This window comes from Podarcis muralis, chromosome 4 (genome assembly GCF_964188315.1).
Source record: "Podarcis muralis chromosome 4, rPodMur119.hap1.1, whole genome shotgun sequence".
In the NCBI taxonomy this organism is placed as follows: domain Eukaryota; kingdom Metazoa; phylum Chordata; class Lepidosauria; order Squamata; family Lacertidae; genus Podarcis; species Podarcis muralis.
The window spans coordinates 24,129,792-24,271,684 of NC_135658.1; the positions used below are offsets into that span (position 1 = coordinate 24,129,792).

A 141,893-nucleotide genomic window follows, 5' to 3' on the forward strand; every position below is an offset into this window, starting at 1 on the left:
CGGCTCGGCTTGCTCCGTTGGGCTAATTTCCCAGCCAGCAGCCGATGCAGAATTCCTACTGCGAGATGGGGAGCGGAAGAGAATTGTAGAATAAATTGGAACGATGCGGGATGAGTTGACATTTCCTCTGAGTAATTCTCATGGGAGGAGTCCAAGACTTCTAGCCATCAAAGGCCCTGTAGGCACAGAAGGAGGCGGCTGCAGTCGAATATGATAATACTCTGTCTAGCCTGACTTCAGGGCTTCATGTCTGGCAAGCTGCGAGTTCCTTTGCATGTTTTAGAAAGCCGGTTTTGGTCGAGATGGAAAGAAATGTTCTTGTGCGGCAAGATCTGAGTTGACAACAAAAGCCTCTTTCCTCTTTCTACCTTTAGTTCTCCTTGCTTCGTGTGCATAGGCAAGCTGGCCATGTCCTATTAACAATGCTCTCCATGTCAGTTTTAGCACAGAGACTTCCTCCTTTCTGTTAAAGTGTTAATAAATTCACTTCCCTTCTTTATAAGCCAGTGCAACCGCTTAAATGGCAACAGCCTTGGAACTTGCCCTTGTACAGAGGCAATTCAGTGTAACAGCTGAAGGGTCCACCAGTTCTGAGAGGCTGGTTTGGGTTACTTTTACAAGAGGGGAAATTGACAGAGTATCGGGAAGAAGTAGACTCCACCGTGGGAGCAGGGCCGGGGCGGGAGAGTGCTAGAGTTCTGTCTAGTCAAGTTGAGTGGGATCAATTCCAATCTGTTACCTCCGAGGATGTGGACAGGCTGCTTGGACGAGTGAAACCAACCACCTGTCTCCTGGATCCTTGCCCATCCTGGCTTATAAAAGCTAGCCGGGAAGGACTGGGCAATGGGCTTCGTGGGGTGGTGAATGCTTCCCTCCGTGAGGGAGCCTTCCCAGACCCGCTGAAAGAGGCGGTTATTAAACCGCTTCTTAAAAAACCATCTTTAGATGCGGCCACGATGGCCAACTATCGCCCAGTCTCAAATCTTCCATTCCTGGGCAAGGTGATTGAGCGAGCGGTTGCCGAACAACTCCAGGCACGCCTGGAAGAAGCGGACCATTTGGATCCCTTCCAGTCGGGATTCAGGCCTCATCATGGGACTGAAACTGCCTTGGTCGCACTGGTTGATGATCTCCGGCGGGCTAGGGACAAAGGTGAGAGCTGTTTCCTAGTTCTGCTGGATCTCTCAGCGGCGTTTGATACCATCGACCATAGCATCCTTCTGGACCGTCTTGAGGGGCTGGGAGCTGGGGGCACTGTTATACTGTGGTTCCGCTCCTTCCTCCTGGGCCGTGTTCAGAAAGTGGTGGTGGGGGATGAGTGTTCAGACCCCTGGGCTCTCACTTGTGGGGTGCCTCAGGGTTCTGTCCTCTCCCCCATGCTTTTTAACATTTACATGCAGCCGCTGGGAGAGATCATCAGGAGGTTTGGGCTGGGTGTTCATCAGTATGCAGATGATACCCAGCTCTACCTCTCTTTTAAATCAGAACCAGTGAAGGCGGTGAAGGTCCTGTGTGAGTGTCTGGAGGCGGTTGGAGGATGGATGGCGGCTAACAGATTGAGGTTGAATCCTGACAAGACAGAAGTACTGTTTTTGGGGGACAGGAGGCGGGCAGGTGTGGAGGATTCCCTGGTCCTGAATGGGGTAACTGTGCCCCTGAAGGACCAGGTGCGCAGCCTGGGAGTCATTTTGGACTCACAGCTGTCTATGGAGGCACAGGTCAAATCCGTGTCCAGGGCAGCTGTTTACCAGCTCCATCTGGTACGTAGGCTGAGACCCTATCTGCCTGCGGACTGTCTCGCCAGAGTGGTGCATGCTCTGGTTATCTCCCGCTTGGACTACTGCAATGCACTCTACGTGGGGCTACCTTTGAAGGTGACTCGGAAACTACAACTAATCCAGAATGCGGCAGCTAGACTGGTGACTGGGAGCGGCCGCCGAGACCATATAACACCGGTCTTGAAAGACTTGCATTGGCTCCCAGTACGTTTCCGAGCACAATTCAAAGTGTTGGTGCTGACCTTTAAAGCCCTAAACGGCCTCGGTCCAGTATACCTGAAGGAGCGTCTCCACCCCCATCATTCTGCCCGGACGCTGAGGTCCAGCGCCGAGGGCCTTCTGGCGGTTCCCTCATTGCGAGAAGCAAAGCTACAGGGAACCAGGCAGAGGGCCTTCTCGGTAGTGGCGCCCACCCTGTGGAACGCCCTTCCAGCAGATGTCAAAGTGATAAATAACTACCTGACATTCAAGAGACATCTTAAGGCAGCCCTGTTCAGGGAAGTTTTTAACATGTGATATTTTATTGTATTTTTGGTTTTTATGGAAGCCGCCCAGAGTGGCTGGGGAGGCCCAGCCAGATGGGCGGGGTATAAATAATAAATTATTATTATTATTATTATTATCAACTCGTCTCAGAACCCAAGTATTAAGACCTATGCTGCAACATCTCCGCAAATAGTTGGAAAATTATCATAATGCCCATAATAATGCCTACTATTAATCTCCAAAGTCACTTGCTGGTCCCCCTAGTATGAAGGAAGGTGAGAATTGTGTGTCAATGTATGGTTAGATTTGTTAGCTGCAAGATTAGACTCTGCTTCTCCGCGTGCCCCTTGTAGGTGTCTGTATCTAGACATCTCCCTAGCTTTGGTCCATTGCCTGATCTTGTCGCTAAAACTGCTTCAAATGGCATACCACTTCCAGAGCTATCACTTAGCAAGAATATGTCTTCCTCTGACAAGCCTCTGCTTATGGGGAGCTGGCACTGAAAGGAACATAAATATGCCCACAGGGCAGTTGATGCTGTGTATTCAGCTGACTCGGACATCCAGCCAGCCACCCGTCTCCTGCGTTGTGCCCAGGAGGTGACTTTGACACTTCCACTGGTGTCTCTGTCCAAAGAACTGGACCATCCATCCCTACTGGAAATGCTTTTCAGAAAAGACAGGGGCCAGAGGGGTGATGCTATCCACCCTGTTAGTGAAAGTCAACATACCGCAGGAGTCAAGGAAGAGGGCAGCCCAGACGGATCATATTTGTTGGGGACTTGACGCTGCCTGCTTTGCTGTAAAGATGGCCGAGGTCATGGCTGTTGCTCTTTTAAATATCCACTTTGAAAATATTATTACCCTGCCTCCAAAATGTAACAGTTGGACAGATAGATAAGGTTCCCACCCCCTCCCCAGAAAAGTATTCAAGGTTCAAAGAGGGTGTAGTAACACATTCAGACCAGGACTTGTGTCTTGAAAGCAGGGTAACATAATTTCTGTCCCAAAGTAGGCTCTGAAAGCAGAGTTTTGCATGTTTTCAGCACAGTCCTGTTTGAATCAGGGGAAAAACCAATAGTGGAAAGTGCTTATGGCTGTGCACCTATGACATGATTATTCTCTTCCAAAGCAACTACTGTATTCCAAACTTAAAAATGGAAAGTGTAATGCTGGTGGTCAATAAAAGAGGTTCAATGACTCTCTCAAGGCAAATCTTTAAAAATGTAGTATAAACACCGACAACTGTGAAACACTGGCCTGTGAGCGCTCCAGTTGGAGAACAGCCTTTACCAAAGATGTCATGGGCTTTGAAGACACTCAAACTCAGGACAAAAGGGAGAAATGTGCTAAGAGGATGGAACACTTGGCAAACTCTCACCATGATCAACTCTCGCCCAGAAACCTATGTCCCCACTTTGGAAGGATGTGTTGATCCAGAATTGGCCTCCATAGTAACTTACGGACTCACTGTTAAGACCGTGTTTCTGGAAGACAATCTTACTCAGCTACGAGTGGTCGCCAAAGAAGAAGAAATCACCAAAACATGTCTGCCTCTACTCCCCCACAAGCCCTTGGCCAGTTTGCTGGATTTTTTTTTAAATAATAGAATTGTAGAGTTGATTGTTTGCCTTTGTTTTAATATGAAGGATAAATGTGCATATGGTGTCTTAACCAATATTTTTAAGGTACATAGCCTACCTGCAGGAGGTGTGGCAGAGCAAACCTGATAGCAGTGTTGCTGTGCTCATCTTATGGGCTTACCATAGGCATCTGGCTGACAGGATACCGGACCACATGGGTTGCTGGCCTGATCCTGTAAGGTTCTTATGTTCGAACAGGAAGCAACATTTGCCCTGTTGAGACATTTGCTTGCAAGGTAAATTGCAAAGGGAGACACAACCTACAGGTGACGGGTCTCCTGGATTTGCTGTGAAAGTGTTGCATCTGCCTTGTCCTCCAGATAATCAGGGCAGCCTTTGCCAACCTGGTTCCTTCCAGAATGGCAGACGAGGAGTAATACTGTAGCACCTGACCAACAAGCTGATGTTGGAGGAAAACATCAGTCAACAAACAGGCAATGGCATATTACTATGGATATGCAAATGTCGATAATGTAGTGAGGCATCAGCCTTCACAACAAGGGATGGTGGAGAGATACCAACCCCAGAGCCATTGTTCTGGGGAGAGGACCGAAGGACCCAGCAGGATGGGAATAATCTCTACCCTGAACACGCAGGGTCAAGCGCCACCATTGGTTAGTTGGTCCCGTGCCCAGGGAAACGCCCTGTAATTCCTGCCACCATTGGCCAATTTGGTGGCAGGAGGATGATCTGGCCTGCAATAGGCCAGTTCAGAGAGGAGGCTTGGGAGCCTGCCCACAAAGCCACCCTCTTGAGAAGGGGCAAATGGACTTCTGCAGAGAGGGCCCCTGAATAATTCAATCAAACAAAAGTGACAAGGCTGTAGAAGTGATTTGCCAGATTTCAAAGCGGCAACTCTTTACAATTATTCAATGCCAGGAGATGCATTTAAACATCTCTATTGTTTACTCATGTATTCTATATTTATTTGTTGGGGGCGGGGAGGTCTTGTCTCATCTATGTCATATTTATTCAGTCTGCTAATGGAAACAAATGTATATGCACTCGGGCCTGCAGGGTTGACCGCAGGAGCTAATAAGTATTCAACTTGTCAACCTTCTCTTGCCTGACACAGAAACACACTCTTCAGCCAGAAGCGTCGCTGCTGAATGACTGATGCGTAAAACAGAACGGAGGCGATTCTGTCATTCCCGAGAGCGGCAAACTATCACAGCGTATAAAATGAGCAAATATGTGTGACACATTGGGGCGGGGGTAGTCTTAGAAACAAATATCTGATCGGCACGGAGCAGGGAAGTGGCAGCCATCAATTATCTGCTACCTTTAGGACCATAGGAAAAATAATGTGTGTTTTGTCTTAGGCACTATTAGGGTACACAAAGATGTCAAAACCTTTGACTGGGCCAGAATCTCACTCAGCAAGACCAGGCTAGTAGTAGTTTAATTTCCCTTTGCTGCTTGCAATTCTATAGTGTCTTCCCACTACATCTGAGGGCACCAGCTTGCCTAACATGGATATGTTAGTTTTGAGCCACATGCTAGTCTGGGAGAGGTATTGAAATTCCCAAATATGAATCGTTGAAGCATCCCTACTACGCAATGCATAGGTTGTCTGGGAAAAGGTTCTATATATGCTACACTTTGGGAGACATTTGTTCCTTCTTTAGCACAAGCCCATCAGCGGTTTTTGCAATCTGGTGCCAGGCTATGTACAACACCGCCGTGTCGTGTGCCGTTAACACGACGGCTCGCAATGCGACTCGACAGTGCAGACCACATCTTTCGGTTTGCTTCACATCACTGTGAGTGACGGCCCAATCTGCTGAGTGTAATGTTGGATTTGCATGGGGGTCAACAAGGGATTGACAGCCTCTGTTGCCCATGTTATTTCAGCTGGCTCGGAAACCATAGCGGCAGAACGAGACATGGGCAGGCAGGGTCACAGGAAGCTCCTTGACCTACATTGCCCACCCAGTGTTGAAACAGGAAAGTCCTTTGGCGTAGCTGTTTGCCAGCATACCCAGCTTTACGATTGCCTCCCAACTTCTGCTGATTTATTTAAATATCTGTAGTCCACTTTCCATACGGATGCCAGGCATGAACTCAGCAGTTCACCTAGGGCAGGAAATAGCCATCACTTCTGCAAATGCACATTCCCAGACCCTTTTCAGGAGATAATGTATGGCAAGGGTACACTTGCAGGGGAGAACTGGTGAACAAAGAGAAAGGTGTACTTGAAGTCTTCCTGTGCCTGCTAATTCTCACCCTAGAGGATGATTTCAGAGCCTGGCTTGGTGGTGGGATGATTAAAAATAACTCACTTGGGGAAATAGAAGTGAGAGGAAGATTACACATTGACCCAACCACGCCTGCCTATCAATTCTCCCCTGCCAATAACCTGCAGTAATGTTATACAAGGGAAACATGCCATTGTAAGTTGCATTTTACCCTTAGGCAAGTCTCCATCTCATAGAATCATAGACTCTCACAACCTCAGCCCTGTGGCCAGGCCAGAATTAACAAAAAGCCCCCAAGGCAAAGATGTGGAGGATGCCTAGTGTGTGCAATAGGCAAAAAGAAAATAAAAGAAAGTCATTTTGCTGAGATCTCTTAGTGCTTTGACATATTCTTCTCTCCCCATGCAGCCACTCACTCATTCAACTATGCTTTATTCAGCTTTGCTAAGGTCTGAAGATAGCATTTATTATTAAAAAAACACACCAATGTGTCAGTCCTTCCCTAAATACGCCTGGTGAGTTCATACCTGAAGCACATTTAAACAGGAGAGTTCCTTGACTTACGGGCAGCGTCCCTCAGGTCCAGAGCTAGGCATGTCGGCCTCCACAAATGTTTTCACTTTGCTAGTACAGCTGCAATATTGTTGTCACAGTGGATACGCAGACTAATTCATCCACATTTACACAGAAGGGGGGTCTGCATCATTCTTGGGTTCCAAATGGGACACGTCTACCACATGAGGCCTATTAAGCTTGGCACATGAGCTCAATTTGTTAATGTGAATTGTATGCTGAACATGGACTTCCCTTCAACGCGAGGGCTGCCCTGGGCTTTCATCACATCAAAATCTTTCTGTGGCTTGACTGAAAATGTCAACTGTTTCTAGGGGACAAGTAGGCGGGTACCTGTTTCTAGGGGACAACGAGCCGTAGCCAAGCTTAAATAGTCCAGAATTTAGCCATTCAGTGACCTTATTTAAGAGACGAGTGTTCAACACAGAAAACATTTCCCTTCACTTAATCCTGTTGTCACGTACTATTCAAGTCAAATAACCTGTTATGAAATGCATTCTGCCGAATGTGTCTGTAATTCCAATGTTGCCACAGGAGTGAAATTCTGACGCGATCATATTTTATACTTAACCACAGTGACCTTGGTTTACAGAGGAGACGTCAAAACTGGAGACCCTGGTGAAGTTTTCAATACTCAGCGCTGGGTTTCACAACAATTCCCTCAATGTGCCTTCAGGCAATGCTCTTAACCTCTTGTCTACTATTTCCTCATATATGGAATGAGGCTGCTGGGAGGATGAGCAAATCTTAAAATTACTTTTTTCCCCTCTTCTTTTTTACCAAACTAAGACAAAAAGGGAAGTATCTCTAAAGTTTTCATTGGCATACTTGCTTGGGGGGAAATAGATCAACACTGGCTGTATTTGCAAAAGAAAAAATATATATTTATGAAAATATAAGCTAACCTATTCAAAATAAAACAAATATTGATGCTAGATATTTCATTGCCGGAACAATTCACCACAGGCCAAACTAGATGCGATAGAAAAGTCTGGCTGCAACTGCATGTTCAGTATTAAGTCTTAACATCTGGAAGAACTGAACTCATAGCATGACATCATCATGATATTCTTCACTTGTGGCCCATAGCAACCAATGATGTGATAGGTGGTTTTCACTTGATCATCACCATCAGGTATCTTGCCGAACAAATTCAGAGTAAACTTTGCTGGAGCACCACATATACAAAGATGATGTTCTACAGGTCAGTCCAGACTCTGAGCTCTTCATCTGAGGTCCTCCTTCATGTGCCTCCTGTGTGAGAAGTTCGGATGGTGGCAACACAAGCATGGGCTTTCTCTGAGGTGGCTCCCCGCTTGTGGACTGCTCTTCCCAGGGAGACTCCCCTGGCACCTTCACTACACAGCTTTAACCGCCAAGCAAAAACATTCCTTCTTTCTCAGGCCTTGGGGTAAGTAAACAATCAATGACCTTTAAAACTGTGTGTGTGGCTTATTGCTTTTGCTTGTTACTACGGTGTGCATTTTTGTGTTTTCATGTTGTAAACCGCCCTGTGATCTTTGGATGAAGGGCGGCATGGGAATTCAGTAAATAAAAATAAAACAAATAAAAACAAATAATTTTGCTGCAACGTCACTTTAAATAGGCCTATTGTGTTTTGCCAGCAAAATGTTTTAATCTGCAGGACCCTGGATTTGTTATGTTTCTCCTGGCAGCTATAAATCCGAGCAAATATTGCCACTCAAATAGTAACCAAATCTGCTCAGGCTTTGTATTGAGAATTCGTTTTTCCTTTCAAAGCGTTTGGCCTGGTTGTGTCTGTTTCATCACTGCCAGAGGGTGATGGATATCCCACCTTCCCTCTTAATCTATCACAGTTTCGCAAGTCCAGAATACATTTCACATGTTGTCAGCATGCTGCACCAAGGCTATACATTTGCAAGTATCTAATTATCAGCTGGCTGGTAAATCGTTGCCCACCCCTACCCTCCCCTTACATAAAAACAACACATTTCATTCATAGTGATAGTGCTTAATATTTTGTTTAATCAAATATGATCAATGGTGCCCGCCTGCTGTTGCAGCTGTTGATAAATGCACAGGAAGTGTACTTTGAAACAGGGGATGTAAAGTATTTTGTAAGTAATGAGCATCATATTTATTGACATCATATTTGGGATGTAAATTTCGTTTTAGGGGAGGGGTAGTAACTCTGGTGGGGGACACACACTGTGCTCCTTCTGGGGTAGTTTGTCCACCTTTGGTCTCTACCCTGCTCTCATCTGTGACTCCTAGAAGCTGTCAGCATACGACAGCAGCCACACCCCGGGAATGGCTTCGATTGGCCATTTAAACGAAGTGAGGGTAGCTGATGGGTCTCAAATCCATGGTTGAGTTAGGGACTTCCCCTGCATGCAAAGACAGGCTTTGACCAATTGAGCAGACGAGACCAATGCTGGTGTGCTGGTCCCGAGGGTTAACCGTGTGGCGAGGTCCGAGTCCAGTCCGAGGTCAAGGGTGCGGTATGGAGGCTGTCCGTCAAAGCTGAAGCGGGGTCCAAGGCAGGGAGTCGGGTGAGGTCAGGAACTCTGGCAGAAGAGCAGGGCAGGGTGCAGGCAGGAACAGGCTACCAACAATGTTGCTCCTGCAACTTGGGACTGGGGCTGGCTGGCTTTTATCTGCCCCGAGGCATAGGGTGGCCCCAGTCCACAGGTGACTCGCCTCTCCTGGCCTGGAGGCGAGCACTCTTCCTGCGGGAACTTATTTCCCTCCACCTCTCTGCCCTGAGCCTCTGCAGCTCAGGAGAGGCTGGAGGGTTACCGGACCCAGAGGCAACCTCAGCTTCCCCTGATGGGGCTGAGAGTGGAGCACCTGCAGGCAATGGGTCCTCCATCACCTCAGGAGCCAGAGCAGACTCAGCTGGTGCCTGCACCTGAGGATCCAGCACAGGTGAGGGCCCTTCAGGCTCAAGCCCCAGCCCCGGCTCAGCTGGTTCTGGAGGCGGGGACTCCTGTGCGGGCTGGGATTCCTCAGGTTCAGCTACTGAGTCTGAATCCCAGGCCATCACAACTGGGTTCACTGGTCAAGAACACACGTGGTGTGGAGGGAAGTGAGAGGCAGTTGGGGCTCATCAACCAGGAGAAAGAAAACTCTGACCCTAAACATCCACTGCCTTGTGGGCTATCTTCGGGAGAAGGAAAGACTAAGGAGCAAATCCTACACAAATCCGACGTGGAGTCCCCAAGATGGTTGGTTGGCACCTTGTACGCCTCCTTCAGGAAAGTCCTGAAGCCAAGTTGGTGCCGAATGTATTGCTCTGCTTTCCTTTGGACCACATCATTGAGGTCGAGAGCGGGGTCTTGTTGTCTGGGCAGCCCAGGACCTCTATACACACTGGGGAGGTCACTTCAGTGCCCCTAATGCAGTGGTCTGACTTCACCCCGAGAGGCACATTCCACTGTCTCTCGAGACAGATGGGTGCCAACAATTTGAGATCAGACTTTCCTGCCAGCTATTTCAAAGACCATATTTCTGCCTGAGGAAACTATGAAAGTGAACTTACTTTAGTGGAGATTTCTCAGGCAGTATGCACTAGGGATGTAGCCTTCCCTCTTATTGGTTTTTTTATACCAATACTTTTTTTCCAGCAGAAGAAACACAGTTTGCTTTCCTACAGTGAAGGCTGGTTGCCCACAGAGCTATGGGGGCAGAATGCAGGGAGGCTAACAGTAGGTGGCGCCAAGAGTCAATGACAGACAGAGGAAACCAGCCCTACTTTGGCCCTCCCTGCAGTTCTACACAAGGGTTTAAGAAGGAGGAAGCCAACCATAGCTAGAGCCACCCCCTGGACTAGTTGTATGTAAGAGAAATTGAACTGGGATGCAATTTCATACCACTGAGGTAGCTCAAGTTAATGCATGAAGGGGTTAAGATTGTAGAGTTCTGTTCCTAGACTTGGCTGGGTCATGCCCCCTCTTCTCTGTAAGGAAGTGAAGCTGCTTCTATTTCCATTCTCTTACTCTCTCTCCACACCATGTAACCGACCAAGACGGACATGTCTGAAGTTGGTCCAAGTTCAGATTGTATGTTTGAAATACATTCTGCTTGTTGCACGCAAATAATCTACTTAGGTTATCCTTGCTGCTGCATGGAATAACACATGAACTTGACCTTTGGATTTAATAAGAAAAGCTTCTAAGCTTTTCAACAGTGTGTGGCCTGTTCATTGCTAGAGGGGTAGAGAGAGGGGCAAGAGCTTTAAAGCAGACTAAACAGGATATGCAAAAGAGCTGAACAATCTATATTCCACATTTTGCTGATGCTTAACTCCAAGAGTGTTTTAAACTATGGGCTCTGTCCTGCTGGAAAGTGTGCAAAGCCCCACATTTTGATCCTGACACTCAGCTAATTCTTTTTTTAATTACTCACACATGGGTCAGCTCTATTTCCCACCTACACAGAGCCTTAACCCATGAAACAAGACAAAGGGCAAAACAATTTTAAGCCATTTTAGTAGATCTCATCAGAAAATCAGGAATGAGTTTTTCAGCTCCCCCTACCACAAATTTTGACACCATCCCAAACTATTACAATGAGAAAGGATAACTAGACATCCCTTCTGGATTCTTCCATATGCTGAGATAAACATATGGTATGTAGGCTGCATTGAGCCCACCAAACATCATTCTCCTCCCCTGGCTCAGGAAGTCTTTGCTAAAATGATGAGAATCTTAGCATGCCATGTTTCTGAAGCCTCACATTTTCAAGGAAAGGTCATGAAGCAACTGGTGCCAGGATTACAGCCTTTCACCCTCAGCCCAAAAGACTCCTGTTGCTTTTGATAGGTGGGTGTTTCACTGGTTGTTGTTCTGTCACGATGGCAGAGTGACTTAAACCATTCCAGGCAGGTTTAAGTAATACAAAAAGGGAAGGAAGAGGTGAAGAGGGGTAACAGAAATGAGAAGCAATTGTACCAGAGGGAGCTGCAAGGGAATGAGAAGGAGCCACTGTTTTGCAATCTGAAAAGATAGATGGGGACTCAGTTCACATGCACACAAACCAATTTTAGACTTTCAGTTATGGATACATGACTGGTAACGTAACTTGTGAGCCAAGTGCGATAAATACCTTGTAACTGCACCATCCCCTACATACTGATTGCTGTGTTCTGCAGGAGACAGCATCCTGCAGATAACACCCTATAATAGAATCATGGAGTTGGAAGGGACCACAAGGATCATCTAGTCCAACCCTCTGCAATACAGGAATCTTTTGCCCAACATGGGGCTCAAACCCACAACATGGAGATTAAGTGTCTCATGCTCTACTGCCTGAGCTATCCCATCTTCAAGGGGTCCTTTGTCAAAATTGGGCCTTTAGGGTGGTGGCACCTACTCTTGGGGACTCCCTCCCACTGCACATTAAACGGGCATCTTCTCCATTGGCTCTTTGGCACCTGCTAAAGGTGTTCATTTTCCAACAAGCCTTCAAAAATCTTTATCCCAGTTGCTATCAGTTCTGGATCTGAGTTGATTTTATGCATGTGTTGCTCTTTTAAACTGTTTATATTTACTACCGACGAAAGTAGAATGGAGGGTGAAATTGATGGACTATGCAGAATTAGATAAATTAACAGGAAGGATTTGAAACCTGTGGGACCAGAGATTCTTAGAAGACTGGAGTAAATATATGAATTATCTGAAAAGTAATTGTGACAAACAGATTACGCTAGTAGGTTTGCAAGAAGTTTTGTAAGGTGGACTGTTTGAAATATTGCATGAAAGACTATGAGATGAACTATTAGTTAATGATAATTAAGAGTAATAGAGAAATTAAGAAATACAGAATAAGTGATAAAGAACAAAAAATCATCAGAGGTGTTGATGGAAGTCTAAAACATTGTGTAAGATGAAAGTTATGTTATATGACTATTGGAACTGAAATGTTAACAAATCAATAAAAATGTATAAAATAAATAAATAAACTGTTTATATTTAGTTTTGTTTTGTCTTTTTAAAAAAACCACACTGTTTTTATTTGCAATTGTTTTTAACAGTTTTTATATATGTTAATTCATCTACAGATGTCATTATATTGCAAATTGCTCCAAGCTACCCCAAGGGAAGAGGAGAGGAGCAGATTGTTTAAACCCAGAAGTCTTTATAACAGCAATTGAAGATGGATGTCTCAACCTCCTCATCATAATCACTGAACCAGAGGATGACCGGACATGGATCACCCTCAATATAACTTCCAATATTACATGGATAACTTCCAAGTCATCCTCAGGAATATCCAGCAATGGTGTGGGGACTCTTGCGTGACTGCAATTTATTTCTATGAGGACTGCAGAGGAGAAAATTATTTATGAATTGTGCTCTCTATTTTCAAAGGAATGTCTCACTCTTTGAAGAGATAAACATGAAAAGTCACCAAGAAGAATGCCATTTGCCCAGCAGTTTTCATCCCAGCAGCTTTATGGCAAAAATGTTATATTTATTTCAAAATACACTACTCAATGGATACACATCACCACCAGAGCCCAAACCACCCAAAAAGTTAGCAGCGTTTTTTGCAAGTACAAAAATACACATTTATTTCAGAACATATACAATAGCAAAGTTTTATCAATATATATTATACAATCCTAAATACAATTCACAAGGGAAAGAAAAATGTAATATCCAAATTAAACACAATAAGGAGATGCACACGAAACTTGGGAGTTGTAAGTTATAGGAGGGCAGGATTTATGCTTCAATTAAAAATGTCCCTTTTTTTTGCTGAAGAAAATGACTTCTTCTTTCCTCTTGATTGTGCATTTTACCACCTCCACTTACACTGAATATTTGCCATAGCAGTGAAAAGAGAGCGGGGGTCTTCAATCCATCTGAGATGGGTGTAGATGCATCAGAGTGCTGTCGTGATGGAGATTTGTGGCGGAAGCCCACAGAAATGGACACTGGCTGAGATTTGCTTGGCAACTTGATTTGTTGTGGAAGATTTGTGGAAGGTCATGGGGTTATGGGGATTGATGTGGGCAAAGATGATCCAGAAAGCCATAGCAGTGAACAGAGAGATGGTGTTGAGAGCTCATTGAAGACCCTGAAGGGGAGGTGGCCAGGGACAATAAACTCACCCTTGAGCAAATAAGTAGAGGTGGTGAGAGAAGGCAGTTCGATCCATCAGAGATGGGTGTAGATGCATAGCCTGATGTGGAGCACAGAGACTCATTTTCAGAGTGGGCCATACACCTTGGAGCTTTTGGCTGAGCAAAGCAAGGAAGGGGAAGAGGAAGAAAGCTCTTCGTTTCCCCCTTCCCCTAAAAGGCAGCCTTCCTCCCTTAATCGAAGTGCTGAACATAGACCCAAGCCAGGTGCTGTCTTCAGCACTGATGGTCAATGGGTCATTGATGGAAACTTAAACGAAACTCTGCCTTAAGAGTGAAACGGCCTTAAAATAAATGTTTCGAATGTACAGGAATGGATCAGAGAAAAACTGAATCACAAGCACGTGTATAATTATTTGCAAGTGCTGTAGAATCAAGAGTTTCTCTTAAGGCAGATGTGATATATAGAATGTTATAATGGGAGGAACAAGAGGAACTTCTTGAGGGTGGACCTGCCGAGGGAGGAGCCAGTTGGAGCTTTGTAATAAACTAGGTGGTTTTCACAACTATTTTTCTTTGCTTGAGGGCTTCTGTCATCGTACAGTTTCTGACAGAAAATAAATGGAGATGGTGAGAGAAGGCGGTTTGATCCATCTGAGGTGAGTGTAGATGCATCAGAGTGCTCTCCTGATGGAGATTTGTGGTGGATTTGGGGGGGGGGGGTCCTCTGCTTCTGCAATGTGACACCATGGCGATCCAAGAGTCATAAAGGCAAAATGCCAGAGATGTTTCCACACTTTCTTGGTGGTCCACCTTGGATCAGGGGTTGGCTCTTTCCCTGGCCTGCGTGAAGAGAGTCTGGAGTGGCCTCCTCACAAAAGCCCTGCTCGTCTCCACCCCAGCATGTGGCTAAAAAGCGGAGCCTCCACCATGAAAAGCTGGACACTTCCTGCTTGGAGGCTCTTTCCCTTTTTTGAAGAGACACTTATCCTTGACTTCCATTGGACCAAACACCTTGGAGCTTCGAAAGAGCAATACGATACCATAGCTATGGATCCCAGACTGACCAAAACTCTGCCTTAAAATCAAGAGTCAAGGATAAGTGTCTAAAGGAAAGGCTGCTGAGCTGCCCAGCTCCCTCAAAAGAACTACTCTCCTGGCATCCAAAGGATACACTTGTGACTCCAAGGTTATTTTAATGGGACAGTTCTTTTTCTCTTTTCATGGTGGAGGCTCTGCTTTTTAGCCACATGCTGGGGTGGAGATGAGCAGGGCTTTTGTGAGGAGGCCACTCCAGACTCTCTTCACGCAGGCCAGGGAAAGAGCCAACCTCTGATCCAAGGCGGATCCCCAAGAAAGTGTGGAAATGCCTGTGGCATTTTGCCTTTATGACTCTTGGACTGCCATGGTGTCATATTGCGGAAGCAGAGGACCCCCAAATCTGCTGCACCTCATCAGGAGAACACTCTGAAAGCGAGTCTGGGTATGTCCTTTTTTGGCTGAAGAAAATGACTTCTCCTTTCCTCTCGATTGTGCATTTTACCACCTCCACTTACATTGAATATTTGCCATACCAGTGAAAAGAACAGAGTTCCTTGTATTTCTCACCCCAGCTCTGTGATCAGTGGGTTTCCTTAACTCAGGCAGAGTTTCATTTAAGTTTCCATCAATGCCCCCCCCCCAAATCCGCCACAAATCTCCATCAGGAGAGCACTCTGATGCATCTTAAAAACGAGATCAAGAGAACAGGAGTAGGGACTCCATGTTGACCCTGAGTGACACTGATTTGGACCCACCGGAAGCAGAGGACACCCCTCCCCAAATCCGCCACAAATCTCCATCAGGAGAGCACTCTGATGCATCTGTAGATGCATTAGAGTGCTCTTCTGATGGAGATTTGTGGCGGCAGCCCGGAGAAATGAGCACTGGCTGAGATTTGGTTGGCAACTTGGCAGAAGATTTGTGGAGATTTGTGGAAGGTCATGGGGTTATGGGGATTGATGTGGGCAAAGACGATCCAGAAAGCCATAGCAGTGAACAGAGAGATGCATCGAACCGCCTTCTCCCACCACCGCCACTTATTTGCTCAGGGGTGAGCTTATCATCCCTGGGTGCTTCCCCTTCAGGGTCTTCAATGAGTTCTCAACACTATCTTGGGAGCTCATTGAAGACCCTGAAGGGAAAGTGCCCAGGGATGATAAGCTCACCCCTGAGCAAATATTCAACTTAAGTGGAGGTGGTGGGAGAAGGCGGTTCGAGAGCATCAGAAATGGGTGTTGATGAATACCCAGACTCACTTTCAGAGTGCTCTCCTGATGAGGTGCAGCGGATTTGGGGGTCCTCTGCTTCCAGTAGGTCCAAATCTATGTCACTCAGGGACACCACCTCTTTGCTCCCCTCCTCTTTTTTATTGAGGTTTGCGCAGTCATTCAATTCATTTTCCAAACTGTCAGATGAGGAGTCATGCAGACGAACAGAAGAGAGATCTGCAAGAGGACGAAATAGGTGTCAGCACACCCTCAGGTGTCACTCACTCCATCAAAAGCAACATCACTTAATTAAAACATAAGCAGAATTTTATCCACTATTTTGCAGCAGGCGACGTATTTCTTAATCTAATATTCTTAATATTCTTAATCTAAATTTGGTCATTCTCACATCCATCCTGTGATGGTTCAGGACAGAGACAGAGGAGAGCGGACTTGCTGCAGGCTGCTCAGTCAGCTTTATGAGATTTGATCCCAGGAGCCTTGCATCCAGACCACACATTGCCCACTTCCCTGTACCATACTGTGACCTGGAGTACGTATTACAACCACTATGGAAAAGATGCCAAACAGGCTTCCTATGGAATCCAAGTCAAAATGCTAGATAACCACTCTCACTCTCTCTCCACTTTACTTTTTTTTTAAAAAAAGTTTCTTTTACCTGAACTATCTTCTTGGTTGTCATTTTGGGGCATCATGGCTGCAAAGATGTAATTAATTTCATCCCCAAAAATCCTGCTTCCGTTTTGAATCATAAACTCTATGAGGACAGAAGCCTGCAAGCAAAGAAAAATAGTTGTGAAAACCACCTAGTTTATTACAAAGCTGCAACTTGGCCCTCCCTTGGCCGGTCCACCCTCAAGAAGTTCCTCTTGTTCCTCCCATTATCACATTCTGTATATCACATTATGTAGCACATTGTTTTTAATTCTGGGGTTGTATGCTATAGACAAATGTGCACTTATGCAAATGCTTCTTTTACAGAAAACATATATATGTACTAGCACGAACTTTTTTAAAGTAAATGAGCTTTCCTTCCAGTCCCTGCTGTTTCCTTGGCACAGGACAGGCTCTTTCCACAACGCCTTCCTCTTCTGCTTAGCGCTAGAACATTTCCCTTGCCTGCATGCCTCCTGTCATCTGTTGTGTGCTCTCATTTCTGTGCCAGTTCTTTTCCTCCCACACAAACCCTCCTAGTTCAACCTGTTTGTTCTAGGCTGCCTCCCAAAGACTGGACTGGAATCTGAAAGTGCCCTATAAGAGTTATTGGATGCATATGGAAAGCAGGGTGGGATGACTGGTGCTCTTGACTTTAATAGCACCTAGCTAAACATCTGTGCGGGCATGTCTTTTCAGTTAACAAAAATAACATTTATTCATTTTTTTGGGCAAAACAGAGCACAGGAGCCACCACTGGCTTCAGGCAAATGCATGCATTCAACAAAATAATTTGATCCCCTCCTCTTCTTCTTTTTTTAAATTAAAACACTTCAAGCTGCACACCGGAAGCTGCACATTTGTCTACTTGTCCACAAACAAACAAAAACTCTCTGCACAGAGGGGGAAGCGTCTTTCTCTCTTCCTCAAATAAAGCTTTCTACAAAAATGTTGATTTTTGTGTGTGGGAGAATATGCACACACACACAAGCAAACTCTGGCTACAGTCGAGACAGAACTTTACTACTTGATTCTGTTAACTGTACAAAAGTGGTCTTAAAGCTAATGACAGATCCATCTAAGCTTCCTGTCTCTAACAGAGACATTAAAAAGAAATGTGCATAGCTTTTGTCCTTTTTGCTACAACAGCACCTTGAAGCTGGGTGCTTGGGGGTGGGTCAGTGTCGTGGTGGTAAGATTTCCTGAAGCTGTGCCCCTGCCCACATATTTCTGCTGCTTCTGGTGCCGGTTCACATGGTCCTACTGCCAGCAGAGGTTGCATTCCTTGCTGCTGCCAGGGGTGGCTGGGTGGAGAAGGCTTTTTGTTCAGTGCTTCCTAGTTTCACCTCCAATGGTGATTCCAGACAGACGGCAGAAAGCATTTCTTCCTATTCCTGACCTCAATCTGAGCCATGCAGTCACATTTCTTGTCCTCACACTAGTGTCTTCTGGGTAGAAGAAACTAGGAAGCACTGAAGAAATTGCTCCAAGTAAGCAGGTAGCGCAAATGGCACCAGGAGTGAGGCAAACTCTCCGCCACTATTTGCATCCCACCTCCCATCTTGCAACTGTGCCTTCCCAGTACAAACGTTGTACTGGGATTTTGGATCATCACAAGATGACAAATCTTCACTGTCTCAGTAATACAGGTTAGTAGTCAACCAAGGTTTACTCAGAGTAGACCCACTGAAATTAATGGACATATTTAAGTGAGGTCCATTAATTTCCATGGGTCTACCATATGTAAAACTTAGCTGAATACTGCTCACAGGCTCATCTGTTTCTTCAAAAGCAGCTGTGTATGACACCTAGCTCTAGAGGCGATCTCTGAAGAAGGAACAGGGTATACTATGGTACTAGGTTAGAAACTTATGACGTTCCTCACCACCACCTCCCAAGTAACGCATCTCACCAGCTTTTTGGCCAGGTGCACAGAGCAAGACCAATGAAGTAGGGAAAGTAAAACAGGTAATATAATGGTGGAAAGATGTAAACGCTGGAGCTTAAAAAGCTGGGAAAAATCAGGAGCAAGGGATTTGGGTCTGAACTCACTAAGGTTGCCCTGCCTACACAGCAAATAGCTTAATTTTAAGGCAGACTAATTGGCCCTTCTGCCACTTTATGGGAACCTCTGAAGCAGAACTGCTTCTTAGCCTACTTTCATGGTGAATTCTTCTTCAGTCCAAGAGTTTGTGGCAGCCGGTAGCCAGAGTAAGCTGGGTCCAATGCACACTGCTAAATTGAACGCAGTCATCTTATTGTCTTCAGACTGCCTTTCTATGCTGTGTAGGACTCCAAACAGGTAACGCAGCAGCATCACATTGGCTCCAGGTAGTTGTTCCATTAGCCTAGCAACACACAAAACACAAAGCTCTTCAGAACACAAGACTGTTTGCAAAAATTACACTCAAGACTCTTCCTTCTGCCATTCCCCAGCCTAGCCTCCTAGCTATGCCAATCTGGAGCCCACTTCATGGTAAGTGGAAATCCACAAAGTAAATAAATCTCCCCACATTCTATTTTAAAGCACAGAGATCTGCACCGTGTATCTTCTTTCCTGCATGCCATGAACAGGTGAGATTATTGACCAGGGGACCAAAATGGAATGCTGAACAATCAAATCTAAATTTATAAGCTTGTCTGCAACAAGAACTGCACCTCAAACATTCTGCTTTTTTCTGGGTATTCGTTTTTGGAAGCAGCAGAGGAGGTTATACAAACAATTCTACCTGTGGGTGCTTTTTATCTTCTCTTCATCGTTCCCTTCATCCATTAAGGAAACCCACTGATCACAGAGCTGGGATGAGAAAACGCTGCCTGGGATATTGCGCAAAAAATCCTGAGGAAGAAGGAAGAAAAGTATGGATGAGCAACCATTTGTGGGAGACTGTTTCATAAGAAGTAAACCATGGAACTGCTGGAACAAAATCCCTGTAGATCATAAGATTGTCTACTAGTGCATCATTGAACAATTTTGGTCCTGTCTGAACTATTTCGATTGCTATGGATGGATTTGAATTATTCCTCACAAATGAAACAGTAGCTAATTACTTCAATTAGCTAATTACCAAAGGTCTGTTTAGCCCAGCATTCTGCTTGCACAGCGGTCAACCAGATTCCTATGGGAAGCTCATGGACAGGGCATGAGTGCAACAGCACCTTCACTGGTTTGAGACTGAAAAAATTAATCTGTTATCAGCCAGTGCAGAATAACAAACAAAATGCTGTCTCAAAGTCCAACACAGCCAGGGTAGCCTTATGCAGTTCAGCACCTCTTAGCCCAACCAACCTCCAAGGCTTACTACACAAATCTATTTGGATAGCCCCTTTGAGCTCCTTGGAAGAAGGGCAAAATTCCAAAGGAGCAAATAAAACATCTCCTTATGTATTAAAGAAAGGGTGACCAATGTGGTGCCCTCCAGCATGGCCTGGGATGATGGGAGTTGGAACCCACAACATCTGGAGGGTGTCATGGTGGCTATTCCTTCTTTCATCCATTAGCAAGTGTTTGGCATCAAGCACCTGCATTTTGAAACCTGTCCCACTCTGAAGTTATCCTGTGGCCCCAGTTATCCCAGCTTACTCTCCCACAAGTAGCTCATTCTATTTGCTAACATTTCTTTTAATCTAGACACCACCACATTCCCTTACAGAACATGCTGAAAGCCACCAGGAGGCTCTATGATTGGACACTTGCTCTGATTTCTCTTTCTCCCTCCTTACTAAGATGTTACCTTTTCTTTAAAATTTCTAACAAGGTTTGTAAAATCACAGGACCAGGCAGGAATTTCTTTACCATCCTGGCCTCCCATCCCTGCACTGTGGACCTGCCCATAGAGGAGAGTAAGAGATCTACCATGGCCACAACAAAAGGCTAAAGGATGGCTCAGTTATGGAAGAGCAGTTCTGAATTGGCTGCCCAGAGGAAATCCTATTCTTGAGTCCAAAAATAGTTCAAGAATGCCCATAATCCAGTTGTTGATAAGATCAACACAGATGACTATTTTGGAAGTCTAACTTGGTTCAAAAAAAGAAACATCCTAGGCTACAGAATCCATAACATAAATCTTAGAGGGTGGCAGAGGGGATGAAGGAGGACAAATGCCTGTCTACCTTAAGGACAGAGGCTATCACCAAAATGGACTCGCTGAGTAAGTTCACTTCAGCTCCCGAATCAAGCTTCTCCTTTAGCTCTCTGCAAGATTTTGCACTTGCAGAACGTCGGAAAATGCCCTCAGTGAAAGGCCCCTCTTGGTTCAGGAAAGAAAGCATGTCCTGTTAAAGAAAAAGAAATATATATATATATATATATGCATATTTAGGGTTGCCATATGTCCTATTTTTCCAGGACACGTCCTCTTTTTCACAGGTATGTAAAATGAGTCGCCATAGATAATCTCAAAAAAACAAAGGGATTCTACTGAGGTTCAGTCACCAGTCACTGAATGTATGGGATACTTACAAAGATTGGCTTCGGCAGCTTGTCTGGCAGAGGGTGTCCAAATAGCTTCCCTTGGGCAGACGTTGGGGAAGGAGGAGCTTCTGCACCCCGCCAGAAGGCCCAGTTTATAGTGGATCTTTTCCTTTTAAGTGGCTTTTGGCTACACTCTGCAAGGAAAGAAAGAGGTTTCTTGTTACACTAAACCACGCAAATTCATGTCATATCCTTTATTTCCTTCTCTTTAGTGGTTACAATGAACCAACCGTCTTCCGTTTGGCACCCACACTATATGGTAACGTGCATGGGTTTAAGAGGAATTCATAGAACTGTGTTTAGCGATGGCTGCATTCATACGATGAAGGGCATATTTTAAAAATCCAGCTCACTAAGGCCTTCTCCAGATGGGTATTTTGCAGCTACATTCCGCAACATGCTCTTGACACAAAAATATTGCATTAGGATTGGATTTATTCAGCTTTATTCTGCTATACTTCCCCAATACTACAACAGTATTACTGTTGGGGGGGGGGTAGTGCAATACAATGGGATCAACCCCGCTACCTCAAATATTTGTGGCATGAATAGTTATGGTATTTCAGTAGGAAATTACAGGACATGCACTTATTGCAAACAAAGCATATGACCACCCTGAAACTTTTGCAGGTGCAGGTAGTTTTTGTTTTTCCTCATGTTGCTTTTCCTTCATAGGGGGAAGGAGAACAGAAAGTCTACTTATGTCCAATGTAACTGTACAAAAAGGCGACCGCTTCTGATTGAAGCTTTAAAGTTCTGATAGTGTGCAGAATTTCAAATGCATGTACCTCCTCCAGCTCTAGCCACAAGCCCTTCCATCTCTCAAAGCCACCATCTTGGGAGTGTATTATAATCTAAAAGGCAGACTAGAAAACCATCAAATAAAGAAATATAATAATGATAAAAAATGGCAGTGAGATCATTAGAACCAAAACGGTTCCCCATCCCTGGCCATGTTATACAGCAAAATATTGATCATGCAATATTACCCTATATGATTTCAGGCAGGGGGGAATTGTTTTTGTTGTACAGCATGTAATTACAGAAGTTCGCTTTAACTATGGGAATGGGAAGAATACTTTTAGCTAAAAGCTTAAAAGTCAGCAGCACTTGACTGAAAAATGTACTTTGTTTTAAAGCTTGTTTTAAACTTGTTTGGCTGGCGAATTCTTTCCACAAAATATTCAGTGATGTAAAAATGAAAAATACCAACTGCATAGCAGCCTGGTGAAAACTATCACTGCTTGGCTTGCTTTTGAATGCAAACTTTGGGGTAGGAGTTCTTTGCTTAATTAACTTTCCAAACCATGAGATCTAGAAACTTAACCATTCAGGAATCTGATGCTGCACTGGGTGGCAGTGTCAGCAGTCACCTTTCTGGAGCCTAAGGCCTCCAGACTCAGCAACCAGCTGCGCCCTCTGTGTTACCATGGCAGCTGGCCAGAGGGGAGAACAGCAGTAGCAGTTATCTTCTTGGAACCAGAAGCAGTTGACGTAACCCCAAGTTCACGAAGGCCCTGCTGATTTTCAATATGGTTGCATCAGGCAGATACTGTAGATATGTACAGCAGCATTTTGATCTGGGCAGTTTCACTTTCAACCCCTTTCCTATGTGAGCTCCATGGAGGAGTGCTGGGTTGCAGCTGCTTAGCAAACCAGCATTTGAAGAGAATGGGGGAAGCTGCGTAGGCAAAAGAAGACAAATGTAATTTGCATCAATGTAATTGGCATGAAATCGATCCAAAAATACTGGGTTGTATCCAACATTACAGCTCTACTGGTGCAGCAGACTTCTGTGTTTCTTCAGTTACTAAGATTTGAGACCAAATGACAGTGCTCAGTTGCCTTGTAAGAGACGGCTATATAAGTACTTGGAGGGCAGACCCTCTGCAATGATAAAATACATCACATGGATTGTTAGCAATATCAATATAAAAGACTGTGTGGAGAAGCGAATGTTGGGACATCTGCCTATGAATATTGAGGAGGTGGTGGAAACCTGCTCAAAAAGGAAAGGCTTCTTTTACACAGAATGGTTTGGATATATTTTTGTACTCAAGTTGTGACTTGGCCAGTTGACTGTGTCAAAAAAACAGAGCTGTAGAGAGTGTCTGCCTTGCAAGGCAATGCACATCCATTTTGGAAGCAACTGTCAATCTAATTCCTATGCAAACGTATTTCACACTGCTGGTGAATTCTGGAAAGCCTGGGCAGCTGCCATATGGCATCTCAGCAGGCAGAAAAGATGTCCAGAAGGAAGCACAATGAGACAAAGGAAGGTCAGGTTCTGTAACAAAAGCCAAAGACATCTGCAATAACATTTTTAAAAATAACAACCCACTGCTATATGCAGCTCCCAATACCCTCCTACTGACGTTTGTTTGTTTTTTATATATTAAAAAAATCAGATCAACACCTGCAGCAATAATGCAGCAACAGACTATTCTCTGGATTATGGACTGCTAACTTTTAACAATTGTAGAGGCTAAAGATAGCAAAGATATACAACCACTTCACAAAGCAACAAAGCCGGGAGTTTCAGATGCTTTGCTCAGATTCTTAAGTTTCTAGCCATCATTGTTTCAGGAAAAAATAATGAATATACAGTGGTACCTCGGGTTAAGTACTTAATTCGTTCCAGAGGTCCGTTCTTAACCTGAAGCACCACTTTAGTTAATGGGGCCTCCTGTTGCTGCTGCACCGCCAGAGCCTGATTTCAGTTCTTATCCTGAAGCAAAGTTCTTAACCTGAAGCACTATTTCTGGGTTAGCGGAGTGTGTAACCTGAAGCGTATGTAACCTGAAGCATATGTAACACGAAGTACCACTGTATGCACGTCCGGTAGGGTTTACTGAGCAATGCTTCTTATTGTAGCACTGAATAACCACAAGGGGGTGCTTCTGTTGCCAAACAACTCTGCAAAGAACAGAGAACAAACTCCTGATGAATACAGAAGAACAGGACCTACATTTTTCAGCCTGGCAGGAAGTGTCTACCCAGACCAGATGGAAAAGATAAGCTATAAAGGGTCATAATATGAATGTGGATAAGAAGGGGCAGTGTGTGGATGCAACAGAGATACTGGAGGTTCAGAGAAGCATTATATGAAGCTTGGATGTGGAAATTATCACCACCCCAAACAAAATAAAGAAGAGAATCTGAAAGAGGTCTTTGTAGAGGTCATAAGAGAGGCTAAATTTGGAAACTACTTCCGCTTTCACAAGTAGGGTGCCCCGGTCAATGCACTTGGAGCATTTTGCTGACTGTGATGGGGAAGAGAATAAACATGTCCTTTATACTTGCAAAGTTGCTTCAGAAATAGCAAACCATGCGGCAAGGAGCCTGGGCAGGAGGGCAGAGGAGGCAGGTGTCTTCTGTGACTGGAACAGCTATGCTATAATACACTCGCTTACATTAGATAGCGGCATTACATTCTGTTACGCAAAAACAATGCAAAGCTGTAGTCCTGAAAACAGTAGGCAAAGTCTTCTATGTTTTGTTGCGTGCAACTCCAATCTCCAAGCAGCAAGAAAGTGCTGAGGCGCCTGTGCTTACCCAGGGTTCAGTTTCCATGGAATTATGGTCAGTGGAGATGGTGGTGTCTTTAGGATATAGGGTTTAATTTACCCATATACACAACCTGAGCACTGGCTGAAGGAGCTTGCAGTGTCAACACCCCAACAGAAGAAGAAGAAGAAGAGTTTCGATTTGGTATCCCGCTTTATCACTACCCTAAGGAGTCTCAAAGTGGCTCACAATCTCCTTTCCCTTCCTCCCCCACAACAAACACTCTGTGAGGTGAGTGGGGCTGAGAGACTTCAAAGAAGTGTGACTGGCCCAAGGTCACCCAGCAGCTGCATGTGGAGGAGCGGAGACGCGAACCCGGTTCCCCAGATTACGAGACTACCGCTCTTAACCACTACACCACACTGGCACAGATCTTGCTTCCCCACCAGGTTTCCAGGAAAGCCCCCGCAGCCACATTTTGAGATCAGCACAAAGCAAGACATGCTTCTGCGTCCCCAGCTTTCAGTTTCAGCCAAATTCTTATACACACAACTCTCTCTTGCAAAGCCCCACCCCCTTGTCCTATTGTTCTCCATCCTAAAATGATGGTAGCATCCAGTCAGGTGAGATCCATTCATTTCTATGCCAACAGAGCCACCTCTTTGGATATAGTAAATAGCAGTACATATAACTGGCCAACCAAAGCCATTATCTTAACAAAGGAACTGTTTTAGATGGTTCAGCAGCCTCTTCTACAAGATTATAAACAGGGCCTGGATGGGACCCAGCGTCTCATCCAGACTGCCCCACTCACCAAATTCATAACTGGAAGCTTATCTAGCATTTCACCTAGCAAACAAGCTTTCTCACCATGACTGAAAGCGGGGAAAGGAGAGAGGTGTTGGTGGGGGGCTAAGCAAGAGAAGTGAGTGGCTGCATTCACCACTGGCTCCGGCTCTGGCCAGAGTCTGTAGGCAGCCCTTGCATCTGAGGGAGCGCAGTTCTCAAAAGAAGCCCATTCCCTCCTGTAGGCCAAAGTCATAGGAAGTAACAGTGAGAAGCTCAACAGGAATCCCATGGGGACTGCATGGGCATTCCAGACCACCTTCCAGAACCCTCCTCTGCAAATGTTCAGGAGTTCCTCAACTCACAAAAAAGAGGTTCCAGAAGCCACCACCTCTGATGCAACACTGCAATGAGAGAGTTCAAATGTGCAGTCCACCCCCCATTCACCACCCCCTCATTTTAAGTATTGTTACTTCCCCAAGGCCCTCAAGAGGAGACCAGAATTGTGAATTGATGATATATAAATAAATTGCAAAAGTATGGATAAACCATTCAGGTAAGCCTTGAGAAATGTTCACTTATGGAAAAAAAAGAGCAGAAAAAGGGACAACTAGACCCAATGTGTTCTCTCTTTAAGCCACGGAGGCCTTCTGAAGTTGAAGTAAGATTGCTTTGAACAAAAGCTCTAGTCATTCACAAGCACAGACTCTATAATGAAGAAATCTGGCCATTTCCTTGCGAGCTTTGGCTGGCTTCACGTAAGCTTTGGTCTAATAAGAAAAGAAGTCTTAAAATACCCCCACCTCCACCTAACCCTGGAGTAGGAAGTTTGTTTGGCACAACCCCGTCTAGCCTGCCCCTGTGCTTCCTTTTGCCCATTCTCCAGGATGGATGCTGGCTTGTTACCACACAGAGTTAATCTGACAAATTCTCTGAACGAAGCAGAGAGACTCACCATTCAGCTCATGGCCAGTGGCCAGGCGCCTTGGCTTGATTACAAACTGGCACTGGCGCTCACGGGGCAGCTGCTCAATTAGGATGGCCTCCTGAACTTCCAGAGGGCAGACGCAGTCCTTTGATTCCTGGGTCTGAGGCAAAGTGTCACGAATGTGGCTCATTTTAATTCCGAATGGATACTCGTGTCCTTATCAAAGAAAGAGGAAGAGGGTTTAATTTTCACCGAGTGGCAGTCAGGCAACGAATGAGCACCTCCCAAGGATGCTGAAATGATATTTATTATCTCTTTAAAAACAAAGAAATAAAACACACAGCAGCCTCAGAATAAGTGCGCTCTACTTGACATACACTACACTATGATCTCTGTGCAATGTTTCTTCTGATAAGACTCAATATCTGTTCTCCCTCATTTCCCGAAACCTTAGCTAGCAGTTTGGTGCTCATTTTACTCCCCTGATTTTAGACTGCTGCAGCATGGCATGCCCCCAGGTTGGGGTTCCCTCTCCTCCACTGTATTCCTGGTTTTCACTCTCCTGCCCTCAACAGTCAGTCACCATTACATGGGCACTGAACACATTCAACCGTCCTTGGGCTGCTTTGGCTCCCAAGCCTTTAGGGTTTATCTAAATATTTCTTTCCCTTACTTTGGCAAACTTCAGGGTTCTCCCAAGCCTGCTGTTTTGGCTGCATAAGCCGAAACATCAGAAACAGAGGGAAATAAAATGCCCCATACACGTGCATTTTGGCACCGGCCAGCCAAAGGATGTGTTTCTGGTGGCCCAGTTGACCGGATGAAGCTTCAACATAGGGCTCCTTACCCTTTGCTGCAGAGATGGGGAGACTGGGGTCATACTGGCTGGGGCTGGAGGGACTTGGGAGCTGAGCCACATCTGGAAGGCACCAGGTTCTGCATCCAAGTTCTTAGTTTAGCTTCTTTTGCCCATTTACTTCCATCTTTCCCACCACAAGACCTTCTTTAAGACAAGGTGCTGCCCTCAGGTGCAATAGAGGTCACTGTTCCACCACCAGTGCTGAAATAATACCTAACTGGCAGTCCTATAAACTTCGGCATCTGGAATTGGGAGAGGTGAGGAATGCCATCTTGTCTGTTTCCCCAGGCACCCAAATGTTTCATTACATTTAAATAGTGCTATTTTACTAGAAAAAGAGGTGCTGGAACTCAATTTGAACATCTCCCTTGTTCTTTTATAATGGCAATGGCGCCCACCTGAGAGGTGCCCAATCTGATTTCTGGCAAGTTCAGGCTGAAAAAAAGCCCTTCCTCTAAATTACATTTCTACCTCACCTTTTCTCCAAGGAGCTTAAGGTGCCATACATTGACCTTCACCCTCACAACAACTATGGTAGGCTAGGTTGAGAAAACATGACTGACCCAACATCACCCAGTGCACTTCATGGCTGAGTGGGGATATGAACCAGGATCTTCGCCCATCGCTTTAGCCACTACACTACACTGCCCTGGTCTGGATCTGAGTATAGATCTGTCAACTGCTACTAGCCATGGTAGCTAAATGGAATCACCACGTAGACAAACAAGTGGGGCTGGTTGTGCGGCTACTTGGGAGCTTCCAGAGGCATCTGTCTGGCCACTGCTGAGTTGCACAGAGAAGTACATTTCAGATCACAACAAATATGAACAGCCGAGGCACTTTATGGCTCCAAAAGGAAAAGGAGATATTCCAAAATTAATTCAAACACATCCTGTCTAATGCTGGAATAGCACGCTTGATCACTTCTGTGAAACTTTGCAGAGGATTAATCATTTAAAATGTACTTGGAAGCTATGAAACCGGAAATCTGTTTGTGGGTGTAATGGGAATCAGAGAACAAAGCTGAAGTAACAAGGGCCACCAATTTGGCTTCTGATCTGCATCTGTGCAACTCCCACTGCATATCAAGTAGAGATGGAAACAGGGCTCTGGGTAAGCTTCTGGGGGGATGTAAAAAAGGAGTATCACTTTAGTATCTGGCACAGTTTTAATAAGAGACAATTATGTTCTAACTTTCAGGGGAAGAGATTCTGTGAACTCAACGTCCTTCCATCTGCTTTCCAAGACTGTTCCTGATATTTTGCACCAACAGATATAGAATTAAGACTACGTGCAGAATCTAAGAAGACAAATGGGTATCTTTCTCGATTAAAATGTCCAGGTTATTAGTAATCAAGCAGTACTACTATTATTAAGAGCCTGTAACTACAATAGCTCTTAACTGCAAGGGTGGGGGGAGGATGCTTGGATTTCATTGGTCAATTATTTATCTTTAGTGATGTACTGGCAAACACACCACCATCCTAGACATTTTTACCTACCTAGTCTGCAGAAATAAAGAAGTGGATCTAGACCTGCATTACCATCTGTAGTCCTGTGCCTCATGTAAGTTGGTTGTCATCTTCAGCGGAAAAGGACTAGCCACCCTCCCAAGGGAACTTTAATGGACTGATTTCATATTTGAAATCGCAAATGGAGAACACCATAAAAATTGCTGGCTCTCCACAACCAAACTTGTGCAAGTAAGGATTGGGTTTCCTTTTGGTCGTGTGTGTGTGTGTGTGTGTGTGTGTGTGTGTGTGTTGCTTGCTTTTGGCTGTTGCTACATGCTCATAAGCCCTGAAGCAGGGACAGGATAGAAAAGGAACTAAAAAATAAACTTCCCAGAAACTTACCAATAAGGGGATATGGAGCATCTTCTCTACCGGAATTCACCCAAAGCTGATATTCTTTTTCAGAGCCCTTTAAAAACACAATCACACAGGTATTGCAATTTGTTGTTTGTAATTCTATATTGAAGAAAGCCAACTAAATCTAAAATAAAGAAATGCAATTCCACAGTTAAGGCAGCTCCTATTATACAGGGCAGTCGCAGAAACTGGTACTACGCTTTGTGGTTTCCTGCTCCCAGGAGTATGGAAATATGCAGCAGAGTGGTATTAGGAGATGGGGTATTTTATGCCAGGTATTACATAGGTGAAGGAAAGAAACGTTATGTCTTTGATGGTATCCCCATGGCTCTTGGTCTTCTTTAAAATACACGTCCTGCACCATGGATGCTACTTCAATACCATTGCAGGGTTGTCTTCAGTGGCCTGCAGACCATGCAGTTTCTCTCCCTCCCCCCCGAAGCAGTGCAACTGTCCTGCTATTTATACACCTGGCTCTGAAACAGAGGACCACAGCTAATGGAAGGGATTCCTACAGTGCAGGGTGTACAGCTTTGGCAATTCGTAACAAAATTAAGGCAAGAGGAAGAATCCCAAATCATTTCAGGCAGAACAAATTGCTTTATCCAGACTGCAGCTACAATCTTGGTCCAGAGCCCTACACTGTAGGTTTTGTACATATTGCATGAGTTCTTGGGCCAACTGAGGCCTTAGAAGCAGGTGGCTAAGTAGAAACAAGAGCCAAGCCTTCCTCTACACACAGATTCATGAAGGCAAAGAGGTGGATTGTCTTTTCTGCTGAAAAGAGATGGGGGGGGGGAATTAAAACTCAGAAAAATAAATTTATTTCCTCTGAGCCCTGTTAATGTTCATTCCCCCGCCAATGATTTTTCCTGGTGGCCCAAGTTAGAGAGTGCTATAGCTTTCTACTACCTATGGGATAACGTAAGCACACATCCGCCAATAATGCAAGTTGTTAAAGCGTACATTTTTAAAAATGACATCATGAATACTCACGCTGATTCCAAGTTGCTGCAAGGCCATGAGGACTATGTCACTTGCTGTGTCTGTGTTGTTTATGGTTAAGGTTTTTGACTGTTGGGGGAGAAAAGAGGTTGAAGAGAACATTATTACCCAAATCACAGCACTTTAAAAGTAGTTAAGTACAACATGAAGCTTATACTTTTGCAGGAGGAAATGTTAGCTGGAATTTTGATGTAATATCTACACCCAGGAAGCACACCTGATGAAGCAATGTTTAACTTTACCATATACCTTTTCGAAGAAGGGCAGATCAAAAGTATTCTTAAATAATTATATAATATGGCTGCATGGAATATATAATATGGCTGCACGGAAACCCCACTTGTGATTAGGGAGATAGAAGAATTCCATCAGAAACTGAAACCAGAGCAGAAATTCTCACAACTTGCATGTTTGTCTGAGGTCACTAACAGAAATCATGCAATAGGAGTGCTTGATGCAATTGTTGTTTTTTTCAGTCAGCAAACATTATGTGAATAATGTTATCTTCTACATTGCTTTTGACGCTTCTCTTCCACTGAAATGCACTAAAATTAATTACATAATTAACTGCAAAAGCTTCTGCCCTAGCAGAGAGTGAGACAAATAAAGTAAAAAAATGTCCACAGGACTTCTCGGTTTCAGGATCTTGCGCCAGTTTTTTCTCTGCAAAATATCAAAAACAGCCTTCTGCATGAGCCACTGAAAAATAATAAACTGACAAAAAGACTTAAGCGAAGGAGTACAAACACAGTCTATTTTTGCCTGGGGATATAGCTGAATGATCAGAACATAAACAAAGAGGTGGGGGGGAATAACATTTTCCCAAAGCAATGACATCTGGCACCCAGGAGTAGGTCAGCACATTTGCATAAGGCCTGCCTTTGGCTAGAGAATATAATAAAATAATTTGTGCTGCATATGCCTCCTCCCTAACTAGCCCTTACTCTAGCATAAAATGAAACAATTCCCCAAGATCTCCAGCTGCTCTTGCAAAAAAAGGGAAGGCGAGTTTCATAGAAAGTGTTCAGATTTTTAGGAAGCTTCCATCTGCCACTCTACTGCCTTATCAGTGATATTTCTGGCACTACTGTGTTGTACTTCAAGAATGACCAGTCCAAGGGAGCCTCCAGTGACTCAGTTGTAAAGGTTCTGAACTACTGCACAATTTTTGTGCGTACACAAAACTAACAGATGCCGTTCCCCGAACATCTCAGCTGAGTTTTGTTCAAACTGTCTTAAACCAGTATGATTGCCCTTTGTTTGGAGGATATAATCAGAATTACTTGCTTTGATCCTCAGTTCCGTATAGCCAATTTTATAATGAGCCAGAGCAATAAAAAAGGAAAAAGAAGGTCATGGACCATTGGCAAAATGTGACTGGATAAAATCCCAGTGCTAGAATTCAGTTCTGAGATATACAAGGAAATTTGGGGGGAACGAGGAAGCATTAGGACAATGCTCCCCAGCAGAATTCACGCAGGAGACTAGAATTTTCTGAGTACCGAGTACAGCATAGGGAAAATCCCAAAGGGCTTCTTAGATGCCTCTTAGAGGTTTCCTACATATATCTGTAGATACAAGAACAGGCAGGATGCTGGGTTTTTCTTTGGTGAACAGTCTCCAACATAGGAAATAGGAGGAGACTGAGAGGAGATATGATAGGTAAAGGTAAAGGTACCCCTGCCCGTACGGGCCAGTCTTGACAGACTCTAGGGTTGTGCGCCCATCTCACTTAAGAGGAGACACTTCCGGGTCACGTGGCCAGCGTGACATCGCTGCTCTGGCGAGCCAGCGCAGCACACGGAAACGCCGTTTACCTTCCCGCCAGTAAGCGGTCCCTATTTATCTACTTGCACCTGGGGGTGCTTTCGAACTGCTAGGTTGGCAGGCGCTGGGACCGAGCAGCGGGAGCGCACCCCACCACAGGGATTCGAACCGCCGACCTTTCGATCGGCAAGCCCTAGGCGCTGAGACTGAGAGGAGATATGATAGCCACCTTCAAATATCTAACTGGCTGTCACATGGGGGATGGAGGAAATTTGTTTACTCTTGCTTCAGAGGGTAGGACCCAAACCATTGGATTCAAGTTACAAGAAAAGAGATTCCAACTATACACCAGGAAGAACTTTCTGGCAGTAAGAGCTGTTCGACAGTGGTCATAAACCATGGTTTGTGAAGAAGCCAAGGTCATAAACCATGGTTTGAACTAGCCATAGTTTAAACTAACCAGAGCTCCCCCACGTTTGGATGCAGTAGGGAGTTCTGATTAGTTTGAAAGCAGACTGCTCCTGACTGCCTCCTTGCCATCATAGCAGATGAGATGGGGGTATGGTGTTCAAACCCATGGCTTGTTCATGTAATGTGAAACCATAGTCTGCAAAGACTCTGTGCTGTATTGGTTAATGGTCTTGTAAACAAACACCTAAATTTTGTTCTCGGAAATAAGCGTTACACACCATGCAGCATTTGAATTTTCACAGCTGTTTGCCAAGGAACAGGCACAACGATAGCACTGACGCGCTCTTCATTCAACGCAGCTTATGAACACTTACATATGCACAGCTTCCAATATCCTTTGCAATGATTTTCAACGGAATGCTCTTGGGATAGTCTTTTTCCTTCTCTTCCTTGATACAGCTGTCAAAGCAAGCAGAAATGGAGTTGTTTAACAAAACGGAGATTGAAACAACAGAATAATAGAAGGGAAAACATGTTATGCTGATGCTCTAAATGCGAAGAGCTCTTCTGAAACGGCTTGCCTCTGAAAAGCACCTTTAAAATGAGAAGGACCTCTTCTACACAAATAGTTTGATTATTCCCTTCAAATGGTAGATTTGGAGTCTGCAAAATTAAATCCTTTTCAGTAATAAAGCTCCATCCAATTTTGCTATCTAAGCAACATGCCAGTTTCTCTAATCTGCTTTCACAAAACTTTTTCAATTTCTGGAGGTACAAAATGAAACTACATATCAACAAGATGGCAACAAGGAACTGTCCTAGGTTCAAAATGACAGACAAGACTTTGTATGGTCTATTATGGATAATGTGGCAAAACAGAAATACCTTTGTAGGAAAGTAAGCCACTTCTCTTTCTGCTCGATGGAACTGAAACAAAGAAAAACAAGTTTTAAATGATAGCTATGTACCACATTTCCCAACTTAATAAAAGCTTTAGAATCAAAATTTCGAAGTAGATCATTCCCTCCACGCCCAAGCTGAGAGCTAGCTGAGAAACTAAACTGGTTGGATGAGGCCAGCTGGTAAATGGCACCCAAAGCTGTGGCCTTAGCAAGCGACCCATCACTTCAGGTACCTCTTGTCTTGGTATCTTTTCATCTCTCAGAAAGTGTTTCAAAGCCTCCCATGGATTCAGAGGATGTTAAGGGAAGTATAAATTGCTTCCACATCATGCACTTCATAAATATTTGGACTTTCCTTTACAACAACTCTTGTAAAATTCTTCAAATGCCCTCTTTACCTCCCAATGTGAATGGCTTGGCTTACATAAAATCTAAAATTCCCTTTTTAACAGAGGCCATCATATTTATAAAGTCAGACTACTTCAGAGTCAACAAAAGACAGTCAAGAAAAAGTACCTATTAAAACATGTTTTTTTCACTGACATATAAAATCAAAGCTACGCTATCACCATAAACCAGAACCTACTTACTCTAAAATTGTAAAAGTGGAGATCAGTGAGGTTCCGATTAAGTGGGTTGTGGACTGCAGCATAGACAATCAAAACTTTTCTGTCAAATTTATTTGGCAAGAAATAAAAGAGTGCCACCTTATACATTATCTCTAGAACAGACATTGCCATTTATAAGCCAGGCTGCCAATCTGTTTCCAGGCTTGATTCAAGGTACGTACATAGTTCTGGCCTGGGACAGAATATCTCAGAGAAAAAGCCTTCCACATACAAGCCTGCCCTATACTGTCACTCGTATCTTCTTAGGGGATCCTCCTGCCCCAGTCTTCTCCAATAATGAAAGCAAAAATATAATCTTAACCTAGAATTAGAGATACCAAAGGGTATGATAAAAACTTGGATTTAACTCAATATAATTAGACTTCATTTTGCTGTTGTTAAAAATAAAGGTTTTATTATAGACTGATGAAGTGCCAATGGATTTCTAGAACAGAATGACAGAAGTTCACTGGATAGAATCCAACACTGCACAACTGTATCTCCCACTCACGAAATGGGACTTCACCTTCCTATGTTTGCCCTGAAGACCTCTGCACACTCTAAAATCTGCTCCCCAACCCTTCAGAGCAGACTTTGGAGGTGAAGTCCATTCCATAAGGAGAAATTCATTTCCTTCAGGCATGGACAGTAATTGATACTAGTACCTGAAGGGGTCCAACCTATCTTACGTCTTCTCATCTCTCTTGCCCTTCTTGGCTGTAAAAAGTGAATCAGAGGGGATTGACCAACTGGCTCAACTGTTTCCCTTTTCTGCTCTATATCCATTGCGGGGACCACCAGGAGGACCTCAATAGCATCCCTCTCCCCAGAAACTCTGGAAACTGAAGCTCTGTGACAACGGTGACGACAGATCTCTAACAGAAATCTCAGCAGCCTTATCAAAATGGCAATTTCCAGAGTCTTTTGAGAGAAGCCATGACAGTCAAACTGTAAAGGCAGAAGGTCTATACCACAAATGCACCACAAAAACCATGAGAAAAGTAAGTATGACTTGCATGTATGTAAATTATAATTTCATGTGCATTTGAAGAACTGCCACAAAACTGTTACTTTGAAAAGCAAGACCCAGAGGGGTCCACTCATTCCAAGCTGCAGAAGGAATCATGATTCGGCACCAACTTCATTTGCGCTATGAAGGGTCTCTCATTGAGGTAATTCATAAAAAAAGGGTACTGGGTATTTTCAACTCTTGGTCATTCATGAACTTTAACGCTGTTGGATGAATGCAGGCAGGAGGGGGGGGGGCAACTAACGCAAACAGTCTCTCATACCTGAAGCTGGCAACACAGTTGGTGGTGGGCCATCCTAAAACAAAAGACTTTTCCAGGTCAGTGCTACCCTCACAGACCTCTTCCAGGCAAGAAGCTGTCCACATGTCACAGAGACGTGCCTGGCTCTTCAGTTTGAAATGCAAGTGTGACCTGTAATTAAAAGAAGCCTGTTATAGTACATCCCTGGCAACTGAAGGTTAGAAATAACGATGAAACAGGCACATTTCAGCCAGCGCAAAACTATAAAAACAATGGACTCTGTTAGAACCACACACAGGAGTTGCAACTGACACAGCCCTGGAGGCAAAAAGGGTGAACTAACAGATGATCACCAATTCAAAAATGGGCTTCGTTGGACCTGACCAAGTTCTCTAGTGAAACAAAGACTGCTGCCAAATGATGTATTTCAAGAAAAACAGTGAATCCAGGAGTATATATCTGCCCTTACAAGTGGAAACAAGGGTAATCTCAACACCATGTCAAGAAAGGTCAGAGAATGTTCTGATGCCACTTTGGTATTCAAGCCACTTCAAGTCATTTGGTACAAAAGCAGCTCATTAATATAAATAAAAACGAAAACGAACACACTTGCTGACCTCAGGCTCTCTGTTGTGTGTGAAGCCTGGTGTGGAAGCATAAAAAGGCTGACATAGGAAGTATGGGGAAGGTCACATGTACTTGGCCTTTCCCTCAACTCTTGTCAGAAGTGCATCAATGGGACAAGCAGGCTTACCAGACACGGAAGAGACGCCTGACTTGAGCATATTCACAATTTTGCTGACTATTACTGCTTTGTGTGGTTTTGCTGCTGATATTAGTATTGATATTTCTAATTTGCCTTGCTTTTGGTTGGTTATATTGTGTTTTTATACTGCAAGCCACTTTAGACATCTCCGCTTTTATATATGCAGGCCCCATCAACCAAAATGCTGACGGGAGAGTTCCTATCAGCTTTGCATTAGGAGTTCAGAGAAGACCTAACTTCCAGTGGGTGTTCAAATAGCCTTCTTTAGCAGTCACTTCTGTCTGGAAGTGTTTGACTTATTGTTATCTGATGTATTAGAAATGGAGAGCATGCCTTAACCCCCCCATACCACACACACACATACCAGTCATTCTCATTATAAGGTGCTGTAGCTGATCTCTATCACAGGGTAAGGAAGATCTCACATTCAAATAAATGTGGCATCTCTCCATGTTCTCGTTATGGGGAAGGTACACATGAGCCTTAGTTCCACATTCCCAGTCTCATTTCAAGAGGATTCCCAAAGGCTAAGCAAGGGCAGAACAAGCCCTGGGAGGGATAGGCAAAGCGGAATTCCTTCTTCGGTATTAGTCTAATTTGCAGTACAAACAACATAGGACACATTCAGCAATCTAGATCTCCAATGTGAAAGCACTTGACCCTTGTGGATTTCAAAGGACTGACCTACATTTATGATGCTCTTACTTTTCCAAAGCTTTGAATATCTCGTCTGTTAACAGCTGTGGCTGGATGCTGTGCCGCAGAGGAACTGGCACCAGTTCAAATATCCACAGATGTAAACATAGCTCTGGACACAACTCACTGGGAAGAGCCTCACCGAAATGAACAGGAGATGGGCAAGATCACAGCCGTTCCATTAGACAATTCTCTCAAGTTCCACTGATGTTTCCCCAGGCATTCTAGGTAGACAGTGCCTTCTGAGAACCATTCTTCTGTATTCGCTATCATAGCTCCTGCTCCTAGTTCAGCATTTAATGTTGAAATTCTCAGGGGTTAATGTGATGCAGAAAATGGCAGTGTAAATCAGCAGGAGTATAGAGCATTCCTCCCAATGAGAAATGATTACAAGACTGGGAGATATTTTGGTTTTTTTAAAAGGTAAGTAAGTGGGAGATACATATATGGTTTGGAAAAACTAGATAAACAAAAGTTTATCTTCTTCTCTCATGGTATGGGAACCCAGGGCATCCAATGAAACTGAATGTTGGGACTAAGATAAGGTGCCACAAGACTTTGGTCACATCCACACCAAACCTCCCTTCTTCTGCTATCTCAGTTTCAGATATTTCATTTCTGGGAAATGTTATATTCTTATGGCTAAATTTTTTTCCTTGGCAGGGATCATCCTAGGAAAATCTGAGATACACAGCTTTTCCTCATCACTTTGTCCCCATGCCAGGAAAACCTTCATTTTATCTGTTAAATTTCCACATAGTGAGCAGCCATTAAAGCCACAGAAGCAAAATCCAAAAAGTTGGCAGCTATAAAGTTCTCTTGAACACAGAACGCCAAGCCGACAATTAATTGTCTAATTAAACAATTAAAAGCAGCTCAGTTCTTTGTTGAAACCACTTCAACACAAATTGCCTGAATCAACAACAGTACAGAGGAGGTTTACAATAATGGAGTCGGTACTAATGGCCATCTCCTAGGAGCCAACCTCGAATAAAATCTGAATAAGAACCGACATTTCAAATCCACTAAGTAAACCTCCTACCCCTCTTTTTTTTTGCAACCAATCACAATGTAAAGGGGAAATCAAAAAGTAGCTATGTTGCTTTGTTTAAAATATCCTTCCAAATCTGCTGTTGGGAAATGCCCTTATTAGGAACAAGCAGAATGTCACAAAACTGTGGAAAGATTTGAGTCCTTAGAACTCTTAATCAGGAAAAATGCCACACAGGAAGGAAAAATAAAGTATAAAAATCAAGTAGCATGTTGTATTCTTGCCACCTCTTCTTGATGTCTTCTGCTTCTGTTAGGTCCTTACCACTTTTGTCCTTTATTATGGTAATCTTTGTACGAAATGTTCCTTTCATATCTCCAATTTTCTTGAACAGATCTCTGGTTCTTCCCATTCTGTTGTTTTCCTCTATTTGTTTGCATTGCTCGTTTAAGAAGGCCTTCTTGTCTCTCCTTGCTATTCTTTGGAAATCTGCATTCAATTTCCTGTATCTTTCACTATCTCCCTCACATTTTGCTTGCCTTCTCTCCTCCGCTATTTGTAAGGCCTCGTTGGACAGCCACTTTGCTTTCTTGCATTTCCTTTTCATTGGGATGGTTTTCGTTGCTGCCTCCTGTACAATGTTACGAGCCTCCATCCATAGTTCTTCAGGCACTCTGTCCACCAAATCTAAATCCTTAAACCTGTTCCTCACTTCCACTGTGTATTCATAAGGGATATGGATGTCTCGTACACCCCAGGTAGTGTGGTTGCTGACCTTGAGCCAGACATCCTGGAAAGTGAAGTCAAATGGGCCTTAGAAAGCACTGCAAATAACAAGGCCAGTGGAAGTGATGGTATTCCAGCTGAACTATTTAAAATTTTAAAAGATGATGCTGTTAAGGTGCTACACTCAATATGCCAGCAAATTTGGAAAACTCAGCAGTGGCCAGAAGTTTGGAGAAGATCAGTCTACATCCCAATCCCAAAGAAAGGCAGTGCCAAAGAATGCTCCAACTACCGCACAATTGCACTCATTTCACACGCTAGCAAGGTTATGCTTAAAATTCTACAAGGAAGGCTCAAGCAGTATGTGGATCGAGAACTCCCAGAAGTGCAAGCTGGATTTAGAAGAGGCAGAGGAACCAGAGACCAAATTGCAAACATGCGCTGGATTATGGAGAAAGCTAGAGAGTTCCAGAAAGACATCTACTTCTGCTTCATTGACTATGCAAAAGCCTTTGACTGTGTCGACCACAGCAAAATATGGCAAGTTCTTAAAGAAATGGGAGTGCCTGATCACCTCATCTGTCTCCTGAGAAATCTCTATGTGGGACAAGAAGCTACAGTTAGAACTGGATATGGAACAACTGATTGGTTCAAAATTGGGAAAGGAGTACGGCAAGGCTGCATTTTGTCTCCCTGCTTATTTAATTTGTATGCAGAATACATCATGCGAAAGGCTGGGCTGGATGAATCCCAAGCTGGAATTAAGATTGCCGGAAGAAATATCAACAACCTCAGATATGCAGATGACACAACCTTGATGGCAGAAAGTGAGGAGGAATTAAAGAACCTTTTAATGAGGGTGAAAGAGGAGAGCGCAAAATATGGTCTGAAGCTCAACATCAAAAAAACGAAGATCATGGCCACTGGTCCCATCACCTCCTGGCAAATAGAAGGGGAAGAAATGGAGGCAGTGAGAGATTTTACTTTCTTGGGCTCCATGATCACTGCAGATGGTGACAGCAGCCACGAAATTAAAAGACGCCTGCTTCTTGGGAGAAGGGCAATGACAGGCCTAGACAGCATCTTGAGAAGTAGAGACGTCACCTTGCCAACAAAGGTCCGTATAGTTAAAGCCATGGTTTTCCCAGTAGTGATGTATGGAAGTGAGAGCTGGACCATAAAGAAGGCTGATCGCCGAAGAATTGATGCTTTTGAATTATGGTGCTGGAGAAGACTCTTGAGAGTCCCATGGACTGCAAGAAGATCAAACGCATCCATTCTTAAGGAAATCAGCCCTGAGTGCTCACTGGAAGGACAGATCGTGAAGCTGAGGCACCAGTACTTTGGCCACCTCATGAGAAGAGAAGACTCCCTGGAGAAGACCCTGATGCTGGGAAAGATGGAGGGCACAAGGAGAAGGGGGCGACAGAGGACAAGATGGTTGGATAGTGTTTTCGAGGTTACCAGCATGAGTTTGACCAAACTGCGGGAGGTAGTGGAGGACAGAGGTGCCTGGCGTGCTCTGGTCCATGGGGTCACGAAGAGTCGGACACGACTAAACGACTAAACAACAACAAAGCATGTTGTAGTCATGAGATCAGCTTGTAGACAAAGTTCCAAGATGCAAATTGCGAGTTGAGTAAGTTCCTCCCAGGTGCTATAGATACCACATTACACACCTAGGACTATGGGTTAAAGCAACAAGAGCTGCTCCCAATTTCTGATAATATAAAATCTTGCTTTTAACCCAGATCTGCCCCATGCTCAATTGGTAATTTACTTTTAATGAGCATAATTCAAATGAACATTACTCTAATTCCTATGGAAATAGCATATTTAGACTAGTGCTTCCAAGAGTTTCTTTAATTGCCTCTGTCCACTGCCTCACGTGTATCATTACCTCAGTTCCCCCCGCCATATGTTTTCAGTTCTATTCAGTTATAGCCCCATCTTTGTGGTGACCATGTCTGTGAAATGCCCCAATTCACCAAAACTTATGTCCTTGCTTCCTCAGCACAGTCAAATCAGTTGTGTTCTAGACAGTAACTGTTCTGGTTGATGCTCCCATTTCTATAGCCCTCTTCAGAAATCACACCCATATGTTTGACCAGTCTGAGAGGGGGTATTACTGACTGACCCTACCCTCTGGCACCTGTACATATAGCACACCTGTAGCAAAAAAAGACTTTACAGCTGAACACACAAGGGTGCCATGTGATAATGAACTGTGAAATGGCTCCTGATCATGTGATTTTTAAAATAATAATAATAATATATGTTTTATTGGTTTTAAAAACTGTGTAACCTAAGTAATCAACAGAAAATAAAAAGAAAAATACCGTATTTTTCGCCCTATAGGACGCACCGTCCCATAAGGCGCACCTAGTTTTTTTGGGGGGAAATAAAGGGGGGGGAAATTATTCCCCCCCCCCAGGCATGAGGCAACTCTCCGCAAGCCGCGGGAGCCCAGCGCAGGGCTCCCGCGCCTTGCCGAGAGCTGCGCGAAGTCTGGGCACGCTGAGCTCAGCGCGCCCAGCCTTCGGCATGCAGGCAACTCTCCACAAGCCGCGGGAGCCCAGCGCGGGCTCCCATGGCTTACGGAGATCTGCGCGAAGCCTGGAGAGTGAGAGGGGTTGGTGTACACCGACCCCTCTCGCTCTCCAGGCTTCAGCGAAAGCCTGCATTCGCCTCATAGGACGCACACACATTTCCCCTTCATTTTTGGAGGGGGAAAAGTGCGTCCTATGGGGCAAAAAATACGATAAACAAACATTCATTCCATAGTTGGTGCTTGTTGTATGTAACAATTTGTAGTTGGATTCAACAGAACCTCCGGTTCCCACATTGATATTTCATTACTCATTATTCCTAGCTGGAAGGCTTCAGGCTTCTTGGGAAAAGAGCATTTAAACATTTTTTTTAAAGTTTGTTATAGATCATGTCCCAAAATTCTCTGATCTTTTTACAGTTCCACCACATGTGGAGCAATGTGCCTTCCACCTCCCTGCATTTCCAACAGGTGTTTCACCTAGATCTGAACATTTTGGCCAGTTTGACAGGTGTTAAATACCACCTATAGAGCATTTTCATGCAGTTCTCTTTTAAATCATAGCATGCCGCAAATTTTTTTATCTTCCCTCCAAAGCCTCTCCCAGATCATGTGAATTTTTCACATATACAGCTTCTCTGCTACAGATGTTCAGGCTGCATATTCAGATGCCAGAAAGAGGGGCTAATTTGTGTATTGATGGAATCCATGAGGTGTTATTTCTGAAGTGGGATTAAGTCTACACTCATTCTTGAACTTTTCCTCCCATATCTTTGCCAGATATGCAAATGGTCAGGACCGAAGGTGAAGTTATGGCTGCCAACATCACAAAGGCCCTCAAGTTTCCTGTAAGCAGGAGAAAGCAATTGCCATTTCCTTATGCACTACATACAGGTGAGGAACATCTGAACTTCTAGATGAAAAGTTCCCCAAACACATTATTTATCTTAATGTACCCCTCTTGTGTGCTTTAACACAGCAGTTTGCAAGGAGAATGCTGACACACAGACTCAGAGGTATGGATTATAACATAAAAATACTAAGATCTAATGTAGTGGATTAGAATGTAAAAACAAGATAGCAAAAGAAACAAGAGGAAGCAATTCTGCATTTATGAGTAAACATATATAGAACTGTTCCGCCTGAAATTAATTAAAATTTGCACAGAAGCAATATGGGAGTCTGGTATTCTGATAAACATCAACAGTTACTTTGTCATGGAGATGCAGATTTTTCCCGTCAGAATTTCTTTCTTTGAGGCACATAAGTCACCATTCCCCCCAAGAACCAAGTCATGTAACTCCTGTCACTTCTGAGTACACAATCAGAGCCAGCCTTTGATTATATATCCTGTGTATCAGCAACAGACCTGGCAATCGCCTTTTTAATTAACACCTTGCTCTCTTCACTTCTTGGCTTTCAAAAACGTTAAGAGTGCCTCAGGACATCAGTTGTGCCAGGCAGTCTGTCAATCAAAGCCACTTGGATGTGAACATGAAAAATACAGAATATGATGTCCGTATTCCTTTATCACCACTTTTGACCATCAAGGATGCAATGGGTGAACCTATCTGTGACTGTATCAGGGCTACATGCAATGTTTTCCATAGATTAACTAGTTACCTTATTTTTTCGTGTATTAGACGAGGTTTTTTTTACCTCAAAATAAAGTAAAAAAATGGGGGAGGTCATCTTATACATGGGAAGTTGCCTCCGCAAGCAGGATCTAGCGAATGGGTGAGTGAATGGTGTCTGCTACAAGGGCTGCTTTTCTATTGGCTGCTGCTTTATCAATCGGGTGGATTTATTTGTGGATGTGTCAAGGGCTGCTTTGGATCGGCTGCTGCTTTGTCAAATGGATGGGTTATTAGCTTGCATTGCTTGCGATTGTTAGCGTATGCCAGTTGGGTAACATTTGGTTTGGCACCCCCCCGCAAATTGCTCATTTTCTTAAATGTGAGCCCCCCAAAATAGGGGGCGTCTAATACATGGGGGCGTCTTATAGACGAAAAGTTTGGTATTTGATGTTTCCTTTCTTAAAGTACCAACCTATTTCCCCTCCTTGTCTCCTTCTTCATATTTCTAATAAAACCCTTCTTTAATTTGGCTTTGGGGTTCAGAGTTCATTTGCGACAAGTTCAAACGGCTGTGAGTTCGGGTAAGGAAATCTATCTAGTTCTTAATAATGAGTGGTTTAAAAACAAAGAGAGCTCCTATCGATAACTATCTCATAAACAGATTTATTTGAGTGAGTAGTATTCATATAAACTTTACTAGCGCAGACCCACTAAAAGTAATGGATGTAACTTAGTCATGTTCATTCATTTGAATGGGTCTGCTCTGAATAAAACTTCATTCCATACCACTCTCTGCTTTGTTATCACGAATACACCCTTTTGCTTTAATGATCTTGCATTAGCAAGACCTGTTTGGAAGATGCTCCAAAACAGAAGGTGAGAGCACCGAGGAGTCTGGGTAAGCCGTCTGTGTGCAGTCAGGCTTGACACTGAGCTTGGATTATTCACTCAGCCATACACAAATTAAATCAAATTTACAAGATGGAGCTCTAGCATTCCAGCCTCCTGCAGTGCTTGTGGTTTCAGGCAATCCTTGGGGGTTCTTTCACATGTGATTATATGCGAGGAAGAAGCTAAGAAGGAAAAAGCCTGATGTCGTATAGTAAGTGTTGCACTGCCTTCCCCAATTTGGTGTGTTCCCATCGTCCATGGTGGAAGTGAAAAACATCTGGAGGGCACCAGGTTGGGAAAGTTTGGTATAGTAGGTAGGACCATCATTGGTTTATTGATATACCACTTTTTTGCCTCCAAAGCAGTGAACAGATTAATACAAAAAAATACAACAAAACTACCGTAAGTACAGATACAAATGCACACTTAATAAATACAATGAAATCATAAAATAGCAAACCCCCAGTCCCACCGTGAACGGGCTTCCATGGGCTGCATTCATGCACTCGCCACCAGTGCAACTGCCCAAGCAATAAACTTCTTCCCTGGAAACAGCTACAGTTGTGGCTAAGTTCTTACAAGAAGATGGGAGGTGATATGGAATGCAATGCTGCAACTGACTCCTGAACTACAGTTATGCCTTCATTAGCCCAAAGTCACAGAGCGACTGGGTTTCCAAGGTGCTAAAAATGCATGCTTCAATTAGGGATCAGAGTTCTCAGCAAAGCAGGGTTGTTCTCACATTTTTAAAATAGTTATTAGATGATATTTGCATTCGCAGTAACTAAAAAACTGTACAGGGCCCTATTGCAACAACAAATGAGCTGGTTGTTCCTCTGTTACACGTGGATTTGTTTGTGGAAGCTTTAAATAACAATGCTCAAAAGTGACACGTTAAGCAAGTTAAATAAAAGGGCTCCTTTTAAGTGCCATGTGCAAAATGTACACTCTTGTTAATAGAACTGGACACACTTTTTACTTCCAAGTCAGCAGTGGCTGTAGCTATCCCCATGTATTAGGTGTAATAAATCTGGCTAAAGAAATAGTAATAACCAGGTAACTACAGGAATGTTCTGAGCTTCAAACCCCAGAACAGTAGTTTGTAAAGAAAGAAAATTATCAGGAATCACAGAGAGTCCTTTCTTCAGCACTGGACCTACTTGGGTTTGGCGACCACAAGAATATCTGTAAAGAGGAAAAGGTGTCGTTCCTGGGTCTGCAGGCCCGTCTTCAGCTGCACATGTCCATCCATAAGGAATGTTCTGCTGGGACAAAGGAAGGACTGCACCAGCGGACATGTCTCTGGACTGATGGGAGAGAAGCAACTTTCCCTGTAGCAAATGTGAAAGGAAGACATTGTGAGCTGAACCAAAGAATCCACATCCCATCCTTGTCCACACAGCAATATGAATGAAGAAACCATTTCAAATTGGAAATCCAGCTGAGAACCAAACAAGTTTCATGTACTCAGAACAGAGGTGAAATTCAGGGATCATTTCAGGGATCAGAACAGGATTTCCTCCAAACTCTGACAAAAAAAAATCAAATCTTTGAAAGTGGTTACTCAGAACCTATTTAGAAAAAAACCCCCACAAACTCTTATTTGAATACCAGTGACACCCCACGCAACACCCTCCAGTGTTAATTTCACCATCGAAATTTACTAAATTCCTATTCTTGAGTTTTATCCAAGTTTTGATTTACCGTATTTTTTGCCCTATAGGATGCACTTTTTCCCCTCCAAAAATGAAGGGGAAATGTGTGTGCGTCCTATGGGGCAAATGCAGGCTTTCGCTGAAGCCTGGAGAGCGAGAGGGGTTGGTGCGCACCGACCCCTCTCGCTCTCCAGGCTTCGTGCAGCTCTCTGCAAGCCATGGGAGCCCGCGCCAGGAGAGTTGCCTGCATGCTGAAGCCTGGGCACGCTGAGCTCAGTGTGCCCAGGCTTTGCGCTGGGCTCCCGCGGCTTGCGAAGAGTTGCCTGTTCTGGGGGCTGGGGTCGGGAGAAGCTCGGGCTTCCCCCGCCCCAGCCCCGTGCCTGGGGGGGAAATAATTCCCCCCCTTTATTTCCCCCCCAAAAAACTAGGTGCGCCTTATGGGACGGTGCGTCCTATAGGGCGAAAAATATGGTAGTTACCCGTATCATAGATGTGTGGGGCAATATTTATTTTATCTTTGGGAAAACCCAGTTTTGTCCCCAGCTTTCCTTTACCCAGATTTTTACACACACACACCCCTTCTGCATCTGGCTGTGCACACAGTTTCCCAGAAACCTCCATCCTTCCCCACCCAATCCTATTTACTGGGAACAACAACAATCGAAACAGCTGACCACCCAAAGAACTTTGCAGGAACGTTCCCTGAGTGGAGAGACTCATGCTGTGTTTGGATGCTTCTTGGCTTCACCACCCTGGTGTTTGTTATGGCCCTTGCTGAGTGCAGCTGGATTATTCAGAGGTGTCTAATGACAATGCTGACTTGGGAGACCCTAACAGCTGGTGCTGAGAGGACACAAACTACAACCACAAGGAGGATGCAGATAGCTGCTGCCTGACTGTGAGAATCCAGCCTTATCATTTGTTTGTTGGGTCAAAAATGCTGTATTTTATTATTTCTTAAGTCTGGTGAATATTTTCCAGTTTGGATCAGATCTGCCATTTTTAACCACTCTGCAAAATTGACAAAACCTTCCTCTCCATATACCACAGGCCCCCTTCTCTTCAAGAAGAAGAACAGTGAATCAAGAAACCCTGTCCCAATCTGAGTCCTTGTCATTATCTTATTCCACCCCATGATATTAATCTAAATTAGGGATAGGCAACCAAGGTGCCCGCCGGATTTTGTGAGACTCCCAGCCAGCCAGCATAGTCAATCATCAGGAATAACCGTGCTACAAAGCTGCTCAGGAAATTTTTTCCTGGCCCCACCTGGCTAGAGAGAGTGGGTGGGATAGAAGGAAGAGTGGGGATGACAAGAGAAAGAGCAGAAAGGAGAAGAACGTAGGAGAGGGAAAAGAAAAGGGGGCGGGGAACAGTTACGCAAAAAAAGGAGTTCGCTCAGAGCTCTCATAAACCTGGCCATTCCACTCATGAAGCAGGGCTGGTCTGGGGAGAGTGGGGTGGCCCCTCACCCAGGGTGGATCATGGATGTAGATAGACGCGGTAAGGCTAGCTGGTGGGAGAGGCACTCTTAGTCTCAAACCTGGGGAATGAAGATTGTAATCCAGGCACATCTGAAATGCCACAGGTTCCCTACGCCTGACCTAAACAATGAAAAGTAGGCCTGTGGTCACCACTAGTGCCCATTAATGGATAGGCTGTGCAGCCCTTAGACTAAACAAAGGTTATAAATGATGTGCAATTCATCAAGCATGACTAAAACACTACAGATTACATCTTGAGACAACTTTTGAATTTGGATGGTGCAACCCCCTTCCATTACCACATTATTTTCCTGGAAGGCCTCTGCACCTTGAAGGCCTCTATGACAACGAGTCAATAGGTGAAGCACCAGAATACTATAATGCAGTGTTCAAACTGTGTTCTAGGAAACACTGGGGTTCCTTCCATACTTAGCTGGGTTCCTTCAGTGGGAAGATCAGTAACAATGAATAAGATTGCCCATCACTAGTGACCTTCCTGTTTGCAAGTGAATATGAGGTGTGTTCTAGGTTGCTTGTTCAGTTCATGTAAATCAACAGGGAGGCCCAGAAGAGCAGGCCCCGCATTAACTGTGTATGCAACCTTATAACACCCCCGAATCCTCTGCAACACACTAGCATTCCACAGCAGATGTTCAAAGGTTTTTTGACAAAGTCGTATGGAAATGGAACCCTGAAGCTAAAGTGTAAAGGAAATTGCATCTGTTGAATTCTTGCGTGGCATTCTGCTGTTAAAGAGCTACAGCAGAAAAACTAGAAATAAATAGCAGTCCTTCAAGTAAGCTCAAGTAGAAAAAAGTACCCATTTCTGAAGACATAGGGACATTACTTCAGATACAGGGAGAACCTTCAATTTATCATCTTTTTTCTTTTCTTCATTTTTTAAAAAAGATAGTAAATGCACTAAGAAGTTTTTCTACTCTTCTTTGCTTCGTGCATTGGGGTCATACCAGGGTACTGAACTCCAATTATTAAGATAATGGGGATTTCAGCATTTATGGAAACTTATTCAAGAATTATTTTTTATGGTACACTTTGGTTGCACAATGTGTTCGGGATTTTCGGTCTCATTTCGATATTTGCCTGGCAAGTCTCCCATGTTATGTACAAAAGCAAGAAGAAATCATTAAAGCTTCAAATTTCACATGCTAAACTGGATGGTGTGATAATGTCTGAACAGTGTGCTCAAACTGGGAGGTGAGAGACAAGCAGAGGAAAGGGTAGTTGAGGTGAGGTGAACAATTTTGAAAGCCTTTATTACTAAGAAATCCTGTAACAGCCAAGGTTCAGGACGTTCACAAATAGTAACTGTAACCCCAGTGGGATAATAAGCAATTTCTCCTTTTTTAATTCTTGCATTATTATCCAGAAGGGCAAATATGCATAAAGAGGTTTTTCAGGTGCAGTGTGAAGAATGCAGCAAGTGTAGAAAGGCCCCATCTGCAGTATTCATTTAAAGCAGTATAACATCACTTTAAACAGTCATGGCTACCCGCAAAGGATCCGTAGAACTGTAACCTGTTAAGGGTGCTGAGAGTGGTTAAAAGACTAGTCCCATCACAGAGCTGCAATTCCCAGAATTCCCTGGGAAGTGAGATTAACTGCTAAACCACTGCTTTAAATGGGGCCAAAGGGTGTGCGCAGTTTTTGAGAGCTACTTTATTAAAGCCAAAGTAACATGCAATAAAAAAGCAAAGTCAAAGGGTTAAAGCTTCAATCAAGTGCACTGTGGAACTTTTGACGGAGAAATATTACGCACCAAAGGGTGTAAAGAAACAAAGCTCTTCTCTCTCTTTTCAAACTATTTGTTTTTACTTTATTCATAAAATAAGAAAATGGACAGAAATGCCACCAACTGAGGACCCCCCCTACCACGTTCCAGGCATGTGCAGATCATACCATTTACAAAAATAAAATAAAATCCTCCAAAATAAATAGTAACGTAAACAGGGAGGAATTGAGAAGCCTGCTCTCATCCCTCATTTTGATATCAACTCATACGAAGTAAAACATTCAGAACATATTTGCTTGAACTAAAGCCAAACCATTTAGAATGTACATAAACAGAAGCATATTTACTAGACCCTAAGATAAAATCATGCTGAAGTTTCTGTATACTTAAGGGGGAAACAACCAAGCCAATATGCCAGACTGGCTTGGCTCCTACCAACTTTGACTTGATCGGCAATCTTCTCCATCAACAAAATAAATCATACAATATCCTAAGGACGTAAGAAAAGCCCGGGTATATCAGGCCAAAGTCCCGTATCCTGTTCCTTATGGTAGCTAATTAGACGCCTATCTATGAGAAGCCCACAAGCAGGGTGTGAGGGCAGCAGCCCTCTTCTACTCCCAGTGCTTTGTCTACACCAGGCACCCCCAAACCCGGCCCTCCAGCTGTTTGGGGGCTACAATTCCCATCATCCCTGACCCCTGGTCCTGATCCTGGAGGAGGTATAAGCTCACAGGCTGAGGTAAGTGGCGGAGTGAGTCACTGAAGAGCCATTTTCCATTTCCACCACCCACTGGGGACCCAACAGCAAGCAAGTTGGAGAGCATCAGCAGGCATCAGGGTGGACTGTTATCAAAGGTCACTTCCAAGTAATTCTATTGGGTTGACATAAGGGAAAGGGGCACATCCTGTGTTTTTATCCTGAGCTTTTGGGACTTGCCTAGGGTCCCAAAAGGTGTAGGGAAAGGGTGTTAGATTCTTTATCGTTAGTATTTTAAGTATTCTTTCTTATAAACTATTGATACTTTAAGTATTCTTATTTTTTAAAAAAACAAAGAGAAACAAAGGTTTTGTCATTAAATCACATTATTTGTTCACCCAGAACCCCTGAATTTTTAGTGTTCTGTGTGTCTGTGTGTGTGCGCGCGCGCGCCACCCATCAAGAAGTCTGGCATCAAGGCCAGCTGCTTTAAAGTAGAGGTAGGTGGGGAGGTTCCTTCAGCATCTCTCTTCTCGTTTCTGGGGCGGCAGCAGTGAAAGCAGAGCAGGAAGATGGCAAAAGTTCTACCTGCTCTGCAGTTGTCCCTGCTGCTGCTGCTGCTGCTGCTGCTGCTGCATCACCAAGTCAGTCAACTCTGAATGACCTTTTCCTGAAATTTAAAGAACCCTATAACTGCTTGGTTATATTTTTAAAATAGCAGCTGCCAGCCTTGGAACTGAACCAAGGACCACCCTAGCACTTGCAGCACCTGGATACTATCCACAATTCAGACATACAATCTAGCTCCAGGGCAGCATGGCAGATGGCCAACAGAAAGTCACTGACAGAAACCCAGAGGGTGGTGACTGAGGTCCAAACTACACCTGTGCTTAATAAGTAGCAGGGAGCTTTGTATATTGTTTTTCCTTGACTACAGGGACAAGGGACCCAGATATCTTTGCAAAGGCCATGCTCACTGTAGAAGACAATTCTCTCTTTATCCCCAAGTGACCAGCCTGGGAATTTCCCAAAGGCTGGCCACCTAGCCCAGCACTGCTTCTCCAGGATCAGGGCCTGTTGTGATGGGTCAAAACCACTGCCCACCCCAGGACTTGGTAAGCAGACAAAATGGAGATTAGCCACACAGTCTGGAGGGGTTTTTTTTGGGGGGGGGGATCCCCATTGGTATCAGTTTTTCCTAATTTTCCTAGCCCTCTATGTGAGGAGAGCAATCTCCATTCTGCTATCAGCAGGGAATTACAAGATAAGATAATAAAATTATAGAGTTGGAAAGGACCCTGAGGAGTGCAACCCTCTGCAATGCAAGGATATGCAGCTGTCCCACCCAGGGATCAAACCTGCAACCTTGGTGTTATCAATACCATGCTCTAACCAACGGAGCTATATAGCAATGGTATGAGATAACTCTCTCCTTCTCAAGTGCTGCCTTCAGAGTGAGAACTGGATTCCCCTGGTCCTTCAATTGCTTAAGGAAAAACAAGTGTGATCTAGTTGGCCCCAAGTTATTTTGACAGACAGCTTTAGTCTGACAAAAACTTCACCTCCCCAGTTTCTGGATTTAGCCAACTTGCTCCAAGAGGCAAGAAATGTGTCATCTTGGATGTGGACAATTCATGCCCATGCCCCTTCCCCAAATGACAGTGTAATTCTCAACCAGAGCTTTGCTTCCTTTTTAAAATATATCTGGTAAAACGGAAACTTCCAAAAGGGGAAAGACAGTGGTGCGATAAGTAATCTTAGACTCTGTATACAACAGTTTAACCCCCCTCCCCAGTAATTATTATTACTTCACTTACCTAACAATGTGGTTAAGCCCACCCTACTGCATTTGGTAGCCCTTCAGGTCATGCCGCTAAATAGGGCCTTGGTCCCCAAAGCCCTGCTTGGACAGCACCATTGGTCAAAGAAAGGTTTTCTGAACAATGCAGCTTCATGGCAAAATCCGGCATTCTGCCTAAGCCCATTCCCTACTTTGCTTCATTATGTGACATCCTGACCTCTGACTTAGCTAGCAGGTTCCTGAAGTCATCCTGAAAGAGCTTGGTCAGGTTTTGTGTAATATCGGTAACTGATAACTCTGCGCCCAGCATTAAGAAGCAGCTAAATATTGAAGAGAACATCCTGCTGCGACCAGAGTGAAAGCAAAACATTGTCGGTCTCACATCATTATGACATCATCTGCACTAGTAAAATTAAACCAAGAGCCCACAAGCAAACAGTTTCTTCCTCTAAAGCTTTCATCAGTGTTTCTAAATAAAACCAATATCTTTATTATGTGAATGCCAAAATGTTTATTTTAATACTACATTTTAATATCTATTGCTAGATGAAACAGAACCAAGAAATCATGACGCCTCTTAGAAACCTACTAACCTACTATAATTTTAAACAGAAGCACTAGCAGCAACATCCATTGAAGCAAAACTGGAACTGGGCTTTTGCAATCTTCAAGGCATAGGAATCAAGTGTAGCAAAGGGATAGCAATGGACTTGTTAAATACTGGGAAATGGAACGACACTGAGCCAATCTAGATTGGGTAACAATGCACTTTTAAAAGAATGAAGAATGATTAAGGGCTGCCCTGGAGGATTTGGTGGTACTATTTCTGCACAGTAGACAAAAATTTGAGTTCTGTGCCAAAGTCCCTAGTTCAAACCCCCCTTAGCCACAAGGCAACTAGTTGATTTTAGGCAAGTCAGAATTCCACAAGCCTCGCTGTCCCCCACCCCATATGGTAATTATAACATTGTGATCTATGAGAAGTACCATGAACATTTGAAATCAAGCCATCTACAAAACAGAGACAATAATTTTTAGCCATTTGCAAGCACACAAATAACTACTTACAAGCCTATAATATTCCTCTGAATATCAGATGCTGGGGATAGAGAACAGTGAGAGAATTGTTGCCTTCAGAAGTTGCAAGGCTCTCAGAAGAGTCCTCCAGGCAGGCACTGCCAGAAACAGAGCTTTGGTCCAATCCAGCAAGGTTTTGTTTAAAAAAATGTGTCCCATTTGCCAAAGCAACTCCCACCTTAAAGGACCATGGAGAACTGTGGCATTCCATTCACTTGGTGTTTTTCAGCTCAACTTTGCACAAGCTGCTCGTTCTACTTTGCAAGAGCCCCATGCTAATAATTTAATTGAGCAGTATATAACCCCTTGGAAATAGAAATTCCGTAAACTATCACATTATTATTATTATTATTATTATTATTATTATTATTATTATTAGCATGCCTTTGAAATCAAAGAAAGCAGTGGGTATGTTGCACAGTTAGATGCCTTAGCAGTCTAAAGAATCTAGAAAATATATTTTCTAGCCAAGTATCATGGTTGTTACTAGCCGATTCTCCACCCCAACCTATGCCCTTAGAATTAAAAACATACTGTTCAAAGATAAAACCATTTCCATCTAAGAGTATCTCCTCCCCATTTTTTTTAGCAGTGAAAAAGGGGGCTGGGAGATAAAGAAAGATAACAGGAAGACAGAAGCAGGTACTGGTAATACAGTTAAGGATATCTACCTGTATCTAGATGTGCCATGGAAACCACCTTCCAATAAATTTTACACAAGACCCGGGGGGGACGGGGGACTTTCATATATTTTTATTCCATCCTAATGGAATAAGCCTTTCTGTGCAAAGAAAACTCTCACTATTGCAAAAGGGGCGTGAGCCACTAGTTTTGAATGACAACTGTAGCCATCTACTACCTGAATGTGTGAAACTGATATAAACAATCATCCCTGTGCTGAGTCATAATGGTTCACTCTTCCTATCAACTTAGGCAAGTACCCAACAAGGAGAGTCAAGTTGCTGCTGATAATCCTATAATGGGTTGGCTTTCACCCATCAAGTGATGGGGAATGGGAAAAAATCATAGGAGACTGGGAGAAAAATACCTTTTGCTTCCAGCACTACTGATGGACACAAAAGCAAATTCCAATCCCTATCCCACAAGGGACACCTACCATGGCAGCAAGGTAAATTAAAGATGTCTGGTTACCATTCCTAGCACCAGAACTGTTGCATTCATGTCTGAAGAATTCAAAGCTGGTTTCTCCTCCTCCCCACTTAAGTTGAACCTGTCAACTTATCCACCAGACACCTCAAACTTGTACCTTTCAATTAGTCATCCGCACTGGCAATTGGACAAACTGTGCAAATGCAGGCCACTCAGGGTTGATTTTGGCATATGCTTCATGCACTTTCCTCCATGAAGACCACTGGGTAGCCTTATAAGAGTCCTAACCTTTGCAAGAGGTGCAGCAATAAAACTGCTGGCACATTTGCAAAGCTAAGCAGGGCCTGGTATGGTTTAAAATTGGATGAGAGACCATGTGTTGAGATTCCTGCACTGCAGGGCATTGGACTCAGGCTTCCTCAACCTCGGCCCTCCTGATGTTTTCAGACTACAATTCCCAGCATCCCTGACCACTGGTCCTGCAAGCTAGGGATCATGGGAGTTGCAGGCAAAAAACATCTGGAGGGCTGAGGTTGAGGAAGCCTCAACTAGATGACCCTTGGGTCCCTTCCAACTCTACAATTCTACGATTTTATGAGCAATGCAGGCAATGGAGTCATGCCACATGCCCAGAAGTCTGTGCTTGCGGAAGGGGAAACTTTTTATCATGCACTTGGGACTAGAACAGGAAAACCCTGGTACCCCCAACGTAGTTAGTTTTCATAATGGTATGGCCAAGGAGAATTCTCAACTTAGAATAAATATTTAAAACTAAATACTGTTTTATCAACAGCTATCTATCTATGCCAGGGTTGCCATTTCCACTTGACTTACTCATGTCTTCCTTCCTTTATACATCATAGAATCTTAGAGCTGGAAGGGACCCAAGGGTCATCTAGTCCAACCCCCTGCAATGAGGGAACCTCAGCAAAGCATCCATGACAGGTGGCCATCCACAAAAATGGGGAAACTTAGATGGGGAACCCAGCATCAGCTAATCTATATAACCCCAACACTGCCAAACAGAACCCACTGGGCCCGTTGCACCCACTTAGACCACAGTGCTCTAATGCAGTGTTTCCCAACCGGTGTTCCGCGGCACACTAGTGTGCCGCGAGACGTTGCCTGGTGTGCCGTGGGAGGGAGGCGGGCGAATTGGGTGGCAAGAGGCGGGGCGGCGGCGGCGAGGATCCGCGTCGAGCCGGGGGCGGCTCCGCGGTGGTGGTGCCGAGGTTTCTCTCTCCATTCTCCCCTCACACACACACACAGGAAATAACACAGGATCAGCTGACAGGACCCGGCCAATGGGGCGGCAGCGGGGCAGCGCGCGCAAAAGGGAGGAGCGCGAGACAGCGGACGAGGAGGAGGCCGGCATGTCCGGGCAGCAGCAGCAACAACAGCAGCAGCAACTCCCGGCGACGGCTCCTCAAGCCCCGGGCAACCCTACTCCCTCACCGGCCTCGGCCGCCCTCCTGCTCCACCCGCCGCCGCCTCCCCCGCCGCCGCCGGCCACCTCGGCCCCGCCGCAGCCCCCTCCTCCGCCCGCCACTACCACAACAGCCGCCGCCGCCTCAGCTGGGCCCATGCCTGCCGGGAGCGGCGGCGGCAGCAGCAGCAGCAGCGCCCCGGCGCCCTTCCCTCACGGCGGCGACCCGGCCCTGAACGAGCAGGAGAAGGAGCTCAAGCGGTGCCTCAAGCGGCTCTACCCGGCCGTGGACGAGCAGGAGACGCCGCTGCCGCGCTCCTGGAGCCCGAAGGACAAATTCAGCTACATCGGCCTCTCGCAGAACAACCTGCGCGTCCACTACAAAGGTAGAGGGACGGAGGGAGGGCGAGGCCGAGGCCACCGCCTTCCCCAGGCCCCCTCCGCCTCTTCCTCCGAAAGGCAGGCTGAGAAACTCCCAGGGAAGCTCTGAACGTCTCCCCCGAAACCGTCGGGAGGCTTCGGTTGTTGCCTTTCTCCGCCGAGGTCGGTGGACCCCGAGCCTAGGCTTCCTTCCCGCACCCCGCTTTCCGAAGACCGCACACCAGTTGGGCCAGTACATATTCCCCTCCCGTGACTGGAGCGGAATAGCCCTTTCTCTTCTTCCCCAACCCTTGTCGTTGGAGGAGTCCCTCAGTCCCTCGCTTTGCTGCCTCCTCCCCCCCCACCCCCAAAGCTTGGAGGTTCCCCGGCAAGGGGGAGGGGAAAAAATTGAAACTTACACTTTCGTGCGTCCCTCCCGGCGTGACGCTGCGCGCTGACGTCACGGGGCTGTAATGGTGGTGTGCCTCGAGATTTTTTTCATCAAACAAGTGTGCCTTTGCCCAAAAAAGGTTGGGAAACACTGCTCTAATGTACAATTCATTCCGCCTGAGTTAATTTTATTCCTGCTCTAATTCCTTTACTACCCAGTCTGTGTCCAATAACGTTTTCATGCCACATATTGAGAGGACCAATGCTGTGATGCTCTCTTTTGGTATTATCCAAAGATGACAAAGCTAGGTCAAGTTCACTCTGAAAAAGATTATTCTGATGAGCAGATGGCAGCCTCTGCTCTATTTCATGGCCAGTTTTTCAGATTCTCACAACAATTCCTCTTGAGAAGACACCTTTGGTGCACTATTAATTCAAAGCTTGTTTGAAGAAATGTGACTTTAACATGTAACTAACTGGATCTTAGCAACCAAACTGATTTCTCATTATTAGCAGACTTCAAAGTGCTGATAATTAACTAATTCTGCCTGCTACATCGTTTGCATTCAGAGCTATTATCTTCTAATGAACCTCCAAACTGGGTATCAGAGGACAGAAGAATATGGCAAAAAGTAAACATATACCACAGCTATTTATAGAGCACTTGAAGGCGCCGTCACAGTTGCAAGAACACACACATTTAATCCATTTGACCACATATATAAATTATATTCAGCTGGCATCTTACAAGTATTACATCCTTATATATACTCACTTCCACATTAGAGTTCATAGAATCCTAGAATGGTAGAGTTGGAAGGGACCCCTGCTCTAGTCCAACTCCCTGCAATGCAGGAATCTCAGCTATAGCATCTCAGATATAGACCTCTGCTTAAAAACCTCAGGGCTGGGGACCTAATTTGGCCCTCCAGGCATCTCTCTTTGGACCTCGGGACTCTCCATAGGCCACAACCTCCTTGGATCCTTTTGCCTGGCTGGAAGGCATCCTTCAACTGGGAACTCTTGCTTGTTTGTAATGTAGCCTATTGTGCAAATGTAATATGCACATCCATTGCTTTGCCCAAGTGGCCCCCAGAAAGCTGCCCACAATGAAATGTGGCTCTTGGCTGAAAAAGGTCCTTATCCCCATTACATTGAAACATCCCTCCCCTGTGACCAAGATCTTAGTCTAAGATTTACTCACAAACAAGTCCTGCTTAATTCAAGCAAATTCATGCTCTGAGACAAGGCCATAAATGGCATCTATCATTCCCTCAGACTGGTCAACCATTTTGGCCTGGCGAAAAACCATAGCATGAGAAGAACCTCGAAGGGCCAGACCAAAAATCCATCGTGTCCAGAATCCAGCTGTCAACAGCAACCAGCCAGAAACTTCTGGGAAGCTTACAAAAATAAAATAAAATCACAAACTCCTCCTGCTTCCACACTAGGCCTTTTTGTGCCATCTTTTGTCCAATCTATTTTTCTTCATTTTTACGGAACCAACTAGACAGCATTGCTGTCAGATTGTAGCTTCCTCCTGTTTCTTTGTTTTCCATTTCCTGCTTCCCTTCCCTGATCTGATTTGTGGCTATTTTTTTCTAATAAAAGACAGTGGCAGTATCAGCCTGTCTAATGTGGGCAGGTAAAATGCTGTCAAAGCTTCTAAGGGCTTCTAAGGGCTCCTGTGTCTGTAATTAAACCCTGTTTTAAGGCTCAGCCCGTTTGAGTGTCTCCTGATGTACATGAGTGGGAGATTAGTGATGAACAGCATCTCTTAACAGCCCCAATGTCCATTTCCAATCCTGTGAAGTAGAATGGTTTAATTACTTGATTTCTCATCTTTTAGTTCTTCTTCTTCATAGTGAAGTAGTGCTACTGTTTTTTTACTATGTTCTTTTTAAGACAAAGTCATAAAGTTGAAAACTATGTAAATGTAAACATAAGCAAAACTCACTGCACCGCCTACAGCTAAAACACAGATTTAAAAACAGAGAGGCCAAGTATACTTAAGTTATTTAAAAGGTCTGAGACCAGCAATAGAACTGCCAGCGCATTTGCGAAGCTAAGCAGGGTCCAGTATGGTTTGAAATTAGATGGGGAGCAGTGTGTAAAGATTTCTGCATTCTAGGGGGTTGGACTAGATGACCCTCGGGGTCCCTTCCAACTCTATAATTCTAATTCTATGATCACGTCACTCAGAAGTAATCTCCACTAAGTTCATTGGATCTTCCACTTGGGTTAATGGGCACAGCATGATAGCTTAATGCACAGGATTGTGACCTACTTACCTGGGAGCAGAAGTAAATGGTGTTGGAGGAAAGAGGTGCTTACCTGATCTCCAAGCAGGTGAGATGCTGCGGCATACTGGAAGAGGAGGAGGAGGGTGAAGTGGGCAGCGTGGGGCAAACACACTGGCAGGGGTGCCAGATTGGGATCTACTGATGTGTTTGCACCTTAACACCCTTCCTGCTACCCCACCCTCCCAGTAAGCAGCTGTGCTGACTTACCTGCCAGGTCAGGTAAGTTCTCCCCCAAAGGCCACTGCTTGAGACTAATTCCCAATGTACTCAGTGGAGCTTACATCTGAGTAGGCCTGAATAATATTGCTCTATGAGACATTTTATTTTAAAAATGCCAGCTATTTCTTGTTTTGATTCTTTTCTTTTGAGAAGTTGGGATAAATAAGAGTAACTTTCCAGATTTCCAATGAAGTCGCTGTATTATACTATTAATAGACAGTACACGGATGCAGGAAAGCATCGAACTTCCTTTCTCCTAAGGACGGCCAACCTTGTTTTGAAATTTTACCATCAACCGGATCCCTTCAGCTCTAGGACAGCCTCGTTCCAAGAATGCGGCCCTTTTGTTTAACAATGGCCAATCTGTAACAGTCGAAGTACTTCTGTGATTAAAAAAGCTTATGATTTTGGAAAAGAAAAAAGAAAGGGCCCTTCAGCAAGGCCCTTCTTCACTACTAAGACAGGATGCAGCCCTCTGTGCCTGAAATGTTTTGTTGCCAGTTTAAAATTTAGTTTTAAATAAGCATTTCACCTGTAGAGATGAAAGCTGTATTCATTCTGAGGGGAAGTGTGCTAAAAACTGGACACCTATTTTGAAGAAAAAGCAGCTATAGGCCCCTATCAAGCAGGATTTGGGCTCAGGGTCAGTTTCCTGTTGAAAACTGAGACACCCCCGTAAATTTCACCTATACACTCATGTATTTTGAACTGGTGGTGACTATGGGCATAGTCAGGATTTTGTTGGGGGAGGCAGGCCTTTTGCTTGGGGGGGCATCACTTCAGTTTGCTATGTATTTTTATTGAGCTTTATTGATGGGGGGGGGGCAACTGCCCTCCTTGCCCCCATTTGGCTACACCCATGATGGTGACTTGCTAGAAACAAGGCCTTGGGGTCATAATGGATAGCTCAGTGAAGACATTGACTCAGTGAGTGGCAGCTGTGAAAAAGGCAAATTCAATTCGAGCAATCATTAGGAAAGGAATTGACAATAAATTGCCACTATCATAATACCATTATACAAGCACTTTTTGGAAAAGATGCAGCTAGGAATCGGGATTTTATTATCAGCATAAGTTTATTGGTGTTAAAACAGTGCATCAAGAAGTACAAACTTCCGTGATATAAAAAACACCAATTATCCACATGAGCAAAAAACAAAAAGCAGAATCTGATAGCCAAACAAAACAATTCCCAACAACATCTGGAAAAGCTTGGATCTGCCAGACCACTGGAAATCAGCGTTTATTTGCACATGCCTTGCAAAATAGCTTAATAAAGCCAGTATGTCAAATGGTGACTGACTGTTCCCTGTGGCTCCAACAATCAAAGAAGGAACAGCAACAGGGAGCTTGCTCCAAACTCACTCCACCTGTGCCACCTTACTCCCTCTCCCTCTTAGGGGACCAAGGATCGCTGGGAAGGTACTTTCGCTTCTACCAGAAAGATCACTGTGGCTGCAACAATCAAAGCTCAAACAATACTCGCTCTATCACAACTCCTCCCCAAATGACAGTTGCCTATTCAAAAGGATACTAGCAGAACACCCAGATGCCATCCATCGGTTGGTGGAACAAGAACCACCAACTATTGTTATTCAAGCAACAACACCAGCAACAGACAGATCGAACTGGCCTGAACCAAATACAGTGGTATCCCTGTTCGCATCCTGAAGCGAACGTAACCTGCGCCTGTGCGGGTCGCCACTCCCGCGCATGGCGTCATTTTCACCGTCTGCGCATGTGCGAGCAGTAAAACCCGGAAGTAACGCGTTCTGTTACTTCCAGGTCACCGTGGAGTGCAACCCGAAAGCGCTCAACCTGAAGCATATTTAACTCGAAGTATGACTGTATAAGGGACGCGGGTGGCGCTGTGGGTAAAAGCCTCAGTGCCTAGGGCTTGCCGATCGAAAGGTTGGCGGTTCGAATCCCCGCGGCGGGGTGCGCTCCCGTTGCTCGGTCCCAGCACCTGCCAACCTAGCAGTTCGAAAGCACCCCCGGGCGCAAGTAGATAAATAGGGACCGCTTACTGGCGGGAACGTAAACGGCGTTTCCGTGTGCTGCACTGGCTCGCCAGATGCAGCTTTGTCACGCTGGCCACGTGACCCAGAAGTGTCTCCGGACAGCGCTGGCCCTCGGCCTCTTAAGTGAGATGGGCGCACAACCCTAGAGTCTGTCAAGACTGGCCCGTACGGGCAGGGGTACCTTTACCTTTACCTTTTATGACTGTATAAGCCATCTTATAGATCACCATTTTGTTTTGGCCATGAAGAACTGATCTTTCTCCTTCCCCTTCCCCTCCACATTCTAATCACTGCCTGAAAAGCATGGTGAAAATATAGTAAATAAATACTGTTGTTGTTGTAATTTAAATTTGTATACAGCCTTTTGTCTGCTGAGCTCAGGGTGGTTCACAAACATAAAAATACAATATAAAAGCACAAAACACTCAATAAAAACAAGAAGAAAAAGAACAAACCAATTCTTCTCCTCCCTTCCTCGCATCCTCTCCCACATTTAAAAGGGGGATAAGATGTTAATCATCCAAAGGCCTCGCTGAAGAGGAACATTTTTGCCTGGCATCTAAAGATGTATAATGAAGGCACCAGGCGAACAGCCCTAGGGAGAGCAGTCTACAAATGGGGAGCCACTGCAGAAAAGACCTGTTCTCATGTTGCCATCCTCCAAACCTCTTGTGGCAGAAGGGCCTCAGATAATGATCTCAGGGTCTGGGTAAGATGCTATGGAGAGAGGCGGTCCTTGAGGTATTGCGGTCCAGAGCCGTAAGTCTACTTGCCTTTCTGGCACGTCTCAGAACAGGTGTGCTTTGAGAGGTCCTGAGCCAGAAATGGCAAAACTTACCAGAAAAATAAAAAAACAAGATAACAAACTTTTTATAAAAGAATGGAAATGGTTTATTGAATATTTACAAATAAACTGTAAACAGATAAGAACATTGGCAGGATTATTGTAATAACCTGCAGTTTTAAAAGTGTATATATTTAAAGTAGATGAATAAATGAGCAAATTAGGTTAATTTGGATATATTAAAATATTAAAAATTAATTTTAGAAACCACACAAAGAGGGGGAAGGAAGTCATGTTTTGAAATGTTAAAATGGTTATAAAATTATTAAAATGTATAAAGTTGAAAATCATAAAAAAACAGTGCTTAACGTTTGAAGTGAAAAGTAAAAGAGGTGGCTTAGAGGAATCTGGGAAAAGATTTTAAGCACTAGCAAGATGAAAGAATCCAAGACTGAGAGGAAAATGGCTTTCAAGGTTCTGTAGTAAAAAGTTAACAGCAAAATCCATGAGCACAGATCCTCCATAGTTTGGAGCAGCTGTCCCCAGCCTGGTTCCTCCCAGATGTTTTAAACTTCCACTCCCATCAGCCCAATGCAGCCCAGCTCAAGCCCTGCTTCTCCTCGCTGTTGCTGCCTGTCCACCTGCTATCCTCTTTGGGTGAGTGAACAGTGGGCAGAGTGGAGGAGCAGGAGACCCCACTTGCCTTACCTTCTCCCTCTGGCACGGCTTTGCAATTGGGCCTGAGGGAAGAGGACAAATGGACGGGCAGCACCAACAGTAGCAAGGAGGATGAGAGATCACTCAGAGGGCGTCTATCCCACCCCAAACACTGAACTCAACCAGGCCAAAGAGTAGAAGCAACTTGTCTGCAGAGCATACCTATCAACCCAGAAGGATGATTTATAAATATAGAAAGAGAGATCTATGCTGAAATAGAGACTGCAGAAGAATCGACCCTCTGTTCCCAAACCACCACTCTCATTAAAGTTTTATTCATAGCAGAAGTCACCTTGTGCAGCATTCCCGTAACGATTACATCAATTAGATAGCACTGCTATGTCTTTTAAATAGCACAAAGATCTCTCTGTTGTTCTTCCATGTCAATCACAACAACTAGATCCTGAACTCAAATAACAGAGTTCAGAAGAGGAAAGAAAAAGGTTAGATTCTTCTTTCTAAAAAAAACAAAACCCTATTCTTCATCACTGTTTTAACATCTCAACCCTATGATTGTATACATGCAAGTAAAACGAAACTGCAAAAGTGTACACTGGGTTAAAAGTACATTTCAAAATCTCCAAACTAGGATACAGATCTACAGATCTACAAATGGGAAACCTTTGGTACCTCCCTCCCATGATAGGAAGAGGATGCCTTGGTGTTTGCAGTATTGTGAAGTTCTGTTTTTACCGCTGAAGCCCCTATAGATAAATATGCAATATGCAGCTTGTCTGAACTGGAGATTCTCTTTTCTAGTTAATCAATTCCATTTGACAGGCCAGATGCCATATTCCACAATATGATATACATTTCCTACGCCGTTGTTTCAGAAAAAGCATTAGCTCCACCACTGGTGCCAGGGAAATCTTTCAATACAACTGAAGTCCAGGTTGGAATCTGGAACTCAAAGTGAATATTAAAAGACTGAACAGCCTCTGGAAGGTCAAATCAAGACCACAGAATTAGACTCTGTACAGACAGAGGCTGTATTTTGCAAATGGGTCATTCCAATCTACAGTTGCTGGAAGAGCATTTGGTACATGAGAGTCTACGCATTTCTGTTTTTTCAATCAACATATCCATTGCTACTTTGAGGCTTGGGCTGTCCACACCAGTGCATGGAGTGTGACAGAATATATCCCAGGTGTGGCTTTTGGTCCCTCCCAATAATCACTTCCCCTTCCCCCATCCTGTAGGATTATAGCTCAGTTGGTAGAGCAGAACTCTTAATCTCAGAGATGTGGGTTCGAGTCTCCATGTTGGGCGGAAGATTGCTGCATTGTAGGGGGTTGGACTAGATGACCCTCATGGTCCCTTCCAACTCAATGATTCTATGACTCTATTCTATGATCTATTTCGTTTGCTTGTCCTTTTTTAAAAACTATAATAAAAACAAATGGGGCGGCCTCTTTCTCTATTTTTTAAAAATCATTTTTATTAACTTTCCATTTTATAGAAATATAACATACTCAAATCTTTCACATTATATTCCTCTCTCGCGAGCACTTTACTCCCCTCCCTCCCAGTCCATGATTACCTCAAATTATATCTTTTTAAATTTCATTTCATATTTCCCCCCTTTACTCTCTATTTAATTCTGATAATCACAAAATTATGTTAATTGTAAATCGGTGCTTCAAATTAGTCCTGTCAGTGTTGTTAAATGTTTACAATTTTCTGGGGCTGCCTCTTTCTCTAAGTGTCGTGTGTTCATATGCCAATCTCAATCTTTCTATAAATTAAGTAATGTCAAAAGTCACCTGTAGCATCAGAAATGTTGGGTGGGGTTTGAAACCAGCTAGAGGAGGCAAGAGGGCTTCCTACTGCACAGAGATGCTTGCCTCTTCTTGTTGTCCACCCTACCAAAAAAACTGTTCTCCTACTGCAGAACAATCTTCAGGAAGTTTGAAAAAGCAGTTAGAGGCGGCTCAAGAGTTATTTGAATCCTCTCACCGTTCCCAGCAACTGGATCCTTGGGTGATCCTTGGGATGATGCTGATTACCAGCTGGAGAAGGCTAAGGAAGAGGCATTATCTTAATTTGCAGAAAGAGTAGAAACCCCACTCAGAGCACTAAGCAGCCCCTGAAGACTTGTTTTTTTTATAATTACAGAGCTTGACAAATCTTTTCATACGAGGAGTAAAGAGGCGTATGGGTGTGGCGAAAGATGCTATCCCCGAACCATCACCACACACCTGACAAACAGCCCATCCAAGAAGCATGCTAGGGAAGATTCCACAGCAGCAGAGACTACAGAAGTATATCAGGTTATTTCTACCTTACCAGATTTTCTGCACTAAAGGGAAATCCAGATTAAACAAAACAAAAAAAGTATGGTCTAGCATTCTGATGACAACACACACTCATTTACTCTTGAATTTATATCCCACTCTTTTTCTCAGAGGAGCCCAGGGAGGTATTGTGTGGATACTGTGGGAAAATTTCCAAACACAAATTGTCCACAATGGATGCGCTCTTAACATGAATAACTATAACCTTGATTCATCTGTAGAGCTTTAGACAATATTTTAAATACATGTCCCACTGGATAGGAATTATTCTGTTGTACTAAAGTGATTATTCACTTTCAATCAGTTCCTCTGTACTTGGTAGCTGTGGTAAATGCAGAATGACCCAGATTCCATATGACCTGGTACAAGAGACTGGTGGGTGAGGCTGACATTCAAATATTTGCCGACTGGACGGTTGAGAACCTAACCTTAGCAGGTTTTTATTTTGAAGTATTGGATTGGTTGGTTGAGAAGACGACAGAGAAAGTCTTCCCAATTCTTGAAACTCACCTGCTGTGCAAAAAGGCAGACACAGAGCAAATAATGCATTTTAAACCCATTTAGAAGCAGTATATAATGGGTCAATTGGTTGGGAACCCTTCTACTTTTCCAATAAAAAGTTTCAGAAACTTCTTTGGTTGGAGACTGTATTCTGCTAGTCACAGCTCTACTCTTTTTCTTCTTTTTCTTCTTTTTCTTAATGCCCTATTTGGTATGATGAACACTGGTCAAATGCTGGTCTAATAAACATTCTAGAAATTTAATTCAGTGAATGCATTTTCAGAGCTGGGGCAAAACATTTTCAATCTTCCCTTTGATTTAGAAGGGGCAAAGTTATTGCAGAAAGAAAACTTGATTATAGAACCACACTGGATAAAACGAAGTTATTCTCAGAAAATGCACTTTTGGAACCTTCCTTCTTCCTTTTGCTTTCCTCACTCTACCTTTTGCTCTAATAAAAAAGTGTGTGTGTGTGTGTGTGTGTGTGTGTGTGTGTGTGTGTGTGTGTGTAGAAACAGCCCATTTCACTTTCCAGGTGTACAAACACAGCCATAAGCCACTTTTATGTAATAACCGTAGAATTGAAACGTCCTACAAAAACAGAAGGAAGAAAACCACAGGAGGAGGAGGCGGAGGACAGGGATTTCAAGTCTGTAAGTTAACTTGGAGGTTGGGGTGGAGGGAGGGAGGGAGGAGAGAGCCTACTGGAGGCCTCAGAGAGTTCATGTTGTCCCTTATTAACAGTTTTAATGAAATTTTATCTCGTTATTATTGCACAAAAAATACTCTGCGTTCAAGTGCACAGAATTTTGGAAGGGGGGGGGAAACCATACTAGCATCATAATTGACCCAAATGAAACAGGAATTAGAGGATCCAAAATTTCATTTTGTGCAATAGCATTGTCAGTCATTTGAACTGGGTGTAATTGAATTCATATGAGGAGGACTAAGCGCCCTGCTTTGCTGGCACTCTGCCCACTCCCACATTTTTATACATAGCTAGATCTGTTTCTATTATCTTTTCTTCTTTAGGATCCAGCCGTGATATACTAAAGTCACAGGGAAATATCAGTCACATTGACTTTGAGAAAGGGCAGTGTTATGACTTCCAATGAACCAAGCTTGGAACTGGACTGCTTATATTTTTGCCATTTGTTTCTTGAGTGGGCTCAAAGCCATATCCAACATTAACCACCAGAACTCATGGGTTAACTTTCTAAAGAAACATTCCAAAGAAAGTTAAGCCATGAGTTCTGATTGTTATGTGGGAAGCATGAGAGTTTAATGTAGAAGAGCTCTTGCTTTCTCTCTAGCATGCCAATTTCATATGCGCAGAATGTTGTGCGCATGGGTAAAGACATCCTGCCGCATGACAGCACCAACCACACCAGAATGGTCTACGTAACAGGGAGCAAAGCACTGGCTTGGCACATAGTAGGCTTCCTAGGTCAGCCCTGCACTCCAGGATGCAGGTAGCACATCCCAAACAGGAAACTGCTATTTGAAGTTTGCTACAAGGGGTATGAACAAGAGAAAAATTAGAGAGGAAAACAAAACTGGAAAAACAAAGTAGCAAGGATAGAAGTTCAAGCTGTTCCTATCACAGAGCTAAACTGCTCAAGTTTTCGAGTGTAATATATTCTCAGTACATGAGAATGGCTGTGGTTTTATTTTTCTGGGTGTCCGTCCCCCCGTTTTCCCGTATCATACCCCATGCCATGTTTATAAGGTTTACCAATCTAAGTAAATGAAAAAATACTGAAATTATATGTATCGTCAGACATTAGCTTTCTGCTGTAAGATAAACATCAAAAGAGGAAAGGGCAGGGTTTTCTCCTAGTCTCTGGCTTTTAAGAGAACTTGGTCACTTGATTTTACTGTATCTCTTCTCTAACTATGCAGGCCAGTGCAGGGATGAGCAAAGGTGTTTTCTTAGGTGTGCAGGTCATATCCTTATTTATCCTGGGACAACTCCATAAGAGCAACATTTGCCCTCATAACTATGAGGTTAGATTATTGTAATTCTCTCTCAGTAGAGCTCCCTGCAGGGTCTGTCTATGACTTGCAGCTGAAGATACAATAGCACAATTACTCAATGTGATAATATTACACATAGCAATTCTTCAGCTGCTTGCAAAGGGGGGAGTGAGCTGTATTTTCAAAGCTTTAACTTCTGAAACTCAATAGCAGAGGTTGTCTTATGTGCTTTTAGAGATGTAGAAGCACTCAACCTCTTCTCGGTGCATATAACACACACCTCCCCCCACTATTACACACACCAGTGGCACACTTGGTTGTGAGGTCCTTTTAAGTAATCCCAAACTAACCTATGCATCTTTATGTGCTTCCAGTGGGGCTTAGCTTCAAATGAGTGCCCAGAGAACAGCATTATTGGAGGAATATTTGCTATATTTAAAACCTCTCATCCAAAAGCACAACGATAGGGTGTGCATACATGTGTGTCTGGGGGAAGCTGTTTAACACAAGTTCCTGAATATTGCCCGTATAACTGGTGGCAAAACGCAATGCCAATGAGGGTTTGGTGCCATCTTAAAGTTTATTTTCTAAAAGATATAACCAGGTAAAAGGAGAGCGCTTGCTCTCATTATCACACATACAGCCTTTCAAAACAAAATTACAGTGGTGCCCCGCAAGACGAAAAACTCGCTAGACAAAAGGGTTTTCCATTTTTTGAGTCGTTCCGCAAGACGAATTTCCCTATGGGCTTGCTTCGCAAGACGAAACGTCTTGCGAGTTCTTGTGAGTTTGTTTCCTTTTTCTTAAAGCGGCTAAGCCGTTAATAGCCGCTAAGCCGTTAATAGCCGTGCTTCACAAGACGAAAAAACCGTAAGACGAAGAGACTCGCGGAACGGATTAATTTTGTCTTGCGAGGCACCACTGTAAAATGCTTCACAGTCTCCCTTCTTCCACGGCAGTTCCCAGGCACTGAAAATAACTTCGTCTTCTTTGATGTATGCATATTCCACCTCCACTTAGGAATGGACTGCTTTGAAAGCAGTAAACATTTGGCTTGTGGTACATTCAGTAGTTATCATTTGCTTCCATAGCCATCACTGTTGTATCTTTCCCTCTTGAAAAAAATGTGCTCCACGTTCCCTCTCCTTTGTAAAGGCTCTTTTGAATCTGACCTTTTTATTTGCCCCAAAACAAGATGGGCAGCTGGGATGGAGATAAGGTGGGAGAGAAGAGGCATCATGCTTCACCCCATTTTTTCCATCAGGCTGATCACTTGGCTCAAACCCCATTTATGTGTCCTGTCAGCCAGCAGTGAACAACAGGTTTCAGGTTGAAGCAAGTTGAAAATCATAAAAAGCCTATGATATTCTTGACTTTTGGTCTAAATAAATGGCAGATAGAGCAGTAAAAGTGTTCCTGGACTACGCTACAAGCAAGAAATTGTAAGTAGTCATGGTAGAGACTGCATGCTTGAGCAGTTTCCTGTATAGAAAACCAGTCATGGATAAAGCTAGGTAGAACTTATTTTCCTTTTAGATAATCAGCATATGTTTTTATACAAGGGGCATTAAGACATTACTATCCACCTCCCCTGCTATTTGCTCCCCTCCTCTTTGTATACAAAAAGCCTCATTATCTTCTTTAGTATACATGTAGGGAAGGAACTGCAACTACAGTGACTTTATAACTACCCAACATAAAAGGGTATAAATATTAATTATTAATATTAATATTTCAGACAGACAACATGTATATCCCACACATTTTGAATTCAGAGTCAAGACATGAGACAGTGGCCTGGTTCACACATAACTTTGAGCTATGATTTGTTCAACTAAAGTGTGGTTTGTCTGAAGGTCTGAACCCTGCCCAGCAGATATGAAGCCATGGCTTCACAGAATCATTGAACTGTAGAGCGATAAGGAACCCAAAGGGCCATCTGATTCAACATTCTGCAGGGTGGCAGGTTACTTTAACTATGATCTGGCGTTATGAACAAACTTCATAGCTTTGCCTAACCATGGTTTATTCGGCCACCTTAACCCAGGTGCTCTTAGGAGGTAACAGCGGCTGGAAAACAAATCAAGCTTTGAAAATAACCATACCATGGCTTGTCTGCAGGGGCGTAGGAAGGGAGTGTGGGGGGTGTGGGTCGCCCCGGGTGTCATCCCTGAGGGGGTGACAAAATGGCACACCGCGGGGGGGGGGGCAGCACTTACCGCGGGACCTGGCCTGCAGTGCGCCTGAGCCACGCGTCTCTCCTGGGAGTGACATGGTGGCTCGGGCCCTGCGCTACCCAAAATGGCAGCATGGGGCTTGCCCCTGCCAGGCACGGATCACTGCGGCGCCCCCATGTGCGGATCACCCGTGGGCAACTTGCTCCGCCCCCACCACTCCGGGTGCCAGAGCAGCTGGCTACACCCCTGCTTGTCTGCTTGTCTTGAGATGACTTACGATTTGTTGAGTGAACAAGAGTGACAAAATTAACCATGTTTTACCCTTGTATGTGAACCCAGCCAGTATCTTGACAAGTTCATTTATAGCTGCTATCAGCTCTCCCAGAGCTGTAGTGATTCCAGAGGGGAGGTCTTCCTGTACACCAGGGATGGGAAAATTGTGACCCATGCAAATGCTGTTGGACTTCAGTTCCTTTCAATCCCAGCCAACATGGTCACAAGTTTGACCTCTCCTCTATGCATTAAAATGGCTTAGGGTAATCTACAAGACAAACACTGAGGATTAGGTATACCAGTTTAGTGTACCATGATTACTCATGAGAAAGTTAATTTTTTGTTTATCATGAATACCAACCAAAATTCAGAAAACCGTATGATTGTTGTTGTTTAGTCGTTTAGTCATGACCAACTCTTCGTGACCCCATGGACCAGAGCACACCAGGCACTCCTGTCTTCCACTGCCTCCCGCAGTTTGGTCAAACTCATTTTACACAACTCATTTTTACACAAATGTAAAATAATGTGAATGGCAAAGCTGTTATTCACAATAGTTTGGACAAAGTACTGTCTACTTGGACTGGACAATTAAGGCCTTCTGGCAATTTGCAATTTATATTTAATAGATCTCTGTCATCAACTTCGAGTCACATAGCTCAGATGATCCACATGTCTTCTGATTAAACCCTTGAGAACGCTCTGTGCAATTCTTTAGGGTACACACTGTATCTCCATAGTAGAGCTAAGCCTATTGCATTACCAGATAATACACATGATCTTTGTTATCTAGAAATACTTAGCATTTGGCACAGGGATATAAAATAACATGTCAAAATCATTTACTGTGATTTAAACAACTGCAGGATTTCCATGAAACATGGATCTTTGGTATTCTTCAACATGGATGGAAGAAAGTAAGGGAAATGCCTTAAAACCCACATCTTTTCTCAGTGTCTGCAAATCTAAACTTCAAATTATAAACAGGATTCTAATACATTTATTTATAAAGTCTATTAAAAATTCTTCCTTTAGAACAAGTAGTTTTCATCTCTAGACTACTGTATTATATTGCCTATCATAGGGATTTCCATTTCTGACATCTTTACAAAAGGATATTTCAAAACCACAAGTTACTTGAAACCTTTTAAAAGGTTACAGCCTGTACAAAGTACGTACACCATCTTCTCTTAGAAAATGTACAGACAGGTTGCTTAACTTAAAATGATAGTCTCTGAACAATAATCATAGTGCAGTGATAAAGTCTCATTCTGCAGATATATATTTCTGATAATTCTAGACTGGGGTCTAGCTAGCATGTAAAAGGTAAAGGTAAAGGACCCCTGGACAGTTCAGTCCAGTCAAAGGCAACTATGGGGTTGCGGCTCTCATCTCACTTTCAGGCTGAGAGAGCCGGCGTTTGTCCACAGGCAGCTTTCCAAGTCATATGATCAGCATGAGTAAACTGCATCTAGCACAACTGAACACCGTGACAGAAGCCAGAGCGCACGGAAACGCCGTTTACCTTCCCGCCACAGCAGTACCTATTTATCTACTTGCACTGGTGGCTTTCAAACTGCTAGGTTGGCAGGAGCTGGGACAGAGCCAACGGGAGCTCACTCGGTCGCGGGGATTCGAACTGCCAACCTTCTGATCAGCAAGCTTGAGGCTCAGTGGTTTAGACCACAGCATCCATGTCCCATTCCTAGCTAGCAGGACCAGTGGTCAAGGATGATGAAAACTGTACTCCAAAAACAGCTGGAGACCCAAGTAAAAAATGAGCAAAAATGAGGAAACTGTGGCTCTCTATATGCTGAACTCCTACCAGATCCAGATCTTCAGAGAGGGCTCTTAACCATGTTCTCATCATTCATTGGCACAGAAGACGTTTTTTGTGGTACTGTCCCATTTGTGGAATGCCCTCTCCATGCAGAATAGCTGGTGCCAACATTGTTGTCGTTTTGGTGCCAGATCAGTACTTCGTTTTCTTGGCAATTTTTAGGGAATTTTGCTCTTTGACCTGCTCTGCTGCTCTTGCTATGTTTTTCCATATCACTATTCTGATGTGCTGGTTGGTGCTTTTATAATTTTATTGTGTTTTTGTCTGTGCTTTGTACAGTACCCTACCATGCTGTTTATATAGGTCAGGACTAGCCAACATGGTATCCTCCAGATGTTGTGAACTTCAACTCCCATCAGCCCCTGTGAACATGGCCAATAGAGATAATAGTAGTTGCAGTCCACAACATCCAGAGTACAACCTGTTTGCCACACAATGCAGATGACGGGTAGGCTAGCATCCTGTTCTCACAGTGCCTAACCAAATGCTCATGGGAAACCTGCAAGCAAGACTCAAGCAGGACAACAGCATTCTCCCCTCCTGCAGTTTCCAGCAACTGGTATTCAGAAGCATATTGCCTCCATGGCTATGAATAATAATAATAAAAAAATCAATTTTGAAATGCTTTTGCTCAGGGTAGAAGTGGAAGCAAGTATGAAGAAAACAAAACCGTTTTGGGCCAAAAGTTCTGTATTTGCATAGCTCAAACCACCAGGGCTTTGTTAGCTGGTCTTCATTTAGTAATTTTTTTTTACTAGAATTGGAAAAGAACAGAATTATTTGGTTTCAGGCATATCTCAAGCACCGCATTACGAGTTAGCATTGAGATGCCTCCCACACAATGAGGTCTCAACGGTAAACAAGTGGATTACAGCTGTGTACCATACTCGCAGCCAGCTATCCTTTTAGCGGATATTCGCAGATTTAAATGCAAGATCCAGTTTTTGCTGAAACCTGGACTGTCATTTTCAACATGTCTAGTGCAAACCTGCTTAGCATTTCCCACAAAAGTCAATTTTAAAGGGAAAAATTCTGCAAGCGTTTTGTAAAATCTTCCAGCACTGATGGAAGAAAGAGAAAAACAAACATAGAAATAGAAAGGATATCAGAATATTGCCAATGCAGACAAGCCTGAAATAATGATGGGTCAAGGGTAGGGTGGCTCTTATCAATTGTGTGCTTAATGGTACACTGCCATTAGCAAGTAGACTGCATCCTAGTTTTAACTAGATTTATATTATATTTATGCAAGGAGGCTCTGCAATAAAATGATGCTGTGATCCTTAGTCCCAACCAGAAATGTTGGTGCCAGTCGTCCCATGCAATACTATAAGCTATAAGGAGCTCAATCAAGCCATTTTGCTCCTCCTTCTGTTTCCCACTTTCATTTTCCAAGAGAAATGGAACTTTATATGTTGGTGCTAAGCACGATCAATTCTCACTGGGCTTTTAAAAAATGTTGTCCTCTTAAGGATTAAAAAAATAATAATTCTGCAAATCTTAGGATTCCCCTAAAGATTCCAATATCTTTCCCTTGTTTCTCAGTAGCCGCATTTTTGGTTCTAATTATGTCTATGTCAGCACTTATTACCCAGCTTTGCTACTAAAAGAAATAGTAAAGGAAATAATGGGTGGCAATGAATTAAGTTTTACTTAAGAGTACACCAAAAACCTTGCCGACAAAGGTCCGTATAGTTAAAGCTATGGTTTTCCCAGTAGTGATATATGGAAGTGAGAGCTGGACCATAAAGAAGGCTGATCGCCGAAGAATTGATGCTTTTGAATTATGGTGCTGGAGGAAACTCTTGAGAGTCCCATGGACTGCAAGAAGATCAAACCTATCCATTCTGAAGGAAATCAGCCCTGAGTGCTCACTGGAAGGACAGATCCTGAAGCTGAGGCTCCAATACTGTGGCCACCTCATGAGAAGAAAAGACTCCCTGGAAAAGACCCTGATGTTGGGAAAGATGGAGGGCACAAGGAGAAGGGGACGACAGAGGACGAGATGGTTGGACAGTGTTCTCGAAGCTACCAACATGAGTCTGACCAAACTGTGGGAGGCAGTGGAAGACAGGAGTGCCTGGCATGCTCTGGTCCATGGGGTCACAAAGAGTCGGGCACAACTAAATGACTAACAACAACAACACCCAATGAAATTAACAAACATGGCCGGGCCGTTCTTTGCAGGGGAACACCACCCAATGTTTCTAAAAGTATCAACCTGGAACCTTGGGGACAGAGCAGGATAGGGTGCCTCCTGCCACGTTTCTTTCTACAAAATGGAAATTGCAGATGTGCACAAAAATATCCATCTATCTTGTTCATAGTAATGCAACGAAAGAGTTCCTAGGGACGTGGTGAACTCTCCTTCAGTGGAGGTTTTTAAGCCGAGGTTGAATAGCCATTTGTCATGGATGCTTTAGTTGAGATTCCCTTCCAACTCTACAATTCTATGATTCTAAGTCAACAGGATCTACCTTTATCTAACCAGGGCATGATTACAGTCATGCTGTAATTTCTATAAAATGCTAATACCATCTACTTGCAGACATTAGAATAGTTGGATCCTAGAAACAGTCATTCGGAGTTTTTAAAGGAGGAGGAGGAAGTGGGATAATCCCATAGGCCAATGCTATGTTGAGGTACTGTTTATATACATGTACTAAGAAGACATTTGAGAATGGACCATAAAATGGTATGAAGCTATAAACTTACTAGGTTTTCTAAATATTTCCTGACCAAACTCCCTCATTATGTTTAATAAATACAGAAATGACTCAACTGCTAAGGAAAGGCTATTCGTATTAATCCCCCACAGATGTAAGTTGGATTTGGAAAGGAGTTTTGTAATCTACAGATCATTAATCAACCACTAAAAAGACAGTGCACTAAGTATCAACAACAGGATTTAGTGCCAGAATAAAGTTATAATCCATTTAAGCTTGAAATCAATGTTTTGCCTACAAAAGGGTGCTAAGTATTAAGACAGCTTTAAAAACAAAATATTTGAAGATCTGAACATACCAGAGGTCATGTCACTCATTGCTCTTTTCTGCTTATAAAAAGGAGCTATCCACAAGAGTCAAGCATCTACCGAGCACAGACCAGAATATCCAAACACCATTTGTTTGATTATGAAGAAAATGAATTCTTGTTAATCAGAGAAGGAAATTTGGGGAGCGGGGGAAGGGAGAGTAAGAGAAAAAATAATCAACTGAACTGAGCTCAGAGTTCATTGAAACTGTGCTCCTATGTAATTTTGCCAATTACTTTCACAGATGCAATCCCTGTAAATTATATGAACTATCATATAAATTAGTAGGAATTGCTTCAAAAGGTTATTGGGATAGAACATTAAAATGTGGAGAGGGAAACATATCTCTCCAGTGCCAGTTAATCTGAGGATAGTTGATACATAAGTCCTTTAAGACAGACAACGCAGGTAGAAAATGCTGCACAAGCATTAGCTAAATCTTATCATCCAGATACATCTCAAGTCGCATGCAGTGTCATAGAAATTAGTTTGAGCTCCGAGTCTATCACGTATAAGCTTCCTTGAAAAGTACCTTGAAAAGTACTAGAAGTGCTCTATGGTTCACTCAGTCCATGAAGAGCAAGTTTACAGCGCAGTGCTCAGCATGAACTGACTGTACCCTATATGCTCCAGATTGCTGCACAAGCAAAGGAATTCAGTAGACAGGCTTTCTGGGACGGGCAAGTCAATGTGAAAGTGGTTCTCTGAAGATGGGAAGTTTGAAACCCACCATCTCTAGCAGATAAGATAGTCTCCTATACACCTCATTTGAGTTATGTTTAACTGTTCCTAGCGCATGGATAACTGCGCAGGGGCGAAGGAAGGCTCTCCGGCACCTGGTGTGAGGTGATGAGGGCTGGGGCGAACCGCCCACAGGGGCAGGGCAAACCTCCCAGCAGTGCATGCACCACTACAGACGGCACCGTACGGACGGTGGCAGGATCCTTTGCTCGCGGCTGCGCGGTCCTCCGCTCGTGGCTGCAGTGGCAGTGGAGGGATCCTCCGCTCACAGCTGCAGCAGCGGCACCCAGGGCGGACCGCCCCCTCGTCCCCTTCCTCCGCCACTGTAACTGCGGCCAGAATCATCTCCACAATTCAAAGCTTCATAAGCCAACTAACATATTCATGACTAATGAAAAAAATTTCACAGCAAAACAATGGGTAGGTTGGTGGTAAAGCAGGGAACCACACTCCCACCAATCATTTTCAACACAGAGCCATGTCTTCAGTGGAAAGCCAGTATGGCAGAGGTTGGACTAGTAAGGTGTAAGACCAAACACACAGTTTTACAGCATAACCTGCCTACAGGAAGGTGGAAAGGATAAAGTGGGGTCAGTGGCGGAGGAAGGGGGGTGCGTGCTGTCCTGGGTGTCATCACTGAGGGGGGTGAAAAAATGGCAAAAATAAGAGTTTTAAAAAATAATACTAATAAAAATTGGGCTCACGAAACTTTCTAGTTCAGTCAACAAACATAATGAAACATGGCTGGCACTTATCGCGGGGCCTGCAGCGTGCCCAAGCCACACATGTCTCCTGGGAGTGATGCGGTGGCTTGGGCACCTGAAGGCACCTAAAACGGCAGCGTGGGACTTCTGTCTCCCCACCACCTCTCCCTCAGCCACCCTACAGCGGCGGTGGAGAGGATCCATGCAGTGCGCCTCGCCCCCGGCTGCAGGACACGCGCGCGCCACCCAAGTGGCTAGCTACACCGCTGACTGGGATCAATTGGGAGAAAGGGTGAAAGGAAAATGTTCATTCAGTAAATAGCAATGGGCTCCCACCCAATATCAGGCAGGGGTCCTCAGAGAGCAAACTGACCTTTACACCATACTAATTTCACTTGCAGAGCACTTTATTCATCTGCATAATCCTGTGAAATCACAGACTACATGGGAGCAGCTTTCCCACAGATTATAACCCAGAGGTCAAAAAATGCAGAAAGGGTATGTAAGCTACATGCAGCCTGCAGGCCGTATACTACTTGCACTTGAAGTCAAATAACTAATTTTCTTGCAAAGCTCCCCACTGGAATATCTTATTAGGTATGTATGCCATTTATAGGCCAACCTAGAACAAAACATTCCCTGGGCAATTCATAAGATGCTAAATGTAAGCAGGTCTGTATATACTGCCTTGAGGTAGTATGAAACTAAGTTTTACTCAGAGTAGAACACTGAAATTAACGGATCTTAGTCATGTTCCTTAATGTCAATGGGTCTACTCTGAATAAAACTTAGTTGAATGCCACCTTTGCGTTCTAGGAAGGAAGATACGATATACATTTAAGTAAATAAGTAACTTTTCAATTATCAACATTCTAATCCAAGATATCTTAAAATGTGGGAAGCCTGGTTTATGAAGTCTTGATCACATTCTGCTCAATACATGTACGTGCTTTTCAGAATCAATACCACCTGGAAAAGGCCGCTGTGGGGGTGGCTTAACAACTCTCTCTCCAGACAGCGTTTCAGCCTTGTGTGGTTAACTACTTGTCAAAAACACATTATGATCTGGGCCAGGAAACCTGCAAAAAAGTACAGCCAGAAACAACACATTCCACCTTACCTGACACTTGTTCTGGACTTGGTCAGCGCTTTGCTGAGAACCAAGGATGGTGCCGATTGACGCCTTTGGGCCAAGCTCTTCATTTTCTGATGAAAAACAGAAACAAAATTAAAATGTAAGAAATGTTTCACAACAGCAGCTGTATGGAAGAAAAACACAAAAGGGAAAAAATAACCACCACAACCAAATCAGTTCCATTTGAAGGTCCTAAAACATCAGGTTGGCAGAAATGGCTTCACCAGTTCTCAGAAGCTAAGAGAGAAATGTCTGCAGAATATTCCATGCTGGCAATGTGTAGTTCGCCAGGTAAGGGAATATAGAGGACTATTGGACTCTAGCATGTTTTATTCCAGAAGAGTTACTAAAGTTGTTTGCCCACTGACTAATTACATCTCTGGTCTTAATTGGCATTTATTGTGTTCCAGATCCTACTTGTTCTTATGGAAGTGTCCTCTCTCACACACAGAAAGTAAACTGTATGTCTGCAGACTCAAAGTTTTCTGCCTTAAAAATGGATTAAGGTTCAACAACAAGATAAAGACAACAGAGTAATGTGCCCACTGTTAATAACCGTATCCTGTCTGGACTTTACAAGACTTTGCTGCTTGGAGGTCCCAGTCTGGCACCTGCTGCTAGCTATATTTATATATATATATTACATACACTCACTATAGGAAACCTGCTTTCCATAAGGTTCCACTATAACACAATTAATGCTTCATGGTAACATGCTCCACTCGCAGTTTGAGCAACAAAAATATCAGCACGAGCACACATTCTGGGATTAGTTAAAAATACACTACTAAACTATGTCCAACATGCAGGATTGATGAAATCCAGAGAAAAGAGAACTGTCTCCTGAGACACCAAATATAAAAAAAATAAAATACCACTCCCTTCCTTAGAGCTTAATCCCAAATAAGTAACTGCAAGATTGTAGCCTTATACAGACTGGTAGGTGTTAGGGCATCATTTAATCGGTTAAATAAAGGAATTTAAAATATTTTGGCAAAGTGTTTAATATAAGTACTTATAAACTGCAGATCGCAAGCATATGTTAAGAGGCATTCAGTCCAGTGCGTGAGAAGGGAGAAGGCCTCTACAACAAGATGGTGAGGTTTCTTGCACCAGTGTGCACATTTGGAATTTTGTGCAGGCACTAGTCACAAATGGTGGCTGTGAGGTGTGTGACCAACACAAAATGGCTGCCACATCTGAAGGAGGAGGAAAGGGCACAGGACCTTTTTGTAGGCAAGATGGGGGGCACCCTGGTGTCTGCAAGCCCCACAGTGAGGACCCCTGCTCTAAACTCATGCCTAACTGCAACATATGCATGCGTAATCTAATAACAAGTAACTTTTTTAAAATTTAGAGCTACATCTTTTTCTCATATATACTAACTCAAGATCAGGTTACTTGAGAAACTGGCTCTCCTAAAAGTTCCAAAGATATCAAAGTCTGCATCATACTAACTCAGAATAGGGCTTTCAGTGTGGCTGTTCCTATTCTGCAGTATAGCATTTCTGTTGAGAGATGACAAGTGTCCACTATTTGCCCTTTTTGGAACAACTGAAGACAGTTTTGTTCCAACAGGCTTTCCCAGCTAGATGAATGGGTCTCTAACATGGATGTTGATTTCGTTTTGTTTTTGCTTTCTAAAACTATCCCTTGTTTTTCATTTGTGTTAACTGCATCTCACAGTTTTATTGTTCATCACTTTGAAACGCTTGCGCAGAAGGCAATTAATAAATAACAATAATAAACTGCTGAAACAGATTAACACTTATATGATTAATCAGCTAAGTTTTCTTTAGCCAGATGACAACCCTAGTATATGGAGACTTGCAAACAAGTTACCAGTCCTCAAAATTTATTAGAGTCATAGAATTGGATGTGACCTCCAAAGGACAACTAGTTCAACTTCCTGCCGTACAGGAATTACTAGCCAGTTTGCATATACATTTCTTGACTTGAGGGGTGGGGAGAACCCAGATAATCCAACTAAATTTTCCCATTACTGTATCTGAGCCTGGGTTGAGGCCCATTAGTTCCTACTTGCATTTCAATCAATATATACACTTTAGCAATGATACTGGGCGCCTTCAGACTGTCATTATTTCCAGGTAGAATTCTATCCCACCCCAACAAATTCAGGTTGCACAACTAACGCTGATTTGGAGCTCTTGTGAAAAATGCCTGCTTCCCCAGAAGTTCATACTTTTTTATATATAGGGAAAGTCATAGGAAAATGCACTGGAGAGTGTGGGATAACACCACTTGCTTGGTTGACACAACGTTGTCTAATCTCCCCCACAATCAAATCAGGACAAATAGCCAACAACATATAAATCTGTCCACAAACAGATTAGACTAAACGCTCATTAAACTGGTCACCCAGAAGCAGCCATTGCCTCCATTGCTATTTCCTGAACTAAAGGAAATACAGTATTTGATTGTGTCAGCCAGTGGCCACAGAAGCACTTGATCCACTGAATAGACTAGGTTACCTGTGAACAGATCAAGATCACCTACCCCTGTACAGACCTGTAAGACCACTTAAGAGATCTGGGAAAATTTTTACTCATGGCACCATATCATACAAAATAGGTAGTGAAACAAAAAACGGGCTTTTTTTTGCTACTGCCCTGGACCCATAAGATTGGACCCTATCTTTACTGTGTTTCATCTGTTTTTATACTACTACTTTACTGATTTTTGTCTCTCTTTTTTATCATACTGTTTTGTTTACATGTACTTTTGTATTAGGGGATGCGGGTGGAGCTGTGGGTAAAAGCCTCAGCGCCTAGGGCTTGCCGATCGAAAGGTCGGCGGTTCGAATCCCTGCGGCGGGGTGCGCTCCCATTGCTCGGTCCCAGCGCCTGCCAACCTAGCAGTTCGAAAGCACCCCCGGGTGCAAGTAGATAAATAGGGACCGCTTACTGGCGGGAAGGTAACCGGCGTTTCCGTGTGCTGCGCTGGCTCGCCAGATGCAGCTTTGTCACGCTGGCCACGTGACCCGGAAGTGTCTCCGGACAGCGCTGGCCCTTGGCCTCTTGAGTGAGATGGGCGCACAACCCTAGAGTCTGTCAAGACTGGCCCGTACGGGCAGGGGTACCTTTACCTTTTACTTTCGTATTCTGATTAAGATTTTTAAACATTCAGCAATTTATAAATGCTTTTAAATAAAATATGATGATGATGATGATGATGATGATGATAATAAACAACTTTACTACTTTATCCTGTTTCATAAATCAACCCTACCCAAACTGAAGATTTGGTTACAGGGTTTGAGGGTTTTCTTATACACACACATTGTGACACAAGTACAAAAATAGAGGGGAGAAGGGTTAGAACTAATGAAGTAATGGGATAGGAGCTGAGCTGGGGAAAGGATTGCAATCACAGCCTTAAGCACCTCAAGCCTGGCTATCCTCCAGAAAGATGCTAACATTCTTCCATTTCTACTAGCTGTTAGTAGAAAGATTAGCTGATAGTTAGTTTGATATAAATTTAGCAGGAACACTCTCACCTGCAGGCAGGCAGGTATCTCACAGGACAAACTGATGCAGACAAAACACAGACACACACATGAAGCAGAGTTTGGACTATGGTATATCACTTTCTTCCTGGCTCCCATTGTCTCTCGATTATAAACTGGGGTACAACAAATTAAAGACTTTAGAAACAGATAACCCATTGAAAGCTAATATTAGCATACTGGGACTGTCAACACAAACTGTTTGGTGTTTGGAAAAAGCATATTTCTTAACACTTAATTCTGTCTGATACAAAGCTCCTTGGGCTCTAGCCTCTAGTCTTTTCACTGTCAAGGGAACAGCTTCACAAAGCACAGTTGCAAAGCTGCCTGACGCAATCTTACACAGATGCTGTGCCATGCAAGGGTCTGTGATATTGGAGTAATGGTTTGAATCAATTTGTTTTGCTTGAATCAAGATATATTCCACACCTTTACTAAGGCCCTGAACTATAGAACTGAGCTGGATGCCAATTAACTTTATTCTGTAAGCTCCTCGGAGTAAAAAGTGCTCTCTTTTTTTGCGCCCAAAAATTTCTGGAAAACAGTCATAATAAAAAGGAAAGGCTTCCTCCCAAGTCAAGCACTGCAAACTGAAAGAAAGCAAGCTAATGAAGAACAGTTGTGGAAGAAAGTTTTATTTTGTTTTCTGTCCGAAAGCTAGATTATTCATTTATTTTATTACCTTTATGTACCACCTTTCATTCAAAGATCACAGGGTGGTTCTCAACATAAAAAGACAAAATGCAAAATTCACAATAAAGCAAAAGCAAAACCAGTTACTTCCCCTACCCAAGAATAGGTGAAAAGTTAAAAATTAAGAGAGAGGGTGGTTAGTGGTCATACAAATGTTTCTGCATATATTAGAAGGCATCTGCTGAAGACTCTAGAGAACAATTGCCAATCAGAGGAGACAGTACTGGGCTAGAAGTCCTTTAGTCAAAGTATGAAACTGCTCCTTCTGTCCTAAGAAACAAAGTACAGGCCTGAAAAGAAAGTCCATAGTGTGGGCCCTAGAAAATAGGGTTCAAGCCCAAGTCTAGCACCTTGGTCAGAAGATCAGCTGTCAGCCTCATTCCACCTGCAAAATGGGAATATTGTGACTCATTCTACTCTAGGGGTTTTGGAGAATTCTGGAGGAAATTGAAGCACAAATTGCCAATATTCACTTATTCATCCCATGCCTGGAATGGAAATCAATCCAGCAAATACAATTGGTATTCACTGTTACAGTTGCTTTCTGTCCACAAACACTATGAAATTGATAACTTCCCCACCACCACCATATTCACACTGTTTCCTTTGTAATAAAATGAATGGGATGGAATAACATAATGACAATGTCAATTATGTAATTTTAGCGCTACAAACAGCAAGATGAATAATATTATTTTTACTGAAAGATAATAATAATAATAATAATAATAATAATAATAATAATAATAATAATAATAATAATAAATTTTATTTATATCCCGCCCTCCCCAGCCGAAGCCGGGCTCAGGGTGGCTAACAATAAAAAAGTACAACAGAACAGTACAACACAACACAACACAACACAACACAACACAACACTCTAAAATCATTCATTATAAAATTAATTCAAATCAAACCAATGGCAACCATTGGGCCAGAGCTCCGCGAAGATTGCCGAAGGAGGGAGTCAGGCTGTGCCCTAGCCAAAGGCCTGGTGGAACAACTCTGTCTTGCAGGCCCTGCGGAAACATGTAAAGTCCCGCAGGGCCCTAGTCTCTTGTGACAGTGTTCCACCAGATCGGAGCCACAGCCGAAAAAGCCCTGGCTCTGGTTGAGGCCAGCCTAACCTCTCTGTGGCCTGGGACCTTCAAGATGTTTTTATTTGAAGACCGTAAGTTTCTCTGTGGGGCATACCAGGAGAGGCGGTCCTGTAGGTACGAGGGTCCTAGGCCGTATAGGGCTTTAAAGGTTAAAACCAGCACCTTAAACCTGATCCTGTACTCCACCGGGAGCCAGTGCAGCTGGTATAGCACCGGGTGAATGTGATCTCGCAACGAAGACCCCGTAAGGAGTCTCGCTGCAGCATTCTGCACCCGTTGGAGTTTCTGGGTCAGTCTCAAGGGCAGCCCCACGTAGAGCGAGTTACAATAATCCAGTCGGGAGGTGACCGTCGTGTGGATCACAGTGGCTAGGTCAGGGCGAGAGAAGTAAGGAGCCAACTGCTTAGCTTGGCGGAGATGGAAAAATGCCGTCTTTGTTATACAGTGGTGCCCCGCAAGACGAATGCCTCGCAAGACGGAAAACCCGCTAGACGAAAGGGTTTTCCGTTTTGGAGGTGCTTCGCAAGACGAATTTCCCTATGGGCTTGCTTCGCAAGACGAAAATGTCTTGCGAGTCTTGCCATTTCCCCCCCCCCGCTTTTCCTCCCCTTTTTCTAAGCCGCTAAGCCGCTAATAGCCTTTTAGCAGCTCAGCCGCTAAGCCTTTAATAGCCGCTAAGCCGCTAATAGCGCTAATCCGCTTAGCCGCTAATGGGGTTGCTTCGCAAGACGAAAAAACCGCTAGACGAAGAGAATCGCGGAACGGATTCTTTTCGTCTTGCGAGGCACCACTGTAGCTGCAATCTGCGCCTCCATGGAAAGGGAGGTGTCGAAGATTACACCCAAACTCTTAATGGATGGTGCTGGCACTAATTGCGCCCCCGCAAGAGATGGGAGTTGCCCCCCCCAATCCCATATCGCCCCGTCCCAGCCACAGGACCTCTGTCTTCGAAGGATTTAGCTTCAACCGGCTCCCACAGCTTCCCGCAGCCACAGCTTCCAAACACCTGGTCAGTGTGTCTGGGGCCGAGTCAGGATGGCCATCCATCAACAGATAGAGTTGGGTGTCATCGGCATACTGATGGCAACCCAGCCCAAAACTCCGGACAGGCTGGGCAAGGGGGCGCATAAAGATGTTGAAAAGCATCGGGGAGAGTATCGCACCCTGAGGCACTCCACACACCAAGGAGTGGCGCGATGACAGCCGGTGAACTGCAGTGGAACAAAAACAGAGCTGCTTCTTACATCCCAAGTCAGCTCCCAGGGTTGTTGCAAGGTTGAGAAAAGAAAAGCTTGTACATTATATATCATCAATAGTGGAAGGGTGAAAAGGTTATGCAAGACTATGGCTATAATTTACATTTGCCAGCAGGAGATCACTTGCCATTTAATCAAACTTGGGTGGAAAGAACCATTTGCTTAAAAAACTCTGATGTTTTAAACAAGACACTTTGCCAGTAGGCTTTCAGCCCAGGACTATGACGTTGTAGTGTTGCAGCACAACTTTGACATGCTTCTTTATTCCAGCTTCTGTTTAACCAGAAGAGTGTGCATGCGCACACAAATGTACACAAACAAAGCAAGCAGATTAACACTTGGCAGAGTGTGCCCATCCTCCTAGACTTCAGGACTTTCCCAGCAGGATTTTTTTAAATGACATGGCTCAGACAGTCCTAAACTTGTTCCAAACTGCTACCAGGGATACGTCTCTTTGCAAGTGAGCCAGCGCAAAATGTGCCAAGTTCCAATGACGAAGAAACCCCACTCAGAGACCTCAAAACATGTAGGAAAGCTTGAAGCAAATTACTGGCTCTCAGATACTGTTTCTCAGCGTGAACTCCCTCTCAAGGGCAACGAGATGACGACAAAAGTGAATTTAAAAGTTCACCCAGAGTGAAACTCATTCAAAGTGTGAAGAAATACCAAAACATATAAATACAGCCAAGGAAGAAGTTGAAAGTCCTAAACATCTTTACCCTACAGCAGGCTACACTAGTATCCATTCACATCACATATCCACAATGTTCAATCCACATTACCCAGATGACCAACTTCTGTATTCCAGTTACTGGATTCACCAGGAATATATATATATTTTTCTGCACAACCTGACTCAATCACCAGTAGTTGGGTTTATTATGAATAAACCCAAGAAGAAGCTATACCATTAAAATGTAGGCTCTCAGTCATTCACAACCACATACCTACTGTACCAGACATACAGAGAGGATTGATGCTTGTCGATCAGTAAGAAGCAGCAGTGGAAAGGGAATCATTGAGTAAGAAAAGATCACTCTTCAGAGACTGGATTCTGAAGAGCAGAACCAATTATTTTTCCTCACGATTGCAGCGCTTCTCCCAGTCCAGCACTGCAACAAGTAGGAAAGCCCTCCACTTAGCTTGCAAAATAACCTGTTCTCTCTCTGGCATGGCACCACTGCTAATATGACTTAGTGCTAAGGAAACGGGAATAGAAGAGACATCAAAGTTTGGCAGAGGACTGGCAGGCCCCCGAAGACAACTTTACAGGCTGAATGCAGCCCATGACCTGTATATTCACCATTCCTGTCCAATATGAGACCTGCAGGTATAGGGCGGTATACAGTAATAATAATAAGATGATTTGAGACCAGAATACCTGAAGAATGGTCTTCTCAATATGAGCCTGCCCATTCATCATGACTTTCAGAGGTTATTATTTATTCAACTTATATCCCACTCTTCCTCCCGAAAGAGCCTGGGACAGCAGGTTCTCTTACATGTTCCACTAACATATGAGGATGTTTGGCATGAACTAGGCAGAGACTTCTCTGTGGCCGAACTTTGGAAATCCCAGGGAAGCCTGTCTCAGTGGTCTTTTGAGCAGTGTAAAGACCATCTGTTTGCTTGTTTTAAAGCAATTCATATAGAAAGGGCAGCAAAAGTGATGTTGTTGAGAGCCCAACTCCCATAAACCCCAGCCAGCAGGACCTTCATGAATTGTAATCAAGCAACATCTGAAGAGCCACAGCTTCCCCATCCCCTATTTTGATTCCTCCTTGATAAATTTGCAGCTGAAGCTGCTGGGCCTATTAATTCTTTTACTTGCTGGTTGCCTGCACTTTTATTTTATTTTATTATTTATTAAAATTATATACAGTCCTATTAGACCTGTTGATCTCAGGGCAGTTCACAACATTAAATTATAATATAAAAAACACAAAAATAAGAACAAAAACAAATGAATAATCCCCTCTCCTGCAAAATATTGAAAAGGATGTCAATCAGCCAAATGCTTGGAAGATGAGGAAAGTTTTTGTCCAGCACCTAAAGGTGTATGACGAAGGCGCCAGCCAAACTTCCCTGGGGAGAGCATTTCAGAAATGGGGAGCCAATGAAGAAAAGGAATGGGTCATCTCGTGGAGGAGGCACACAAAGGAGGGTCTTGGTGGATGATATCAAAGTCTGGGTAACTGCATATGGAGAGAGGTGGTCCTAAGGCTAAGCCATTTATCCACTCTGCAGTGATTCTTCTCTATATTTGATATTTTTATGTGTTTTATTACTGTTCTACGCTCTAGTTGTATCTTAATAGAAAAATGGTATATAAATATTTTAAAGAAAGAGGAAAAACAAACTTTGGTCTTTACTAGAATGTTCCTTATTCAGGCCACTCCTAAAAAAAATATCATCTCTGGACACAGAGAATAAAATATGCGCACAGAAATGGGTTTGTGGTCAGGGGAGAAGCATCTTTTGCAATAGCTAAAGAGAGGTTAAGGTTCAATTGGGTTGTTTCTAATGTAATCAGCTATCCTGGGCAATTTGAGAATGTATTCTCTGCTTTTGATATTGCAGTTTTTATTGGCATATTAGTGTTGATTTAAACATGGTATGTTGTGCTAACCGACACATAGCTGCTGTTGGATGAACTTACATTGGCCTATGGCTGGGATAATAAAAATTGCCCAAGATTTCAATGCAGCTTCCAAAGAAATTGTGTTTAGTGTCGCAACCTAAGACTACTCAAATTTTCACCTAGGTAATCATGAAAGTTATAATGTTTGTAGCATGGAAGTACAATGGCACACTATTAATTTTTAGATAAGTATCCTATCTTTAATCTAATTACAACATGTACAATCCTACACATAGCAACACTGAAGTCACATGCAACTGTGCAGGACCAAGCCAAAAACAGAATATATTAAGGTATCATCCAATTATAGCCCACCCTAGGAATCAGTATACAGTAATAATAAAAATCTTCACTAGTGTGTGCTTCAAAACAAAGCAGGGGAAATGTTTTCAATTTCTAAGAGCCCTGTATAGAGTTTATGTAAGAATTCATTGCCATATGCAAAATTTAAAGTTTTTCTAGCACTATTTAGAAATACCACATGAAGGTGCTCATTGGGGGAAAATGTGGATCTGAAAGAAGTTCTCAGACACAGTCAACACTGTTTTAAATAAAATTCACTTTTTCTCCTGTTCATTTGTCAACATTCCTTTCATTTCGTTCTTATCTTTCCACATTTGGTAAACAATGAAATAGGAACACTAAAAATCAAATTTGGACATCTTAGTTCAGGCAAACCTGAAGCCAGTCACACCGATACATGTCTTTATGTGAGATAGGAGACAAATAAATCTGCCACAATACGTACACGGTTCCAAAAAACGAACATCAATACCTCTTGCACTAGCTCCAGTTCTTAACATTTTGGCCTTGCTGTCTCGAGAAATTCCTGAGCTGCAAACCAAAAGACAAGTTAACACCGACTGCCTTGTTCGAAGCGACTCAGGTCTTGTGGTTAGTTCTGCAAAGAGGCCTAAGGCAGAACCGCCTTTTTAATTTTTCCAGGGTTCTATGTGGAAACTTTGACACTGATGTACAACCAATGTTACATTTGTACATGCAGCCTTTTCCCGTGCGTTTATGGGATATAACGAAGAACATTCCCTCCATTATGAACTTACCTCACTTTACATGGTTCCTGTCACGAAATGCTAATTTCGTTTGAATATGACCATATTTAAACAGGGTTTCAATATATGTTCTTCCTGTCTTGACATTTTGTCAAGATAGCATCAGTTCCACTGAACCAGGGATCCCACAGTGAGTGACTTTGTTTCGCTGCCATTTCCTTCTTCGAAATGTCCTCCAGGAAGAGAACAGGCCTCCAGGAAGAGAACAAAGGACCACAGAAACAGATACAGAGTCCAGCATCCCTCTGAGTCTGGCACTTCAGTCTAAAAACTGAACTGGTTTTCTACTCCAGTTTCCATCACAGAGATTGTTATGTACTGAAGTTCTCACCCTGGGCCAGCAGGGGGATACTGTAGATAGTTTTCACTCAGGTCCACATATGCAAATAAGGGATTGAAAGTGACGTTCAGTGATTGGATAGTTACAGAAAATGGTTACTGTTGCGTTCTAGTGGAGCTCTATATAAGCAGACTGGCTGAACCCTTCAGTTCAGTTCTGTTCTGGCCTGTGAATAAACAAGAGCTGTTTGAAGAATCGCTGTGTCGTCTGATATGTTCACCCACAACTTAACAGAGATGTCAAAGGCTAGAGCAACCCTCCTTCGTAGGAGGCCAAAAAGTGAACCCTGGCCGCTGTCAGCTTTCCCATTTTAACTGTGTGCTGGAATTCCACTGTCCTCTCAGCAATAATTACCATATGAACGCTTTTTGGCAGCCGCAGTCTGAAAGTCTAAGGGTGACAAGGGTGTCGATATAAAATCATGCAGAATGAGACAAGCTAACCCAGTACCTGAAGTGAACCTGATCGTACCCTGCTGACCCTTACAAACTCATTTTTTTAAGTTTCTGGAAGCATTTCAAGATCCCTGCAACTCTGTTTGAGGCATGTTTACATGGACGTTCAATGTTTCAGTGTTTGGTGTGATGAGCTCCAAAATGTGCAGCCTTAAAGGAATCCTGTATTTTTATTTATTTGAAAGCACCTATAAATAGCATTAAGGGACGCGGGTGGCGCTGTGGGTAAAACCTCAGTGCCTAGGACTTGCCGATCGTATGGTTGGCGGTTCGAATCCCCGCGGCGGGGTGAGCTCCCGTCGTTCGGTCCCAGCTCCTGCCCACCTAGCAGTTCAAAAGCACTCTTAAGTGCAAGTAGATGAATAGGGACCACTTTATAGCGGGAAGGTAAACGGCGATTCCGTGTGCTGCGCTGGTGCTGGCTTGCCAGCTGCAGCTTCGTCACGCTGGCCACGTGACCTGGAAGTGTCTTCGGATGGCGCCGGCTCACAGCCTCTAGAGCGAGATGAGCACGCAACCCCAGAGTCGGACACGACTGGCCCGTACGGGCAGGGGTACCTTTTGTTGTTGTTGTTTAGTCGTTTAGTCGTGGCCGACTCTTCGTGACCCCATGGACCAGAGCACGCCAGGCACCTCTGTCCTCCACTACCTCCCGCAGTTTGGTCAAACTCATGCTGGTAACCTCGAAAACACTATCCAACCATCTCGTCCTCTGTCGCCCCCTTCTCCTTGTGCCCGCCAGCTTTCCCAGCATCTGTGTCTTCTCCAGGGAGTCTTCTCTTCTCATGAGGTGGCCAAAGTACTGGAGCCTCAGCTTCACGATCTGTCCTTCCAGTGAGCACTCAGGGCTGATTTCCTTAAGAATGGATGTGTTTGATCTTCTTGCAGTCCATAGGACTCTCAAGAGTCTTCTCCAGCACCATAATTCAAAAGCATCAATTCTTTGGCGATCAGCCTTCTTTATGGTACAGCTCTCACTTCCATACATCACTACTGGGAAAACCATGGCTTTAACTATACGGACCTTTGTTGGCAAGGTGACATCTCTACTTCTCAAGATGCTGTCTAGGCCTGTCATTGCCCTTCTCCCAAGAGGGGTACCTTTACCTTTACCTTTATAAATAGCGTAAAGTTTCAAAAAATGGTATATATAACACAAAAACACAGCTTAAAACCAGTAAGAATAAAAGAATAAAAACACATAGTTCTGTCAACAGAGCATGAAGCTCTTAATCTTAATCTCAGGGTTGTGGGTTCAAGATTGTGCAAAAGATTCCTGCATCGCACAGGGTTGGACTAGATGACCCTTGGGGTCCCTTCCAACTCTATGATTATATAAAAAGCATAGGAAAGCAAATAAAGCAGAAATGCAGAGGACTCAAACACACAAAACAGGATCCAATCTTATTGCCCAGAAGAAGTCAGGGCAGAAAGAGCTAAGCCATCTGAAGCAATACTATTTCAAAAAGCATCCTACCTCTCCTCGACTCACATACACACGGTTACAGAGGAAGCAGGGAGGAATCCCCTGGCCTTTGCCAACCTGGTGCCCTCCAACTATTTTGAACTACAATTCCCATCAGTCCCAGCCAGCTAGCCGCACGTCACCCTGAGCTATGCTCCAGCAGAAAGCAAATGTGAGATACAGGGAAACAACTACAGTACAGTATTATGAACACCTCTGATAACAAACAATGGAGAATACAAAGGACCGACACATGGCTGTCACAGTATGAAATGTACTCACTTGATTACAACGCCTGAGCTGTCCTGGCAGCAACCGGCTTTTATAACAAACTGTCCTTAGGTTCGTGAATGAATTCACATAGAAAAATGATCTATGAACAAGAACAGCTTGTCACATGGGGAGCAGCAGTCACTAACAGGTACATAAACCTTTGTTTTCCTGCGCCAAACAGATATGAGGAAGAATTTCGAAATATGCAGCTTTTCTTGAGATTACGCTTTAGAAAGCTTCCTCTATTGAATTTCTGCCTGCTACTAAATATGTATAAACACTTCTAGAATGCTGAAAAGCCTACACTTGTATAATAGTTATGCAAGTCAGAATTATCACAAGTTACCTTTTAGGAAAGTTGTTATCCTAAAAGGAAATGTGTATAATAGTTCTCAGAAATGTGCCTATTACATACTACAGGGGCCTTAAGTCACTGCAAATTTCTAACCCCTGCTAGTCAGTATGTTGTGCATCTGTTTGAAGCGCTCGAGTCTTATTCTCAAAGCATTCGCTTCCCTAAACCAATTTAAATTATTTGCATGAAATAACCAACCTTAAACCCTCTCTCTGATGCATGAGACATGATGTGATAATTAATATAAATATCTTCCTCTCTATTCAGCTTGATGACTCACAAGCTCCTTTCCAGATCACAGAAATTCTCTCTTTCAAATTCTCTGAGGCAACTACCCAAGTCCCAGCACTGAGGGAAAATGTTGGCTACCTAAAAAGTTCACATTTCTACCATCGGCATCAAGTACCTGTATTTTTGCAGCACTGTTTATACGAAGGGAAGTTAGCCCACTTGGGGGAAGACACAGATCTTCCAGCATACAATGTCATTTGTCTTCTCTTGGTTTCAAAAGATGTGATTAGAGAAGACCTGTAGCAGACTTCACAATGATAATTCTTAATAGGCCAAGTTTTGATAGAAGCTTGACACAAACCATAGTTTCTCACCCCATTCCTGCAAAATCTACCCCACCCATTTATCTTGTCTATTCCATTTTAGGGATAACCTATTAAACACTGATGCATTTCACTGCATATTTTCACACACACACCCCAGATCTGTATGCATTCTGCTTTCATTTTGTGAGAGACAGAATACACCCAGGAGGTTGGTTAGTCAGATATTACAATTGAACGTTTCCCCATATATAAATAGATATGAACCCTGCAATTATACTCTGAGGCCCTTTTTCATCTGCCTCCTCCACGAGAGGGTGTGGCAACATGAGAACGGGCCTCTTCTGTGGTGGCTCCCTGTTTGTGGTATGCTCTCCCTAGGTAGACTCACCTGGCACCTTTGTTACATATTTCTGGGCGCTAGGCAAAGACATTCCTCTTCTCCCAGGCTTTTGGCTAATTAAACAATCTATGGCCTTTTAAACTGTGTGTGGGGGGGTGTTATGTTGTTGTTGTTGTTGTTGTTGTTGTTACTGTTACTATGTTATGTATTATTGTGTTTTTATATTGTAAGCCGCCCTGTGATCCTTGGATGTAGGGTAGGATAGAAATTTAATATATAATAAACAGTACAGTGTATCACCAGCATAGTATACAGCAAAATCCCCAATCTGACCCAGCTAACTCCACAGCTGGAAAAAAATATTTTCAATTCCAAAAAGCCAGCATTATTATTCTTTTATCACCCATCATCAGGTGATTAGGAGCTTACTGTACTGTATACTGTTCCTGTGCTCCAGAAGAGCATTTTTAGAGGCTCAGGCAACCAGTTTTCCCCAGCTTTGCTAACACCAAACCAACAGCTTTATCTTACACAGAGTCACAATGCCTGAACAGGCTGCTTTTCAAAGGCATTAGGGGCATACCTGTGTTATGACTGCAAGTCATCCTCTTTAAATATGAGGTGTCTATGCAATTTAAGGTGACAGAGAACACCACATGGCGATGACTTATAATCTCACCATGGGACAGATGTGGGCCACCAGGTATCTGTAACAATTTGGCCACATGGTAAAGCTAGTTATACTTACTACCCACAGAGGGAAATGAGTTCATTGTGTGGACAATCACTACACATTTTCTGTGTGGTGCGTTTTTAAGTAGCTATCAGAACTCAGCTCTACGATATCTGAAATTACGCAAGATCATGTTCACAAGCTGATATTTACACTGATTCACCTGCCACCAATTTCTAAAAACCAGCAACTCCTTAGACTCACTACAAAACGTTATAGTGTGCTCAATTCTGTTCATACGGGATTGAGGCTTCCCACTTACACATTTGCAAATCGAGGGTTGTATCTAAATATGTTCTACTCAGGAGCAGACCTGCTAAATTTAAGTGAGTCCTTTTCATTGGGTCTGCTCTGAGAAGGGAGAACATTGGATACAACACCAAGGTCAGAAGATTTCATTCCCACAAGTATCCCATTTGTCTCAAAGTTGTGGCAAGAAGCATGCATGCCAATGTTGAACTGAAACTTTTTACAGGAGGATGAGATCAAAGAAGGAAACTTAAATGTTTGTGGCACATCAGACGCATGAAAATAAGAACCCACTCCTTCCCTGTATAAAAGCTTCCCAACTGGATGTCTACAGGCAACCATAGTGAGAATACATACCTGAGCAAATGTTTCCTTGCTACAGTATTTTGATACTGCAAAATAGTGCGGTCTCATTTTATAGTTACTTGTATTCATATACTTATGCTCTCATTAATAGTCTGACAAGGATAATCCAAATACTCACTGGAATCTAGCCTGGCCCCACACAGAAATAAAAATCTATATAGGAGGCATTGGCAGTACTACAATAAAACATTTTCAGCTATGCTCCATACAGTATGTTAACAAATAATCTTGTGGCACCTTAAAACTAGTAAATATATTACTGTGTGAGCTTTTGTGGCTTACGGTTCACTTTATCAGATGCACTGGATTAACTGGACTCCAATTTACAAAAGCTTATGCCAGAATAAATTTGATAGTCACTAAGGTGCCTCAAGAATGTGTGTTGCCTTTAGTTTGCCAAACCTTTACTAGGCATTATTAGTATAGGCCATCATAAAACATCCATATGTAAATTTTTAAAATGTGTGCAAATAAACAGCCATGTAAAATATATAATGATGAGGATTTTCATTGGGATTTCTGTGTTGCTTTTATAAGAAAGGACTAACACAGTTACTCCTCTGATCTAAAGCTAAGGCATGGTTTCTTATTGCCACCAGAACTACGGTCGAACAGGATTTCAGATGCTCAAAGTCCGTGACTTTGAAGGGCCAATGCAATGGGCAAAAGTGAAATGTTTACCAGGACAGGAGTCTCGCATTGTGCTTGAGGGCTGTGGTCCAGGAGAAAACTACATATATGAAGTCCCCATTTCTCTCCCTCTTTCCCCAACATGATCAGGACGGGAAATATTTATGAAGTGTACTGTGATAACCCAGGCAGGCATTAAAATCCCAATAAGCAATCTGGGAGCCTGCTGCAGCAATTCTCCAAGGAGAATGCGCTTGCGGGGATTTAATGACATTTTAATGCAAACCCTGCAAATAGGAGATTTCCTTCCCAGCTTGGTTCCTTTTAGTCTTCGCACTATTTATTCTGGAATAGTATCTGGCAGGGCCCGTTTTTTAAAAAACAAAAATGGGGGGGGGGGGGAGGGAGAGAATGTATGCTGAAACATATTCTGAGCCCCCAACATATCTGACTCATAAATCACACTCTTTCTTCTGCCAGGTTTCACACACAAAGGCAAGCCCACACACCAAAGCATGTTCTGAAGTGCAGGAAAATTTTGTAGCATAGTGCAGTTTCTACACTGGAATTCTCTAGGTGTTTATAGCACAAGAGATGATCCAAACGACTTAAGTGTGGTGCCTTTGGTTGATAACACTCTGCTTATTCTAATTTCCCTGTATTTCATTGAACATACCCAAACAATATATCTAACCTCTTAAAAATCTTGCTACTCCATTAACAAAATAGGATGCTGCCTTGCACTCAGTCAAACCATTGGTCCATCTCACTCTCACTGATTGGCAGCAGCTTTCCAAGGTGGCTGGGAAACTCAGCCAGATGGGCGGGGTATAACTAAATAATAATAATAATAATAATAATAATAATAATTATTATTATTATTATTATTATTATTATTATTATTATTATCAGACACACATCTGCCCAGCCATACCTGGAGATGCTAGGGATTGAACCTAAGATACTCTGCTGGCAAAGCTGATGCTATGGCCCTAATTCCTGTCTTCATCTACTGTATTCTGTTTCTTTCATGCTGCTGCCCAAACCTGGACACTTCACCTTACTGTATGGCTGGGCCAGAGCTAAGTGATCCCTCCAAAAAGGTGAGACTTGCTGGTCCTTATGGTGGAACACATAATTGAACCTGGGTCTCTCACGCCCAGTCCTGAAATGCTATCTGCTACACCACACTGATAACCCAATGCTAAACTCCAGAGTTTAAGCTGAGCTCTTGTTTGATGAGCAATGGAAGATCACAGATCCTGTGATCCGAAACAATAAAAAGGGAGCTAATTGCTATACGTTGTTAAAGGTTACCTGTATCATGATCAGGATTCCACTGGAAAACCAGTAGGCTACGCAATAAAGGAAATGCTTACCACCATCTGCCATAAACATATATGCAAAAGTGTTTCAGGGCACAGTACAGATTTTACAAATGGTCTTTTTTAGCCATCAATTTATGTACAAGTTCTCTAGAAATAGTGTAATTAGCTGTAGTATTGAGCGGAGTCAACACAGCAAGTGCAGCATTTACTTTCAACCAGGGCTCATCCCAAAACATGTTTTGAATGTTAAGAGTTAGAACAGGTGGAAGAATATGAAAAAGCAATACTCAGGGGGTGTGATTTCTAAGATTTCAGCCTTTTTTGTATATTACTAGTCAACCTACATACCAGACTTCACATACATGCTCCCCTGCCACAGATCCCATCAGCCTCAGGGCACCACATTGCATTATTTATACTCTTAACAACACATTCGTTTGCTGCATGTGGATTCTGGCACTGCAAAAACAGTGCCACCTATGCACAAAAGCGAGGTAGCAGCAGGCTTTGGAGGAAACCCAAGATCTGCAGAAGAACAAAAATATTTGGGGAGGGAGAAGAATCCAAAAGAGCCCAATGAGGACTGAGCATGCTCAGTGGCCAAGCTGCCGCGGAGGAGGGGCAGTGCACAGAAAACCAAGCTGGAGGGGTAATAGACAAGAATATCCTTGAAGGTGACGGGGCGGCCTGGCCAGCACCCGGAAAAGCAGCACTCCACACTGCAAAATTTTGTTGCAGCAGGTCCAGTTTGCAAAACCTAAAAGGGGCCTCTATGTTCAGGATGCCTCAGAATACCAGTTGCTGCTGGAGGACAAATATTGGAGAGGGTTGCTGCTTTCATGCCTGCTTGCAGACTTCCCAGAACAGGATACTGAACAAGATGCACCCTTGGTGCGGTTCTTCTTAAGTTCTTAGGTCAGCAGAAGTTCATGTCCTTTATTACTATCCTAGGGCAGTTTTGAAGAGTTTGTTTAAGGAAAAACAAGCAGATATGGAATCTTATGCAGTATAACAAAAACCAGGTATAAAAATCAAGTCGTACGCCAATGTAAAACGCTGTACTATCCAAAGTCAATTCAGAAACAGCAGGGAATGTCTAAAACTCCCCTTATTTGGTGATGGGAAGAGGAACTACCCAACTCTTCTCCTCCTCTCCATCATCTGCTGGCCTGCTCCAGGAAATACCCTAAGATTTCATGCAGAGAAAGGGGCCATTATTTGAAAGGCAAGATTTCCTCTGCAGAGGAAACTGCGTGACAGCTGCACATACAGTTATAGTTGCACGCTTCTGTCTCACAGACATGCCGAGAACCTGGAAGTGGCTGCAGGTACACAGAACACAAAGGTTAATTTGATGCAGCCATCTATTTGCAGCCTTGCTGCAGCGTATATTACAGAGATTCCATTTAATTCCCATCTTTCCTCCAATGAGTTCCAGGTGACATTCACGGTTCCCTGTTAACCTCACAACAACCCTGTGAGGTTGGTTAAGATGAGGAGAAACAGTGGCTGGCCCAGGGTCATTCAATGAGCTTCATAGCCCCATAGAGATTTGAGCACTGGTCTCCCAGGTCTTGATTCAAACAAGACATTAACCACAACACCATGCAAAAGCAAGAACAACTGCACCTCCCGTTCACTTCTCCAAAAAGTTCAAAAATCTCATCAACCACAAAAATGACATTAGGCCCGACACAATCTCTCAGCCTGAGTTCCGCGCTCATACCTTGCAGTCGTTACTATAGGGACAACAATACTGGCCTGCTTTACAAGGTTGTTGCACAAATTATGAGAATGCACAATATTTTATGCTTATTTTTTCAATGGGGGTTTATTTCCCCATACATTTCAGATAAGCTTGCACTGGGCAAGAGCACCACTCTATTTAAAATATGTAATTTTAGATAGAAATACAACTGCAGGCGCAAGCCAAACCAGGAATGCCAACCCTCCTCCACTTTTTGTCCCATTCTCATTTAGAGGCATCAAATGTAGTTGGCACCACAAGGACAGGACTTTAGCACGCAATCCAGGTGCCCATTCAGCAAAATGAGTAGGTGGGCCCTAGATCACCCCACAACTTGAAGCAGGTGAATTAATATACATTCCTATGGGGGGTGGGAGCGCTAGTGAATCAATACACGTTACTGGTGGGAGAGAAGGTATACGACTAAGACCATTAAGTCCAGGATCTAAGACTACCTGGAACAATACATGCCAAGGGAGATCCACAGATCCAGCCAGCATCTATGTAGAAAATGCCACCCCGACGAGATCGCCTGTCGCGACGATGCCACCTTCAAAGCAGACCGATCACGAAGTCCCCGGGTCGCCGAGCCTCACGTCCATGAGCAGCCGGCGCAGAAAGAGCTACTGCGGGCTCCGAGAGCGCCTTGCAGCAGCGGCTACTCAAAAACAGAACCGCGTCTGTCCATCCATCAAGTGCAAAACACACCAATCCAGGCATGCAAACCTGGGGCAGGGAAGGTGAAGCACGCATGCGGCGCGGAGGGAGGGAGGGAGGGGAAGAGGACCGAGGCGATCGCGCGCCTCCCGAGGGATCCCTGGTGGCGCTTTTAAGGAACGCGATGTGCCAAGAACAGCAGCTCGGTGGTTTCTCTCGATCACGACGCTCCGTTGGAGATCTTACCAAGGGCGGGGGAGGGAAAGATCGATCGATCCCCCGCGCCAGCTATGCAGCACACTTCCCGCAAGACGCGCAGCCCCCTTCCCCACCACCCCCCGAACGCAAGCGACCTCCATCTACTGCGCTTTCCCCAAACGTGCGCGTTGCGCGCACAGGACCGTCTTTCTACAGCATTTAAGGACCGGGAACCTTCGCAGGTTGCAGCGATGCTTTTTGCAGCGCCGCCACCACCCTGACCTTCCCCGCCCACCAGCAGCACGCTTCAGGACAAATGCATCGACACTGGAAATGGTGGAGAGGGGATATCGGGGAGGTGGGTACACCGCCCCCCCCATTATTTCCCGAAATTGATGGGCAGGGAGAGAAAATGACATAGGGGGGAAAGCGGGGGGGGGGGTGTCATGCAAAAAAAGAAAAAAGTGAACGAGGGGCTTGCACGGACTCGAGCTCTCCCTACCAGTTAAGAGGCTGCAGTTGCCACTGAGGTCTTTTTACTTGAACTCTGCAGGACCTGTTTCCCCACGAGCGTGCTTTTAAGTTGGGCACGCGGAGAGGCTGCAGCGCCAGCCCGGCTTCCTTGGGGAGCAAAGCTCCATTGGAAACCGAAAGGGCTTGCTCCCCTAGTTGCGCGGACAGGACCAGCCTGCAAGTTTCAGGAAGGGGCAGGTTAAGCTATTATTATTAGCAACGGGGAGCCTTCGCTGCAAAACCCAAGGGCGAACGAGGCGGCCGGTCCGTCTCTTGTCTGCACAGGAGAAGATGGTTTTCGTCCCCGTCCCCCGATCCAGGCAGGGTTGCAAAGGGGCGGCGGCGGGTTCACTCACCTTGCTGGCGTCGGAGGCTATGGAGAGCCGGGACCCTCCGGTCAGGGAGGAAGAGCGCCCCTGCCCGATGTGATCCTGTTGGGGAGACATCGCTTTCATCAAGCACCCCTTTCCCCCCCGCCGCCGCCGTTCAAACAGCCCGAAATACGCCCGGGGTCATCACAGGCTGGTCCTGGGCAAGAGAAGGCGGCTGCGGAAGCCACGGCAACCCCTCCTGCGACCATGAATGAAGCAGCAGCAGCAAAAGGCTTCCGAGCCAACGCCAACGCCGCCGCTACTGCAGCATCTCCACGAGCCCAGCAGCTTCGCAGCGCCGAACAGCTCGCGCGCCAATGCATAGAAACAACCCGAGTGCTGCAGGCAGCGGCGCAGCTGGCCACGCCCCCCAGGGCGAAGCCCAGGGAAGCTCCGCCGCGAGGCTCCGCCCCACAGCAACGTTAGTCACGCCCCCGCGGTCGCCTCTCGAACCCCGCCTGCTGCAATTACAAGCCCCGCCCCTCGCCACGCCCGCCGAGCGGGACCACACACACAAGTGGTTGGGTCTGCGGTGGAAGTAAAGCGGCTTGATTAATTTTGCTCGTTTGTTAGTCTTCCATTATTGTTGCTAATTTTTGCTTGTTGAATTTCTTCATTAAGAGGCTCGCTGGAACGCTGGTGGTTATTTTATTTCTTTTGTCATTTTCATTATTATGGGTTGTAATTATTGGAGAAACGTCTTGCAACTGCAAGCCGAGGGAGCTGCTATAAGGAAAAGAATCGTAAGGGGGGGGCGGTGTACCTTTATTTAGGGCAGCCAAAATGCCATGAAATAGTGAACAAGCATTTGGGTTGGCTCAATAAAGGCGTTAGTCTAATGTGGACTTTTCTGTGTGCCTAATAAATAATATTAAGGTTGGCCAACTGAAGGTGTTGCCCTGATGTGAACTTTGGAATTTTGCAATGATCGTAAACAGAACGACCTTCCATGCTTCCTGACGGCAACTGACCTCCCTTATTCTCTCCCACTCCCAGTGAGGCAAATAATAAAAAATCAGGAGTAAACAGAATGAATATAAACTTAGTGTAGAATGCAGCTTACAGCCCATTTTCAAAAGTCAAGAACAGTGTTCCTGCAGTGTGCCTAGAGACAGAATCCTTAATCTTAGGAGGGCTCCACCTGCTTGAAATTTCGCCCTTCCTTAGCTGGTATATCTGCACTGGCTGCCCTTGTAAAATTTACTAGCTAGGGAGGACTCCATTTCAAGGGAGAGGCTTTCAAGCCAGGATGCTGATGCTCCTGCAAATGCAAACTCTGGTCTACACCTTAAAGAGGAGCAGGAGAGCATTCCAGGACAGGTGGGGGAACCTTTGGCTCTCCAGAACTACAACACCCATCAGCTCCAGCAATCATGCTCATGGCTATGGAGGATGGACGTTGTAGTTCAGCAACCTCTGGAAAGCCAAAGCTTTCCCACACCTGTTCTTGCTTAAGGAGAAGCTTCCTAATACAGTAGAATGAGCTCTTTGACATTGGAACAGCCTTCCTGAGCTTTTCTTCGCCAGACTGCCATCGGTCAGGAATGCTACAGCTCCATCCTGCATTGGGCAGGGGATTGGGCTGGGTGACCTCCTAGGAAAGGATTGGTAAAACCCCAGCCCCTTATGTAAATATGAGCAAAGAGCTAAGACCACATGTCTTGACTTTCTGAATAAAGGATCTCCACCACCCCCTCCCAGTGTCATCTTTCAACTTCTCTGTCTCAGGGAGCTGCAAGCCTTCCTTGCAAGTCAGATCCTGTATCCATATTGTTCATGCGTAGGAACAGCTCTGTCCTAATTTTCCCCTTTAAGGCTGGGCTTAGCAGCAACTTGTCTCTTTACGGCCCATTTGCTTTAACTTGACTATTTACCACTCTATATTTTCAGAGGAAATGGCTGGGCAAACAAAGAGAACCTTAAACACCAGCCCTTTCCATGTAGGCACTCTTGAGATTACTCGTTCTGTTCTAGGTGGCATAAGATTTCCAGCCCTTTAGAAATTTTGTGACACAATTCCAGTGTCTTCTTCCACTTTTATTGCAGCAAAGGGAGAAATTGTGTCTGCCAAACTGTCTTGACACCTCAGCCCAGCCACAAAGGGATAACTTAAGGCAGGGCTGTTCCCAAAGGAACACAGTCCATTTGGAATATGTGTAGCTTGCATATTGCCCCTACTATATAACTTGAAGCTCAACATCAAAAAAACGAAGATCATGGCCACTGGTCCCATCACCTCCTGGTAAATAGAAGGGGAAGAAATGGAGGCAGTGAGAGATTTTACTTTCTTGGGCTCCATGATCACTGCAGATGGTGACAGCAGCCATGAAATTAAAAGACGCCCACTTCTTAGGAGAAAAGCAATGACAAACCTAGACAGCATCTTAAAAAGCAGAGACATCACCTTGCCAACAAAGGTCCGTATAGTAAAAGCCATGGTTTTCCCAGTAGTGATGTATGGAAGTGAGAGCTGGACCATAAAGAAGGCTGATCGCCGAAGAATTGATGCTTTTGAATTATGGTGCTGGAGGAGACTCTTGAGAGTCCCATGGACTGCAAGAAGATCAAACCTCTCCATTCTGAAGGAAATCAGCCCTGAGTGCTCACTGGAAGGACAGATCCTGATGCTGAGGCTCCAATACTTTGGCCATCTCATGAGAAGAGAAGACTCCCTGGAAAAGACCCTGATGTTGGGAAAGATTGAGGGCACAAGAAGAAGGGGACGACAGAGGATGAGATGGCTGGACAGTGTTCTTGAAACTACCAGCATGAGTTTGACCAAACTGTGGGAGGCAGTGGAAGACAGGAGTGCCTGGCGTGCTCTGGTCCATGGGGTCACAAAGAGTAGGACACACTAAATGACTAAACAACAACAACATACAACTTGATTTTTGTTGCCTCATTCCAAATTCCCATAAGTGCCTGATAGTCTTTGGGGTGAAGCAATTATTTTCTAGTCCTAGACCATATTGCCTTTAGAGAGAAATGTCTGCACATTTGCTTCAGCTGCATGAGCATTAACATTTCAAGAGCAAAGTTGTTTCCTGCTCATTGAATCCTTGCTGCCTTTAATTTTTCATTTGAAATAGCGCCTTCTCCATATCAGCTGTAAGAAGCCAAAGTAAGGCTGTGCATCATAACACTCAGGCAAGCACAATAAACAGGCAGGATCTGCAACAAAATGCTGTGCTGCACTGCACAGCGCTTCTGTTCAGCATTTCAGCCAGCCAGCCATGCCCTCCTGCAGCATACTCCATTCCCTATTCCCTTTCTACCCCCTGGCTTTCTGTCCCCTGGTCCCCAACAGTCGGTCAGCATTCCATGCCTGCTGGTCCGTTTGGATGGTTATCCCCTTCCCCTGCAAAATTGGAGCTCTCCAATCCTTGGGGTTTCCCCAAGCTTGCTCAGAACCCATCTCTTATGTATGAATGCTGCTGTTTTCGATACATAAGCAATGGCACTCAGGTTTGAACAATGGAAAAAGAGGAGACAATATTTCAAAGCTTTAAAAGGGTGCTGGGCCAATGGTCAGGCAAGATGGGAGTCATAGCTCCTCTGCCCTCCTTTAAAATGTTTACAGCAGCAAAGATATGCTACGTTTGAGGAGTGAATTGTGTGAATTATCATACCATGCAAACCTTTAATACAGAACAGATCTCTGGTCCTCTGGATGTTGCTGAACTCCAGCTCCTGTTATTCCTGGTCATTCCTCCTGCTAGTTAAAGCTGATGGGAGTTTGTGTTCATCAGCCCTGCTTTGATGAATATTTAAAAATCATATTTATGCCACCCTTCCTTTAGGTACTTCATAGTAGTTTACAGTGCTTTTTTCAGCTGGAATTCACCAGAATTCAGTTCTGGCACATCTCAGATGGGCACTATTGCCATTCTAAGAGAATGAGAGAGGTGTTCGTTGTGAGTTCAGGCATCTCTTTTTCTAGAAAAATATCACTGGTAGTTCATAAGAAGATACATATTCCCCCATATTTGACTTATCTCTAAGCATCATTAGAGTTAAATTGCAGAATGTCGTCTTCAGTGATTAAATATAGGAGCTACTGGTAGAGTGCAGCTAGCAAGAATAATTACAATTTCAAGCTAGTTTACATCAGGGTTCATGTTCTTAAAAACAGAAAAATTCAATTGTTTCATATTTAATTTTTTATTGCATTCCTTCTTCATAAACAAGACTCATTACTACCTAGCTTTGAATAAAATACTATACTGAGATACACCAAGTCATCAGAGGTCAAAATACATTTAGCAATTTGTACTGCTATTCACCTAGGTCAGGAACGGAAAACATGTGACCCTCCAGATGTTATTGGACTCCATCGAGCCTAGACAGTTATAGCCTTCTCAAAGCAAAAAAAAAAAGAGAAAAAAGTATTGTGTTACTGTGTTGGTGAGTTTCTGCATTTTATTACAGAATACAAGTATTCTGGGGTGTATTAGGTGTTAGGGGATGAGTAGTACCTCTGGTGGGGGATACATCCTTCTCCTTCTGGGTCCCCACCCTGCACTCAGCTCTCGCCTGTGGTTCCTAGAAGCTGCCAATATGTGTCAGGGGCCACAAATTGTTTCAACTGACCAGCTAAACCAAGTGATGGTAGCCGATGGGTCTCAAACGTATAGAGAGTTAGGGACTTGCCCTGCAAGCAAAGATTGAGCGGATGAGACCGATCATGGGTACAACAGTCAAGAAGGCAGTTTCTGCATGCTCTGTAGAGGAAGTCATGGGCAGATGAGGCTTGTCACCTGGGAAGGAAGCCCATCTAGGAGAAGGAAAACTCTGACCCTAAACCTGTGTTGCCTTGCAGGATATATTTGGGAGAAGACAAGGCAAAGGCGTAAACCCTACACAAATCAGGACTGGAGTCCCTAAGATGGGTGTATGGTGCCTTATGCATCCCCTTCCAGCAATTCCTGCAGCCAAGCTGGTGCCACGCGTATTGCTCTGCTTTCCTTTGGACCACATCAGCGAGGCCAAGAAGGGGGTCTTGTCACCTGGTCAGCCCAGGACCTCCATACACACTGCCCAAGCTTGTGCTCTAGGGAGGTCACTTCGGTTCTGCTAACACAGCTGTTTAACTTCACCCCCACAGGGGCATTCCACTGTCTTTCAAGATGTATGAATGCCAACAAGAAATATTCTGTATTTTTCAAAGAGTTTATGTATAACAACAAGGTATTATTATTATTTTTGTATATTTATGGTTCCTGCATACAGTGGTACCCCACGTTACAGACACTTCAGGTTACAAACGCTTCTGGTTACAGACTCCACTAACCCGGAAGTAGTACCTCGGGTTAAGAACTTTGCTTCAGGATGAGAACAGAAGTTGCACAGCGGTGGCGCAGTGGCAGCGGGAGGCCCATTAGCTAAAGTGGTACCTCAGGTTAAGAACAGTTTCAGGTTAAGAACGGACCTCCGGAACGAATTAGGTTCTTAACCCGAGGTACCACTATACAATGTCTTTTAGTTCAATTAAGTTGTGGGTTATTTCTTTCTCTTTTTGTTTTAGTTACTGGGCTTGATGTAACACTAAGATGGAACTATTGCATTAAATGTTTACCATCTGCATGAAACATCTATGACGATCCACCTGTGAATTCTGATCTCATAGCATTCTTAGCATGGAGCAGTCAATGATGTGAAGCAAGCATAACCCACAAATGTTATTAGAGAAGGCAGCCACCTATAGACTAGGTTAGTGATGGGGAACCTGTTCCCCCAGTCCCAATATTGATGGGCTACACCTTCTACCACCCCTGACCATTGGCCATCTTGGCAGAGTCTGATGAGAGACAGGGTCCAACATAAGGGAGGCACATTGGCTCTCTCTGCAGTGCCATGACCTCAGACTCAATGTAACATGTAGTTCTGCCCTTTAGTGAGACTCAAATGTTTGTAACCTTGGATAGCATTTGTTGGCTGATCATCTTCCCTTCTCCGTCACAAAGTCAACAGAATGTTGTGTGCTGAGGTTCTAAAAGTATAAGAAGTGACTCAGAGGAAGGAGCAATTTATGAACTGCGCTTCCTAGGAGCTTTGGAACATGCAGTACTTTCATGGAGTGGACAGGGTGTTCTCTGCAAGAACAGGAGAGCAATCTGCAGGCATCCCGAGGAAGCACCTAAATAAAGACCCTCCAGCTGCCAGCCACCCCACCTTAGCTCTATTAAGCTCATGGAGCATAAAGCAAGCAAGCAAAGGCTTCAGTACTGACCCTCATGGCAAGTAATGGACCTAAGTCATCTCATAGAACAAAGATGGGGAACTTTTGGTCCTCTAGATAGGAACACAGGAAGCTACCTTGTGGTGTTGTGGCTGCAGTTCCCATCCCTGACCACCGTCCACAGTGACTGGGGTTGATGGAAATTGGTACTCAACGGGGGGCCACCAGGGGGCGCATTGGAAGATGGCCGACAATAACATCTCTCCGACCCACACGAGGTAATTAAGAGGCTGCTATGGGAAGTATGCAGCCTTCCCGGGCCCCCCAAGGGGATGGGGGGACTGCCTTGCCAGCGGTGTCCATAATTCACCCCCAGATTTGAAAGAAGGGGGGTGCAGACACTTGGCACAAGCCCTTGTGTGAAGTCGGCTCTTCCTGACGCTGTCTCCAATTAGCGCACTGGTTCGCTTTAGCTCGAAATATATAATTGGAAATACATAATTGGAAAGAAGCTAAAGCACATACATCAAGCGAAGATCGGGAGTTAATACTGCTGATTAATGGATCTCTGGGAGCGGAGCGACGGGCGGGACAAATAAATCAAGTGATGAACCACCATTAAAAGACTGGTATGTCTGGAGTGAAACGGAAAGGGGGTGGAGGAAAAAACTTTTCTTTCTTTTTTGCCTTATGTGAGTATTAATAACCCTCCACCCCAGAGAGAAGAATCGTTGCAATTTATTTAACACAAGCAGGAATTTAAGAACTGTGTGGAGTGAATTATTGTTCAAAGAGAGGATTGGTAAACATCGGAGAACGAAGGAAAGTTTTATGACGCAGTTTCAAATGGCGTCTCGTTAAGACAGGCTTGCCTAAGAAGGACGGGGGGAGGAGGACCAGGATCATCGAAATATGAAGGATTTTCAGAATGTGATCTAGACCTGGTCCTCCTCCCCCCGTCCTTCTTAGGCAAGCCTGTCTTAACGAGACGCCATTTGAAACTGCGTCATAAAACTTTCCTTCGTTCTCCGATGTTTACCAATCCTCTCTTTGAACAATAATTCACTCCTTTGCAGAGTTTTGAAAAATTGAAAGGAAAGGTGCGAGACTGGTTTCATTATGCCCAAATCTTAGAGATTTTTAAAAAGGACAAAAAAATTGGTTTCCAGGTGGAAAAATCAAAATTAGAGTCAGAACTACTTGAACCTAAGACGAAAGTGCTTTCAAGAATGTATAACCTGTTGCTTAAATGGAATACTCAAGATGAGACAGTTAAATCAGCCATGATAAAATGGGCACAAGATATTGGATACAACATTATGTTTGAAGACTGGGAAAGGTTATGGACCACCGGCATGAAATTTACGGCATGTAGTGCCCTAAAAGAAAATATTATGAAAATGATGTACAGGTGGTACATGACCCCAGTCAAACTTGCAAAGATATATCACTTGTCTGATAATAAATGTTGGAAATGTAAGGAGGCTGAAGGAACATTCTTTCACCTCTGGTGGACATGCCCGAGGGTGAAGGTTTTTTGGGAAATGATTTATAACGAGTTGAAAAAGGTATTTAAGTATACCTTTCATAAGAAACCAGAAGCCTTCCTCCTGGGCATTGTGGGCCAGAGAGTGCTAAAGAAAGATAGAACTTTCTTTTTATATGCAACTACAGCAGCAAGAATTCTTATAGCCAAATACTGGAAGGCACAGGAGTTACCCACACTGGAAGAATGGCACACGCAACTGATGGACTACATGGAATTGGCTGAAATGACCGGCAGAATCCGAGACCAGGGAGAAGAGGCAGTGGAAGAGGACTGGAAAAAATTTAAGGATTATTTACAAAAACATTTTAAATTATATGAATGTTGAGAATTTGCTAAGTTTTGAGAAAAACATGCTTCAGTATTGAGATTCGGAAATGATTGAAACCAAGTTATGTTTGAGAAAAGTTTAACTTTTAGAGTAAATAATTAGATGAAAATACAAATACACATGAAACAAGGTTTTAATTTGCTGTTGATTTTTATTGTAAAGAATGCAGGGATGGAGGATGTGGGGAAGTCCAGTAGATGTTGAAAAAGGATTTGAAAAAGTGAATCCTTTTTTCTTGTTTCTCTACTTTGTAAAAAAAAAAAAAAAAAGCTTTTTGTTGTGTTATTGACGATGTATTAATGTTGTACTTTGACCCTGGAAAACAAAGCAATAAAAAATATTTAAAAAAAAAACAAAAAAACAGAATGTGATCTAGACCTGGCAGAGCCCTCTGAGATATGTTTGGCAAGCCTGGGGAAATCAACGGACAGACTGAGGGAAAGTTCTTTAAGGAGGTGTGGAATGGCGTCTGTCCTTATGTGATATGATTTTTGGAGAGTGTAAAACCCACACAGAGGATGTTTGTTTTCAACCCGCTTGTGAAGATTATCAGAGATCGCAAAGAAAGGAATATATGATAACAACAAAAAGATGAGGAAAGTAACAAAGAGACTATCTGGACAGAACTGGATAGAACTGCCTAATTAAAGCAGCAATATAAGTGATGTTTGGACCCCTTTTTGGAGCTTGAAGTATGGGTACCCCCAACAAAAAATTAAAAATTTGGCTGTATAATTTTGAACTAATGTGATTTGGAAATAATGTGATTTGATTGGCCTGTTAATAAAAATTATTTTTTAAAAAAGGAAATTGGTACTCAACAACATCTGGTCAACCACTGGTTCACCATAAATTCCACAGACCACAGAAACTCGCCTTATAGTGATTCCAACCATTGGTCCATCTAGTTCAATGTTCTCCACTTTGACTCCCAGTGGCTTTCCAGAGTTTCAGGCGGGGACATTTCCAGTCCTACCTGCTGCACCATAAAATCCAAATTATGTATAAATTCTGTAAAGAGTATAAATTCTGGTAAAGATTGTAGTACCTGGAAAATATGCCAAATAATCTATATAAAACATGCAATTCATATTAAAACATATGCACCTTTTCCCCTGAACCTCTTTGCTCATCTTGTTTGGTTTATGGTTAAGGCTAGACCACTTTTTGTACAATATTCAAGGAGTTCTGAAAGCAATTGGTTTTTTTTTGTACAGCAGCTTTACAGATTCTAAGTACCGTAGTGGTTTTTGTTCAAAGCTAAAAGAGCCAAAATCTCATGTGAATAAATAGAGATCTGTTGGGTTGTGGTTGTGGTTGTTGTTGTTGTTGTTGGAGGTCTGATAGGGGAGTAGCTGGATAAGAACATCAAAAGGACCTGAACTGTATTCATTCATTCATTCATTCACTCACTCATCCCATTCCAGTTATTTATTAGTCACTTTTCAGGGCTGAGCCCTCACAAAATGATGTACAAAGGAAGCAATAGAACCTCTGGCAGAGTATGGAGCATTGATTGGACACAGACAAATAGAGAGATCCTGAATGAGAGTGCAATCCTAATCATGTCAGTTTTATTGAATTCTGCTGGGCTTACTCCCAATTAAGTGGGGTTAGGATTGCAGCTTTAGGTCACTTAAATGTTCTCAAGGAAAGGCAATAGTAAAAATGTAATTTTGGGGCCTTACTCAATGCCAGAACTAAAGAGACCAAGCAAATGTTAACTGGAGCAAGAGTTCCACAGCTGTGAGGATACTACCCAGAAGGCCCTGTCTCATGTGCTCACTAACCTAACTGGTGTTGCTGGTGGACATATAAGCAGGGCCTCAGCAGCAGATCCTAGATTACAGGCAGTCGTGCAGGTGCATATTGTTGTTGTTGTTTAGTCGTGTCCGACTCTTCATGACCCCATGGACCAGAGCACGCCAGGCACTCCTGTCTTCCACTGCCTCCCGCAGTTTAGTCAAACTCATGCTGGTAGCTTCGAGAACACTGTCCAACCATCTCGTCCTCTGTCGTCCCCTTCTCCTTGTGCCCTCCATCTTTCCCAACATCAGGGTCTTTATTTGCTTCACCCCAAAACCAATAATTACTTCAACCCAAAACCAAGTAAACTAAGTCATACAGGTCAACTCCTCCATAGCAGAAGGGGTGTCCCAGGAACAATGTCTGCTTGCCAAGGGATTACTATGCAATCACAGAATCACAGAATTGTAGAGTTGGAAGGGACCCAGGGGGTCATCTATTGCCCATTTCCCATTCTCTGGACAGAGGGAAAGGGAAACACTTTCCAATTACTAGGCAAACACAGAGAAGACTATCAGGTACTTATGGGAATTTGGAACAAGGCAACAAAAATCAAGTTATATTGTTGTTTAGTCGTTTAGTCATGTCCGACTCTTCATGACTCCATGGACCAGAGCACGCCAGGCACCCCTGTCTTCCACTGCCTCCTGCAGTTTGGTCAAACTCATGCTGGTAGCTTCGAGAGCTTCCAACCATCTCGTCCTCTGTCGTCCCCTTCTCCTTCTGCCCTCCATCTTTCCCAACATCAGGGTCTTTTCCAGGGAGTCTTCTCTTCTCATGAGGTGGCCAAAATATTGGAGCCTCAGCTTCAGGATCTGTCTTTCCAGTGAGCACTCAGGGCCGATTTCCTTCAGAATGGATAGGTTTGATCTTCTTGCAGTCCATGGGACTCTCAAGAGTCTCCTCCAGTGCAGATGGTCCTCAAATTAATCCAGTCCTTAACTATTTAGGGCCTTAAAGATCCATAATTGCACTGGTAGCCAGTAGAAAGGGCACAGAAGTGGTGTCACATGTTCCAGCTGTAACGCAGGTTATTCTGATTTAAGTTGGCATCACAGGTTTGATGATGTTGATGATTACTTCCAAATGTGGATTTTTAGAAGCCCAAAGTGACATTGACATTTAATCTTACAATTTGCCCAATGCATTTTGAGGAGGCAGAACCTGTGGATTTGGATCCTATGTCAGAAGGAAACCAAACCTGGGGGTGCTGCCATCTGCTGGGCTCCTAGTGAGATGCTCTGGTTTAGAGGATACAATGGTGCAAACAGGGTGTCTTTGGCATGTGCATCAATTGAGCCGTTGCAACCTTGAATTTTCCTGCAGTTGCCAGATAGAACTGAATGTTCATGTCTAATTAGTATTTTTGGAGGAGCACTAACATCTGACCAAATGTCCTAAGAATATTTTTTAAAAAACCCACATCACTCATATTGTGCAACCAGTTTTTTTCTTTAGCATAGCAGAAATAACTCAACCATATCAGCATGTGACAGCTACGTGGAAAACCTAGCTTGTGGTGAGCCATTTGGGACAACGTAAGTTAGCAGCATTAGAACCAAAATCCTTATCCAGTCTGTGAGCTCCTGCACACAACCAGATGAGACTGGAGATGCTAGAAGTTAGTGATTAACTAAAAGATATCGGGGTGGTTCCACCATTAGGCAGCGTGAAGCAGACAACTTAAACAGCAGAAAGCAGGGCAAGGGAGCAATGGTGAACACTGGGAGGAAGAAATGTGTGTGTGAGAGAGAGACTTATCCTGAACCCCATAGCTAGCTTGCTACAATTCCGCAAGCACTCACGCCCGTAAATGGCAAATGTAGAAGAAAATCATATGGATACTAGAGAGGACCTGCAAGTGGGTTAAACACCTGTTCGTAGCACTGTAAATGCAAATAAAAAATCAACACTGTAAAATAGAGGGAAAGCGATGAATGACATTAGAATGCAAATCGGCAATAAAACTTTTTTTTTGTTCCATTTTACAGTATGACTGTTTCAGCAGCGATATCGTAAAATCCAATTTTTGTAAGGTTGCGAATTTAAGCCGTACTTTAACTTTTCACGGTCAGAATTTTACAAATTTAATAAATAACAGGCAAGGTGAGGTGGCTGCCTCAGGCAAATGATTCAGGGATCAGCATCAGATACCCTCAGCCATTCCCCTCTGTGGCCATATTGCCTGTCCTGAGTCCCTTAACCCGTCCTGTTGCCTGATGTTTGGTGGAGGATGTTGTGAACTGCCCTGTCATCTTCGAATGTAGGGCGGTATATGAATTTAATAAACAAAATAATATACATTCCAACACTGGTACTGTAGTCAGATTCAAGTGCCCATATAGTTGGCTTCTGTATATGGTCATATTGTCTTTCGCCTCAGGCGGCATGTTGTCTTGGGCCAACCCTGCTGAGATGGCTGTGTGTTTGGCAAAGCTTTTTCTTCTCAGGCCTCACGGGAGTCTCTTTCTGAACAGCAGCTTGCCCCCGAACTGCCTATCATTGGCAGCTGGTGTTAATGAGGTACTAATGAGACGTTTGTCTCAGAGTACAGAAAACTGCCCAGTAGCTTATGTGTTCTTGGAAACGCAATCTGAATTCTAGGCATCCAGAATGTTTCTTGACAACTTTATCACCTGTGGCTATAATTTCACATCTAAATTTATTAACAGCATCTGCAGCTGACTGAAGCGAAGCTCAGAGTCTGTCAAAACGCTAAACTGTGATCAAAATTAATCATTTTCATTGTGATCCCAGTTTCAGTTTCCTAATAGAGAAAGAAGGAACTGTTCTTTGGCTCTTTAATCTGCAGGAGGGCATGGGGAAATAATTGGGAGGGAACTCAGTTCTTTTCTTCTGAGGTAAAATCTAATTTTTGAGCAGCTTTCCCATATGTCAGTATGTTCTGGGCAAGCAGAGTCTGAGCTGTTGCCTAAAGTAACCCAAATACTATTAAGTATTTAAAGTAAGGGGTGAGAATAATCCAGGATTTTTGCTCATAACTTCTTATTCATTTATTATACGTACTATACTTACAACTTGCCCTTCACTAAATAATTCTAGGGCAGGTTATACAAGTATCACAATTAAAACAAACACAGATTCTAATAAAATCATGAACTAAAACCAGAAAACAAAACCTATAACAATGTTAACATAACAAAACCTGGCATTTCTGGTAAAGTCTAAGAAACATAAAAAAACCCACCAGTCCAGTTTTGAAAAGTTCAGTCTGCCATCTTGATTCAAAATGACTTCCAGTTGTATCCACACATAGAAACCACCTATTTGATCTCAGGAACCATCATGCAAAATTTTGGTGCGGTATCTTAAAGAGGTGTCCAAATGCATAGTGAACAGACAAAACAACTTTTCAAAATATACAATAGAGCAGGGGTCAGAAACCTTTTTCAGCCATGGGCTGGTCTATCGTCCCTCAGACCTTGCGGGGGGCCGGACTATATTTTGAAGAAAAAAACGAGCGAATTCCTATGCTCCACAAATAACCCAGAGATGCATTTTAAATAAAAGCACACATTCTACTCATGTAAAAACACCAGGCAGGCCCCACAAATAACCCAGAGATGCATTTTAAATAAAAGGACACATTCTACTCATGTAAAAACATGCTGATTCCCAGACCGTCCGCAGGCCGGATTGAGAAGGCGATTGGGCCGCATCCAGCCCCCAGGCCTTAGGTTGCATACCCCTGCAGTAGAGAATATGCCTTTGATTTTTAGTATGCGCATTGATTCTTAAAAGCTCAGTCTGTTACTTTCAATCCACTCCTAGACAGGTTTCCTCAAAAGTAAATCACACTGAGTTTAATTATGCTTATTCCCAAACACATGAACACAGAACCTCTGCAATCCTAGTGAGACTTACCTCTGAGTAAACATGCATGGGATTACACTGTAGGTAGTGTTGAAGAGCTTACTGAGTATTCATACCACATTATATACATAAGGGATACGGAAACTGTGATCCTCCAGATGTTGTTGGACTGCAATACCCATCATCCATGACCACTGGCCATGCTACCTAGGGCTTATGGGAGTTCAAGTTCAGCGACATTTTAAAGGCCACAGGGTCCTCATCCTTTATCCATTATCTCAGTTAATCCTTTAAACAGCCCTTAAGGCTGACGCGGGTGGCGCTGTGGGTAAAAGCCTCAGCGCCTAGGGCTTGCTGATCGAAAGGTCGGCGGTTCGAATCCCCGCAGCGGGGTGCGCTCCTGTTGCTCGGTCCCAGCGCCTGCCAACCTAGCAGTTCGAAAGCACCCCCGGGTGCAAGTAGATAAATAGGGACCGCTTTCTAGCGGGAAGGTAAACGGTGTTTCCGTGTGCGGCTCTGGCTCACCAGAGCAGCGATGTCACGCTGGCCACGTGACCCGGAAGTGTCTTCGGACAGGGCTGGCCCCCGGCCTCTTAAGTGAGATGGGCGCACAACCCTAGAGTCTGTCAAGACTGGCCCGTACGGGCAGGGGTACCTTTACCTTTACCTTTAAGGTTAGGTCAATATTATCATCCTCATACTGCAGATGTGGGAGGCAGAGAGTGGATGAGATTAAGGACATATCCACAGCATACATCTAAATCACATTCAGGGCACATTTAAAGCACATGATTTCTCCCTATGAATCCTGGGAACTGTCATTTGTTAAGGGTGCTGGGAACTGTAGCTTTGTCTGGTGCAAACTACAGTTCCCAGGGTTCTTTGGGAGAAGTTGTATGCTTTAAATGTGCATGAAATGTGTTTTAAATGTATGGTGTGGATCTGCTCTAAGAGAATAGCGAGATGGTCATGACTGCGGTCAGATTTCAGTCAGGGACTCAAAGCACTACACACGCCCATTATCAATTATCTTTCAGATTTTATTGCATATCCCATTTGCAAAGCATTTTACAGTGTTTCTCCCTCTGTAATCGGCTGATGCTAGACCTCTTTCTCCTTTCTGGTCTTACGAGGCCTCACCTCAGTCTCCTCACATCCAGACAACACTCTGCAGGCAAAATCATTCACTCCTCTCATCATGTTGATCACATGACATCCATCCTTAAATCCCTCTATTGTGCTGATTTCCTGCCCATTTCCAGATCCAGGACAAGCTCCTTGACTTTACCTTCAAAGCTCTCTTTTCTTGCTTCCTTCAGATCCCTCCTCATTAAGTTCAACAGGACTTATTCTGTAGTAAGAGTGTTTAGGACCATCCTTCACCTTCACGGGAAAATCTGGTAAGTGGAACTGTTGTCCTGTAACGGGATCTCAGGACTATTCTCAGGACTCACACAGACTACAATTCGCAGCATCTTTTGGGAAGAAACCATTCCAGTTGCAAAGATAATAAAAGTACTATAAGTTTGTAGTGCGGATAGGTATACAACATGTTGTTTATTGCTTCAGTAAGAGTCTCACACCCACATGTATCAATAGTCAAAGGACTAGTATCTTGGTTCTACTTGATATTTTGAGGTTTATTGCTTCATTCTATTCCACAGAGGTTTCCTTCTGGCCAGAGGAATGAATGGGAAATGATGATCTCTGGAGGCCTGACAGGAAAATGAATGCATTTTGGACTCTGGACAAGTTATGTGCCCAAGGGGCTAATTTTGAGCAACCAAGAAAGCAAAAATCGTCGTCCGTGAACTATAATTTAAACATGTGAAGATGTATGTCAGATCTTAAAGGAATTTTGTTGCTTTACAACATGACATCATCTCTGTTTTTTCAGGCCCTGAAATGCTTCAGCGCTGAACTATTGCAACCAGGCATAATAACACTATTTCTCAGGGTAAAGTGGCTTTGCCTGGGACGCTGTGATGGATTTAATGTTTGCAATACTACTTTCTGAAGGATGCCATAATTCCTGTGTTACCTCATTGCATCGCCTTGCTGCGGGGGAATCAGAAAGCTGGCAATGAGTGATTATTTCGCATGCCAAATCATTTGTCAGGTATTGCAGGCCTTCTCAAATTTACTGTCTCTGAGAGCTAACATGTCCAAAGAAAACCCCATAACCCCTTTGAGGAAATGATTCCCTGTATCTCCTCTAATAAATACTTTACTCACAAATCGGATGTCTCGTACTTCCTTAGTCTGCTGAAATGCATGTTTCAGTAAAGTTGGCACATGAAATCAGGCCCATCCCTAAGAGATTATATTGACATAATTCCATGGGCTTGAGTGATGTCATTAGCAGGCAGAGGAGGCATATTAATGCTTCTTGAGAGTTTTCCTTCCAGTTGCCTTCCAGCTATCAGCCTGTGCAGCACAGCTTTGGAAGACATGAGGTGTCCCAAATTGCCTAGGCAACTGGGCAGAGCTGGCCCTACCGTTAGGCAGAGTGAAGCAGTTGCCTGTGTGACTTGGCACTTCCCTGTCGGATTTGCGTTCGACCGAGCAACTCCTCCGGTCAAGTCCTCCGGAATCGCCTCCGACGTGAGTAACGACCTGAGCCTCTGATAATGCTCCAGGCACATTTCCCATTACGGAGAGTATCCAGCACAGGGAAGGAGCTGAGATAGTATGAGCTACATGGCTAAAGAGCGTTTTATTTCTCGCTACGCAGACAGAAAAGAAACATCCTCTCTCTGTGAGAGCAGAGAGCAACCGAAAAACAAAGGAACAGGAAACCAGTAACATCACATCCGTCTCCTGTCTTCCATGAGACTTCCAACAGCCTGGAATGTCTCTGGAATGTAAACAGAGTCTTGTGACTCCAAGAGCACTGCACAGTGGCATAAGCAGAAACCAACATTCCCTTGGCCATTTTACCTGAGGTCCCCAGACATTCCCCTAGCCCAGGGGTTGGCAAGGCTTACCGGGCATGGGCCGGATCACTCCCGCAGAGATCCTCTGTGGGCTGGACCAGCACAGCGCGACACTGGGAATTGTATCTGCACATATCCGCAGCGCTGAAAATTGCATCTGTGCATGTCCGCAGCGCCAGAAATCACATCTGTGCATGTCCGCAGCACCGGAAATCGCGCCTGCCCAGAAGCGATTTTCGGTGTGTGGGCATGCACAGAAACGATTTCTGGAGCCGCGGAAGAGAGTCTCCGTGCCATGCTGTGCCGGTTTAGCACAGCGCATGGGGACTCGTCGAGCGGGTGGCTCGGTTCGGGGGCGGCTTGTGGGCTGGTTAAACAACCTCCGTGTGTCGCTTCTGGCCCATGGACTGCAGGTTGGGGACCCCTATCCTAGCCTTTCAGTGCATCAGCTGGCCTCAGGTACAGTGAAGGATGCTGCCCAATCCCCTTTGTTGCTGTTTGTTATTGAATAAACTTTATTTAAATAATAAAGAAAATAAATAGGTGGTGGTGAGCCTGCCCCAGGACAGGAAAAGGCCTGTGTGGTTTTAGCTTACTTTCTTATATGAGTATTATCCCCTTTGTGGAAGTAAGATTCAACTTCTGCACATAGAATGGGCGCTGGCCATCTCGTCCTTTGCTTCAGGCAGCAAAATGTATTGGGCTGGCATTGCAACTGCATGTTTCCGCAGCACTGGCTTGTAACACAGCATGGGAAGATAGAGGTGCCCTTCCATATTATAGGTGTATTGTGATAAAAATAGGAAGTGTTACCCCCAATTGTCTAGGCAACACAAGGATGTTCTCCCTTCGGACATAAACCACCATCATGCCCACTCCCAATAATCAATAAAAGGATGGATCGGTCTAGCCTTCCTTCTTCTTCTTTTTAAATCTATAGGTCTATTTTATTTTCCGCTCAATTTTTATTATTTAGCTAAGTCAGCCTGCTTAAATCTGTTATCTTTATCCATGTTTGCTGTTCTTCCTCTCATCTCCAGAGATTCCCTTGAGAGGCCAGTTACTCTCTGACACTATTAAAGGGATGTTGAACCTGAGTTGCATCGGTAGGGTGCCCCACGAGGCACTTTCCTGAGATCCTGGCTTTGCGGGACAATATGCTCTTTGCTCTAACCTTGTGTTTATAGTTACTCCGGCAGCGCATTCAGTCCATGTGATGTTGTCTGTATCTGCGCCAATATCAATATTTTGAAAGCGAGATTGTATCCATTGTTTTACTAAACTCAAAGAATCTTTCGTTGCCCGCATTCCCTTTGTCCAGGAATATTAAAACTCTGTCACAATATGTAATCAAGATTCCCTGGCAAGATCTTCTATTTATAAACACATGCTGTTTATTGCACAGAATTGTGTTGCCCCTTGACATTTCGTGGAGGGCTTTTTCATTTTTCTTTGCAGTTATTTTATACCATCTCTAATTATATGGAATGTATGCCATACGTTAACTTCATCAAAACACACTTCCATGGGAAAATGTATTGCTTCCATGTGGTTCGAGCTGCCTTTAAAGTGGCCTTGCGAACAGCCCCTTTTACTTATTTTTCTATAAAAGCCTGGTGAAAGGGGTTACCTCCCTAGTATTTATTAGTTTTGCAAGTAATTTTGCTTGCAAAGTAAGTTTCATGCTCAATCCCAGATGCTTGTAAAACATCACCGGCATCTTAATTTTTGTTATTAAAAGTTTTTCAACAGCAAGCAAAGCAGAACATTACATAGACTTGGTTTCTTTAACTTGCTCACTAAAAAACTGACAATACTGTATATAAGATTCTTGTTAATTTTGGTAATTTTTAATATTGTGTCTTTATTTTTCCATTCCCAATATACCCTTAAGCTCAGGCAAACGTTTTCCGTCCTGATCGGTTTTTGTATAATGTTTCCAAGACTCAGCCAACACATTTTCTGCTGCAAAAAATTAAAATAAAAAAATTTAAAATTCGTGCCCAGTCATCTATATCTATTACATTTAATAGTCCAAGAAGGCCTATAACCACAGGATCCTTTGCCAGTTTTTGATAAGCTGACTAACTCTGACAATACCATATCTGAGAATCCTTGTATTTTGAACATGACCACCTTACTTGTAAAAATCTGCTTTCCTTAGTTTACATTTCCAGCAATTTGATTAAACCTTTGCAGGGTCATAATTTAAACATGGTTTAACATTATGGCCCAATTTAGTCCAAAATTAAATTGTATTACAGTATTTATTTCACTGCTCCTTTATTGGATTTGTAGCCCACCCTGATTCCAAAGTCTGAGAGCCCATAACAGTTAGACACCCTTTACTCCGTGATGGTTGAAGGAAGCAGCACTGATCCATCTCCTTGTCGGTTTATTCAGCTCTAGCCCATCTGGAGCTGTTATGGCTCATCTTGCCTTGAGCCCAGCAGAGTGTAATCTCGTTGTCCGCAACGAAAGGATGAGGCCGGTATGGCTACATTGCTATTTTATCTCACTATACCGAGAACACACAAATGTACATCTTGCCTCTGTGAGAGCAGAGATCAACTCTCTCAACAAAGAAACGACAGAATGAAGAAACAGGAAACCAGTGTACATCACATCCAGTCTCCCATTCCCGTGGGAATCCAACAGTAACTTGAACTGTGGAATGAAAACATTGTCTTGTGACTGCAGTTGCTGCTCAGTGAGGGAAACAGAAACCAACACTCCTGTCCCCCATTGCTGGGCTCCACTGCTGGTGTTCAGGAAGCTTCCTGGGTGCCACAAGCTGAGAAGGAAGCCCTTGCGATGACGGAGATCTTCCTGTCATCACAGGAAGAGGAGAGTGTGAAATCTCATGGACTTTCAGAGTCTTATGGGATTTGAAGGGTAAGATCTCTGGAGAGGTCTATATAAGGCATCCTCTGATGTGGCTCCGAATCAGGCCAAGGTGGCAGAAAAACGGACGCACTGACCCTACCCCACGTGTTAGCAGGTTTTCTTTATTTACTTGAGGAATATAAACCTCACGGGCAAAAAAAAAAAAAAAAAAAAAAAAAAAGAACATACAACATACAAATTTTAAAACACAGATTGAGACATCAAGAAAATAGGGGCATCACAGCAGCATTCAGTGTTGCAAAGGCCTCCTGAAATAGGGCTGCCATATTTCAGAAAGTGAAAATATGGACAGAAAAGTAGTTGAACTTTTTTTGGCAAAGTTTTTGGGGAGGGGGCCAAAGTTGTTGTTGTTTTTGAAGTTTCTTGCCAATTTTAAGGGAAATTGCAAAAAACAACAACTGGATTTTCTGCCATACATCCAGTTTCTGCCCGGACAATGTTTCTGACGATGGCCAGTTGCCTACCCTACCTGCATTTGTTAGGGCAAGTGTGGGGAACCTGTGGCCTTCTAGAGAGGTTGTTAGACTCCCGCTCCCATCATTCCTTATCCTTGGTCGTGCTTAGTTTCAAACCTTACTTTATAATTTTACTAATGTATTTTATTCATATGTTTTTTGTTTTAAATGACAGAATGTCTCTACATGTGTACCAGTGTTTATCTTGTCAACTGCCCCGTGATCCCTAGATGAAGGGAGATATAGATATTCAGTAAATGATGATGATAATGATGGTGATGATGATGATGATGTTTGGGCATGTACTGAAAGAATACACACATGTTGATCTGCGCAGCTCAACTATTGTGTATACAGGTACACAGACTGTACGCTCTTTGAAGGTAACATGTGGACATCTCTGGAAACCCACATATTACTACTACACCGGCTGTTGGCTTTTACAAGAAGACATAGGGGGGCATCCTTTTGCCACCTTGAACAGTCATAACATAATGTCCTTTGAGAAAGCTTCCAGCTGAACCTGCTTGTGATCCCACATGCCAGATGAATCGCAACCAACCATGACTAGGTCTGTGCCTGTTGTTTTCTAATTATCCTCTTCCCCAGTTCCCTAAGAGGTACCGGTAACTCTGCAAATGCATACACAGTGTTCTTCCTGGCCACGCACTGTGGGGAGAAATACAATATCAAGGCAACAACAACAACAACAATAACAACAACCACCTGTGCTTTCAAAATCAAGACCGGGGTGCACAGCTAGATTTCAACACAAGCAAACACACCAGATTTTTGGGTCCAGATGGAGTTGTATGGCATGAACTGCTGGAGCCACAGGGGATTACTAGACGAAGCCACAGAACACAGACAATGCTGAGTAAAATGATGCACAGTGCACAGCAAAGGTCAGTGTTGGAATGCATTACAGCATTAGCCACACACTACACAGTTCTGTTTACCTACATGGGCATGGAGACAGCTGTTGCCTCCAAACCCATGCCAAAACCGAAGTCTCTATTTCAAGAGTCAAAATAATCAGCGCTGTGGATTATACAGAAAGGGCTGGGATAGAACATTTCCTTGTTTTGTTTAGAATTTAACCATGCAAAATTGGCTGGAAAGCCCTTGGACAAGGGAGTGAGGAGGGGTCAAGTCTTACGCCCTCCCATAGGCTACTGCCACGGAGGGGGGAGAAAACCTATTCAGTCTGCATTTAAAGGCAAACCTACCCAATACACACTTTAGAATAGAAAATGAGAAACAAAAAACATCCATTCTTCAAAATCCACACTCTTTCCAGTTTTGCAATGCTCTTCTCCAGACAGGGAATGTGTACAAAATGCATATGCTAGGGTAAAGGGAATGTGAAGATGCCTCCAAAATGGATTGCTTCGCAATTAAATGTCAAATATGGTTCAGTGCAAGTAAGTATAAAATGATGCACACTGGGGCAATTTTTTTTTTATAAAAAAGGACTTCAGTTCAGATATCCACTGATAGGGTCAGAGCTGGCAGGGACTGGCATGGTAAGGGTCAGGGATGTTGCATCATGGTAAATAGATAAGCAAAAACATCAACCCTCTGGCACCTCTGAAAAAGGTGAATGCCAAGCTAGGGGTTCTAACTATAGATCCTCTTCAGTGTTCTCTTATAAATACATATATAAGCAACATCGCTGAAGAATTGATGCTTTTGAATTATGGTGCTGGAGGAGACTCTTGAGAGTCCCATGGACTGCAAGAAGATCAAACCTCTCCATTCTGAAGGAAATCAGCCCTGAGTGCTCACTGGAAGGACAGATCGTGAAGCTGAGGCTCCAATACTTTGGCCACATCATGAGAAGAGAAGACTCCCTGGAAAAGACCCTGATGTTGGGAAAGATGGAGGGCACAAGGAGAAGGCGACGAGATGGTTGGCAGTGTTCTCGAAGCTACCAGCATGAGTTTGACCAAACTGTGTGAGGCAGTGGAAGACAGGAGTGCCTGGCGTGCTCTGGTCCATGGGGTCACAAAGAGTCGGACACGACTAAACGACTAAACAACAACAACATAAGCAACATAGGCAAAGAGCGCATCGGTTCAAAATATTTCTTACAAGTACAATGCAGCTTCCCATGGAAAGTGTAGCCAGAAATGTCAAGGACAGAAACTTTGCAGTAGGAGCAGAAGAAGGGAGCATGTGCAATCTGCTCCCAGAGACACAGAAAGACGCTGTCTTTGGCCTGCGATGTAACTTTCCACGCTACAGTAGAGCAGAGCGAAATGTGTGCACTGTCATGTAAATTCTGGGTCAGGCGCCAGAGGCGGCGATGATGCCACGATGCTCCTCCAAGCAGCAAAAGCAGTCAATGAGTTCCAGAGAGGCGAGAGGACAACAGATGATGCAGGCGAGTGTTAGCAAAGCCGTCTAGACAGGTGCAAATGTGTGCACACGATGGTTCTACAGACGGGCTTTTCAAGAAAGGAAAAGGAAGTCTAGAAGCATACTTCGAACACAGTGGGCTCTTAATGGGAATTTTAAAATGTTGTTTCGGGGGGCAGGTACTTAAGTTTCCACCAGCCAACCTAGTAATCAAAAGCATTGGGAATGTTATTTATCTATCATTATTCATATAGTGCTAGAGCAAACCCAAAACATTGATTCTGTCTGTACCACTGTCACCCATAGCTGTGCTATATCCAAAAGGAGAGATGACAGAAGTATGCAGACCACACAGTGGACCACTTCCAAAACCGCCATCCGGGATAGGATTTTTCTCTTATTGGAGCTGCTTATGTTTCCCTGTCAAAACCCAGCTGCATCGTGCACATATTCGTTCTCAAATTCACCAGAACCTGTTTGACCCAACCTTAATTTTATACCCTGCAGCTGAATAAAAATACCTCCCTTGTATCCTCTTGATTATCAGCATAATAATCAGAGGAGGGGAGGGGAAAACAATTTCCTCCGTGGCGCCTTTGATGTATTGTGACATTGCGTCGTTATTACACTGTTACTGGACAGGGAGGATCATTAGAAGTAATGAAACTGACCTCTGTTTTGAAGCTGGGTATCAGCCACTAAGGCCCAGAACAGTGCAACGTATTGTATGATAGGCATAGCAAAAATGACTGTGCGGCAAGTCCAGAGCTGCTTTAATAAACAGCCTTTGAACAAGCACCTAAATGATTCATGGTCATTTCAGTTACTTTTTGGTGATGAACACATTTTTATTTTATTTTTAGATTGGGGCTGCCTGCTACTGATCTCCTGTTTTCAGCATTAAAAGCAAACCCGCTGAAATCTACCAAGGAGAATTGCTTCTATATCACCTCTGCCCACTTCAGTGGCCCTGGCTTCCTGCTGAAAATTGGGGCACGGTAATTAAATTTTACCTATAGCTCATGGGGCCTGCACTGGCAGTGACTGACTAGGATAGATACCTTGGGGAACACAGTGGACAACTCAGAGAAGATGTCACCTGGTGTGTGGCAGCATTGAAAACGGCAATCATTAGGAAAGAGATTGAAAACAAAGCTGCTGATATCACAATGCTATTTTTCTAGAAAAAGAGGTGTCAGAACTCACCATGAACGCCTCCCTTGTTCTCTTGCAATGGCAGTGGTACCCACCTGAGAGGTGCCGGAACTGAGTTCCAGTGAGTTCTGGCTGGGAAAAAGCCCTGCCGTTATACTAATCTATGGTGTGACTGCACTCAAAATACTATGTACAACTCTGGTCACTTCACCTCGAGAAGGATATGTCATGAGTCCGGCTAAGATGTGATGGAAGGGATGGTCCAGTCCTGGAGAAGAATGGGAACTGGATGACCGTGGGGAGGGTCCCAGCCTGTTAAGGAAGGCAAATTGGGCCCCTAAGAAATGTCAGTACCTGAGGAGGGGGCTGGTGATGTAAGGAGCTGGATCCAGCAGAGGGAGACCAAGGATGTGGCTTTTTGAATCAACATCTTAGCTAGCTCTCAGTCTGCAATCCTAGGCACGCTTACCTAGGAGTAAGCTCTACTGAACATGCAAAGGGATGTACTTCTGAATAGATGTACACAGGATTGTTTGAACTGCACGGTGATCTCAGGGTGGGTGACATGAGCAAAAATGGCACTGGGAGACACATACCTTCATATTGTTATTGTTTAGTCATTTTGTCGTGTCCGACTCTTTGTGACCCCATGGACCAGAGCACGCCAGGCACTCCTGTCTTCCACTGCCTCCCGCAGTTTGGTCAAACTCATGCTGGTAGCTTCAAGAACACTGTCCAACCATCTCGTTCTCTGTCATCCCCTTCTTCTTGTGCCCTCCATCTTTCCCAACATCAGGGTCTTTTCCAGGGAGTCTTCTCTTCTTATGAGGTAGCCAAAGTATTGGAGCCTCAGCTTCAGGATTTGTCCTTCCAGTGAGCACTCGGGGCTGATTTCCTTCAGAATGGATAGGTTTGATCTTCTTGCAGTCCATGGGACTCTCAAGAGTCTCCTTCAGCACCATAATTCAAAAGCAATACCTTCATATAACTAGGGGCAAAGTTGTTCAGTGCTGGAGTGGGAAAGTCCTGAATGTAGCTCTCCAGATCTCTCTGTTTGGCCATTGGACCTGCCCCTAGGCCACAGCCCTCACTTGTCCCACTTCTTATCCCAAGTGTTTAGGGCTTCAGATGTCTTGTCCCTACTTTTAAGTGGTGCAGAGTCTCACACTTCCTGCCACAAGTTCCCTGTCCCCGTTGTAAACAAAATAGGTGACACACTTTATCTGGCCAATTTGATATATGGGGGGGGGGGGATAGTGCATGGAAAGTAATTTGTTTCCTGATTCGAAGAGCTCTTCAGCTTCCCCCTGAAAATGAGACAAACTGAGACAAACCCAGCATGGGAGAAATGAATGAAATAACTCTTCCAAGCAGGAATACTGCTGAGTTACTGAGGGATAAATGTACACCTTAGGGAATCACTGCTTAGGGATTCTTTGATTGTAAACTCTCCTAAAGAAATTAATTCAATAAATAAAAAGTGAAGAAAGCACACACACACATACCCCTTATTAAAAGTGAATCAGAGTGCTTCTTCAGTTGAGTGCTATTCCCCAAGTGCATTTTTCATGGGCATTATTGGATAGTAGAGCAACTGAACGAGAGCAGGAAGTGTGAGACTCTGCACCACTTAAAAGTAGGGATAAGCTTCAGACAATGGGGGACTCCCAGCAGCCCCAGCAACCATAGCCAGTGGTCAGGAATGCTGAAAATGATAGCCCATCTGCACCCGGAGAGTGGCAGATTCCCTAGGCCTGCTCTTGCCTATATGTGCATCCCCAGGGTGGAATGATGGAAGCTACCAACATTGGCTTCCAGTGTTGGCTTCCATTCTGCAGAGCAAACGTGACTAAAGTGAAGCCCTCAGATGTTTTGGACTATAACCCCCATCATCCCTGACCATTGGCCATGCTGCATGGTGCTGATGGGAGTTGCCATCTCAACTCTCTGGTGGGTATTGTGCTCAGTCAGTAGAGCATGAGACTCTTAATTTCAAGGTCACAGGTTCAAGCCCCACGTGGGGCAAAAGATTCCTGCATTGCAATGGGTTAGATTAGATGATCCTCATGGTCCCATCCAACTCTACAATTCTATGATTCTGTGTTTCTATACCTGTGCCCTGAGTCCATGGTTTTGTGACCCAATCAATCAGGGTTTTTACCCACAAGGACTGTATCTAATGAGTAGAGACCAAGAAGCAGGAGGCCCACAACTTTATCATCAGGCTGTCATCATCATGACTATGGAGGATTGTGGAGGAATGGTTCAGTGCTGTGCAGACATTTATCTCTGCTTGTACATTATTTAGCTGAGCCCTATTTACAGTGGTACCTCGGGTTACATACGCTTCGGGTTACATATGTTTCAGGTTACAGACTCCGCTAACCCAGAAATATTACCTCGGGTTAAGAACTTTGCTTCAGGATGAGAACAGAAATTGTGCAGTGACGGCGCAGCAGCAGCAGGAGGCCCCATTAGCTAAAGTGGTGCTTCAGGTTAAGAACAGTTTCAGGTTAAGGGCAAACCTCCAGAACGAATTAAGTTCCTAACCCGAGATACCACTGTACTTGGAAGTGAGTCCCACTGAACTCAACGGATAGGATTGCAACCTTGCATTTAGCTTTCAGTGTCTTCTGCTCGTCTCTCTATGCACACGATCCGACAGCAAGGCACATGAAGCACTTGCTTTTCAACACTGACATTTCCCGCTCTTAGCTCTTGATAGGTTTGTGTGGATGAATGAGATGCTCTGATTCTCCCAGGGCTTTAAAAAATGTCCGTGGCACGGTTGCCAGCGTGAGTTGTTCTTTGAATATTTGCAGGCCATTTCCACCTGCTGCGCCTAACTGCACAAATCCATGCTGGTACTTACAAAGAAGAAAAACAGTGTGTTCTTTTGCCTTTGAATCACTCTGCACTAATTTATATACAACACATTATTATATGGGGAAGGGGAGAAAAACCTATTCAACAGAGTATTAACTGTGCACATTTAAGCACCCTTAAAGTACCAGGCAGCTAAGGCTGGCTACTTTTTCAAGTATAACACAGTCTCTGCTGTGTGTGTAATATATTACAGTGGTACCTCGGGTTACAGACACTTCAGGTTACAGACTGAACCCAGAAATAGTACCTCGGGTTAAGAACTTTACCTCAGGATGAGAACAAAAATCACGCGGCAGCAGCACGGCAGCAGCGGGAGGCCCCATTAGCTAAAGTGGTACCTCAGGTTAAGAACAGTTTCAGGTTAAGAACAGACCTCCAGAACGAATTAAGTTCTTAACCTGAGGTACCACTGTAATGGGTGCCACATTCTCACCCTCAGTTCACTTCCTGTGTTGGTAGCGGCAGCATGATAGGCTGAAATAAAGAAATAGGAAAGGCTTCTCTCACCTCATTTGGGCAAGTCAGGTTGTTGTATGTTCAGCCTTTCTCACCTCCCAGCAGCCCCAGTCAGCATGGCCACTGGGATGCTAGGAATTGTAGGCCAGTAACATCTCACCACCCCTGGCATACAGAAAGGCTAATTTGCAGTTGGCTCTTCAGATTTCTGAACTAGTTGTTAGTCCCTGCCCTCAGAGGCTATGAAATCACACCAGAAGCACCCATCTTCAGAAATGCACATGGCAGTCAAACAAGACCTTTGTGTGTGGAGTGGAGATAGGGGGAGAAAGATTAGTTCTCATCACATTTAACAAAGAGAACCTCAGTGCTTTCTTATCCACTAGGAGATTGACAGTAATTCTAGGACACGGAATTAAGAAGCTGTCTGAGCAAGCTGCTTCACTCTACCTCATGGTAGGGCTGGCTCCCTCTTGAGTCGCTGAGTCCCGAGCTTCTCCTCTTTTCCCCAAACATACCTGGCAGTGGCAACAGCAATGTGTGTTGGGGGAGTTAATGAGGGGTTAAGAACTTTAACACAACATCATCACAGATGCAAGGAATCCTTGAAAACATTGGGCAAATACTTTTAATACAAGGAAATAAAGGTCAGAGCAGCGGAAGCAATGTTTAGGGAAGCTTTTAATGTTTAATAGGTTATTGTATTTTAGTGTTTTGTTGGAAGCTGCCCAGAGTGGCTGGGGATACCCAGCCAGATGGGCAGGGTATAAATAATAAATTATTATTATTATTATTATTATTATTATTATTATTATTATTATTATTAAATAGGGCTCCTGAAGATTCCTGAGACTGCTCACAAACATTTCAAGTGCTCCAGGTACAAACATGTCAGAATATCTGCCGACCAGTTTCTGTGAAGAAAGAGGTAGCTGTTAATTTGTCTGGGATTAAAACGTTTCATGGGCTGGATAAATGGCACAAGTACCTTTGTGAGAAAGGCTGTGGACTGGGAAGTAGTCCATGAAGTAGGAGATAAGTTGGGAAGATGGTTGAAGGAAGGATGCAGAGTAGGAAATAGGCAGAGAAAGAGTAATATGAGGAGGAAAGTGGGTAAAGTTTGCAGAAAAGGACAGTGGAGATGAGGGGAGCAATTCGTTGGCTGCAGGCTCTTTATTTACCGTATATTGGAACCAGTCAAAATTTTGGAATGTACACACTTAACTGTTTTTATACCAATATCAGAACAAGGCATCCAGTGATTTGCATTTAAATGTCACTGCTGTAATTGATTAACTTTGCTTTAACACTGTCACTTGCCTGTTGTGTACTGTGCACTTTCTAAAAAGGAAACTGCTACTTTGATCACCTTGATTCTCTCTGGGAGACACAGAACCCTCCTCCCGTGAACTCGGTGGAAAATATCACAGTGATATCCACGCACTAGGAAGGCACCCAGACCCAAGTCAGCTGGAGCATTTAAGGGTGTCAGTTGGGAGCAAATTCACCTTCCATCTTTTTGAGTAGCAAAAGGATAGGGAACTATTAAGCCGCTGCGCTTTGCCATAGTAAACTCTACCACCCTGCAGGCCTACAAGGAAATAAAGGTCAGAGCAGTGGAAGCAATGCAGAAAGCAGAGTGCTTGTCCGTTTGTGACATTTTAGAGCTAGATATGCATATGGATGGGGATGCGTGGAATATGCATTCGGCAATGTTTCCATTTTAAATGGAAATCAATCAGTGTGGGTCATGGGAACGTTTTCTCCCTCCCCTAGCTCTACAGAGTACTTTATTGATTGTTTTGACCTTTCGTGTTTGCCGGTCCATTACATTTGACTTTGAAAGGCACGTGTAAGAGCTTCTTTCTCGAAGGGTACTCTTGTGCTCGCTGGGTACAATCCTGGCATGATGCCTGGCTTGACCATCAAAGCAAATATGTTGCTGCCTTTTCACGGTGACGGTTGTAAGTAGCAGTAGCTGGGGATCAGCCCCACGCTTAAATCTCCCGCAAACAATAAAGTCCCCTAGGAAGAGGGATTTATTGTTAAAGCATTCTAAGCACTGCAGTTTTGTGAGGGGAATCGGGGCCTTTAACAACTCTCAGCACCTCTAACAAACAAAGTTTCTCGGGGGAAAGCCATGGCTGTTTAAAGTGTTATGATAATGCTTTAAATGTGTAGTGCAGAGGGGGACAGAATGAAGAGTGGGTTTAAAATAATTTAAGAAGAAGAAGAGTTTGGATTTGATATCCCGCCTTTCACTCCCTTTAAGGAGTCTCAAAGCGGCTAACATTCTCCTTTCCCTTCCTCCCCCACAACAAACACTCTGTGAGGTGAGTGGGGCTGAGAGACTTCAAAGAAGTGTGACTGGCCCAAGGTCACCCAGCAGCTGCATGTGGAGGAGTGGAGACGCGAACCCGGTTCCCCAGATTACGTGTCTATCGCTCTTAACCACTACACCACACTGGCTCTCGAGCAAACAAACCTGAGTCCTTATTCTTATTATTTACAAAGCACATTCTTTGTCACTAAGCTATGGCCCCCTTCTCTCAGTTAACTAAGGCAACTTCCAGACTGTCAACACTTTTTTGTGGGTACAATTCCATTGTATACCAGCAGATTTAGGTTGTGAAATCAGAGTGGATTGGGTGTTCTTGTACAACATGCCTGCTTCCAAACAAAACAAAACCCTAAAACCCAAACAGCTTAATTTTGTGGTAAAAACAGGGATGGGGGGAAATGCTCTGGCAAGTGTGGGATAATGGTGACTTCCATCGTCACCTCCATGCAAGCAGATCAAAAGGAATGCTCAATAAGCAGAAACCTTGTTTAACCTCCTTGCAAATTTGTGCAAGCAAGTCAGGATGAAACAAGTTGTTGGGAAGAGCCATAGTTGTTGGGAAGAGCCATAAGTTGGGCAGGCTATAATGGTGCAGCAGTTGAGTGAACCAGTGCTGTTGCAGTGGGGAATTAATGTAGATGTACAGTTAGTCAGAAAGGGACGCGGGTGGCGCTGTGGGTAAAAGCCTCAGCGCCTAGGGCTTGCCGATCGAAAGGTCGGCGGTTCGAATCCCCGCAGCGGGGTGCGCTCCCGTTGTTTGGTCCCAGCGTCTGCCAACCTAGCAGTTCGAAAGCACTCTCGGGTGCAAGTAGATAAATAGGGACCGCTTACTAGCGGGAAGGTAAATGGCGTTTCCGTGTGCGGCTCTGGCTCGCCAGAGCAGCGATGTCACGCTGGCCACGTGACCCGGAAGTGTCTGCGGACAGCGCTGGCCCCCGGCCTATAGAGTGAGATGGGCGCACAACCCTAGAGTCTGTCAAGACTGGCCCGTACGGGCAGGGGTACCTTTACCTTTACCTTACAGTTAGTCAGTGGTGCCTGGGGACGGTAGGGAGGGAGGCCAACAAACAGATGCACAGACATAGCCAATGACAGACAGAGGCAACAAATTCTACCTTTCTCCCCATCCTTTTCCTCCCTGCTGAGTTCTACAAGGGCAACACTAAGACAGAGGAGACAGAAGCTGGCAGCCAGTACCAAGCCCTGGGTTTCCTTCTCACATATTTTCAGATGGACCTAAAGCCATAGATACCATAACTAGTAATCATTAATACCTATATCCGCCATGAATTTGACTTATCCTCAGTTGCTCATCCAAGATGGTAGCCACCTACAACATTTTAGAGGTTTGTCAAGAATGAAAAACTGAACCTAAATGAATACCTTGAGTAACGAATAGATATGAATGAGTTCATTATCGCATTCATACGCATTTGGCATTCATTCAGAAGGTGAGGGACTTACCTTTCCCTGGCGATAGCAGCTACAATGCTGCTACCTTTCTCTCACACCTTTTCCTTAAATGATAGCAAAATACATAGCTATATCATCACAGTTTAACAGCAGTTGAACTGTTACTGTTCAATGGAACTGTAATCATAGCTATTTCTACAGGTTAATATTTTGTAGGATAACACTCAAGGAAAAGTAAATTTTGTTGTCCAAGATGGGAATAATAGCTGAACCCAGGAGGGGAAGATTATGAAATGTCTGCCAATCAAATCAAGAAACACCAGCAAGTCTAAATGGCTTACAATTGAATTGCAAATATGAGTGTGACATTTTGCATACTTGCGAATATTTATTTCTGCTGCACCAAACAACTGTGTTTTACTGTTTGTGTTTAACACACAACATTCATCAAAAGGACAAATGTTACCTGCGATAAAAATGTGTCTGTTTAATTTAAACCTTAGTTTGGTACACTTTTGCAATTCCTGCAGTTCCTAACAAACATTTATTGTGAAAGCAAGCACCATAAATACCCTTAACAAACTACAGTTCCCAGAATCCTTTGGAGCCATGGATGTTTAAAGTTGTATCTTGTTGCTTTAAAGGTATAGAGTTCCCTATGTGCCAAATATATATTGGACCTGAGTTCCAATATATGCCAAATATTAATTGTAAAAAATTGTAATGAAATATTGTCAGACAGTGATCAAATGTTTGCTTATCCAGAGAATATCAGGCATCACCATTTGCAGAAAAGAAAACTGAGTAGAATTTATTTAGGGGAGCAATTTTTAGTTTTGTGGTATAGTCCCTAGAAACTCACTGTCAATATCATGTGGGAGAAACAAATTAATCGGGTGAGAAAAGGAAAGCATTGACTAGGTTCACACTGAGCCTATTTTTAAAAACTGGTGAATTGGGTCAGTCAGACAATCAGTGAAGAGTGAATAATGGCCACAAGAGTCTGTTTTGCAATTTTATGTGCAATTAACATCCAGGCTGCACTAATGGCATCTTCTGGGAGCCTTAAAACAGCATGTCAACATGACTGGGAGTATTAAAAGTATTGGACCAAATATTTCCCTCACCTATGCTTAAGCCAGCAAGGATCACTTATGCCAGAGTTGGGCTTGGTCCTGGTGGTGCAAAAGAATAAATGGACACAAATCTGACATTCAGAAACATATAGGTGAATATTTCACTCTCCCTGGACACTCCGCTGCTGACCTGAAGGTTGCCGTTCTCCAAGAGAGGAGTTTCAAAACGAGATCCCAACATGAAATAGCTAAACTGAAATCAATGGCAAAGTTTGATTCAGTTTGTTTTGAGTCTAAATAGAGATAATGGTTTCCTCTCCTACTACATGGGTGATACAATGAGTGCATACAATGCTTTGATGACTCAGACCCCTTCTTCCCTGCAGACCCTCCTGGGTGCTAAGATTGGCAGAGAGGTCCCCCTTGGTTGTTCCACTGCTCTCAGAAGCTTGAGTTGGTGGTGTTGGTCTGGGATTCTCTATGGCAGTCCTTAGGTTGTGGAATTCCCTACTGAGGTGCACCTGACATCTTCATTTTACAGCTTTCGGCAAATGCACCTCTTTACTCTGGCTTTGGACACTTGAGATGTATAATTTGGGAACCCAACTTACCGTATTTTTCGCTCTATAAAACGCACCAGACCACAAGACACATCTAGTTTTTGGAGGAGGAAAACAAGGAAAAAAATATTCTGAATCTCAGAAGCCAGAACAGCAAGAGGGATGGCTGCGCAGTGAAAGCAGCAATCCCTCTTGCTGTTCTGGCTTCTGGGATAGCTGCGCAGCCTGCATTCACTCCATAAGACACACACACATTTCCCCTTACTTTTTAGGAGGGGAAAAGTGAGTCTTATAGTGCAAAAATTTCGGTATTTCTGTAATGTTAAATTGTTTTAAATGGTTTTTAATATTGTGTTTTAATTGTTGCCTTTGGACCTGGGGGTGGAGGGGAAGGATGGGCAATAAATTGTAATAATAATAATAATAATAATAATAATAATAATAATAATAATAATGCCACCAATTGGTGCTGTTGTAAAGGGGGCTGGGTGGTCCATGCTGCGCTTCCCCTGATTGGACCAGGCAGATTGGACCTGAGTGATCGCCTGTCTGCACATTTCCTAGTGTGGGCTATATCTGATTCAAATGTGAGATCTTCTGCATGTAAGACATACGGTACCTGTTTCCTTTCCAGCCAGGGCTCCTTCTGCAGTCCTTGGTTCTCTAGAACTGCATCTTGAGGCTGGAAGTGAGGGGAGTGAAATCCCTCCAACTGTTGACGATTCTTTCTTTGTGATTTGCCCCTTCTTCCATTTCTTATGCATGCCCTTCTTTAATCTCAGCTCATCTGTAAGCTCCTTATACAGGCAGACTGGTTTCTTAAGATGCCTCCCACTTTCCTTTCTTGTTGGAATTGTGCCTTCAATATTTCACCTTTAAGAAACTCCAACCCATCTTCGACTCCCTTCTCTTTGAGTATTTCTGACCACGAGATCTCACTCAGTAGTTCCTTAAGCTTTTTGAAATCGGCCTTCTTAAAGGCCAGAGCGCATGTCTGACTACACTCAGCTTTCCCTTGCCTCTCTACAATGAAACCCAAGAGGTCATGACGCTTCCTCCCAGGTTTCCCAGTACTTCCCATTCATCGATCAGTTCCTCCCTTTTGGTGAGGACCAGGTCCAAGATAGATGATCCCCTTGTGGCTTCTTCTAACATCTGGGAAATGAAATTGACCACTGGTAATAAGCTAGAGGAACTTGACTCCCACACATTAAAGAAAATAAAATTTCATTTAACATATTGTTCCAAAAAGCGCAAATTTAGTAGGTTCACCTTTTAATGTAAACTGAACTTTCCCCCGATCCCGAGCTATACTCTGCCCATCTTAGCTCATTCTTACACAATTTCCTAATTAGGTCCTTCCTTAGCATTATGACCAGTGCAATTTAATCCTTTTACAATAAAACTGTATATTCGAAGGCATTGTAAAACACATTGGATCAATTATAATATACCTTATCTGAATGTATTTATCTGAATGGATTCATTTTTTTAAAAGGCCATATTATATCAGAATCAGGATTGCAATCTTCAGATAAGCATATGGTCAATGAATCATTTGAAAGCATTTCTATTTTGAAACATGTGAGCATGGAAACTGAATTGCAGTCCCTGAAACAATTTGCATATTTGCCCATCAGATTTCTATTCCTGCCTTCATCGTATTACAAATAACTTTCATTTAATTATCCATTGGCCTCAAACATGAATTGGTTGGAAAAACAACAACAACTAGGTAAATACATTATAGAGGTAAAATCTCCCGCACCTTCAATGTAAATACATTGTAGAGGTAAAATCTCCCGCACCTTCAATCTGCAATTATAGATAAAGCATCTGTCGCCAGTTCTTTCTGAAAGGTTCTTCTATCTTTTGCAAGGAGCTAAAGCTTGCAACGTGCTATGCCATATGCAAAAAAGGGTAAATATATATATATATTTCACTGTGCCAATTTTTTTAACTGCACAGAGTGAGATTAGGGAGATAGTAACAAATGGTCAGGAGAAGACAGTGCAGTAGAACTCTCTTCATTCAAACCAGCCCTTCTCATTCATTGTGCAGAACTTGGTGGTCAGTACCTCTGTGCATGTTCTCTGTGTAGCTCTGAACTTTATGGTATGTACTTCACCAGCTAAAGGATATATGCAGATCTACTCCAAGTGGTTTGTGGTCCAGATGGATACCTCGAGTACATAAATTAGATTGTTGAAAATAATGGCTTTATCTAGGCGAAGCCTTATGCATTCACTTTATTTATAATTCTGTTGGGTGCTCTCTTGTGAAATATGTTCCGCAGTCACTCGCCAAAGATTCATGCAGCAGGAGGTGCCAAAATGTGACAGGCAAACTGCATCGTGACACAAACACAGCTAGAGTGCCAACTCCATTACCAGACTGCCAGACCATGGCTAGATTGCCAGTAACACAGTTATAGAACAGGCTGTCGTTCTCCTGAACCCCTCCAGGGCTTCTAGAGAGATTGCCCCAGGCCTTGTTTTTTGTTCAGCTTGGCTTTTTTTAAAAATGCATTGACATCTAGGCAAATCACTTTGCAGGGTAAAGGGGTAAGTACTGGTATGCAGTATAAGGGAGAGCCATCTTCTGTTTATGCACATATATATTATTGATACTGGATGGGCACCATTCATCGAGAGCATTTTCCTGGGCAGGTTTTAATGAAAGTGCACAACAAGGTTCAGCAGTGAATCTGAAAAGAGTAAAAGGAGAAGTGGGTAGCAGAAACATCAAGAGAACAGGGGGGAGGGGGGAGTTGTTGTTCAAGCTGTATTTGTTGTTGTTGTTTAGTCGTTTAGTTGTGTCCGACTCTTCGTGACCCCATGGACCAGACCACGCCAGGCACTCCTGTCTTCCACTGCCTCCCGCAGTTTGGTCAAACTCATGCTGGTAGCTTCGAGAACACTGTCCAACCATCTCGTCCTCTGTCGTCCCCTTCTCCTTGTGCCCTCCATCTTTCCCAACATCAGGGTCTTTGGCCAAAATATTGGAGCCTCAGCTTCAGGATCTGTCCTTCCAGTGAGCACTCAGGGCTGATTTCCTTAAGAATGGAGAGGTTTGATCTTCTTGCAGTCCATGGGACTCTCAAGAGTCTCCTCCAGCACCATAATTCAAAAGCATCAATTCTTCGGCGATCAGCCTTCTTTATGGTCCAGCTCTCATTTCCATACATCACTACGGGGAAAACCATACCTTTAACTATACGGACCTTTGTTGGCAAGGTGATGTCTCTGCTTTTTAAGATGCTGTCTAGGTTTGTCATTGCTTTTCTCCCAAGAAGCCGGCGTCTTTTAATTTCATGGCTGCTGTCACCATCTGCAGTGATCATGGAGCCCAAGAAAGTAAAATCTCTCACTGCCTCCATTTCTTCTCCTTCTATTTGCCAGGAGGTGATGGGCCCAGTGGCCATGATCTTCGTTTTTTTGATGTTGAGCTTTTGTATAGTCAGTAGATATTAGGAAAGTAGGGTAAAGATCATTGACTCGTTGGGGAGACTTCCTCTTTCACTAGGTTTACTTGCAAGGTCACCTTACCCCATAGAAGCCCACTTCATTGCTTTGATATCAGAAACTGGCGCTGTTACAGTGTCACATAATACTTGCTCCACATTTGTAAGAAACTGTTATTTTAGTGCGGCAGCACCTACACTTGGAACTCCCTGCCTATTGATGGCAGACGGGTGCATTCACCTACTGAGACATGTTAACGTGTTTCCTTCCTTTTTCACTATTCTTGATTTTCATTATCTTTTGAATATTTTACCTGTTTTCAATGGATAATTTTAAATTTAATTTATTTTATATTTTTGCAAACCACTTAGAGGTTTTCTAACAATCAAGCAATATATAAATTTTGTTTCATAAAAAAGTACGTTTGACTAGGTGACCCTCGTGGTCCCTCGTCCAACTCTGTGATTCTGCAATTGTTTGACTCTGTTATTTTATGCAGGTATCACACCACAGAAATACATGAAGTAAAGAAAGAACACAAGAATACCACGAGGCCATTAGCGAATTTTTGCAAGCACAAGGCATGGAGGCTGGTAGCCTCCTAACACAAGGAAAGAAATGGTGAAGGTAAACGAGTGAGGGCACCATGAGCTCAAGTTGTGTTGCTTGTGAAGGAGGCTTGGAAGATCTGTCCAGTTAACAGGCTGCAGGACAACCTACCCGCTGCCCTGATGAAGCCTTGCCTTGGATTAACTGAAAAAGGTGCAAATCTCAGACCTACCTGAAGAGCAGAGGACCAGCCATCCGCTGTTTGCTGAAGGTGTGCTTTAGGTTGCAGTGAGTCACCTTTGATTGGTAATTCTATCCCCTGTTGTGGTTGCAGCTTGGTGAGAACTGTTTTGAATTATGATTGTAGCCTGGTGGCAATTTGCTTTGCCTCGTGCTTAAATAAAATTGAATTGTGCTCCCCCCCCCCCATCCCCACTTTGTGGTCTGGATTTCTGTTCCTCCTTTACATGGCCTGTAGACAGGAGTCACACTGACCTAGGTCACTGCTTATATCCCCCATTTCTTCCAACAAACGTATCTCATGCATAGTGCTCTATCAAACACCGCAAATTGACTTGTTCTGAACACACGGTTGGTGGTAAATAATTGCACAATTCCCAATCTTGCATTGTGCTTTCTCAGTTGCAGTGGCTCTCCCAGTCTGCTTCTCAACTCAATTTAAAGTACTGTTTTTCAACTTTAAAGCCACAGGTGGCTTGGGACGAAGTTACCTGGAAGATGATCTTAACCCATACTTGCTTACCTTAGCCTTGGTGTTGTTGCCAAATAAACTGAAGCACCAAACTCACAGGGAGAGGACCTATCCACTAGGGGTACTGTTATGGTAAAGGTAAAGGTAAAGGGACCCCTGACCATTAGGTCCAGTCATGGCCGACTCTGGGGTTGCGTTGCTCATCTCACTTTACTGGCCAAGGGAGCCGGCGTACAGCTTCCGGGTCATGTGGCCAGCATGACTAAGCCGCTTCCGGTGAACCAGAGCAGCTCACGGAAACGCCGTTTACCTTACCGCCGGAGCGGTACCTATTTATCTACTTGCACTTTGACGTGCTTTCGAACTGCTAGGTTGGCAGGAGCAGGGACCGAGCAACGGGAGCTCACCCCGTCGTGGGGATTCGAACCGTTGACCTTCTGTTCGGCAAGCCCTAGGCCCTGTGGTTTAACCCACAGCGCCACCCAAGTCCCTTACTGTTATGGTGCAGTCTTCCTAAAAGTTCTGCCTGGTGGCATCTTTGTGATCTTTTCACTGCCAGATGAAGATCTCCTTGTTCATTTTAGATGGTGACAGTCTAGGCCTTTTAGTTTAGTTTTGAAATCTGCGTTCTAATTGTGTTTTTGGTTTTTATTGTTTTATAAGTGTTGCATTTGTTTTATCCGTCAGCCAGTCAGCCCTTGTTATGTTGTGGCTGTATACATGTAGTTAATGCAATGCCATACTAAAATGAACATGAAATTTCATTAACCAATATTATTTTGTACCAGGTTAGTCTTGTCTGTCCAGCTTGCTCTTTCCTGTGCAGAAGCACCCTTAGATAAGAGACATCTGGAGTAATTTTAGTACAAAAACCTTGGTCAGTACTCAGATATAAACTGAGCAGCATGGCAAGTGACTCTTGTTCATTACTATTTTAAAACAGCGCCAAAGTTGTCTCTTAGCTCCATCTCAGTTGTCATCAGTAATTTTGATATTATTCATTTATTTATTAAATTTATATTCCACTCTCCCTCCCAAAGAAGTCCAGAGCGGCAAACAGCAAATGATAAAGCGATAAAAGCACCTCATTTTGTCCCTGGATGGTCTCACAGGCAATCTTTGAGTATTGCTTTTTGTCTGTTTTGTATAATATGTAGTGAGTTTTGCAGCAGCAATTCCATAGTTGTATCAGCCCAGATTCCTGTTCCATGTCCTACAATTTTGCATCTCATTGACAGCTAACTGTTGGTGGTCACATTCTGGTTACCCAAGCAACCTCAGTGTTATGTTTCCTAAACAGCTAAGAGGTTCAGAGTCTAAGAAGAGTCAGACCAAAAAGAAATGTGGGAGTGGAAACAAAGAAGCACTTGCTATTTTACTGCACGTACACACAAATATTATGACTGCATGTATTAAGACACCATACATTTAAAGACCACCCCCCCCAAAAAAAAGAATCACGGGAACTGTAGTTTAAGGGTGCTGGGAATTGCAACCCTTTGGGGTATAAACTACAGTTCCCAGGATTCTCTGGGGGGAAATACGCTTTAAATGTATGGTGTGAATACAGCCTCCATGTCAAAAACTATACGTCCAATCTTGGGTGAACATTGTAGCTAACCCAAAGGTTCAAAGCTTAATGGTACATATATAGGAATGTGTTTCACTTCACAGTATGATAATTGTGCTTTATTTTCTTTTATGTTTGTACTGCGACCTGGACCAGAGGGCACTCATTTAATATTGCACAGAATCAGATACACAACATAAAATATAAAATAATCAAAATGAGAGAAGTACAGAGAAGACACAATATAACAGCAACGGCAAGTCAACCAGACACCATCCACTATAGTCAGTACAGTGCCTCTGACTACAGGGGTGTGGCCTGCCAATTAAGCACTTCGTTTGTCCAGATATTTGTTTGCTTGTTTAATCTGAAAGATTTGTACCCCGCATCCCAATGCATTCACATTGCCAGAGTAGCTTAAAACCAGAGTTATAAGAAGATGCCGTTTTCTGTTCCACCCCTCAAAGCTACATTATTTGTCTCATTGTCTGCTGTGGCAAAATGACATAACTTGCCAATTTAATTCTGTAAATTATGCAAGTTCAATGCAAAGGAAATATGAGGGGGGAGGGACCATAATCAATTACATATTTTTTGGTGAACTGAAAGCAACAACAGTAAACACCAGTCATATTCACTGATTTGCATGGGATGAACTTTGGCAATTTCCTTTCCCCTTTCCATTTCTTGCCGAAACTCTCTGACATCGCTACCTATAACAATTAAAATAGTGTGTTAGGATCCATTTCACTATTGTGTCTGGGGCTTCTGATGGACCTATCTTCCATGAATCTACTGAGTCCAATTCCGCTATCAAGTCATATTTTAAAGCAGATATGGGGAACCTATGCCAATTAAGATGCTGCCGAACTACTGTTCCCCTCATCACTGACCATGCAAGCTGGGACTGATGCTTCTTTAAGGGACCGGGTAGGAATTTGCCCATCGGCACTGGCGCTGGCACAGTGGTTTTGCCTACCTCATAGCAATTTGTCACAACTGGTTGGGCATTGGGGCAATCCTTTGTTTTGGACGGAGAGGAGGTTGTAGTCCCTGCCTGCCCCTCCAAACGCTGGGGTGTCCCGTTAAAGGGATCCGGGGGAGTGGCCATATCCGTGTGCCCAGGTGGGGCCAGGGCCGAAGGCACTCCCCCAGACAGCGGTCTTTGTGGGGTTCACCCTATTGGATGTAAGTCTTAGGAACCCCTGCCTGGATTGACCATGCGTCACTTCTGGCAGATGGGCTGGAAGTTTTTAGATTGCCCCATGCCCAAGCCAAACCTCTTTCATCTGTATTCAATAAAGTTACGGCCTGTTTTGACCCCAAACCAGTCTCTCTGGTCTCTTATTATTTGGGTTGGGATATGGGAAGTCCGATACCAGGTCCTGCAAGATGGAGCCCAGCAACATCTGGGGGGGGGGGCACAGGTTGCCCATTCCCAGTTTGAGCCAATGACCACCACCATATTTTCAGGCAGCAAATTCCACCAAGTCAATTATTCATTGTGGAAAGAAGCACTTTCTTTTGTCTCTCTTGACTCAAGGCCAACATGCAAGGGTCTCATATAATTACATAATTGTCAGAGTTCACTGTTTCAAAGGGTGATGCATCACAGGTATGACTTGCCGCCAAAGAGTAATAAAGCCTAGTACTTGGCTGCATGGGCTTGTCCTGGGTTCAGAGCAAGAATACTGTCTGGCTTCACTTGTGGAATGGTCTTCTGCATTCTTCAGATTGTGGTATGCACCTGTTTGGTAATTTTGTGCTCTTGTGTTTTTAAAAAATTGCCGGCTGGCATCATCCCAGGCCTGTTCTCGAAAGTGATTAATAACTCAGGAGGGGAAAGAAGATTTGGAGATTTGTGACATGAGGTTGGGAAGTAGGTTGCATAAGATTCCCAAGTGTCTTGATGGAGCTTTAAAAGGTAAAGGTAAAGGGACCCCTGACAGTTAAGTCCAGTCACAGATGACTCTGGGGTTGCACCGTTCATCTCGCTTTACAGGCCGAGGGAGCCAGCGTTTGTCCGCAGACAGTTTTTCCGGGTCATGTGGCCAGCATGACTAAGCCGCTTCTGGTGAAACCAGAGCAGCGCACAGAAACACCGTTTACCTTCCCGCCGGAGCGGTACCTATTTATCTACTTGCACTTTGACGTGCTTTCAAACTACTAGGTTGGCAGGAGCTGGGACCGAGCAACGGGAGCTCACCCCCTCGCGGGGATCCGAACCGCCAACCTTCTGATCAGGAAGCCCAAGAGGCTCAGTGGTTTAAACAACAGCGCCACCCTCGTCCCTGATGGAGCTTTAGGGGAAAGAATAACAACCCACTGATTCCTTCTTACATCCGAAAACCTGAGCTTTAGTTAATTTGTTTAAAACCCCATTCCAGCTCAAACTTCAGTTATTTTGGGGTACACTGAAGGCTTCACAACATAATGCAAAAAAGGAGAATACAATTATAAATGAAATAAGATGCATTACGATTAGTAGTTTATATCATTCATGAACTGCTTCCCATAAAAGCATCCTGAAACATAATAAACAAAAACATATGTAAAAGTAATTTCAAGTCTAATACAGATGCAGACGAGGATAAAAATCTGAACTTAAAAGGCTTGTTGGGAAAGTAAGGTCTGTAATAAGCACAGAGAAAAAATAACAGAGAAAGGGCCTGTCTGATATTTTAAAAGGAGGGAGGGACTTTTTGTCCATTTCATTGCTAGGATAAACTCTAATGTTAGGTTGTATCGTCCTAATGAATGCCTGCGGAGACATTGTAGTTTCACATTTTAAATTGTTTATTTTCTTGTTAATTGTTTACGGAAAATCCTTGATAAAACTAATTTAAAAACAAAACAGGAGGCAGATACAAATGGTAGGTGCTTGACAAAAAAAACTATTGTTTTTGAGAAGCCCACCCAGATATGGAAAATGTTAATGTTTTTAGTTTATCATAGCTTTTTTAAAAAATGTTTTAAACACTGGCTTTTAACTGTCTTTACTGGTAATTTTATTGTTTTATTATTTTTACAAACTGCTTTGAGGCCCCATCCCATCCCCCCCCAATCATGCAATGTATAAATTTTATAATTTGGATCCTGGAGTTGAAATTCTCACAGTTACTTGTTGTGTCCTGCGAGCTGTGAACCAGCTATCTCCAACTAGGTGTCTTTATTTTTCTCTACCTCCACTAATCTACTCTTCAGCTTTTGGGACTTTATGTCTCCCAGCCTTCCCCTAATACTGGATAGAGTGGAACAACCTCGACCAGCAATCTAACCCTGTTGAAGGCTGCCAATGGGTCGCAAATCCTCAGTGAGTTAGGGACTTCCCCTGCATGCCAAGACAGGCTCCAGAGGATTGAGCAGACGAGACCAATAGTAGGCCCAGCCATCAAGAAGGCACGGTGGCTTCTCTCATGACAGAGTGCACACACTCCAGCAGTGGAACCCAGCACAGCCAGATTGAGGGACACCTCTTCCCAGTCCTTGTTAAGTATAATTGTTCAATGTACATTGAAATGAAAGACAACTTTGTAATATGCCTTCATAGAGTACTGTGAAGCATGGCATGCAACTTTCCACTGAAGCTAAAGAAGAGCTGAGAAGAGAGCCTGGGTATCCAGCTGTTTTTGGACTACAACTCCCATCATCCCTAGCTAGCTGGACCAGTGATCAGGGATGATGGGAATTGTAGTCCAAAAACAGCTGGAGAGCCAAGCTGGGAAACCCTGGCGCAAGTTCATCATTAGTGGGGCTCTATCATGGGACTGTATCTTTGTGGCTCAGTCATGGGGTGTTTAAATCGCATGCAAGATATAGTGATTTAGGTCTATGCATATGCTAATCTGTAAGTTTTCATTTTGGATGGAGTAGTCTTTGTTCTCAAGCTACTGGAAAAAAATGGACATGGTAATCTATCTCCAGGAAAACAGCCTCAGGCTAATGGAGGCTGGAATGGAGAAGAGACAGAGCTTTGATTTTTAACTCAATATCATCCAAGATATTTTACCAATGCTGGGGTCAGTATAAGATATTAAGCAACTACGTATGTGAATGTAACTTTGTTTCGAATTGTTTTGGAGTGAAGTTATGAAGCTTTTGAACCAAATTTTTGGACTGGATAATTTTTGTTTCAAGTAAGAGTCATTTTTTATTCATCCAGTTTGCTTCCATATGCTCAATTTTAATAACGTCAATAGTTCTAACTCCTTCTAGGTGTGCAGATGAGGTGGGGGGAGCAGTTCTAGGATTCCTCCTTAGTATTTGGTTTCATTGTTCAGATATTTTTTCCCCATCCTTCATCAACATAGTTGTCTAAAGGGGGCTGGGTAACTTACAGCAAAGGAGATTTTAGCATACTCCAGTGTAGAGCTGATTGAACTGTTTGAACACAAGATAATGTACTATATGTAAGCTACACTTTATTATTTCTGGCACGACTTATAAAAATTCAGCTGTGTGTGAAGTTCAGTCCTCCCCCTCCCTTTTAAAGACACTTATCAAAACTGTCTGCACTACATGAAAGCAAAACACATGTAAGGATTATTAGACAAAACGGGGACCGCAAAGCAACTCCTTGAGAGGAAAGATGTACATGACACCCTAAGTGCATACTCCAGCAAATTGTGCAAAAATAAAGAGTCATTAGAATTGTTTACATTAGAATGGAAACTTAAGAGATCAAAAGCCTCTATGTGCCTCATTTTATCATTATGCCGCCTTCTAAACCCAGAGGCCTTGTGTGCATGGTAATTTAGGCACCTTAAAAAAGCGACATTCTCCAGCCATTGCGCAAACCTCAGGTCCCTTCTCTTCCTGGTAGCGGCAATCCAGAAATGAGAATCCGTCTCCCTGTAGCAGTTTCATGATTGGTTTCTGTGTTTCCATCAATCTCATGGCACACAAAGCCACCTGGTCAGTGTGGTTTGAGAAGGCAGAAGCCCAGGCTGACACTTCATTTTGGCTTAACCTCCTTGAATGATTCCCCTAGGGCTGTCTTTAGCAGATGCAGTGCCGGGGTGCAAATATCCTCCCAGTGTCCCCAAATTACCATAGATAGTGTTGGGGTGGCCATAGCTGCACACTGCCAGCCATCGGGGGGGGGGGGCGCAACTCTCCTCCATGCTGCTGCGGGAGAGCAATCCCCGCAGAGGCTTGGGAGTGAAGTTGCACCCCTCCCAAGCCCCCGCAGGAGGAGAACGCAGCTTCCCTCCCAAGCCTCCTCGGGAGGAGAGTGATCCCTGCAAAGGCTTGGGAGGGAAACTGCATGCCCGCCAGCCATATAGTTGGCAGGGCGCAGCTTCCCTCCTAAGCCTTTGCTGGGATCGCTCTCCTACCGAGGAGGTTTGGGAGAGAAGCTGCATGCCCGACAGCCTTATGGTTGGCAATGCGCAGCTGGCAGGCATGCAGGGAAAGGGGAGGCCGCTGGCAAAGCCGCGCAACTCCCCCACTTGCTGGGGCGCCCCTGAGAGGCCGGCACCGTGGCGCGACGCCCCACTCAGCCCTATGGGAAAGACGGCTCTGGATTCCCCTATATATAAAGCTTCCTGCACATATGAAACAGGGAAGAGCAGGCTAGCCTTGCTAGCTAGTTTTCTATGTGCAGTGAGTTTCTTGTTTGGAGGAGCATTCAGAGGTGCAATCTGAAATGGTACAAATTAGGCAAGAGGCACACAACTCGGTTCTGTTGCTTGTGCCACTTGGCTAAAAATTGTGCTCTTAGACTTAGACCAATAGTTGCCGATGAACAGTGGTTCGCAGAACTGACCACCTGATCCCAATCCAGAAAGCTCTATGTACTGGATGAAAGGCTTCAGCCCACCAATCCAACACAAGCTGCTGGGAATCACAAGTGGACTTTGAATAGGCATCTGGTCGGCCACTGTGAAAACAGCCTGTTGGACTAAATAGGCTTTGGTCTGATCCAGGAAGAACGTAGGAAGTTGCCTTATACAGAGTCAGGCCATTGGTCTATTTAGCTGACAGTAGCTCTCCAAGATTTCAGACACAGGCCTTTCCCAGCCTTAGCTGAATATGCCAGGAATCGAATCTGGGACCATTGGCATACAAAGGAAGAGCCATGACCTTATGTTCTTAAGTCTGTGAGTGTGATTCCCAACCCAAAGAACAATACCTACACAGAATTCTCTCGGATCATCACTGCAAGATCAGGGCGGCTTTGTTTTCTTCATTTGCTGATTATCCATCTCTGAAAAAATGGATGTTACTCATCCTCTCCAGATGGCTGAGGAGGAGTAGGTGGATGCATGAAGCATGTGTAGTCCTGGATTCTGTTTTTCACTATTCTGGGCACCATAGCTTAGGCAACATGTTGGAAGAGGCAAGCCCCAAATTTCAACCCTATATTTTCAAAACACTTTTTGGTAGCTCGAGGCTAAATTAAAGCTGGAACAGTACTTTTGCAGTACTATTTGTCTACCACAAAAGGGGTCATTTGGCAACTTTCAGGGAATGAATTCTTACCATTCCTACGGGCAAGAAGTTCTCTTCCTCCACCCTTAAAAAGCCAGCTTTGCTGCTGCTCGAAGCAGCTTCACAGCTGCATGAGCAGCATTCCTTTTTTACATTGGAAATGCCACAAATGGAAACAGCACTCCACTGCAGTTCCAGTTCTGGTCTTACAAAGGTGTCTGCAGATCAGGTGTTGCAGCACCACTGAGTGAACCACTTGCTCCAACTTGTCTTTTGAGCCATTGCCTCTCCTAGGCCCTACCCCCTTTGGGAGAACAGCAATTTTTGAGGAGCCA

General features: G+C 43.9%; 1 protein-coding gene across 3 annotated transcripts; it reads right to left on the reverse strand.

The window, feature by feature from the left end:
- Positions 1 to 15,880: 15,880 nt before the first annotated feature.
- Positions 15,881 to 96,958, reverse strand: ARHGAP20 (Rho GTPase activating protein 20). Of its 3 annotated transcripts, none has more exons than XM_028726260.2 (15): positions 95,755 to 95,838; positions 75,713 to 75,798; positions 44,415 to 44,585; positions 35,081 to 35,230; positions 33,164 to 33,205; positions 32,653 to 32,737; positions 30,092 to 30,169; positions 29,081 to 29,147; positions 26,393 to 26,581; positions 21,133 to 21,278; positions 20,784 to 20,945; positions 19,400 to 19,509; positions 18,829 to 19,018; positions 16,675 to 16,789; positions 15,881 to 16,232 (listed from the first exon to the last, which is right to left on the reverse strand). In XM_028726260.2, the coding sequence occupies exons 2-15, from the start codon at positions 75,793 to 75,795 to the stop codon at positions 15,973 to 15,975; spliced, it is 1,848 nt and encodes a 615-aa protein (XP_028582093.2). In that variant the 5' UTR covers positions 75,796 to 75,798; positions 95,755 to 95,838; the 3' UTR covers positions 15,881 to 15,972. The 3 variants fall into 3 exon arrangements, with proteins under 3 accessions (XP_028582093.2, XP_028582091.2, XP_028582090.2); XM_028726258.2 differs by lacking the exon at positions 95,755 to 95,838 and adding an exon at positions 95,307 to 95,590; XM_028726257.2 differs by lacking the exon at positions 95,755 to 95,838 and adding an exon at positions 96,576 to 96,958 and having other exon boundaries at positions 15,882 to 16,232.
- Positions 96,959 to 141,893: the final 44,935 nt, after the last annotated feature.

Coding starts and splice junctions, on each gene's coding strand:
- ARHGAP20 (XM_028726257.2), bottom strand. CDS start 96,674: ATGAAAGCGATGTCTCCCCAACAGGATCACATCGGGCAGGGGCGCTCT. Junction 35,231..44,414: donor CTTGTGGTCGCCAAACCCAA/GTAGGTCCAGTG, acceptor TTTTAATTACAG/GTCACACTTGCATTTCAAAC. Junction 19,019..19,399: donor AAGATAAAAAGCACCCACAG/GTAGAATTGTTT, acceptor GTGTGTTGCTAG/GCTAATGGAACAACTACCTG.